The 138,697-nt window shown below is 39.6% G+C and overlaps 12 protein-coding genes and 1 long non-coding RNA gene across 23 annotated transcripts; 8 read left to right on the top strand and 5 right to left on the bottom strand.

Moving 5' to 3' along the window:
* Window positions 1-7,288: 7,288 nt before the first annotated feature.
* On the top strand, window positions 7,289-9,250 carry LOC121649328. Its single transcript, XR_006012094.1, has 3 exons — window positions 7,289-7,378; window positions 7,763-7,889; window positions 8,469-9,250. It is a non-coding gene; the product is annotated as an uncharacterized LOC121649328 (long non-coding RNA).
* Window positions 9,251-37,286: 28,036 nt separating this feature from the next.
* riok2 (RIO kinase 2 (yeast)) lies at window positions 37,287-41,244 on the top strand. The gene is made up of 10 exons (XM_042000286.1): window positions 37,287-37,462; window positions 37,921-38,059; window positions 38,150-38,266; window positions 38,688-38,863; window positions 38,987-39,075; window positions 39,175-39,366; window positions 39,465-39,557; window positions 39,699-40,091; window positions 40,304-40,403; window positions 40,688-41,244. The coding sequence occupies exons 1-10, from the start codon at window positions 37,397-37,399 to the stop codon at window positions 40,847-40,849; spliced, it is 1,527 nt and encodes a 508-aa protein (XP_041856220.1). The 5' UTR covers window positions 37,287-37,396; the 3' UTR covers window positions 40,850-41,244.
* A 667-nt stretch (window positions 41,245-41,911) lies between these two features.
* lix1 (limb and CNS expressed 1) lies at window positions 41,912-46,870 on the top strand. The gene is made up of 6 exons (XM_042000287.1): window positions 41,912-42,295; window positions 42,839-43,044; window positions 44,672-44,812; window positions 44,892-44,987; window positions 45,931-46,008; window positions 46,123-46,870. The coding sequence occupies exons 1-6, from the start codon at window positions 42,214-42,216 to the stop codon at window positions 46,579-46,581; spliced, it is 1,062 nt and encodes a 353-aa protein (XP_041856221.1). The 5' UTR covers window positions 41,912-42,213; the 3' UTR covers window positions 46,582-46,870.
* A 753-nt stretch (window positions 46,871-47,623) lies between these two features.
* On the top strand, window positions 47,624-64,216 carry epg5 (ectopic P-granules autophagy protein 5 homolog (C. elegans)). 2 transcript variants are annotated; one of them, XM_041999327.1, is made up of 46 exons: window positions 47,624-47,786; window positions 48,125-48,250; window positions 48,687-49,322; window positions 49,425-49,685; window positions 49,796-49,994; window positions 50,112-50,248; window positions 50,343-50,450; window positions 50,536-50,609; window positions 50,760-50,868; window positions 51,486-51,600; window positions 51,675-51,825; window positions 51,939-52,094; window positions 52,192-52,349; window positions 52,566-52,717; window positions 53,089-53,229; window positions 53,319-53,480; window positions 53,563-53,685; window positions 53,786-54,048; window positions 54,171-54,311; window positions 54,405-54,549; window positions 54,705-54,902; window positions 55,045-55,152; window positions 55,254-55,376; window positions 55,509-55,675; window positions 55,765-56,001; window positions 56,102-56,225; window positions 56,405-56,549; window positions 56,966-57,137; window positions 57,214-57,376; window positions 57,466-57,608; window positions 57,756-57,912; window positions 58,216-58,410; window positions 58,501-58,714; window positions 58,999-59,168; window positions 59,285-59,492; window positions 59,622-59,697; window positions 60,054-60,157; window positions 60,354-60,529; window positions 60,649-60,873; window positions 60,978-61,187; window positions 61,336-61,480; window positions 61,580-61,822; window positions 61,925-62,138; window positions 62,231-62,449; window positions 62,542-62,656; window positions 62,755-64,216. In XM_041999327.1, the coding sequence occupies exons 2-46, from the start codon at window positions 48,197-48,199 to the stop codon at window positions 62,935-62,937; spliced, it is 7,719 nt and encodes a 2,572-aa protein (XP_041855261.1). In that variant the 5' UTR covers window positions 47,624-47,786; window positions 48,125-48,196; the 3' UTR covers window positions 62,938-64,216. The 2 variants fall into 2 exon arrangements, with proteins under 2 accessions (XP_041855261.1, XP_041855260.1); XM_041999326.1 differs by having other exon boundaries at window positions 48,108-48,250.
* A 2,390-nt stretch (window positions 64,217-66,606) lies between these two features.
* On the top strand, window positions 66,607-77,034 carry dnajb5 (DnaJ heat shock protein family (Hsp40) member B5). 3 transcript variants are annotated; one of them, XM_041999915.1, is made up of 5 exons: window positions 66,607-67,718; window positions 68,446-68,711; window positions 69,412-70,073; window positions 73,721-73,765; window positions 75,027-75,088. In XM_041999915.1, the coding sequence occupies exons 2-4, from the start codon at window positions 68,501-68,503 to the stop codon at window positions 73,745-73,747; spliced, it is 900 nt and encodes a 299-aa protein (XP_041855849.1). In that variant the 5' UTR covers window positions 66,607-67,718; window positions 68,446-68,500; the 3' UTR covers window positions 73,748-73,765; window positions 75,027-75,088. The 3 variants fall into 3 exon arrangements, with proteins under 3 accessions (XP_041855849.1, XP_041855848.1, XP_041855847.1); XM_041999914.1 differs by lacking the exon at window positions 73,721-73,765 and having other exon boundaries at window positions 66,614-67,291; window positions 67,557-67,718; window positions 75,027-77,034; XM_041999913.1 differs by lacking the exon at window positions 73,721-73,765 and having other exon boundaries at window positions 66,614-67,718; window positions 75,027-77,034.
* Window positions 77,035-78,072: 1,038 nt separating this feature from the next.
* akr1a1a (aldo-keto reductase family 1, member A1a (aldehyde reductase)) lies at window positions 78,073-81,068 on the top strand. Of its 3 annotated transcripts, none has more exons than XM_041998812.1 (9): window positions 78,073-78,298; window positions 78,771-78,823; window positions 78,919-79,038; window positions 79,757-79,908; window positions 80,028-80,223; window positions 80,302-80,351; window positions 80,453-80,602; window positions 80,711-80,870; window positions 80,994-81,068. In XM_041998812.1, the coding sequence occupies exons 1-9, from the start codon at window positions 78,238-78,240 to the stop codon at window positions 81,057-81,059; spliced, it is 1,008 nt and encodes a 335-aa protein (XP_041854746.1). In that variant the 5' UTR covers window positions 78,073-78,237; the 3' UTR covers window positions 81,060-81,068. The 3 variants fall into 3 exon arrangements, with proteins under 3 accessions (XP_041854746.1, XP_041854745.1, XP_041854747.1); XM_041998811.1 differs by having other exon boundaries at window positions 78,726-78,823; XM_041998813.1 differs by lacking the exon at window positions 78,073-78,298 and adding an exon at window positions 78,336-78,463 and having other exon boundaries at window positions 78,726-78,823.
* A 327-nt stretch (window positions 81,069-81,395) lies between these two features.
* On the bottom strand, window positions 81,396-90,607 carry LOC121648598 (valosin containing protein). Its single transcript, XM_041998810.1, has 17 exons — window positions 90,462-90,607; window positions 89,038-89,149; window positions 88,731-88,903; window positions 88,500-88,642; window positions 88,261-88,391; window positions 88,039-88,170; window positions 87,536-87,638; window positions 87,256-87,389; window positions 86,871-87,006; window positions 84,979-85,091; window positions 84,636-84,800; window positions 84,406-84,528; window positions 83,262-83,474; window positions 82,811-83,119; window positions 82,537-82,692; window positions 82,242-82,396; window positions 81,396-81,976 (listed from the first exon to the last, which is right to left on the bottom strand). The coding sequence occupies exons 1-17, from the start codon at window positions 90,476-90,478 to the stop codon at window positions 81,871-81,873; spliced, it is 2,421 nt and encodes an 806-aa protein (XP_041854744.1). The 5' UTR covers window positions 90,479-90,607; the 3' UTR covers window positions 81,396-81,870.
* A 313-nt stretch (window positions 90,608-90,920) lies between these two features.
* fancg (FA complementation group G) lies at window positions 90,921-98,301 on the bottom strand. 3 transcript variants are annotated; one of them, XM_042000319.1, is made up of 14 exons: window positions 98,123-98,301; window positions 97,621-97,717; window positions 97,418-97,543; window positions 97,170-97,342; window positions 96,429-96,582; window positions 95,227-95,357; window positions 95,000-95,146; window positions 94,614-94,774; window positions 94,396-94,477; window positions 93,978-94,294; window positions 93,855-93,895; window positions 93,593-93,772; window positions 92,104-92,203; window positions 90,921-91,450 (listed from the first exon to the last, which is right to left on the bottom strand). In XM_042000319.1, exons 1-14 carry the CDS (start codon window positions 98,288-98,290, stop codon window positions 91,348-91,350), a joined length of 1,980 nt encoding a protein of 659 aa, XP_041856253.1. In that variant the 5' UTR covers window positions 98,291-98,301; the 3' UTR covers window positions 90,921-91,347. The 3 variants fall into 3 exon arrangements, with proteins under 3 accessions (XP_041856253.1, XP_041856252.1, XP_041856251.1); XM_042000318.1 differs by having other exon boundaries at window positions 90,923-91,450; window positions 92,104-92,218; window positions 93,593-93,766; window positions 98,123-98,299; XM_042000317.1 differs by having other exon boundaries at window positions 90,924-91,450; window positions 92,104-92,218; window positions 98,123-98,299.
* A 2,206-nt stretch (window positions 98,302-100,507) lies between these two features.
* On the top strand, window positions 100,508-104,627 carry LOC121649465 (neurofilament medium polypeptide-like). Its single transcript, XM_042000316.1, has 4 exons — window positions 100,508-101,292; window positions 102,542-102,741; window positions 102,855-102,979; window positions 103,072-104,627. Exons 1-4 carry the CDS (start codon window positions 100,542-100,544, stop codon window positions 104,237-104,239), a joined length of 2,244 nt encoding a protein of 747 aa, XP_041856250.1. The 5' UTR covers window positions 100,508-100,541; the 3' UTR covers window positions 104,240-104,627.
* Window positions 104,628-106,281: 1,654 nt separating this feature from the next.
* thoc5 (THO complex 5) lies at window positions 106,282-116,626 on the bottom strand. Its single transcript, XM_042000365.1, has 20 exons — window positions 116,494-116,626; window positions 116,160-116,264; window positions 114,794-114,937; window positions 112,005-112,118; window positions 111,433-111,530; window positions 111,184-111,330; window positions 110,978-111,092; window positions 110,699-110,831; window positions 110,516-110,593; window positions 110,281-110,324; window positions 109,365-109,464; window positions 108,466-108,574; window positions 108,281-108,382; window positions 108,104-108,200; window positions 107,910-108,021; window positions 107,736-107,839; window positions 107,552-107,639; window positions 107,349-107,464; window positions 107,056-107,246; window positions 106,282-106,953 (listed from the first exon to the last, which is right to left on the bottom strand). The coding sequence occupies exons 2-20, from the start codon at window positions 116,256-116,258 to the stop codon at window positions 106,890-106,892; spliced, it is 2,055 nt and encodes a 684-aa protein (XP_041856299.1). The 5' UTR covers window positions 116,259-116,264; window positions 116,494-116,626; the 3' UTR covers window positions 106,282-106,889.
* A 291-nt stretch (window positions 116,627-116,917) lies between these two features.
* Window positions 116,918-124,492, bottom strand: tfip11 (tuftelin interacting protein 11). The gene is made up of 15 exons (XM_041998868.1): window positions 124,381-124,492; window positions 123,749-123,956; window positions 123,491-123,662; window positions 123,231-123,387; window positions 122,988-123,115; window positions 122,741-122,902; window positions 122,297-122,488; window positions 121,962-122,141; window positions 121,706-121,840; window positions 121,495-121,598; window positions 121,204-121,372; window positions 120,345-120,588; window positions 117,898-118,040; window positions 117,593-117,758; window positions 116,918-117,437 (listed from the first exon to the last, which is right to left on the bottom strand). Exons 2-15 carry the CDS (start codon window positions 123,952-123,954, stop codon window positions 117,091-117,093), a joined length of 2,505 nt encoding a protein of 834 aa, XP_041854802.1. The 5' UTR covers window positions 123,955-123,956; window positions 124,381-124,492; the 3' UTR covers window positions 116,918-117,090.
* On the bottom strand, window positions 122,850-138,310 carry si:ch211-166a6.5 (clustered mitochondria protein homolog). 3 transcript variants are annotated; one of them, XR_006012010.1, is made up of 29 exons: window positions 137,983-138,309; window positions 136,516-136,625; window positions 136,256-136,427; window positions 135,557-135,694; window positions 135,310-135,467; window positions 135,076-135,230; window positions 134,787-134,909; window positions 134,553-134,685; window positions 134,285-134,377; window positions 134,022-134,188; window positions 133,668-133,847; window positions 133,115-133,555; window positions 132,955-133,028; window positions 132,743-132,847; window positions 132,547-132,647; window positions 132,306-132,458; window positions 132,148-132,210; window positions 131,810-132,042; window positions 131,641-131,725; window positions 131,336-131,489; window positions 131,072-131,211; window positions 130,490-130,570; window positions 130,282-130,407; window positions 130,048-130,157; window positions 129,873-129,966; window positions 129,658-129,783; window positions 129,497-129,570; window positions 128,080-129,395; window positions 122,850-122,923 (listed from the first exon to the last, which is right to left on the bottom strand). XR_006012010.1 is itself a non-coding variant. In XM_041998867.1 (28 exons), exons 1-28 carry the CDS (start codon window positions 138,035-138,037, stop codon window positions 128,834-128,836), a joined length of 4,203 nt encoding a protein of 1,400 aa, XP_041854801.1. In that variant the 5' UTR covers window positions 138,038-138,310; the 3' UTR covers window positions 127,565-128,833. The 3 variants fall into 3 exon arrangements, 2 of the variants coding, with proteins under 2 accessions (XP_041854801.1, XP_041854800.1); XM_041998867.1 differs by lacking the exon at window positions 122,850-122,923 and having other exon boundaries at window positions 127,565-129,395; window positions 135,310-135,464; window positions 137,983-138,310; XM_041998866.1 differs by lacking the exon at window positions 122,850-122,923 and having other exon boundaries at window positions 127,565-129,395.
* srrd (SRR1 domain containing) lies at window positions 124,839-126,822 on the top strand. 2 transcript variants are annotated; one of them, XM_041998869.1, is made up of 7 exons: window positions 124,839-124,921; window positions 124,995-125,149; window positions 125,251-125,291; window positions 125,376-125,569; window positions 125,650-125,748; window positions 126,044-126,195; window positions 126,280-126,822. In XM_041998869.1, exons 1-7 carry the CDS (start codon window positions 124,898-124,900, stop codon window positions 126,515-126,517), a joined length of 903 nt encoding a protein of 300 aa, XP_041854803.1. In that variant the 5' UTR covers window positions 124,839-124,897; the 3' UTR covers window positions 126,518-126,822. The 2 variants fall into 2 exon arrangements, with proteins under 2 accessions (XP_041854803.1, XP_041854806.1); XM_041998872.1 differs by having other exon boundaries at window positions 124,863-125,149.
* Window positions 138,311-138,697: the final 387 nt, after the last annotated feature.

Here is a 138,697-nt window from a genome sequence, read left to right as displayed (position 1 = left end):
TGTGTAGCTACAGGTGGACCTCCTGCAGCTCCCTCTCCTGGGTCCTCCACTGGTACAGTGTCACTCATCTTACTGGACTTGGCATTGGCTTTGGGTCCCATAATGGCATCAGTATGGTGTGTACCCAGATCAGCAGCCACGCATCCCACTTCTGACACCAAATGTAAGGTTTAGCTCCAGCCAAAACCTTTAAAAATGCAGAATGGCGACGTCCACTGAGTTGCACATCCAAAAATAGACCACATGGGACTCCAGAGTTGACAGAGCTCTGTTTCTTTTTAATCTTTTCTTCGGTGCATTTACATAGTGCATACATTCATCCTCTCCTCGACTCACATTTCTCACATGGTATATAAAGTCTATGGCCACCACCAAGACTCAACAAGCAGAGGTGTATTTACATGGGTGGCCCATTAAAACATTCAATACAAAACTAATGCTAAACACCATCCACAAAAGGCTAAATTACATTACACCATAACCATTACTTAAATTAACCTAATAACTAAAGCTAGTAAAGTAAAGAAAAACTAACTACTCCTTCCCCAACTCCCCCCTTCTCTCCTCAGGCCACTTGGAGTGTGCCAATCAAGCACACCAGGTTCTTGTCAGCTACACTCATGGGCGCGCCTCCATAACTGTGCTGAACTCCAAAATCACCTCAAAGAGATAGAGAGAGGTTAGAAATAAATCAAAACATACTGAAAATAAGCCCAAATCAATGTATCAATACACCAAATAGGATCCATCTTTAGTGAACTGAGACATCAACAAAAACAATAAATAAATGGTATCAAGGTGTACGTATTACCATAAAGCACCTGCTTAGTGAGGGGGTGTCCGGACCTCCCTCACAAGATGTAAACAAAAATTCATCCATCCTCAGATGTTGCATCATCCATAAACTAATAATGTCAGATTACATGGAGAAATCACAAACTATCAGGCTTGCTTAAACTTATTTGAAGCAGTTCAACAGATGGTTGCAGCAAAAGAAAAGAGTAAAGTGGTGATTAGTAACCCAAAGCTACTCAGAGACTGCTTTAACCACTGGACAGGACTTATATAAATTAAACATATCAAAATTAGTTCTCTGCTTTTTGACCCATCACTAGTTACACAAGGCGCAGTGGGCTGTGCAGTGGGTTCCAGCACCCAGGGAACAGTTGGGGGTTAAGGGTCTTGCTCAGGGCCCACAGTGGTTTGTTGTCAGTCTGGAGACTTGAACCTGGGTCTTCCAGCCCCAAGTCCACCTCTCTAACCACTCATTTCCAAAAAGTTCAAGCACTGAGTATCTAAAGGTGAGTGTCTTTGTTATAGTGATTGGGCCATCATGCTGGATCTGTAGAGCCCTTAAACATCTAGTTATTATATTATATATCTGATGTGATCATAGACGACCCTGTCCTTAATGGACATTTTCTTCAATGTATAAAAAAATAACAGGAAAAAGTAACAAGACATGACCAAATGTCCTTTGAATGAGTAACAAGTGTCCACATGTGCTGTTATCTCTCTTGTCACTGTGCTATTTTAAACTTGCATTTATATAAGAAAAAAACAAAAACTATTTTATCTTGGTTGAATGCACTGTATGTAGACTACTGCATGACGGCAGGGTTTTTAAAGACAGATGGGAAGCAAGTGTAAAGATTTGAGTTATATGATCCACTGTTTTGGTCTTAGGGAGGACTTGAGCAGCAGAGTTCTGGACTAACTGCAGCTGTCCGATGGGTTTTTAGGGAGACTTGTAATGACAGCATTACAGTAGTCTAGTCTACTGAATATTATGCAGTTTTTCTAAATCTTGCTGAGAAATCAGTCCTTTAATCCTCAATATGTTATTTAAAGGCTGAATAATTGGGATTTTTCTGTAAAAATAATTTAAAATGTTCTCATTTGTTGCAAGGGATAAAAGGAAGACTCCCTATAAACAATCTGTCTCTCTACATTAACAATGTTTTTCTCAAGTTTTTCATTTTTCAAAATAAGAGTTACATGATGGAATAACTTCGGTGCACTGTGTAGCTCTTTCCTACTCCCTGGTTCCTTAACCAATCATATGCGACTTCCCACGATTGCCAAACAACAGCCAGGGTTTGGTATTTTATGTCAACAAAAGAGCAGCAGCGTGCAGGTATGGAAGGTAGAAAAAGAAGCAGACCAAAGTTTCAGAAAAAATTAAAGGTTTTGGCATCCTGCTAAAAAAGCAAACGGAATAAAATGAGGATCAATATTGGAGAATCTTTTGCAAGGTGGAGAAGTCTGAGAGACCAAATTAATTTCAAGAGGGATGCAGAACTGGCAAAGTTTCTCCTCGACAGGTAAACGCTGGAATTTTGCTTGTATTAACCAAAATGTTTGTCTTGATTTACAAAGATTTTAGTCTAATTTATTTCTTGGCACTCATTAAATTAATTTGTGTGACTGTACGGATGTATTAGTGGAGTAAATTGGTGGCCTATTAATTTACTACAACAAATGTAATGATGTTTTGGCCGAGTGAATAGTGTGTTTGTCCTTATAAACTTATGAAATTACTATCAAATTAATGTATTAAGTGAGACTAAGGGAAAACAGCCGCTGAGTGGCATTTGTTGATTAATGTAGCTTTTGTTAACACTCTATTTTATGCTAATGTAAATTAGCGCGTGAAATTAGCGCTAGCATTGCAAAGCATAGCAACGTACTGTGTATGAATCATCTTTGCTTATCATCATGATGTTCACTGGTGCTCTGTTCTCCGTCCTTCATAGACTGTATATAAAAGACCCGTCATCTGACAAACCGGCAACCTGAGCAAAACTCTGTGAGGATGAGGGGGGGGAGGGAGGAAGAATGCTCTCGTGTTTTTCTCTTACGACTGCAGTTCTGATTTGAAACACTAGGTGTCAATGCCACCCATTTTGCCTTTAAGTGATAAAAGGCTGACTTCACAACTGTCTTAATTTAACTGCTAAAATTCAGGTCTGAGTTCATGACTACACCCAGATTTCTGGCTTTGTTGTTAGTTTTGAACTTAGCTGTTTGAAGCTGAGTACTGACTTTTAATCTTTCGTCCTTGGCTCCAAAATCTATTATTTCAGTTTTGTCTTCATTTAACTGAAGAAAGTTCTGGCACATACAATCTTTAATTTGATCAATGCAGCTGATTAGTATCAGAGTAATCTCTGTGACTAGTCTCCTGGTGAGGTGATTATGTAGATTTGTGTGTAATCAGATGTTAGCTGAGATTCTGGACTTTCTGTGGATACCACTCATGTCTAAAGTTACATTACAGACCTGACGTTACAACAGTAAAACCGGATGTTAACCCCTTCATCCTCGGTAGTGGATGGTGCAAGGTGGATGAGGTGAAGCTAATCAGTCAAGCTATGATTGCAAAGTTAGAGAATTTGTAGGCAAGAAATCTGGATAATGAAGCACTAAAGGTACATGGAAGGAAGTTATTGTGCATATTGTGAAAATTTATCTCTCCTCCCCATCTATAGGCTGTGAGATTTTAATCCTTCTTTCTGTCTGTTCATCTGATGCTGATATTCATCAGATATTGTTCCTTCTGTGTTTAGAAAGAAGCATCTTCACACAACTTTAAATTCATCCTGCTGACTTTTCACCTATTTGATTTTATTACATTAATATTTTAAATGACATTTACAAGAAATATTTGCGCTGTTACTGTGTAAAGAGAAAACTGCTGCTAAAAGCTGTTTATTTTTTTAGTATTTGTGAACCAAAAGTAACTGCATTTTCTTTGTATAGCTGTATTTGTAAAGGAAAAGTTATTGCCCAGCACTACTATGAACACAAAGTAGTCCCTGTGTTTTGTATTTAGGAATCAAACCAATTATTGCAGTGCTAAAAAGTCCTACCCAGTATTTTGGCTGGTCTAGTAAAATGTTATGATCGACTGTGTTAAAATACAGCACTGAAATCTAGTAGTACCAGAACTGAAATGTTTCCGCTATCTGTGTTCAAGCGGATGTCATTTAAAACCTTATCTACAGCAGTCCCAGAGACATCAAAACAGTTATTTATTATCAGGAAGTTGTGTAGCTTATGAAAGACAGCTTTTTCTATATTCTTACTAAGAAAGAGGATGTTTGATATCGGCCTGTAGCTGCTCATGAGCGATGAGTCTAAGTAAAATCAGAAACATGAAGTAAAAACCAAACAAAAAGAACGGATACACTGCCAAGGTTCTAAAGCGAAGAGAGAAAGCATGGCAGAGTATTGCAGGCTACCTGAATGCATACGTAGGGCACAAATACACCCTCATTAGTCTGCTGAAACCATTACAATTACAGTGCATATAATTAACATCTGATTTATTTATCTCCTTCCTTGATCTCCATGACATCAAAGAGGATTTTATAGGATTGCAGGTAAGAGAAATTACAATTACAGGACAAGTGTTACAGGTTTTCTCACTGTCATTGGTGCAATGGGCTGCACCCACATCAAAATAAAATCCCCTGCAGGTGCCCTTGAGGGGTGAATAGGAAATTCTTTCAAAGTGTTAATATTCAAGTCAACATGATTTTTAGTCTGTCAATTAATTTCCACAAGTTTCGGAACAATTGTTGTAGAGCACTGTGTGATTTTAGTTCCAAACAGCTCATGGTTAAATTGCTTTGATTTATCCTTACTTAATAAAGGAACATTGTGTTATGCTTTGTGTATTTATGTAGAATGTATATTTTATATAGAGTTAATGGGAACGTGTAAATTATCTAATGATAATTATGTAAACACACCTTGACCTGTTTGTCAAGTGTGTACTTGAATGGTTCAAGTCTTACCTCACTAACAGAAGTTGCTCTGTCAACATTGGTGCATTTTCTTCCTCTTCAACCCCCTTCTCCTACGGAGTTCCACAGTGATCAATTCTAGGTCCAGTTTTTTTTCTATTTACATGCTTCCTTTAGGGTCTGTTTTTAAAAGCCATGGCATCTCATATCACTGCTATGCAGATGATACACAGATATACATCCCTCTGAAGCGAAACAGCCAGACTTCTTTAAACACCTTACTAAACTGTTTAAAAGGTGTTAAGTCCTGGGTGGTTAAATATTTCCTACTTTTAAATGAAAATAAGTCTGAAGTTCTGTTGTTTGGACCTCCAGACTGCCATGCTGGAATGACCCAAAAAGCTGATCTTGGCCTCTTGCACCAATATAGCAAAACTTGCATAAAAAACCTGGGAATAATTTTTAATATGGTCTTTTTATTTTTATTATAAATAAAACTGACTTGACTTGACATAATGAGTGTGAGTCTTGTTGAATGTGATTACAATGTGTAGCAGGCAGTAAAATAAATATTGGCTATTCAGCTAGCTCAGGCTTTTCAGACTAGCTCCAGACAGTAAATATCCATGGTATCTTAGGTCATAACATATCACACTTTCACTTTTGTGCAGCCGGATAACGGATGAGTTGAGTCAGGATGACCAAGATATCCCAACTTAATCCCTTATCTTGGTTTGTCCAATAGCCCCTGGAGGATAGCACTGACTTTGACTTTTGCAAGAATTCTTGCATTATTCTGGTTGAAACTGACTCATATTATCACAATGAAATTACTAACAATTGTTTATACAGTGACATTGTTTTGATCTGCCTCTTATTTGAAGAAAAATGCAAGCTTAGTTATGGATTTTGCTTTTGCATCTAGATCTAGATGCATCTAGATTGTAGATGAGTTGCTGGACAGCACCGTCATGTGTGTGTTGTTCTGTGACTACATTTTCGGAGCACACCACACACAGTGCGATCAAAACTGATTTTTTTTTTTTTTTTTTTTTTTTTCTTCACATGTGAGGTCTTGACCAGATAAAAAATCTCATAAGATTAAAAAAATCGTTATGTGTGTACCAGGCCTAAACCGGGTGAGTTTTGAATTGCTTGCAGGGCCGTATACATAGCACAGCGAGCGTAAAACACACGTCTGCGTTATAATTAATGCTTTTATATGGCTGTTTAGTGTATCAGACATCCTGATGGCACTTGAGAAGAGGGTGGATAAATCCGTGACATTTAACATCTCAGTTACAAGGGCGGACCTGTTTGAAAGGGGGATGAAGCAGTGGATCAGACAAAAAAAAAAACCCTCACCAAAGAATCTCCTCCGTGTCACCTTCATTGATGAACACAGAATAGATGACTGTGCTCTACGAAAAGAATTCCTCACTGGTGTGTGTTCCACTAAGCACATCTCAGGTCATTAGAGTAAGGAAGAATTGAAACCCATTACTTCGAAGAAGATGGGGAGCATAGCAAAATCTTGGATTACCAAGACCAGTTTTAAGTATGTTGCAAGACATTTTATATTTAAGGTATTTTTTATTTAATTAAATAATTAAATAAATTTAATTAAATAGTTTGTAAAACTTTCTCACAAAAGGACCTGTGGGGAGATTCTGGCCACAAGTTTGGTCCAAGGAGGTCCTGCACCAAACTTCCTTACAACACCGTGCTACAATTTCTTGTGCCATGGTGAGATGGGCATCAATAGTTGGCCTGAGGAAATTACAACTCAGGATATGAAAAACCTGAAGGCTGACGTACTGGTACTGACAGTAGTCGTTATACTAGTTCTGATAATATTTACAGCACACAGTAACACAGTGACACTGTTACTGCACACTTGTTAATACTAATACAGTAAGATTAATGTATCATAATCAACCAGCTTCATGACACTTGAACACAGCAGGTGCCTCTCAGTCTCCCTGTTACTGTATTCTCTTCCCCTCAGTCCTCTTCTCTCAATACTTTGCTTTTCTTACAATCCAGATGGTACAAAGAACATTTTCTCCTCATCACCGCAGCCGAGTGCAGCTCAGCATTGGAAATGATGGGTTTATGTTCAGTGTTAAGTTTCCATGCCTGTAGTTGGCAATATGCCATGAAATAGTGGATATAATTTATCATTTATTCATTGTACTACATTTTGTGAGCATATTTTTGCTTCATCTTATATTTTCTGTTATCTTCACTTTTTGTAGTATTATTGATGATTTTACACCTTTAGGTGCAAAATGCAGATGATGAAAAACTGATGGGATTGTCAGATGCCAAAGTGACTTGTGGTTACCAAGGACCAATAACTGTTGATAAGAAAAATGCAATCACAGAGTATGTTCACTATTAAAGTAACTTTGTCAGTGATGATTCAGTGATATCCATTTTACTCTGAATAAATACAGTTTTCTTGTCTTATTTCTTATTAGGCCATAGGTTTGCATTCTGTGGTGAGGTTGATCCCGATTCTGACTTAGCTTCATGAGGGATTCAAACTATATGGGGTAACTGAGATTTTGGCACACCACGAGCAACTGTGTCAAGCGCATTTTGTCCCTGGCCACATTAAAGAAGTAAGCAATGTTTACAACAAATATTCCCTTCCTTTGATTCTGTCTGTTTTTAAAAAAATGTTTTTCATGTTTTCTTCCTAGATTTCAAAATGTGATAGACAACAGATTTATGCCATAGCAAAATTATGATACATCATTAGCCTCATGGCATATTTGCCAAACTCATGTTGTATAGGCAATGATGCACAGTCAATCAACAATATAGTCGGAGAGAACAGTTGGACATCACAATTTAGTCAAAATATGACTTAGGTATTTATGTTATGAGGCTAACAATATGAAATATAATTTGCAGTATTTAGTTGTACTTGGTGCAGCCTCTTAAGTATTCATTTTAGGATTCATCATGTAGTTTTAAAGTTTTAATGTGTTTTTATGTTTCAGGTTGATGCAGACTTCATAGTTGGTGCTTTTTCTCCCAACTTAAGTGAAGAAGGATCTGTCAGACGTCAGCAAGAATTGATCTCTTTCAATTTTCTGCAAGACTGTCTGCAGAATCTGAAAAACAGAGGTAGTACAGAAATGGTTGAAAACTAATGGGAAAAATAGTATAAAGATAGGACCGAGGTTGGCTGCAGTTCTGCAATGATGTTGCAATGATGTAGGAATCATATCACCACATGGTGGTTGACAGGGAACAGAGATGTAATGTATATCTTTCAAGTTATTAGTTGATCTACAGACCTTCCCTCACCTGTAGGCTAAAGAACAACTAATAGAAAATGAAGCCATTTACATTCATTTTAAGTTCAGAAAAAGAAAAGAAGATCAAAGCAGAGCTTTTGCTTAACTGTTTTGAGGAGTCTGTACAAGTGGTTTGGTTCCTGGTGAGAATATTTGCCTTTAAAGGAAAGAGTCAGGTGAGCCTTGCAGTTCTTGGAAGTTCCTGTAGGTACACCTGATGAAGGAGGTGGACACCAACTAGTGGGTCTTCTTGTGTCTGCCACCCCTTTCCCAACTAGATAGACAAGATTTGAGAATTTGGGTGTCAACAATCGCAATTCCATAGTTTGGATATTCCTTAAGTTTGGTAACTGCAACCAGTATGACAAGTAGTTGTGCAATACGTGACATATTTTTGTCTGACTAGATGGAGACCATGAAGAAAAACTCAGTGCAAGTGAAGAAGAAATGTCTGGTACAACAGAAATGAATGGCAAGGGAGGCGAACATCCTTCACTACAGAATTTCTTTTGATGGGTGACAGGTCATGCTCACATTCCGCTGATTGAGTCTCAACAAAGCATGCTCAAAATCACCATAAATTTTTAGCATGACTGCAGCTCCCATTATGGGGAACATAGCACATGTTACCTAGCTGTCAATGCCTGTGGGGTTAGTGTCACATTTCCCACACGCCACTTGGGACCATACACCGACTTCGAAAGGAACCTAAACACTGCCCTGGAGTTTGGTTATGAATTTAGCAGGTACTAAATTATGAAGAACTCAAGTTATGTTTAAGTGTTTTGCAGCTAAAGCTTAGTTGTAGTTGTTGCAACCCTGCAGTTTTGAAAAGACAAAACACTTTTTAGAAAAATGTATTTTAAATTGTTTACATTGGCATGTTCAGCTCTACATGTTATCTTTTTAAAAACAATAAATCTTACCAAAGAATTGCTTTACAGTTATAAAATTTACACTTCACGAGTAAAAGTTTCAGGGTAACAAAGTTTCTTGTATGACATTTCAGACTAGGCAGGTGAGTGTAATGGCAACAGAAGTACATGCAGTGTTTTCATGATTACATAGCATTTCAAATTATTACTCTATACCAAATTTTCAAAAGTAAACATATATTCAATTACACATTTAAAGTAGCCAGATATTCACGACACATGAGGTAGAGGCTCCTGTTGTCCAGATCATTGTTGTTATTGATAAGATCCTGACATTCCACCAGCTGGTCTTTAGTTTTTGGGCAGTCAAATTCAGGGGACCACCACAGCTCTATGCACATCTCCAAAATCAGCTGCAAAGTCCCAGTCGATGTCTGGCTCCTGAATATCAAACACAGTCCTTATTACACACACACACATATATGTGTGTGTGTGTGTGTGTGTAATAAGGACTGTGTTTGTCACTTTTTTGTCATTGAATGTGTGAATAAAACTGCAAATGTGTGCAAATCTTTGTCAATGGCTAATTGCTATGATATTGTCAGCTCTGGTTTGTGTGAGTACAAAACCCTGTGATTTGGACAGTAATTGAACTATATATGCCCCCCTCATTTAAGGTGGGTGTGCATGTGACCAACAATAGACATAATTACCACAAAATATATCTGCACTCTTGAGTCATCACGTGTGAAGATTATGCTCCTGTGCAGGTTTCATGCATAAATACACACACACACACACACATACATTCTCTTTACAAGCACACCCACCATGAAACAAATGTGATTTGAGAAGGGTTGGGGTATATTTGAAGAGCTGCTTCAGACACAGGCATCCCAAATAATTTTACTGCATCTCAATGAAGAGTCCTCGACATAGACACAGCTGTCAAGCACACATTCATTTTACACACTAAACACAGAGCTTTCCACTAAATAAGTGTGTATTGTGTGATTATCCATAAAGTGTATTGTTAAAAAAAATGAGGCTGATGTCCGCAGGCATAAATGTGGATATAAATGTTACTTAGATCAGCTTTAAGCAACCTTGTTGCCCTTTAAAAATGATGAAGAATGTGACAGAACAATAGCAAAGGCTAGACCAACCAGAACCACCAGCCAACAACTTTCCAATAACCAAACCTTATCACCAAACCTGATAGGAGATATCTATATCCTGACTTGGCCTAGATACTTGCCAAAATGAAAGATGTTTTGATCAAACTCAATACCTGAAAGCAATGTAATGTACATTGAAAGCATGAAAAGTGTCTGAACATTTAAGGCTTCAATGAAAAAGTGTGTATTTTTCACTTGCATATGACACTGAATCTCTTTTACAAAAAATCCTAAACACAGTAAATACCCTTTCAAACATGCACCCCCACCCAAAAACCTTCAGAGTTTTTCAGCTTGTGTGAGTAAAATGACCCCAGGTATTTTTTTTTTTTTTTTTTTTGTAGAAGTCTTGACAGTGCACATACCATATTTGATCACTGCTCACAACATTTACCTGCCACTTTTGATGGCTCAAGTCTAAACTGCATGCAGGTGAATTATTGGAGAAACACAAACAGATGTGGCACAAATGATCAGAGCAATCCTCCAGATTGTGTTCTTCATGAGCTCAATAAAAGTTTTCTCCAGACTTTCCTACTTCATGGTTTCCATAATATCATTCTGTGCAACACTTTCTACAGTGCTTGAGACAAATGAGCTAAATAAAAATATATATTTCTGAAAACCCTTCAGACACCAGGCAGCTAAGGAACAGTGATGATGATTACAGATGAAGTAGATAACAAAGTTTATTGAGGTGTGAGTACAATGAAACCTTTTTCAAATTTGATATCAATAAGAGTCCTTTATTACACCACCTGTTTGTTGAGCTTAAACATGTTATTTTGGTGTTTCTATCATCTGGTGAAATATTTTATGCATACATAGAATGCTTGTAAATCTAATATAATTTGTCAAAACATTTGTTCTGTCCAATTTGTGCTGAGAAAAACCCAAGAAAATGTGTTCATACTGAAAATATACACATAGATGAGTGTGTTGTGGCTCTCTGTCTTTGTTATGAATATGTCTAAATGAAGTGACGAGAAACGTTAATATAAAAGTGACATGTTTCAACAGCAAAATGCCAGATGCTTGTGAAGCCAGCAAAGTTATGTATTCATAGACCTTTTAAGGCTTTCAAAGAAAGCAAATTAGATGGTTTGCAGACTGAGTGGGCTGTGTGGTCTGTCAACAACCTGGGAGGGCTGGTTGGCCTCAATTTATTAGAAGATAAAAAAGAAACAACTGTTTACCATACCTGATTTTCATACCATGCTTACCATTTCATCACTTCAGAGAATCCAAGGAGGCTGAAAACAAAACAGATAAAAGCATCTTTTTGTCAAGAGAGAGGGTAGGTCAAATATATCATTAGTTTGAAACAGCAGGAGACACACACTCACACACATCAAACACACACACAGTTTTCCAAATACTAATACTGTTGCTAGCAGGGGTTGTGAGCCTCAGATGCTATCACTAAACACACAGCAAGAAGAGCATTGCTTGTTTCTGGCACAAACACACACATACACAAGGAGCATTTAACTCCAAAGAAAGAAAGTTACACAGGATGAGGAGTCAAGGTGAAGTGGTATGGAAAGGAAGTAAAAGTGAGGAAATTGTGTACACACCTATTGTACAGCTTGTACAAAGCCACAAAATATGGGTCACCTTTGTGACCTTTTCCTCATGCATCAAGGCATAAATCACTGTAAATTGTGTTTGTTCACATTAATCTAACCCTGGTGTGGCATGGAACTGTGAAGTCAGCACTTACATGCACATAACCTCTCAGACACACACTCTTACACCCACAGATGTGTGTCCATTACGTTAAAGGACTTCACATTGACTTCCATTAATATTTTGGAGACTTAACCCCACAGACGTTACTTGAGGTTAATATTTGAGGCCATCCTTGAACCAAGTTCTAACAATTTATAATTCCTTTGTGTCCCAAAACAGAAACAGATCCTTATAATATGACTGTAAACAGATTTACGTCCTGAAAACACAAGAACATATTTCTGTATGGTTGCAGACAAGCGTTTCAGGCAGATTAAAAAATATATAATCTTTTGCTCCAACTGTTACTGACGTGATGCACTTAAAGCATCACTGTAGTGTGCATGCAAATTAGTTGCCTTTTCACACCCACTGTTTACACTTGTTTTTCTCACTTTTTTGTCCTCTATCCTCCCCTCTTTCTGCATGACTGCATGGTGTAATCTCGTTCAGGACAGAGGAATGCTGCAATGATGTTCTGGTGTCTGAATCTGTGTACACACACATTGGACTAGAAAAGCAAAGGATAGTGGCTCAGACATTTCCACACAAAATGAGGCTGTGCTAATAAAAGCACACAGCCTTGTGGAAAACCACTGGAGAGGCGTGATGACAAAGAGATGTTACACCTCTCTGTCCCCCCCTCCTTCTCCCACAACTCTCCTCCCCTCCCCCATTGTTCATTCCCAGACATCAAGGTCGGACAGTGTTACAAATGAAGCACTACTCCACTCCTATGCACTCTACACACACATTAACACATACATGCTGATGAATGCCTGGTGCTGTAACTCGTTACTTGCTGTGACATCATTAATACAACATACTGTCCACAGTGACATCATTAATAAGAGTCGGGGTGCTGACTCCTTCTTAATGGCTCTCTAAATATGACAGGCTTGACATATTGTCCATGTGGTGGTCTTGTGTTAGTGTGTGACAGTGTCTGCATGTCCAGCAGAAAGGCCTGTGCCTACAGTGGTACCTGATTTACACCACAGGCTTCTGTTTGCAGAGCACAAGCAGATGTCATCCATAGCAGGCTTCCTGTCTTCTTTCAGCAATTAGGAAAACAATTTCTGTCCCATCCTGTGACACATCCACACACACCTGCACACTAGCACACACTCACAGATTGGGCTTGTTCACCCTCTGATGGCCTACACTGAGCTGAAGATGGATTGTGAATAATTAGGGAGATAATTGCACAGGCAGGGGAGAAAGAGATGATCAATGACTGATCTTTGAGTGAGGTTGTGTGCTCCCCCATGAGAGGGGAAGGGTGAAAGTTGAAGGGCAAATATATAGGTTCAAACTATACATCATTAGATTCAGTTGCATGACAAAATGTTGCACATGCTCTCAGAGCTAGAAAAAGTGTCCCATATATTAATCAAACTTTATGTGAGAAAAACAAGCAGTGGTGGTGATGTCATGAAAGTAAAAACTAAAATGTGTTTGGAAGGAATGTGCACATGAAAGGCAACCCTACTATAGAGGAGTGTTTCATCCCATGTTTTTGTTCGGCCTGACATCAGTAGCAACAGACTTCCTTGCTTTTGTTTGGCAGAGAGGAGAGATGGAATAGAAAAACCAAGGAGATGTAATAAGGGCGGGAGAGTGTGGCAGGTCAGACTGCACCTGCTAAGAAATGGATATATTGTCATGGCAAAGCTTTGTCCCCCTCCTGTCTCACTCCATCTACAGCACACACACCAACACCCAAATCTCTGACAAAAGCTTGATCAGAGCCTCCTGCTTCCTCTTCAACTTCTTCCAAATCTTCATCTCTCTCACGCTCCTGCTGCTTTCCTTCTGTGCTCCTTCTCTTCCCCCCTCTTCTCCCTCAGACAAAGGTAAGCACATGCCAGACACAAAATCAGACTGGATCTTCTAATGTGCATATAATTAGCACACTCAAACACACACACACACACACTGACATACACAATGAGTTTCCTGCCATGGCACCCAAACAATGAACCCTCACTGACATTCACCTCAATCATATTTATCTGGTGGCAGACTAGAGAAACACAATCAGCCCTGCGATCTAGGCCTTTTTTTCTTCTTATTCTGTCTGTATAATGTAGTTGCATTTTAAGCATACTGTTGTATTCACTGTGCCTGAATCTAGAATAATTAATATACTATCTAGTCTACTAACAGAGGCAAACTGGGACAGCATTGCTGCTTTAACTATTTATAGAAGTTAGTCTGCACTGCATCTTGTTAGGGGTTATTGTAATACATGGATCTCACACAGGGGAAGACAGAGCAAGAAACAGAAGAGGAGGAGAGGAGGATAAGAGATATGTATTAAAGACAGCAGGGGCAGCTGTGGGTGTAATGCTGTACCAGATAGGCAATCATAGGTGAAAGCCCGGACTCGTCAGATACATCTCCATATGAAAAGAGCTCTGTGCCTCTCTAAACACTGTGTATGCATTTGTAATGTAGCTCAAACACAGAACTGGGAATTCACCCAGCACTTCATGTGAGTGTGTAGGCAGGTGCTCAGAGGACAAATAATAATCAATCTGAATTTGACTAGTTTTATATCCACCTGGCACCCAACATATCAACCATCACAAACGCTAGATTATTTTTTGAGACGTTTTATGCACATAACAAAGGAGCTGGGATATCTGGGTGTCCACCCATGTAATTACGCACTACAGTGATGTTCAGCTGTGACATTATGATGTCTACATTAGCTTTTCACAGCAGGCTCTTCTCCCTGTTTGAACAATATAGAGTAAAACCCAAACAGTACACACCAATGTATTGGTTGATTTCAGACATGAACAGCACAGCTTACAGTAAATGTGGCAGTTGACTGGCAGCTAAAGTAAAAAAAAATTAAATATGTCTCAACATCTCTTGACAGACAACACTCTGGAAAAGGACAGTTAACTTTAATGGCTTGTCTGGATTGAAGGTGTTAAAATTACAGCAATGCTGTGTGAGCTGATGACTTCATACACTGTTAATTGGTCAACTTGGATATTTCCATACAGCACCACCACAACAGACCTGGATTAAGACATGCATTAAGAAACATGCATCAACTGAAACCTAAACCTAAACATTAAGTCAGCTTGTGAAAGAAATTACTTTCTCCTTCCAACACTGGCAGCTTTCATGAGCTTCAAAACACTGCACTAATGATGAACAGTCTCCCAGTGACAAGCAACTCCACTTTTTAGCCTGGAAAACATGTCTGTCTGAAAAAAAGTGAGAAGAGCATTTAACCACAACAGGAAGACAGCTCCTTTGTAACTTCAAATGGTGTTTTATGGATACAAGAACTTCCTGAGGCATTTTTTTTCAATTCAGATCCAAAGGCATGTGGAGAATTATATTTCCAGCACTGAAATGTTTTCTGCAAAGTGACATATCTGAGATTTAAACATTGCCAGCAGAATCACTGGGAACTCTATCAAACTTGATGGGGAAATGGCTTTTTCAGCAGAGTAATATAATGTTCAAGGACTGTGTGCATGTGCAGCAACAAAAAAAAAATGGTAACCACACACGGTGACAGAGATGAGAAATAACACTATTATGCCTTTTCGGCAGAACACAGGGGGCTGTAATGGAATAATCTGCTAAACACATTAACTAAACATTACACTGTCACTAGTTGGTTGATATACTATTAACAACTAATACTATTACTGAACTGCAGGGGCTGTTGATCATCAAAAGGGGTTCTGCAGATGTAAAATTCCTCAAGGGTTTCTAAACATATACACCTGCACAGACACACACAAGAGTACAGTTTATTGGCTGTTTGTGTTTTTGCCTTTTCTGTCCATAAACAGATCTTTCAGAACAACAGAACACAGTCTGGTAAATCCAGTTATCCTCCATCCACAGAGGAAATGACCTGGACCAGGCCATCTGTGAGTGGAAGCGTGCATGTGTTTGTGTGTGTATGCATATGTGTGTTTTAGCAAGTAAGAGAGAGTAGAACAGGGTGGGGATAAGAGTTTGCTGTTGATGTTCATGTGTTATTCATGAGAGCGAAGAGAATTTGTGGAATAAAAGCTCTTTCAAACATTAAGCAAAAAGAGCAGGCAGCAATGTATGGAGGAGAAAGGGGGATGCAGCATTGATGCTGAAAGTAAGACTTCACTTGGCTTTTTGCTGTTTTATCTCTCTTCTTCCATCTTCCGCTCTATCTTTTGTTTCCATTCTGAGGCTGTCAGACAGAAGACACTAATGTAAGGAGTCCCAGTCAAGAAGAGAAGAGCAGGGAAAGAAAGGGAAGCAGAAGGGAGAATTTAAGGAGTGGCAAGGAAAGGAAAAGAAAGGAAAGGAAAGAGAGGGTGACTGCGTATGGAGGGGGCACTGTGAGGCAGATGGGCTAAACGAGGACACAACCCAATGTGAAAGGAGATGTGCGCCTCTCTTGTATTTTTAGTCTGGTGACAACAAATTAGCACATTTTCCCTTTTTGAAAGTCTTACAAATAGAGATAAACAATTAAATTATGCAAATATCAATATCTAAATGCAATGAAATTTACTTGTAACCAAAACCACATCCAACCAGATATAACTGTGTTATTCCTCAAATAGTGATGCGACAATAACACAATCTGTTGCTGCAAAAGGACACTTGCACATCAATCATTTTTCATGGATCACTGAGGAGGGATGCTACTTTCTTTAATATCAAGCTTATTTCAAAGTTTATCTTGTGCCCTTTTAAAGCAGCTGTAAAAAATTGTGTTATTAATTAAAATCTCATTAGGTTCCAGCAACTGATTTTTGCTCCCCATAATGGAATTTTTAATTGGAGTGATTGGTCCCAAGTGATTGCTGCAGGGCATATGTGCATACTAAATGTTCTTGTTAAAGTTTTTCCACATAAGAAAACATTCACTGAAGTAATCAGATGTGCAATCACTCTCATACACTGATAAGGCTGAATAATGTTCTAATACAAGGTTCATTTAAGAGGAGCTCCACTGACTTTACTCTTCAAAGTCTGTTTACAGGTCACGTGGAACCTTATATGTGAAAAAAGTTGTACAAAGCTTTTTTGTGGCTTCAGAGAGGGCTGCATAATAAATGAGTTAATAATGCCACCCGAGGCAGAAATAGATGAGTTGTATGGCTACAACCTTGAAATTGACTTGTAACACTCACCAAGTTATTTGATCATTAACAACAGAAATTTTTGTGGCTAATAATGTTTTAAGATACTCATTATCATTAAAAGTTCCTTAATCTAGTTTTCTTAAACAGTTTTAGGTCTTTGTATTCTTCACATTTTAAGCTAGTTGTATAGAGACAGTGACCATGATTGTGAATCACAAGATATACATGAGTAAGCTTGTTTTTAGTCATCATAGAGTACGCCCATATCACCTCTTGATATTCATTTCTTTCATTGGATGGGCTAGATTGCTTTAACTCTGGCCCTTTTTTGGGTAAACTGAATAGGGTAGATTAGCTTTACATGCTGCAGTAGAAATTACTGTTACTGGGTGACAACTCAAGTAGAAAAAGAAAAGAATTGTAGTATATTCATTTCTCCAGACCCCACTGCAACTTAACTTTGACATTAATGTGCTATGAGCAAGTTGAGCTCCAACCATCGATAGCCCTGTCCTTTCATATACAATACAGTTGGGTTTTGCAGGGATTCGGAGTTCAACAAACATGTTTATTGATTTCTCAGACATTCACATCAGCCCTTTTGATTCCATTGCTAGTCTGTTTGCAGAAAGTCTGCTTCATTTGGGGAATTGTGAACAAAGAAAATGCTCAACGAAGCAGACTCTAGTCTGCCTACAAATGTGGGTCTCGGTGAGCTTCAAGTGATCTAATTACAGGAAGCAGGCTATAAAGGAAAGTGGATTGTGGGTTCAGCGTACAGCATTGCAGGTAAACACATCTAAAGCATATGCACATGTGGGACAATAGAGGGCTTGCGGTCAGATGTGATAGAACTCAGTAGACGTTCTGGTAGAAATATGGTCAACCCAAGACTGTTAGGATCTGATGCAGCTTCATGTTTTGCTCTAATGTGGTGGAAACACATTAACCCGCATTAACCAATAGATGAGCAAGTTTTCTTCTTTGTTGTGTGTCTCGTCTTCACCTTCAGTAATTGTTGATACAGCGCCATCTCTGGTGAGAAGTGAAATATGTTATTTCAAGAGTCCAGATTGTTTGAATAGTGCAGCATGAACACAAACTCAGTTCAGAAGAATGTTGCAACTCCCAAGTGAATCAAGTCTACAAGTGTACCAATTCTAGCATGTGCTATGTGCTTTATTTATTTAATTATTTATTTCTGCTTTTTTCAGGTAGTCACACTTCACTAATATTCCCCCTTTAAGCATTTGTGGCTACACATATAGCTTACCATCACCACGTTGGAATGAGGAGTGAATGAATAATGGATCCAATGTAAGCTCTTTGGGTGCTATCAGCAGTATATGTACAGTATATGTACCTGTGATATGTTAGAATTATCATAGTGCAAAGGTATCCACTGTAGGGCAGAAGACAAGTCTCAGGTTATACAGTTTGATTTGGAGCAAAGTCTTTACCATATGGTGATGCAATAGGTCTCAGAAATCAAATGTATCAAATGTGATCCATCCATCCATCAATCCATCCATCAATCCATCCATCCATCCGTCCATCCATCCATCCATCCATCCATCCACCCATCCATCCATCCATCCATCCATCCATCCATCCATCCATCCATCCATCCATCCATCCATCCTTCCGTCCGTCCATCTATCCATCTATCCATCCATCCATCCATCCATTTTCTGCCACTTATCCGGGGTCGGGTTGGGGGGGCAGCTGCCTAAGCAGGGAAAATCAGGACTTCCCTTTCCCCATCACATTCACTAGCTCGTGTGGATCCCGAGGTGTTCCCAGGCCATCCGAGAGATGTAGTCGTTCCAGCGTGTTCTGGGTCTTCCTCCCGGTGGGATGTGGCTGGAACACCTCAACAGGAAGGCATCCAGGAGGCATCCTGACCAGATACCACCTCATCTGGCTCCTCTAGAATATGATCCATGAGGCATAAAAGAGTGACACACAACTTGTTTTCACTACTATCATGACATGCAATTATTTTTGTAGAATTAAGCAGGACTTTGCACATTACATCATGTTACATACACATATCAAAGTTCTATTAAATTTGACAATCTGCTTTGTTGCATTTACCTATAATTTATTTATCTTCCCCTGTATGTCTAAAGACCTTAAAATTGGGAGCTTGAAACTTTTTTTTATGACAAGATGTGTACCTTTGTTTTTAAATAACAGTTTATGTGCTTCCTCTCATTTGAAATGAGTGTACAATCCACTTGTGCAGTAGGCCTACACACATTGGAAATTGATTAGTTAGATTTTATTGTTCATGGCATGAAACAAATTGGTTGGTTGGTGGAGATGACAAATGCTTTGAATGAAAGGGACAATATCTCTCTGGTTTTGCTACCTTAATTTTACTTATTTTATACTTATTCCTTCACTATGACTCCTGATATGAGTCACGGTAGTGCTGAATTGCAGTATTTGTTAAAGAAACACAAATAACAATACAACTGAAACTATCTAAAAATAACTTAATCAAACATTTAATCAGTCACAATGATTGAGAGAACCTGTTTGCTCATAAGCGGCAAATCACACTAACAGCTCCGCTTCAGGCAGCGTGGTCTAGTTTTCCATTTTGCTACCACCAACAAAATGAGTGCATTAAACCTGGAGCACAGCGAGAGTGTGTCTGTGAGGTCAGTCCCATAAAGTGCACCAGCAGGTGCCTGCTACACTACATCACACAGAATTACGCATTCAGTCATACACACATGCATGCACACATGAATGGTTGAGCAGACACATCCTGAGGTCTGACTCTGGAGTTGCTCATTTCCTCAAATCATCTTTGAGGGAAGGAGATATAGTGAGACTTTATTGTTATTTTTTATATTTACTTTTTTATTTGTGTGATTATTCAGAAAAAATAAGATGCTGTGTTAGCTATACAAGGAACCATTACAGATATGTGAGCTGTTCATAAAATCACAGAGGTAGGACTGATGAGTGAAGGAGCAGCCGATTCACTCTGTGCAGATGTCTGTCTGATTAAGATGATACACTGTTATGCCGCTTGGTTCTGCCAGGGGAGTCTGGTGAGGAAGGTACTACAAGCCCTCTGATTGGCCGGCCTCTGGGTGACCTGGAGCTGCTACAAACCTTGAGATGACTCCAAGGAGAGCTGCACGTGGAGCATGATGTTCCGAGGTTACAGGAACAGCACCTGGGTTCATGTGGATGTTTTCACTTCCACACAAAAAAGTGGGTCAAGTGCCTGTCTGTCATTGTTTAGTGAAAGTGTGTCACTGTAGTTCCTACTCTGACAAATGTGAAACTTCACTGTTGCTACTATACTTTCTGGTGGACCAGTTTAGCTTTTTCTCTCTATAAATTTAATCCTATGAAACTAAGTCCTTCTGCTCATCAAACCCATTTGAATACGCACTCGAGTCAAACATAACTTCAACTACATATCATCTAAAGAAATGTTAAAATAGCCACTAACAGAATCATATAAAGATTAATCTTTTTTGGCTTGAGAAAGCATTCACAGTCTTTCTGACTGGCTTGCTGTCAGGAAACGCTTAACTTTCTGAGTTGAAGCAGACAACAGCTCTATATCAGAAGATATAGGAGAATATCTCGCATAATAGACACACATGTCATATAAGGGTGGAGAATGATGCCACAGGCAACATCATTATTACAAGAGCCAAAGAAGAGTGATGTGATTTGTGGGAGTGCATGAGTGAGTGATGGCAAAAGTATGTTGTGCAGATGTCTGTCAGCTCAAGGAAGATGAACCTTCATTTCTCTTTATGTGTCCAGCTTCATCCTCCAGGATGACAGAGAGACTGGATGTATAGATAAATTATCCAACTTGGTAGTAAAAGGATGGTTGAGCTGCGTTACTTAAGCCTTATTCTTTAATCCTGGTATGGGAAATTAACTCATCCTAAAACCTCATAAATGTTCATTTTAAGTCCATAACTTACATCATGCTTTTCTTGCACAAACAAAGGGTTTAAAATTTAATTTTAGAATTAACACATTTCAATGTGACATATTATGTTAATGATGGCTAATTAAAAGGTACATTCCTGAGCTAAAAGAAAGCAATAAACTGATAAGGCTCTTTTTTTTTTTTTTTTTTTTTTTGCTTCCTGCTCACCTCTAACAATGCTGGACTATTTTATCATCTCAGAGCAAATTTTAAAAAATGTATTTTCTTTTTCTTCCTTTAGGTACTCTCATTTGTGGTAACTGCAGCAGATTATTTGTTAATATCTCTCTTCTCTACCAGTTTGTTATTACTACAATGAAGTATAAAACATAAACATGATAACAATGAATCCACAAAGTGGAGATGCAACTGTTTTGTCTCTCTTGAGTTGGATTAAATACCACACACACCATAATATTTGTAACATGTATACATTTACTGGGTGAAAAAATGTTACTCTTGTAAGTACTATTATTATATTAATTATAATATTATTATTAATATATTTGCACTTTTTTCCTCAGATTTTATTCTAAAATGTAAGGTTAGTAATCTTTATCACATACAAGTCACATTTTCAACAGTCAGTGAGAAACTTACCATGCAACTTATTTACAGTTAAAACATCCTGAGGTTTCACCTTTTCACAAAGAGATTTATCAGTCAGCCCGAGCAGTGTTTGTGCTTGCTGCACTGAGAAAAGTTAATTAAATAAAAGATTTTCCCAAATTTTTCTTTTTTTTTAAAGGTAAAATGGATAAGTGGGTATTTAATAATGGCCAGCATAACTAGAAAGGCATTAAGAAGCAGAAACAGCAGATAAACATCACTTCAGCATTGTTGTAATAATCTGAAATAACACAGCAAAATCAACTAAGCAGGGATCACAAAACACTGTTGCATTCAGGTGCAGTTGTGAATTCAGTAATGTGTTGCTGCTTCTGACAAAACTGAAACATGAATTAGGTTTCTGACTACACAGGATTCATCCCACTGACATCATTTTTGGCCTAATTGGAAGCAAATTTCATGTTTCTATTCATATAAAGACACATCTCTTCCTGTACACCTGTCTGTCCGAGCATCAGCAGTGCATACATAATGAACATTCATAGAAACAGTCCATTTATCCAGACAGTAAGCTGCTCTCTCTTGGAAGAGGCTCAGCTGTTTCCTGTAGCCTTCGGACATGTTTTAATGGTGAGCCTAAACTTTTGGCTCTTCTGGTTTTCCTGAGATGCGCACATACTCGGAAGCATTGAAATGAATAAATATCAGCAGTGGGGACATAACTGATGCCTCTGCCTAATATTTATTCCTCTGTTGTCTGTCCCTCTTTTTTTATTTATCTGTAAATACCGATTATTTTTCTCTCCATAGCAATCTTCTTTGTCATGTGTTTTCTTTTGAACCTTATCACACTGTTCCTATTGTCAGATCCTTCCTCTTTATCCTCTTCAACATCACTCCTGCTCTTTCTGTTCTACCCCTTTTTTCTCCACTTTTTTCCCCATATACTAAAATGTCATGTATTAAGTGTAATAAGTAAAATGTGAGAGGACAGGATGTCTTGCAAAAAGAAAGGGAGGAAAAAGTTAACTGTGATTAGCACAGATGGAAGGACACCTGCTCTGTAATGATGTTTTTCCCACTCTCTTTTATGGCCTCATGCAAGTGTTCAAACGCTCTATCAATCTCTCTCTCTCTCTTTCTCTCTCTCTCTCACACACACACACACACTGTTACCTCAGAGAGGCAAACCTGGGCACAACATGAAGGGACATCCTCCTCCTACCATGGTGCAGAAGCAGAGTGACTGATAGGATGGGGCAGAATGGGAGTCAGATAAAAGGACAAAATGGATCCACGGAGGCAGGTCCAATGAGGGGAAGAGGGGGATGGAAGATGGAGAGTCACAAAGGGGGACAGGCAGGGTGTGGTTCATACATTTGGCAAGTGAAACTAGCTGTGATGAATCCTGCAGATTGGCCTTATCTGTGTTCAGCTGTGTGTTTGCCTGTGGTGAGTGTTGTCCTGTGAGTCTGTTGGAGCAGATCTGTAGAGCTACAAGACACAAAGGGATATATGTATGTAGGCCAAGAGAAACTCATTGTCCACAAAGGGGCTGATGATGGACTTGAGGCTGAGATGTGTGTGGATTATTGTGATGTTGTCTTTAGTTCCAGCATATGTTTAGATATTAGCCATAAAAAATACAAGATTTTTAAATTATTAATTAAAACATTTAATTCAACCCTGAATGTGATTCATTTAATTCAGGACATGGAATCTGATAATCTTCATGTAACATTATCTTGTATAGAGCTGTATGATTAAAAAAATAGTTGTCATTCTAGACTGAGCTCAAATAAAGCTAAATAGTTTGACACATAAGGAAATAGACATTTTCACGCTCTTGTCAAAACATAACTGAGAAGTTTGGTGTTTTTATCATTCTTGGGTAACACATAGTTCAGACTTATTAGGGAACGAATAGTTATTTATCTGGGAAACCAAAGAGGAGCGACTCAGGTTTGTACTGGAATTCTGAGGTGTAGCGTGAAGAGAAATGGTGAGAGTACAGTCCCCTGTAGTGCTTCTGTACTGGTGACCAATTTCTCAGACACACAGTCTTTCAGTCTAACAATCTGTGATGTGTTTGTTAGATAGTCAGCAATCCAGGTGATTGAGGAAGAATAGTTATAATAAGTACATTATTGTAAAGTCTTACCCATTCTTGTCTATCTAAAGTTAGCTTAGGCCAGGAGGGCCCAACTCAAGCTGACGTCAACCAGTTTCATAACAAAGAGAACAGAACAACGAAAATGGTAAAGAACAAAGAAATACATGTGAAAAGCTCTGACATTGGTTGTTCTAGACAACTATATATATATATATATATATATATATATATATATATATATATATATATATATATATATATATATATATTCTTATACAGTATAGTCTATAGTAAAGTAAAGCTAGAGCAGAGCACCAACAACAGAACAAACACAACCAAGAGCATCCCACAGGTCAGCTTGTTCTACATCTTTCAGATTACTGTCTCCAAATGGCATCAACACATTAAATCATATGTAGATGTGCGCCTGCAAATGCTGAGAGAAGCAGTATGTAGAGACATGTCTGGACTTTTCTAGTTTAGACATGAAAGTTTCATCAAACTGTTGACAGGAAAGCAAATGAAACCTGCTCCACAAAATGTCAAACTGAAGGTTGTATTTTAAAATCATTTAATGGCCAGCTGACTCAATCAACTGATATGGCTATAGGCTTCTTTTTAATGTGCAGTTCTTACACAAACTATAGTTTTGTGTAAGTATAGCTGGCAGTGGGTTTCACCATGTAAATGATTGAAGTTTGCATTTGCCTCAAGTGGATAAAATATTAGTACTTTAATCCACAGTGAAAAATGACAGCAGGAGGAGGTGAAGTAAATTTTCAAATAAAGCTTTGGCTCTCAGAGGAATCAAGGGAGTACATCCCAGCAGGTGAATACATACCATACCTTTACCAGTGGTTCAAATAAGGTTCTGACACAGTGCATGTCAATGAGGAGATGTTGAAGCCCAAGTGAGTAAACACTCACAGACATCCACTCTGTAAACACACCCAGACAGAGCAAATGAAAAAGAACACCCTCTCAGAAACTCAGAAAATCTGGTAGCTCAAATACCTACAATTATATGCACACATTACTATCTAATTTTATTTACTTATAAGCAGATTCACTATAACATCGCCTACAGGTGTCATTAACATTTCAAACATGGAAAATTATTCAAACACCCCACCGTGCTGTGGGGGTAAGCAGCTTTGCTCATTTAACACACTCCTCCGGCCCCTCAGACGAAAGAGTTTTCTCATCTGTCAATGTTTTGCAAAAACAAACATCCTGTCAACATAATCCACTTTCACATTTACATTAGCACACACAGCTAACGTGGGGAGAGACAGACCAAAAATAGCACAATTAATTCTGCTAAGAAAAAGCAATTTCAGAGAAAACACACACACTTGAACATCTCACATATGAAAGATGGTATCAATGAACATTTTCAGCTTCCATCATCTTTTCTGACTCGCTTGGATAGACTGTCCAACCTTGTGCCCAGCAAAAGCAATCTGCTCTTATTTCATTTCATCCCAATCAATTCTTGCTTGGATGAACTGACCACAGCATGTGTGTCTATGTGCATGTGCATGTGTGTGTTTCTGTCTATCATGCCCAGTGGAGGTCTGTGTGCAGGGCCTCGGAATATGAGGTAATCAATCACATCATACAGCCTTAGATTAGAGCCACATCGATCTGATCTCAGCTCTGACAAACAGCCTGACCCAGAATATATCCACCTGGACAGGGCTCATGCAGTCACTTACAACCACAGCATCTCCTCTTTTTGCGGCATTTATAGCAGTCCCTCCAAGGAGTGTACACATGCAGGCATACCAGTAATATTTACTGAGAACCACTGTCTCACACAGTGCGGTCCCTGTGTAGTAAACATCCTAGGTGGGATGATTTTCCCCGTGGGTGGCTGTTCATTTGTATGCCCCTGTTCACTGTCCATCACCTACCACTGCATCTGTCCAGGAAAGCAAACATTGCTGTCACAGCTTGACATTCTCATCATAATTTCCAACTGACTTAGTAATGTCAGAAATTTTTCTACCTGTGAGAGTATGTGCGCATATCATTTATTAATGCTGTATTTCGTCTCAGGCAATGAATAGTGGTGTGATGAAGGTCCTTGCCTGAGGGGAAGAGAGACCAAACAGGAAAGGCTATGAGATGTGCACTGTTCTCATAATCATTAAGCCTGAGCTTAGGCCTTTTTATGTGTGAATTTGTGAGTATGTGTGTGTTAGTATGTGTGTGTGTATGTGTGTGTGTGTGTGTGTGTGTGTGTGCATTAAGAAGAAATCATTAGCACTAGATATGCCATGAGGGTGTCGGAGAATTATCCAGGTATTGTTTGAAGATCTTGAGCTGTCTCTCCTGTAGTGCAGAATGCGGAAAATCAAAGCCCTGAACATCTAAAGCTTGAGTATGTGTGTGTGTGTGTGTGTTTGCGTGGGTGTGTGTGTATGTGTGTGTTTGTGTGTATGATAACTTTCCCCAATGCGCAACTACAGAGCAAAGACAGAAATTTTACATTTCCGTTAAATGGCCAAAACTTTTCCAGCATCTGTGTTTTCTAATGTGAAACACTTTCCAAAGAGTACTATCTTACTCACAACAAACCTGATCAAAACAAAGTAGCTTTACTTCAAAGATCAAATTGTGGAAATCTTATTGACATTTTTTAGAAATTGAGGCCTCATTAAATTGAATTAACACTATTAATTGTGTGTGTGTGTGTGTGTGTGTGTGTGTGTGTGTGTGTGTGTGTGTGTGTGTGTGTGTGTGTGTGTGTGTGTGTGTGTGTGTGTGTGTGTAGAATTCAGTTACTATACAGGTTACCACCATAGTGTGAAATGCAGCTATCCTGTAGAATGCCTAGGCAAAATACACAATGTAGGATGTTTTAGGCAATGTATGCATTGAATTTGATATGACATACTTTCCCTTTGAAAAGAATGACAACTATTGTCAAGGTAAAGTGTGGAGTTAAATGTAACCCCATCACTAACCCAGTTCTTAACTCCCAAACCCTAACCAGCATAATGCCAGTATCTCTAGTGGGATAACAAAGACTCCAGTACCACTGACAAAAGTATTCTATACCAGTTTATTTTTTGGTATTTTATTTTATGCATAGAAAATGTATAAATGATCACTGTGTACATTGTCTGGGTATTCTCTACAATACTGAATTTCACACATTGACTGTAAGATCTACACCACTATGCAGGGCTGCTGCTAGCCAGTTGGGTGCCCTTAGTAGAACTGCTTTTTGTTGCCCCCATTTTTTTCCTTTATTTAGTTGCTGTCATAAAACATGATTATGTATTCTGTGATGTTTGGGGTTCATTTTTGAGAAACATTTGTCATTTTTATTGTTTACTCCTAAATCAGTCCTATGACAACCCTGTATGCATAAAATGCTTTTAGAAAATATAAAAGTTGAATCATAACATTTGTAAAGAAAGAGACTTTCTTATAAAAAAAAATGTGGCCAGATTCAAAGGAAAAATTTGCCTAAATGGACCACACTGTCCACAACAATGTATAATTTAATGTTCCAGATCTATCCCAAGACAAGTAGTACCAATATCATAAAATCACTTCATAAAACTGTAAGAGAAGATAAAATCTTACTAAAGTCAAAAAGGTACTTTTGCATTAACAATGCCACCAATTATGAAAGAAGTAAACATAAAATGACCACCCAGATAATGACAAAAAACAAATTTGTGTGGCACAATGAAGTTTAAGACTAATTTAATAATGACAAAACACTATTTGCTATGCATAATAAAACACAACGTTTATCCTGTCCAGTCTAATCACAGGAGGCAGTGGCTGATTTTCTTGTCTTTGGTCAGGGAAATTTTTAACGCAAACAAACACACCCCCAGAGGACCAGCCACAGCAACTGATTCAATATATTAGTTTTGTATTGCTTATATGGGGCAACATAGTTAATATTATGACAGACTGGGACATATTACATGTAACTGTCATGTTAAGATTGTACCCACAAAATCAGTTAAGCTCAGATTTATTACTGTTGTAGTGACATTTACAGAGTGTCATTGAACATATCAGAAGCTCAATCAGTGCAGTGATGATGCGTCTTACTGAACATCTCTGATTGGCTGGAAGTAAATGGGGCGGTTTTCTTCGTGTTTTCCATGTGTATCAGTCAGTCTCAGACCAATCATGTGAGTTGGTACAGTTGATGTTACAGCTGTTAATAGCGGAGCTTTTAAGATTGTTTTTGCAGTTGTTGCGGCCCACAGTAGTCGGTCTTCCTGTTAATAAAAAAAATGAACAGCACTGGATTAGACTTTGCTGTTCAGAAGACAGTAAAATTTGTAACTTTAGATATGCTGTGATTATGCTTATAATTAATCATGACCCCGATTTTTTGGTCACCCACCATGCTGTAATACAAATATATATTGTTGATACCATATGCCCCTATAGATTTAGAAAAGGAGTGTCCCAGTGTGTTACTAGACCAGCAATGAGTTACTTTCTTCACTCATTAACTTTATAAAGGAAGACTTTGAGATGTTTCTTTTTCTTTCTTTTTTTTTCCTTTCAGTTTACTGTGGATTACCAACTTCAGACATAACTAGAAGAGAGTGGAACCTCAGGCAAATGCTAATATTTCCAAATGTTTTCAAACAGACTGCATCACTGCTGATTATATATGCCTAAATCAGCCTCCTCTCACATGAAGTCACACAGTTTAGTCAAGATGCTCCTTATTTTGATTGCTGATGTTCATACTGGAGCCTGGATGCTGGTCTTAGCTGTGTACTGTTGAGAAGCAGCTCAACAGTAAAGACTCAGTGATACACAAGCAGCCAATTGAGTTCTTCTGAAGGTGGGAGGATTGACCAATGAGAGAGCTGGACTGATTGGAGGTGATTTACGTTCCTGACATCTTTAACCAAATTACCCAGCATCCCTTGCACTGTGATTGCTGATGCACAGTCTCTGTTTGTGTGTAGTGTGTGTGAGTTTGTTATGTTCTTCTCCCAGGGCTTTAACTCAAGCAGAACAACAATATGGATCTGAACACAACAAGTGAGACTAAAAACTAGCAGACAAGAAAAGCATGTCTTTTATAGGGATTATGTATTTGTCTGATTTCTGTTATCTCTGGCAGTTATCAGATATTGTGCCCACTGAACTGCAGACGGAACTTAGAAAATATCTTCTGGGTTTAAGGTGGTAATCTCATTGATCCAGAGTCTAGATTGATGTAAGGACATCCAGAATTTTTTTTCAGCATCTGTATATAACAAGCAAGCTTTTGCATTTGTTTCCAGTAGAAAAAATAGTTTCACACAAAACATTCTCCCTTTAGCAATGTAAACTATATAATGATCTATGCAACCTGCTATTTTAAAACAACAAAAAAGAAAAAAACAACAACGCTGAAAAGCATTGATTAACTGACTTCCCGGAGACTGAATCAGTGGTTTAAAGATTTTGAATTGACCTTGGTTAAGTCTAGGTTAGTGCCGAGCAATAACTCCAAATTTTCAAAGAATATGGGCTGTACAACATGTGAGCATTATTTTTTTGTTTTATGTAAATCTCTCTACAGAGACTAGCAACATTTCTATTAATGCTAACATGCTCACTTGATCAGATTGTACACTCCTGGCATGATCCATCAGTTAATTTCAGTTGCTGCTCTCTCAGCCCTTAAAGACAGATAGCAGGACACAGTTTCATTTCATGGTTGCAGTAGTTAATGCTGTTAAAGTAGACACACAGATACAGTCAAATGCACACAATTTCAGACATATGTGCAAACGCACAGCTACAAGATATAGCGTCTATATGATGACCTGAACAGCCTCTGTCATAAATAGCAGCTTTCCTTTTCCAGTGAATCACTTTCATTTTTAACCTCTACATAGTGTGTGTGTACCTCTGTATGTGAGTGCACATTTGTACCTGTACTGTGACGGGAGCCCAACCAGTCCCTCAGTGATTCTATTACAAGAGTCTGACAAGCAAGGGTTGTGTGTATATATATATATGTGATGGAGAAGATAATCTTAGCGCTGCTGTTAGTTAGCAGCACTCTCTATCACTGTGGCATGTTATTATCTGGCAAGAGACTGTGTTACATCATTCATACTTACACATACACAAGCTATGTCTGAACACACATATAACAAGCATAAAAACATATACACATAGCTCTGTCTTGGTTTTCTCTGAGTATTCTCTTCCTCATCACTTCTAAACAGCAGCAGTCTCAGAGGAAGAAAAATGTAGATGAGACTGAAAACTGCAGTTCTTCAAATGGAGACCTGAGGCTGAGTTTTAAAAAAAGGTGGAGCGAGTCTTTTTAGACTGACTAATATGTCAAAATTCCCAACTTTACAGCAGAAAATAATGTACAAAAATTAGTATATTTTGTTTAGACTTCTAATACTGTGTCTCAAAAATCAATGGGCCAATTCGTACATAACTTGTCATAGTCTCTGGTTTCTGTGTCTTGGATTTCTTTCTTGTTTTGTTTGTTTTATCTTGGCTTTCTGGTACATTTTTTGGTTTTACTCATGCTTTGTGCTCTGTGAAAACGATCTTATTTCTATGTTCTATTTTCTTATTTGATTCTGCAGAGTTTACCTTGTATATCCCAGTTTGTCATGACTGGGAAATAGGAAACTAGGAAACTACTGTTCTTAGTTGCCTGTTTACTGCACCTGCATGGTCTCAGAGGTTACATCTTGCACTATCCAACACCTTTTCTTTGTTCCTTGCCAAACGCTGATTTAATTTCTATTGTGTTTCTATTATCATTATTATTCTGATTCTGATTATTATTATTGTTAATATTATTATTATCCAATTTAGTTTCTGTCACTTTTAGCTCTGAATTCCAGGTTTATGCTTTCTGGACTTCCTCCTGCTACTGCAGCATTTTTAGTTTAGTTAAGGTTTATCATTTTCCACCTCACCAAACTGCGAAAAAAAAAAAAAAAAAGTCACCACCTGAATTCAGCAAAGCAAATAGTTACCAGCCTCCTATTGGATAATTACTGCATGGGTGACTATTTTTCAGGTGGAAACAAGTTATTTTTTAACAACCATGTAGAAAGACACATCCTGTGGAAAAGCTGTTGGTCTGTGTAAGAGGGGTGAAATCACTGGCATCCATCAAGTAGAGAAAACATTTAAGGAGACTGAAGACATAATATAATATAATAATAATATCATTGGGTTAAGAACTGTCCAACACATTATTTAAAACTGGAAGGATAGTGGCAGACGCCTACAAGAAAAAAATTTGTTTGGAAAAAAAACCTGAATGCTGGTGATCAGCGATCACTTAAATGTTTGGTGAAATCATGATGAAGAAAAACAACAGTAGAACTCAGGGCTATGTTTAATAGTGAAAATAAGCGCTTATCCACACACACAATGCAAAGGGAACACAGCTGTTCAGTCTCTGAGGGAGAATAAAGACTGGACTCTGGAACAACGGATGAGGGTTATGTGGTCTGATAAGAATAGATTTACTCCGTTACAGAGTGATGGGAGCATCAGGATATAGAGAGTCAGATAAAGTGATGTAGTCATCATGCCTAGTAGCTACCGTACAAGTCTGTCAGGTTAATGCTAAGATCTGTGGTTGCTGCAGTTGGTCAGGTCTAGGTTCAGCAACATTGTGTACCCAAAGAATGAGGTCATCTGACTACACAATATACTGAATGACCAGGTTATTCCTTCAATTAATTTTTTTTCTGCCCCGATGGTTTGGGCATATTCTAAGATGACATTGCCAGGGAATCATCTGACTCGTATTGTGAAAGAATGGTTCAGGGAGCATGAGGCATCATTTTCACCACAGAGTCCAGACCTGAACCTCACTGAGAACCTTTAAGGTGTGCTAGAGAAGGCCGTGCACAGTGGTCAGATTCTCCCATCATCAATACAAGATCTTGGTAAAAAATTATTGCAACACTGGATGGAAGTAAATCTTGTGACATTGCAAAAGCTCATTGAAACAAAGCCACAGCAAATGCTGCCATGATCAAAGCTGAAGGCGGGCTATCAAAAGATAATTGTGTGACCTTTTTTTTTTTTTCCAACATCAGTCGCTTAAAAGACAAGCTTGAAATCACTGAATCTGACTGTTTGACAGTTTAGAAAATATATTTGCTTTCCTTTTAGACATAGGTTAAAGTATTTGCACTGGTTAGATATAAGAGCTTAGCTTAGTTTCAAATTGTAGCTTAAGTAATGTGTTCAACTGTGGCTGGTGTTAAAGTACTTTAAAAATAAATAGATGATGATAATGACGATGATGAACAAATACCTCTACTTCCTAAAATGTTACATCTCATTAATTTATTCTGCAGATAAACAGACATGTTAAACTGACCTTTGTGATTTGGGAATCAAGAACTTTGATACACTGCTATATGTGACCGCAGCTTAACAATGAATACAGATTACCACAGTTATCAAATCATAAAACAAGACATTTGTAAGTACACACAATCTTGAAAACGCCTTATAGTAGCAATAAAACTGGAACCTAAAAGAATACTACAGGGTGTGGCACTGGACTCATTAAGTGGGGTTAGCAGTCCAGTGCTACAACCTGTAGTATTCTTTTAGGTTCCAGTCATGCAAATGTCTCCTCTTCAGTCCATCATTTCTTTTCTGCCTTGCCTGCCTAAGAATTAAGCACACAGAAGCAAATTAAGTCAGCTTAGACTAAGAAACATTTAAATAAAATTGACACTAAATATAAATATAAAAGTCAAATAATCTTATAGCAGCTGTGAAGTGTAAAATCATAATAATGTCTCAATATCTCAACTCTCATCTAAACTCTAATGTATGAGGTTAACCAAAGTTTGTTATACATCCAAACTGTAAAATTATTACAGAGTTCAAGGTTTAGATATAAATGTAAAGATGATAGAGACGAACAGTCTGTCACGTGTGCCTTTGTGTATCGCTGTCTTGGAGCCGGTTATGTTTCCCCTCCTCATATTTCTCCTAAGGCCCCTCATTTACAAGCCACTTGTACCAGCACCTGAGAGCAGATTATTGTTTAAGAGACTGACAGCAGAACAGGCAGAGAAAGTAGATCTCCTCTCCTCTCCTCTAATCTAATCAAATTTGATGTTTCCAAACACACAGCAGCTGGCTGAAGGCACAGTGATGATAACCTAAGAACAAAGCCTACGCTTGTTGGAGACTTACCTAAGCTTCTCCAATTCCTGCATCAATTTAGCATTCTCTCCCTGAAGCTTAGAGCAAGAAAACAACAAGAAAGCTATTTAAGGGCCTGACACTGCATGGGTGTGTGTTTGCACGTGTGTAGGTGAGTGTGCGCATTATCCTTAGAAGTGCTCATGTCTGTTTGTGGAGACGACATCTTCTGTCGGAAATTCAAACACATGAAGACGGCAAACACCAACAACCCTGGAGCCTCCACAAATAAAAGTGCATTACATATTCAGTCAGATCAACAACACAACAACAGTGCTGTTTTTGCTGATATTTTTATCAACTTCCACATAATTATCCTAAAATAAAATAAAAACAACATAGATTCTGGCAATCAGGGTAGAATGAAGTGGCAGATATTTGACTACCTTTAAGCTTTATATTTTATTAAAACATCATAAGTACTGTCTTTTTTCATGTGCACGTAATAAAAAGGGAAGGGTCGATTCCTTTGATACGCTATGTGTACATCAAATGTGGTGATCAATTCAGTCAGTGCTACAAAAGTCCTTTCATCACTTTGACCTACCCTGCTTTTACTTTTATCTTACACTAATGAGGGGCTCATTAATTTCTAATCAAAGGAGCTGGATTCACTGCCGGACCACTGACAATATTCAACCATCTATACACAGAAAACTGATAGGATCATCAGATTTCAAAAAGTACATCTAAAGACCATTGAGAGCATCCATAAACATACAAGGTAGAGGTGAATCTGCCCCCTTGACACTTTTAGCTACTTTTCAATGAGATGTATTAATGTCTTTCTACCTGACATGAAAAATGAATAGGATGATGTCATGGCTTATTGGGTTTTGCTACAGTTTTATTTCTGTTCCTTAGTTTCCATGGTCTTTGAGTTTTGTGTTATATGTTATATAAATATTATATATATATATATATATATATATATATATATATATATATATATATATATATATATATATATATATATATATATATATATATATATATATATATATATATCTCCTTTGGTTTAGTTGTTATCTTTTCCCCAGTGTCATTTTGTAAGTCGTTTTTCTGTCATTAAAACCTTTTTCCTGCACCCATCTGTCTCCTGCCTCTCAGTCCTGTATTTGAAGATTGAAAAGAAAGCTGCATTAAGATGAGGCACAGCAAAAAGTTCCCTCAGCACATCTGGAATGAAGACACTATCTTACTGTTTAAGTGCGTGCAGGTCTGTGTGCACACGCATGCAGGAATGACTTTTCCACTACGTTCCAGATAATTCCACACTCAGGCGGGGCTGAGCTTTCCCTCTATGCTCCCAGTTAGGCTCAACTAACACCACTGGCCGCTCTGGTCTGCTCTTGTCAGTAAAGCAGATGACTACGCCTGTGTGTCAAGGGCTATATAACAAAAAATTTTGCCTCAAGTCTCAAGTTTTAAAAACTGCTGAGAGTCAGATCCCTCAGTCTTCAGATAAATCAATCAAATATCTACCTAGACCTGTTGTAGGAGCAGAATATCAAAAGAAGGCTTATGAGAAATTGAGTTATGGGATGGTATGATGATTTAATCTAAATCAGTATGGCCTTATATTACTGGTAGCCAATCAAGTTAGAGTGTTATCATGTGCTCTAGTTTGATTCCAGCATGAAACGAAGGGGAAAAAAATAGTTGAAAAAGCTAAGATGTGAATAGAAAAATAAATTATATAGTTTATGCAGAATATAAACACTAATATTCACACACAAGTCAAAACAAGGATTAGTTTTTAACAAATTTATTAAATGTTTTAGTCAGGCCTTATTTCACCATGAGGCTATATTTGCTGCCCTTTAAAAAGGGATTTGTTTTTCAGCTATTATATACATCACAGGGACAAACGTCTATAAGTTCTAAAAAGCGGTGAAATAACTCAACCTCTTCTGTCTTATTGGCCTGACACTGTTTAAAACATTATCTATTGATGCTTTAAACACATACACACAAACACACCCCTGCCAGAAACAACAATGGAATTTGAAACAAAGGACGCCTTAGTTTGCTTGTGTTACAGTGCCATCTAGCTTCAAAATAAAAAATTAAACATAATTTTCAACTGCTGAATCATAGTTTGTTTTTTAACAGTAAAATGTTATTTTCTTCAGTTTAACCACAAGTTTTTATGTCAAGATAATGACATGTGACAGCAAGATTAAATAAAAATCCTGAGCATGGCTTCTTCCTGTGTTAGACTTTTAGTTTTGCATATCAGGTGAACATCAGAATAGTCTAATACAACTTGCTGGCATATAGACCATCAGTACAAACTGACTCAATGAGGCTTAGAATGTTCATCTTTTGCAGAGAATGTTTGAGACATGTTGCTGCAAATCAATCACTTTTTAGGCAAATTGGTAGAAGTGTTGTGGTAATATTCGGCATTTTAAAATGACAAAGTTGTTCATGCACATGGTACACTTTAGTGATAAAATTAACAGACAGAAGTAATGACTGGACACAGGTAAAGTGCCACTGCAAAAAATTAATTAATAAAAAATAAATAAAGATACTGCAGAGACTTGAATACCAAAAATGAGTGACTTACAGAGTTCTTTTTCTCACTTTTGCATGCTGCACACTTGTGTGGGGAAAAATTCATGAAAAAAGAAGCTCATTTTATGTACTTGATGGAGAGTGAGTGTGAGTGTGCATGTGTGTGTGTGTTTGTTTAATTCTGACCCCAGTGCCAGACAGACATGCTCTGTACTGCTGCCAAAATATAGCACCAAAACACATGCACACACAAAGTGTTTAGAATATACCCCTGGAATGTACAGAATCCAGCTGCTATGGCAACAGAAACTTGCTGGTCAATCTGTTTAACACACTGTCTGTCTGTCTTCTCCTTATCACACACACACACACAAACACACACCTGGCCTTCAGATTTCAGGAGAGTAATGCAGTGTTATGCCACAAGCAGCATTTCTTAAGATAAATGTCTTTTATTTTATGATAAAATATTGTACATTTTATTGCCCTTGGGGAGACCTATTTTGTGATCTGTCATGAATAAATTATATAATAAACTGCATTTAAAAGAACTAGACAAATATCAAAGGAGCCACAAACTACCAAATGAAATACATTTTGGTATATCTAGAAAATAAATGATATCAAACAAATTTCAACATTGATACGGCCACAAATTGCAGATAATTTTATTTATCTGAACAGGGAAAGCCCAGGCATTATTAACAGCATTAAGAATTGTCTCTCATACTGGCCATTATCAAGCCATGATGATGTGATTATAGTCACATCATCACTCTTAGGCAAATGTACAGTTTAAGGGCCCTGATTTAATATGTAGTTTTATGTTTGTTACAAAGAGAAGGACATGAGATTGATTTAGTACTAACATTTTCTGTATCCATCACACATCAAGTTTTTGACTTGTAAAATTAAAGAAATGTATGCTGTGTAAAGGTAAGACATGTTTGAGTTAGTCAAGATGAGGCTCATGATGATCACTTTATGGGTGAGGAGCATAGTGCAAAGATGTTAGTGAAGTACTGATCACTGAGAAAAGATTTTTTTTAAATATAAATAAAAATGTAAATAAATAAATAACCATTACCACTCAGGCTTCATATGCATTTCTTTTTATTTAGTTACCTTTCTACCCACAGGATCTCCTTAAGATTCCCCATGTTCTGTTTAAAATTGGTTGAAGCTTTTTCTTGAATTCCTAACAGGCCTTTTTTACAGCAGTGACTGTTTTTCATTTTTAAAAGCAACAATTACAGTTCCATTAAGTGTCATAAGGTGCAATAATAGTTAAACATCATGCATAGAAGCAAGAATTCTCTTAAAAGGAACAAAATTATTATTAATAGAGTTGAGAGCCACCTTCAGTGATTAAGTCAAAAGCTCCCAAAAGATCTGAGGATACTTAATATGTTTATTATTTTTCTTTTTATCGTGTTTTTATTTTTTGAAAATTGCATAAGAAAATTCAAATCCAAACTTTATTACAAACTCAGGGTTCAAGATAAAAATAAACCACAAATAAAACAAAAAACATACAACTATAATACAACATTTATATATATATAAACATATATATGTCTTTTTTAAGTCTCAGCAGACTTGTCTTTCTGTAGTTTGATCACAAGTGTGCAGTATAAAGTGGAGTATTTTCTACGTTCATGTTTCCTAAACAAAGACACCTTCACTTACGTTTGCTTGCGCATACAACATGCAGCACTGCCGATAGATGTCATCATATGTCATTTAATCTGTAATAAAATGTCCAAGGTACTTAACTTTATTATAGATGGTCAGATTATTGTCAGACAACTTAAAATCAGTATATTTTTTTACATTTATCTTTCTTTGTTATGCAGATCATGGCAACCCTCTTGTTAGTATTATATTTAATATCCTATAATAAATAAAAAGGAAGTGACGTATCTTCCGTTCCCTGAAAATCCGCCTTGCACATGTGTTTACTAAAATTTTGGTTTCTTACCGGGTAGCTCTTAAAGTTATTAGTAACCGACACCCTTTTCACATCGGCTAATTTTAAATCGATTAAAATATGGGGAAGCTGAATGTCGTGATATTAAGATATTTATCTCGAGATGACTTCCGAGTCCTCACTGCTGTAAGTAGCAAGCTAACTAATCGAACTTCGCCCAACAGAGTTAGCCTATGCTAGGCTAACTACAGTATGTAATAATCGCTATCGAACCCAGTGAATTTTAAATGTTACTATAAGCCAGTTTTATCAGCAGCACACTATCAACTTGACGTATTGATTTTATTCAATAAACATACGCAACTTGAGAATAATTAGATGTAACTTGTAAATTGTCTGCCTATCGTGTATGTTTATGATGACATTCATCGACTGTGTTATTAGATCAACTAAGACAAATCACATGACATCGCCAGAACTAACAGTCATTAATGGCAACCTATAGCATCTTTGCTGTGTTGTTTCTCTTTATTTGAATGACAAGTCAAACCGTATTTCTACCGCTGCTGCTCTGTTAAGCAGTAAAGGTTGCTGTAATCATGACTATAGCACATGCATAAATTGCCATACTGTTTCCCTCATAGGTTGAGATGGGGATGAAGAACCATGAAATTGTTCCAGTAAGTCTTCTGTCATCCATAGCAAGCCTCAAACACGGCGGCTGCAACAAGATCCTCAGAGAACTTGTCAAACACAAACTTGTGGTCTATGAACGCACCAAGAGTAAGAAAACACATCAACATACTAGCTTTGTCTCACATGTTGTACTGCAGATGATCATTTATCTCACGTTCTGTATATGTTCATTTTTAGCTGTGCAGGGCTACAAGTTGAACTATGGAGGATATGACTACTTGGCTCTAAAGACCCTGTGCTCTAGAGAAGTGATATTGTCAGTTGGCAACCAGATGGGTGTGGGCAAAGAGTCAGGTAAGAAAATAAATGTCAATTAAATGTTTACTTCCTGCAAAGTCTCTCTTTTTTTATTTCGTGATTAGTTAAAATGAATGACATTATACACATCTTTTTGTCCTATTTTATTTCCTAACATATATGTTTATCTTTGGCTTTGTTCCCATGCTAAAAATGTTAAATATTTGCTCAAATAAAAGAAATTAAATGTGTTTAAGTTGCTAAGTTGTCAGGTGAATAAACTTAACAATCATTTGGTTAACGTGGAATTTGTGGCTACAATTTTTTCTTTCTTTCTCATTTATAATTGCAAAATTATACTAAAGAACTTGAAAATAATCTCTTGTAGATAAGTTAAATGAAACACAACATAATCTTTTGCATAACCTTCCCCTGAATAACATTACTATTTGCTATTATTTTTGTACAATTTGTATAGACATATATATTGTGGCAAGCCCGAATGGGGAACAGTATGCATTGAAGCTGCATAGGTTGGGTCGTACCTCCTTTAGGAACCTAAAGAACAAGAGAGATTACCACAAACACAGGAGGAACATGTCCTGGCTCTACCTTTCACGCCTCTCTGCCATGAAGGAGTTTGCCTATATGAAGGTAAGGGGGCTAAATTGGAAGAAATGTGTAAGTTGTGTATAACAGGGGAAAAAAATGCCACCACAACAGAACCAGTCATTTCGTAGTGGTGTTTATTTTGAATCATTTCATTCCTCTTCCCAGGCTCTGTATGATCGAGGCTTTCCTGTTCCCAAACCTGTTGATTACAACAGACATGCTGTAGTGATGGAGCTCATCAACGGATATCCTCTGTATGTAAACAGACCACTCTTCTTTAATGCTTTACATAAAATAGTAATAATAGTGCAGCTTAATGTGCTTTCTTCACATTTTTGTACTTTGACTTGCAGGTGTCAGGTGCATGAGTTGCAGGACCCATCAGCTCTGTATAGTGAGGCAATGGAGCTCATAGTCAAACTGGCCAATCATGGTCTGATTCATGGAGACTTCAATGAGTTCAACATGATGCTGGATGACCAGGACCACATAACTATGATTGACTTCCCTCAAATGGTGTCTACATCACACCCCAACGCTGAATGGTGGGTTTGTTTTCCATACAGATTAAATTTTCACAGTTGAAATAATGTAATTACTGAAAGATGTTTGATTTCTTCACCTCTGTATCCTCTATATGCAGGTATTTTGACCGTGATGTCAAATGTGTCAAAGATTTCTTTGCAAAGCGATTTAACTATGAAAGTGAGCTCTTTCCAACCTTCAATGACATCAGGTAACTTCTTACAACAAATGCACTCATATATACTGTAATACTGTGCTGAACGTATACACTTTACTTTGTTTTGTGAAAATAAATTAAATTCTGTATTGTGAATAAATCTTAAAACGCTCTTATCCTATTATAATTTTACAGGCGGTCTTGTACGTTAGATGTTGAAGTCTCAGCCAGTGGGTTCACCAAAGATCTGGAGAGAGATAGTGAATTACTACATCCAGCAGGACCTGAGGAGGAAGATGATGATGAAGAAGAGGATGAGGAAGAAGTAAAGGCAACAGATGAGGGGGCAGAAAGAGAGGTTGATAGTGTGGATATAGAGGAATATAAACACGCAATGCTGGAACTGGAGGGGTTGAAAATCAGTGAAACACCTGCAAACACACAAGATCAGGAGGAGGAAAAGGCTGAGGCAGAATCCACAACTAGAGGCAATGAAGAGGTGTTAGAGGAAGCGCTGAAGGAAGCAGATGATGAGTGTCCAGAGCTGACAGACCTCTCTGCCTCCAACAAGGAGTTCAAACCTTTCAGGTAAACGCAGAGAAATAAGTTCTGGTTTGAAGACTTTGTTAAAATAATCCACCTGGTAGGGCTGTGGGATAGAACCAGAAAGTTACATTAAGCTTGTTAACAGAACTGTGTGGCAACTTAAAAAAATCAGCCATCAAATCTATATATGTTGTGCGTTTGATCAAATTTTGGGATTTGTACACAAAAATTAGCTTCATGTTTTTCTTCTTCAGAGACTCTGACAGTCTTCAACACATTGCAGAACATAGGAGGAGGAGAACAGACAGTGAAGCCACTATGGGCAGTGTGGGGAGCTGCTCTACCATACCACAAGTAAGTATACACTCACAGCTCTCTGAATGTGTTTTAAAATGAGCAGGAAACATTTTATGGTGTGTTGACCAAGTCCTTAGTTTTTACCTTAAAAATGACAGTAAATAAATTTGAACAAAAATTGGAATGTCCTGTTGGTGTTGCTAAGGAGCTTCTTCTTCTTCGTACTGCAGGGATGAATGGGATTTAACAGACAACAAGCTCACATAATTTTGTGGATAGCTGGCAAACACGCAGTGAATACATCCATGTGTAGTAACCTGCTGTTGTTGTGTGTGTTGCAGGAGATTGTCCGTCAGAAAGTGCGGAGGCAACTCACTAAACAACAGAAGGCAGCACAGAGGCGACGTCTGCAGAAAGGAGAGGCCAACTTGGAGACCAAATCTAGGAGGGAAAATCATAATAATATCAAGTCCAGCATGGAGAGTGCCTATTTCTGGGGATAAATAAGACTGCCATCATGGACATGAATTGCATTTCAGCATATGTTTTAACTGGTTAATATTCATCTTTTGTGGCTCCTCTTCTTCTTTGTTGTAAAAATAGCAAGAGGTTCTCAGTGCCATAACTCAGCTGTTTTGTACTTTCATAGGAGAATCAAAGGCAAATAATTTGTATTTCTGATTTGATTTCTCTATGAGCATATCCTCTTGGAAAAACGTGAGGAATAGACATTTTTCCATACAATCAACAGTGTGTTTCATGCTGCTTTACAGAGAGTCTAATGGAAATATTGACCACCTATTATATAAAGTGGTATGACTGACTATTATGCTATATGTGACTGCTGAGGTGTGTTTGTTCTCTTTTCCAAATAACACAGTAAACAGTTATGACAACATTTTACATCATGACTTTACTTGATATTTATACTGATGAGCTTTGCATATAAAGTTGAACTCATTCTAGGCTGATAAAGTGTGGCAAACACATTATTTCAACATTGATACAATACACAGGAATATGTAGATTAACCTGCTATTAAGTTATTATGTGTTTTTTTGTTTACAGCTGAAGATACTCACATAACTAACCAGTAATCACTGGTAACACACATCTATGAAGTTGTAAGAAATGCACCTGCTACATATAAATATGAAGTGAACCACAGTAAAAGAAGAGAGAAGTTGGTAGCCAGGAAACCACTTTTTTCTCAGAATTTGGCTAATTTATGTGTAAGAGGCTTTAAGAAAGGGGCTGAATTCAGACTTGAACAATGGCCATTCATATTGAAGAGAGTGAACGGACTCAGTCCCAGAGCTTAGTAGGTTCAAATTTTAGTGTGAAGTAAAAAAATGCCCCATCCCCCACATGTCCCAGACACCACATAATACAAAGCCATTTCTATGATGCCAGATAATAACATTTTATTTTGTTTTGGGTTTTTTTAAGCATCAGATGGATCTGTGCTTTCTTTTTGTTTGTGTACTTTGCTTTACTTGGCCCTTTGTACAGGTTTTAAACTGTCCGGCTCTGTTTGGGGATTAGCCAGCTGGACAGCCAGAGGGGAGGGACCCAGCATTCCAACTCTGCACCTCTGTGTGAGCATGTGCACAAGGAATGAGGGGCCCTCCGATGTAATTGGCAGAGAGAGTGACAAAGGTGGTCCGTTTCAAAAGAGAAACCCTGCTGTGATGTTAATATGAGAGAGAATCAGGACTGGAACGAAGAGGTTTGGGGGTGTTGGAGGTGCCTTGAGATTTGAGATTTTCTTACAGTGTTCCTATCCTGAGCTGAGGTTGAAGGTGGTGGCTGTAGAATTTTAGGTCATTTTATTGGTGGAACATTTAAGCAGGTGAATTAATGCTGGATGAAGATGACGTATGTGGAAGTGGAGGAGAGTGTCATGTCATACTTATCACAGACTGAGACTGACACCAACCCCAAAGACTGTGAGTAAATTTTAAAGAAATTTACAGATTAGTTTTATCAGAAAATTGACACATTTTTGTTTTTAGGAACAGTGAAAGTGTTACAGTTCAACTTGGAATTCTGTTTACCACAAACGTGGCTCTGATGCATGACTGATTCAGTCAAACAGTTATATTTTTCTTGTACTTGGAGCCCTACACAGCCCTCCAGAAGTGTTGGTTAAGTTAGTTCTGCTGCCAGAGGGAGGGGCTCTGGAAACACTGATGCCACTTTAAGAGTCAGAATTATCTTTCAGTGTTAAAAACTGTTGACCTGAGCAAGTTATAGTGTGTTTTCCTTCAGCTTCTAATACTTTAAGAACATCTGAAAGCTGTTCTGTGGTACGTAGATGACCAGCTTGCAGTCACATTGCAATATTGCACCTATTTTTTGAGTTAAACATTACCAATCATCACACACAGCTACTTAAATATTTTATGATTTAAAATGAATGATCTTTACATCTCAAAATTCAGCTATTTTTAATAGATGTCTATAACATTGTGGCATCCATCTGTGTGCAGTGAATGTGGTGGTCATTCTCCATAACTTCTGGGAACAGAAGCAGAAAGGTCAGATACACGATTCCTACTGTGAATCAGATGGTTTTGATGGGAAGACAGCTGGACAGACAGAGAGCCTGGTGTTGTACGAATCTGCACCTTCCACTGGTCCTCCATACGTCTGCTATGTCACCCTTCCTGGAGGAAGCTGCTTTGGTAACTATAAGGTGTGTTTGTCATCACCGCTGCCTATCACTGACATCTAATAAGCGCACACAAAGTAAACATCTGTTTTTTCATCATTTTATACAGAATGTTCCCAATCTGATGATGTTGCAGAAAACATAATATCTGCTGTTAATATAATAAAAGGTATACCTACTATTGATAACTAGCATAGTTACTAATTCAGAATAAATGTTTAATCTTCTACTTGAATTATACTTCTATAGTTTTCCAAATCTGCAATTAAATGTTCAGTGCTAATCAAAGCTGTTGGTGTCTTTGAAAGTGCATAATCTTAAATAACTTAAATAAAAATTTTAATTAATTAAAAAAAATTGTGTTTAATTAGAATCTTTAACCAACCACATAATTCAAAATACAAATGCAAAAAAAAAAAAACATACAATCATGGTGCCCTTTTATAAGCTTATTTTTGATCAATACAATATACCTACCACTTTGAAGCTGCAAAACATTTTTAATTGTGAAAGAAAGAGGAAATCAGACAAACTATTCACTCCCTCAAAGTCAATATTTGGTTGAGCTTGTTTAATTACAGCTGCAAGCCTCATGGGTGGCCTATGTCTCTGCACATCTGGGAGTTTTGGCCAGTCTTGTCTAGGTAGAAGTGCTCCAGCTCCTTTAACCTGGATGGATTCTGCTCCTCTACACAAAGTCATACTCAGATTCTTATTTACATGAAGGTCTTGGTTTCTTTTTGGCCATTTCAAGACACTGAAATGTTTCCCTCTAAACCACATGAGCATTTGCAGCAGGTTTATGGTTGTTTTGATCCTGAATGGTCAATATGTGACCCAATCTGTTATCTGCAATTTGTCATCAGTGTGTGTGTGTGTGTGTAAAACACTGTCTCAGTTCCAACCATTTATCAAGGCTGTACTGATTACAAACATGACAACATACCACCACTGTGCTCATATTAAAGATGGAGATGGTGTTAGTTATGGTAATTGTTTTTTCACGTCTATTGTCCCTCAAGACCAAAAAGCTGAGTGTTACTTTTGTCTGACAAATTCAAGCAAGCAGTTTCCACTTTTACCTCAAGTTCAGGAGTGAAAGGCTTAAATGGGCCCTATTTTATTACTCTGTTTCATAAAACTGGGTAAGATGCTTCCAGGATATAGCACTAAGTAAAAACTCCATGAGAAGAGTCTGTGTAGCTTGATAAGGATTATGGAAATGCTGAAATATTTCTTACAGTTTTATTTTACTAAAGTCATATGGATTCATGCTAAGTTTCATTACATTAACTTGCATTCACATTCAGTCAGATGTTTAAAAGTCATACTTAAAAACTATTCAGTAGGAACTCAGTTACAAGCACCTTTAAAGTTGTTCTGCAATGTTGTTCACTTTAAATCCTTTGATGCTTCTCAATGGGCTTGCTGTGACCCAGATAACAGCCCCAGCTCAGAAAAGGTCATGTGATTGATTATCTTTGAATGCCTCTCTGCAGTGAAGTGTGAAATCATAAAAAAAAATAAGTGGTTCACCCATATTCAGTGACCCTTAATTTTCTTCTAAAAATGACTAAGCTTCCCATCTTGTTTACTTTGTGCTCTCATTTTCACATTTTCACCCCTTCTGTTTGTTTCTCCTCGTCCTCAGGTGTGTGACACACAAGCAGAGGCTCGCAGAGATGCTGCTCGCGTGGCTCTAATGAACTCACTTGCAAACGAGCTGCCTTGTAGACGTATCAGCCCCGAGTTCATTGCACACAGTTTGCATCAGGCAGCCAGAGAGAGTGCTGTAAGTGTACGCCAGTGCAAACACACTTTATTATTATCAGTTTCAACAGGAATATGGACCTGTGCTGTCGTCTTTAAAGGTCACTGTAGACGAAGCATGTGATTCCAGCACCAGTATAGGAACCTACAGTTTGCTGCTCCATTCCTACATGGGAAAGACCATGCTGGAGTTCCAGGTAAAACAGAAAGCTATTGTGCAAAGTTATATTTTACTTGAGCTGGGCTCATAAATCACAGGGTGTCATGTGGATAATGTATAAAATTATTTATTTAGTTTAAAGGATTCAGGCTTTCTGAAACATTACTTTGCACCTAGAGATTTTACACATTTTATATATAAATAGATCCAAAGTGTAAGAGGTATAATTTAGATTGATATGTTATTTTTAAGCCAAACAGTGGGTGGTAATTCTGCCTTTCTCTGGAATCATTACATTCTTTGTTTGTTTTCACCTGTATTTTCTAACTACTCTCTTAGACCTTAGCAGGAAGCAGTGGTATGAAACACCTAATATTTCTGCCTTTGTGTAAATAAACACGTCTGCAGACGAGGGGTTATTAGTTAAAGGAAATGGGTTCATTATCATTCCTGCTATAGTACAATTCAATTAGCTGAAAAGCCCCAAAGTTCTAAACATATTATACAACATGCATGCACTGAAATTTAACCACATAAAAAAGAGCAATTCTATCACTATGAGCTGTACACCTTCATGTGTTTCATGCATGCAGTCAGTGTCACGTTATTACAGGAAGAGTCATAGACATATAACGCAGGAAGCAGAATAAACAGGCCAGCAAAACCAAAGTGAACTTCACCACCAGACAACTGATTTTTAATGTTTTCCATCTGTGTCTCATTAGATCAATTCCAGTTAATGTACAGACTCAAACAGTTTAACACTAATGTCACTTGCTCATAACACATGGCAGCTGCTTAGCCAGGCGGGGTTTTAGAAATCAGGTTGGACTCAACCTTAAATTTGTGACATTCTGTCAATCCAATCACCCCCACTTTGGGCATGGCTTAGACATTTTTAAATATTTTCTTTGTCAAACTGACGGACGCTGATCTGAATGTTTGCTTTTCAAGTCCCTCTTGTCTTCATCTGTCTATAGGAAATGATGACAGTTTTCCAGTTGTTGCACTGGAATGGGACACTAAAGGCCCTGAGGGAAAGGCAATGCTCCCGACAGGTACACATCTTGCTAACTATATATCTCATTCCCAGTAATGCTAGACTTTGATACAGCACCAGCATTTCTGCCAAAGCACAATGATGATAGCCTCTTTTCTTTCCTCCATTGCAGAGTGTGATCGCTTATTACTCTAAGCGAGGACTTGATGAGTACATGCGCAGCAACATGGCATTAGATTGGCTTGGACGGGAGCAGAGGTCAGCAGGGCTCCTCGGTGCAGAGCTGCAGGTAGCGCAGAGGGAGCTGGTCCTGGCTCGGCGCCGAGGCCTAGAGCTACGCTTCTACAAGGAAAAGACAGAGATACTTAGCTTAGCTCTGAGCCAGGCATACATTCACCACACACCTGAAGTCTTCAGCCAGCCGCCAAGTCACACATGCTATCAAGAGCAATTCCCTTTACATACATTATATGACCAGGATGCTGAGGAACAGATATCCCCACCCTGTAGTCTGTCACCAACGCTCTATAACAATACATTGCTAACTTTTAGCACAGACAGGCTCTCCAACAGTTCCTCGCCATGTTCAAAGTTGACTTTTATGCCTTTAAGTAACTCTGAAACTGAATAAGTAGGTAAAGGATGGATAGTTTCACTTGATGCATATATGTCACATCTGTTACAGAGAACATAATTGAAACGTTCATGTTTTCTGTAATAGTACAAAGTTTAGTTATAACAAAGGCTACAGATATCATGTAATGTTTTACATTGAATTCAGTTTTATTAGAACTAAGATTATATGTAAAACTGTGTTCAAAACTAAAGCTAAAGAAAGGCAGCTTTCACATGTGCTGATAAAAAATGTATTGATATTGTTACTCTAACCTTGTATTCATGATTAAAAAGCGTGTCTTTTACTTTCTCACATTTTATTTAACTTCTGTTTTCAAATTTTCTAAATGTTTTACCTTACAGACTGTGCCTTAACTTAGATTAGACAAACTAAAAATTATAGATTTTTTTTTTCTGATGAAGGTCTCCTATGACCATTTTCTCCATGTTTACTAAACCATTTTTTTTTTACAAAAGAAAAGATTTTCCACAGTAAGGCAGGATACTAATTAACTGTTTGATATGTCATTGAATGTGTAACCTTGAAACCATGGGTAATGGGTTTGACATTTAAAAATAGTTTGTGTGTTAGTATGGAGAACGTAGCAGGTCAGCTCTTATTAAATAACAACAACAACAATAATAATAATCAATATCATCATCATAAATTATATGTTTGAAAGTTGACAGCATTTGATTGTCTTGTATTTAGCCATTAAGAAGAAATAAAAGCATTTTAAAGGGAAAATGGGAAGTTTATCTTTATTATTACTTGTTAAAATAAACATGTTTCTGTTATTCCCAACTAATTTGTGTTCTGACAGAATTCAATCTTGGCCGTGCTTGACTTCATATTTTTATTCTTTCAGGAAATTATACATATCTTTTCAATTAAAAACAATATTTACATGAAATCTTGTAATGAGAGAAGTCCTTTCTTTATGTAAGCGTTCTCGCATAAAGAATGTAACGATGTTAGTGCGTAACGACTTTTGGCAATGCTCGGATTCCGTAGAGAGGTGGAGTAATCACGTGATCGCAGATCGCGATCACGCAGTTCCTGGAACAAACAAAACAAAACAAATGACAGCTGACCAGCGGCTGGACATGTCATGACATTCGCGTCGACGGCTTGATGTCGTATTTAGACAATGTGAACAACAACATGGAGAACACAGAGCCGAAGGGATGACATTATTAGGTGGAAACACAGCGTAACAGGTGAAAAGCTAGACGTTAGCGTTGTTTAGCTAAGTGGACTTTCATCTGCAGAGGCTAGTTTCGTTTTTCCAGAAATCATTTGCTGGACACAGAATTCATCGTAAGGGACATGGTAGCATTACCCTTTGCTATCCTGCATCAACAGATTTCTGAACGGGAACTATAAGAGTATTTTGTTTACAACCAGTGTCCGTTTTTATCTTGATAACACAGCCAGCCTTTAGCTGCTTATCAAAGCAGGACTTCGCTAGCTCCCGTGCCCTCTGGTTGTTCTGAAAACATATGATGACTAATAGTTTTCAACTGATGAACAATTTGCAGTTGATCTCTTCCACCAGTAGAGACTTCAGTCGGTCGTGTGACACTTGCCATCAGAGCTGTGTTTGAACTAATGTGATCAGGCACTTAAAATGGAGGCTGTGAGACCAAAGAAGCCCAAAACAAAAACCAGCGGAAAATCTCAGGTGATGACACAAAATACTGCACAATTATTCTCCACTCCGGTCACCAGTGAAATGGTGGTCAAATCCAGCTTGTAGAGTTGTGAGACAGCACAGATCTCTTCATCACAGGGATAACACAGGAAAACATCTACTAATCACTACAATGGAAGATTAACTGTCCAGTTCAAGATACTTTTACTGCCTAGAGCAGAGAATTTTGAATAATTGAAACCGTGATGTGGAGGGAAAAAAGGAAAAGAAATGTCTGAATTACAAAAGCTTAAAACATGCAAGAAGTCAGCTTATATTTATGTCTTTAAAAAATATGTTAAAATATAACATATCTTAATTATCCTGGCAGGCCTAGTTACATGGTGAAAACTACTGCTCATGCCAATTAATTTAACCAATAAATGTTTATTTTATGTCTGATTGTCCTGATTGTTTATGTTCTCAGCTGGTTAAGAAGCAAAAGCAGGCTGAAGAGGACAAAAGAGCAACAGCTTCCCCAGCTATCTGTGATGAGGCCTCCAGCTCTTGTTTCACAGACATTCCCCTCAGTATGCCTGATGTTCCTCCTCAGGCCGAGGGGGTCCCCATTCAAACCTCTGAGACCACAGAACAGCCATCACGACTGGCCTCTGAGAAACAAAAGACTTCCACAGCACAAACTATATTTGTATCAGAGTTAAGTGAGACTCTGCAATCGAATCTACATTTGTCTATGGTCCATCTAACAGAGTCAAATAAGGATGAAGAGGAGCATGATAGTGTGGAAGTGCAGGGGACTAAGCTTAAAGTTCCACCACAAATCACAGATTTGGAAAAAGACACGCAGTCATGGAACCTTGTTTCTAAACAGTTTGAGGTCCCAAGCGCTCCTGCATTGTACCCATCTCTCCCTACATTAGAGGAGTGTTCTGTGGCACAGTTCTGTGATGAAGATGTGAAAAGCTGTGAAAAAGGACCTGCAGTGTTGGCGCTTCCTGAGCAGGAGTCTTCTCCTCCGAGTTTGCAGCCTCTGGAGTCCATCGCTGAGCTCTCAAGGAGCAAACTGTATCCAGAGTTACCCAAAACAGCTCCAGAGATGCAGGTGATCTCATGCACCTTAAGTTTCTATCCATATGATTACATAGTGTTTTTTAGATGGAGATATCTGTCACTTTGCTGTGTGTAATATGTCTTTTCTCTGTAGGCGTTTTCACTAGAGCAGCTAAACACTTGGGAACCAGGAGGAGGGTTGCGAGCATGGCTGGAAGGTGTTGAGATTTGTGCTGCCCAGTTCTGTGCTCTGGCCCGGCAGGAGAACCATGAATTGACGGAATTGTTGCAGAACTACTGGCGCTGTCGCAGACAGCTGACCCAGTCGCACACCCAGCTGCACACACAGTCCTCTGACTGTAAGAGCACACAGAATCGCCTCTGGAGCTTCAAAGAAGAGCAACTCACACTTCAGGTGGGTTTTTTTTTGTTGTTGTTTTTTTTTTTGTTTTTTTTAACTACAGAAATACAAAATACAGAAAGTTATAACAAGCCTTTGTTCAACTTTTATGGTTTGGCCTGCAGGGTGTTTGTGCAGACCAGTCTAAGGTCTGTGGATACCATCGCTTCCAGCAAGCAGAGTTTAGTCAGTCTGTTCTGGCTGAGCTGCGGAAACTGCTTGAGGCTTGCAGTGAGCTGCTCCATCAGAAGGTGGTGTTGCATGCATACACTGCTCTGCTGTCACGCCTGCAGGTGGAATCCTACTTATATCGACTCCTAAAAGGTAAGACATTTTAAAAGCACTCTTTCTTCCAAGTAGTTATGTGCCTTCCAAACATACTTTTCTCACCCATACTACCAAAATGTAAAGTTAAGATTTTTTTTGTCGTTTTTTTAACAGAATGCTCTGGCAGCCAAACACAACCTGTCTCTCTCCAACCTCTGAAAGAGGCCATCAGTGTCTTGTTTAGTTTTACACGTAGAGTCCTTGATGATGCACAGTTCCAGACAGATATCCATCACTGGCTGGAAAGATTGGTAAACATAAAATTTTTAACTTCATGTTCCTCTAGTTTGAATTTTGAATTAAATGTACTGATTCGTCATGTATCCCTGGTCTGTTCTGCACTAGGTTGCTGTCTTGTTGCACGTTGGAGGGTCAGGGGAGCACCTGTATTTGCTCTGCCATCTTTTATGCTGTTCTTCTGGGGTGGGAAAGTGGGCTGCACCCTTCCTTCAGGTAAGTTAGGGATGCACATTTTTAATTGTCATGTCATTGGTTGTACATGCAGTTGATTAGAGTTTTTTGTTATTATCTGTGCCAGATTCAAGTTTGGGGGAACACCTCTGGAGTACAACATTTTATGCAAGCGTTAGCTATCTTAATGTCCCCTGCCAGGTAAATACAGGACCATCTATAGCAGCTCTTATCCACTGACTGTGAATGATACAGTTTAAAAATGTCCCTTGTACTGTCCAGAAGAATCTAGTCCATTTTTAGGTTCTAACAACCTCACCATAATAATCCATTGCTCCTCTGTTCACTCAGACACCGTGCAGAGTTTCTGTGTCATATGAAGCCATGTGAGAGCCAAAGCTCAACATCTTCTGGACCTGAGTCTGGAAACTGGACCCTCGTTGATGAAGGTGGAGAGGAGGTAAGTGCAAGGAAGAGCTGGTTAGGAAGATAGCCAAACCAGCCAGCTGAAGACTCCAGCTAAGTTGATAAGTAAAAGCATTTCCGGTGTACTTTTATTCACTTATTCTTCGGACTGATTATGTGAAAGCATGTTATGTCATTGTCTTTAGTTAAGTACAGTGTCTCTTTTCCCTGTTCTTCACCTGCTATTATGTAGTTAAATCTACAGTGTACTTGTCATTTCAGTAGAAGCGTTGTGTCACTGTGGGGGTGTAGAAAAGTAGATGGTGTCTTTAAAACAGAATGTTCTAAAGCGCTGAGTCACATCTAAAACACTTACGACCATTTTAATGTCAGTCTGCTTACTTTAAACCACGTCTGCTGCCAGTACTGATGTGTTATCTGCGAACCACTTTGTCTTAAAAATCTTTATGATTCATTTTATTTGGCAAAACATATTATTACTTCTTGTTTTTTTTCTATTCACACCTGTTATTTTGTTATATAAAAGCTATTACCCTCTATTATTTTTCTTTCCTTAAAAAACAGTTTAAACAAGTTTTAAAAATGATGATCACATTTTTCAAATAGGTGTTGAACTTATAACTGTAATATCCTGTTATTCTATGTGTTTAGGATGAGGACCCAGAGAGCAGCTGGTTGTTGCTCTGTGAGGATGATCTGATCTCCCTGCTGACACAGTTCCCATTTCAGCAGCTCTACTCACACATGCTGGGAATGAGCAAGCAGGGTAAGAGAGTTTGTCCTGTCTGTCCTGTGTTCGTATCGCTCATTAAATGGGCTGACGGACCGCTCTGTTTTCAGGTGTGTATGAGCCCCAGGCCTGCTCCAGTCAGAAGATGATGCGTGTGTTTGCTTTTGCTTCCTCACTCAATGAAATTCTCGCTCTTGGCCTGCAAACCTATAACAGAGCGCGATACAGACAGCTGGTCAAACGAATAGGACGCATCATACGGTCAGTGCACGAATAAAGCAAGAAAAAAAATCTAATGTACATGCTCACTCTATAGATTATATTGACAGAAAATATATAAAAACGAAGTGTTCATCTCCTCTATCTTTACTCAGAATGACAGTATGCTATGTCAGTGATCACTGGGCCCAGTATGTGAGTGTAATTGATGGATCCAGCTCTCACGTACACTCTCTGTCTCTGGAGAAGCTGCAGGTGGAATATGATAATCTCTTCCTCAGAGCTGTTTTACATGTTCTTAGAAACAAAAGGTGAAAGATTTGCCACAATTTGCCATCTCACCATGAAACAATTTACTTTCCAGACTTTTTTTTTTTTTTAATTATTTTATCTGTTTTCCCCTCTCAGGTTGGGCATTTGGTTGTTTATGTCTGAGATGCCATACGGGACTTTGTCCAGCTCTATGCTGTGGAAGGTCCTTTATGTTATGCAGTGTGCAGAGACAGCAGGACTGGAAACACTCAGCAATCCTGGTGACACACAATCCTGCATTCAGGCTCTCAGAGGTATCATTATACACACCTGCACACAAAAAATTTCTTTGGACATACATTGTGTTAATGCTTCAATAAAGTTTTGAAGTTTCTTTTTTTCACACCTAACTTCTAATGCTTTTGGCACATTTGTTGCTTTCAGATTTTAAAGTCAGGCATAAATGTGTCATCATAATATTCCTTTCAGTCTAGAGTTGTCAGCACAGTTTATTTTTCTTTCCATTACAGACTCTAAGCATCAGGAGAGATTTGAACAATGGTTGTGTGAGGTGAACAGCTCTGATGGCATCTCCCTTCTCACTGCCCTGGCTCACATGGCGACACCTACTCAGCACTCTGACCCAGCATTCATCACCACCATAACCCTGCTGATTTACCAAGTATGAGATAAAGATAATTAACGCAAGAAAAGTAGAGACATATAGAAGTCAAACAAATTTGATTTAGTCTGTATAAAATATTGAAATTTAGAACAGAATAACAATAACAGAAGAAAAACTGACTGAGCTTCATACAGTTGTTTATATTATATGCTAATTAGCTTTACTTATCATTCTATATACATACAAAATGAAATTGGGTATCTGTTCTCAGACATAATGAGAACATGATCCATTGTTCTGGTTCACTGGAGTACAATTTGTAATTACATTACAAATGAATGAACTGCATAACCCTGGTTAAAGATCTCATTTATTTCCTAAACTTTATTTTATTTATTTACTTTCCTTTATTTATTCCTTTTCCACAGGTGTCTTATGTTAGTGTGTCTACCAGAGAAATTTACTCCAAGGTAGGGAGGGAGCTGCTGGCTGTTATAGCTTCAGCTCATCCCTATGTTATCTCTGTGCTCCTGGAGAGACTGAGAGAGACCATACAGACTGTAGGAATGGTTAGTATTTTAAAACTGCAAGGAGTGTAAACATAGTTTGTGTCATTTGACAGATGTAAAACTCAAAAGTGTTTGTTTTGTGTGTGTAGGTGGCACTGTACTTATGTAAAGAGCTGCCTCTGAGTCTGTGGCGGCCGCGGACGGACGAAATATGTGTGATTGGAGTCTGGCTGCTCCAGCACCCCCTGTCTGCAGTGGAGAACCGGTTAGCCTGTGTTATCCTGGAGGGCCTGAACTGGGGTTACACACAGGTAATGATGAATGCACTGAAAACATTTTCAGACTTTTCACCATTATGAGTTTGTAAACAATATAACCTATTTTGTTTTACAGGATGGGTCATTGGCCCTGTCATCATTTCTCCACAGTGAGGTGGCTTTGCTGGTGGCTGAAGCCTATCAGAAGTACCTTACAGACAAACCGTATAGTGGCCTCATATCAGAGGGAATCAAGCAGGTGGCACTTTCCCACTTTTCTCCTGGACATTCAGTGCAAACCACCTGATTGAGTATAACTTTGCTTAGTTTTTCATATTTTTCTTTCTTACTTTCTTTAGGTGTCATATCTTGCTAGTGTTCTGCGTTTGGGTGTATCTCCTGAAGCCTCCTTTAGCCAGTGGGCATGGCAACTCTTGCTAAGGCTTAAACTTCATGGCAATGCCCAGAACCCCAAAGGGGCCTGGGCAGTGCCTGCTTTGGCATCAAACCCTCCTCCAGAGCTCACACATGCACCTAGCATGCACTCTGTTCTCAGGGCTGTAAAAGCAGGCATTCCTATTGGATGCTACCTGTCCATTGCCATGACAACAGTGGGACATAGGTTTGTTACAACATTTAAAAGCTAAATATGTATATATGCTTAATAATTATGTGTGATTTCTCTGTAAATCTCATGTAAAAGTGCAATTAATTCAAATTTGTGTTTCTTTTTTTTTCTCCCAGCCTGGAAAACTTTTGTACTGATGGTGTTGGGTTGTTAAAAAACTTGATTCAGTCTCGCCACCTGAGAGCTGCTGTTCATCTGTTGGATAACATCCTACCTCCAACCTATCCTCTGAGCTTTTACCTGCTTAACAATGCTCAGTAAGCAAGGCACATCCTTCCGAAAGCATTCAAAAGCTGGAGCTTACACTTCCCAATCTAACTCAGGTTCTAACATGTTTTGTGTCCTGCCAGGTTTGTAAGTTGTATCCAGTTGTTTCTGCAGTATGACAGTGTGTGTCCTCAAGGTGTGACGCAGCAGGTCACACATAGAGTAGCACCGCTCTTCACCGGAACCAGCTATGGAGATAATGTCCGTCTCCTGAACAGTGTCATTCAGGTACTTCGCTGAAGAATTGAGACTGCATTAAGAAAGTATATAGAATCTTGTGATGTTTTACATTGTCAACATTTCCCTAGTGTAATAGCAAAAATGTTGAAGAGGTGGTCCTTAAATCAGAAAAAGAACTCTGTAATTGATCCTTGATCCTTCAGAGTCACATCATTGAAAGCTCACGGCCTGGTCGTGTTGGAGCTGTAGCAGTGCTGGAGTTTTGGGTGGGAATTCTGACTCAGCAAAACTTGTGGTATCGAGACAAAACTGTCCTGTTCCTGATGGATCAGATCTGCTGTACTGCCTTCACTCACCACCAGGAGGAATGTGTGCAGAAACTCCTATACCAACAGCACAAGGTTTTTACTGTTTGTTTGTTTTTTTTGTTTGTTTGTTTTGTTTTGTTTTGTGTTTTTTGGAGGGGGCCATAATTTGTAGTGAAGGATCCTTAGAAATTACTACAGCATTATTTGTATCTGTTTGTTTTCATACTCCATGTAGAATGCTTTGGGTTACCATGGCGATCGTGGTCTGCTATCCTCTCTGGTTGGTTGGATTGCTGGAAATGCAACGCCATCTTTCGTAGAGGGTCTATCTCTGAGTGCAGAGGTAAGGGTTCCCACAGCACCAACTATATGTGCTAGCACTGTTAATTATATTTAAATAGCTGTCAGTCCTTACAGGGTTGCTGTTGTCTGTGCTATCTGTAGGTTTGGTTTGCCTGGCTGGTGCTGAATATGGAGGGCATGTTTGAAGAAGATTCTCAGTTGAGACGCTGTGTTGAGCATGAGCTCCTTTCCGATTCCAACATCTCCCCAGATCAAGCCCTAAAGGTGGACAAAAACATATTATTTGCAAGTGTTTAATGATAGTTTAGACTGAATCATACAGTTTGCAATGCATATTTGTTCGAGCTTCTGACTGTTATATTTTGATAATTAAGAATAATTCTGTGTCTGAGCCAGAAGGTGCAACAGAGGCTGAAGTTGCCAGTAGCCCCATCTCTGCAACGGCTGCAGGTGTATCGCTGGGCATGTCAGGCCATAGCCACACCACCTGACCACCCCCTCCTTCCCCTCATCTGGCAGAAGTTCCTGCAGCTCTATCTCAGACAGCCAGGACCTGAGTATGGGTAAGAGGCAAGCTCATTAATATACTTAGCTACAGAAATCAGAAAAAAGAAATATTCCAATATCTGTTTGTCTGTGCGTTGTCTAACAGGCTAGTTGCAGGAGGTTGTATTGGCCAAAGGTTCTTCCAGGCTTCTTCTCAGGCCACTTTACTTAAAGATTTGAGGCAGAGAATACAAGAGGTGTCTGACTTCCACCACGCTGCCAGCCAGGCACTCAGAGTGCCCCCACCGCACACACCCTCATCAGATACCCAGAGCGATGAAAGCCCCAATAATGCCAGGCCACCTTGCCTCACCTCTCCTCAGCTCCACACTGAGCTGGTGAGGTAAGTTACTGATGCTGAATGTGTCCAATGAAAAACATTTCTTGTTGTTTAAAAGATATGTTGACAGGCTTTAAGTTCTCTGCTGATTGTTTTTCTGCAGGTTGTTTGGTGTGTTTGCTTTGTGGTTGGATGATGAGAGTCTTCAGAAGCAGGAAGTGTACCTTCCCTCTCTTCCTCCAGAGTATGAACCTCACAGGCTGGCACAGGTCATGCAGCGGCAAACAGTCAGTTTTTTTTTTTGTTTGTTTGTTTGTTTGTTTTTAGATGTTTGGGTGTGTTTGTATAAAATAAGAGAGGAAAAAAGAGAAATAGAAGCTTAATTTTATGGTGTCATTAAAATTTGTGGTGTATTTTAAGACATTTACCTCATATTTTACTGTCATGTTGTCTTGTTTTTTTGAAGGAGCTGTGGCTGGAGTATGTGGACCAGGAGCGTCTGCAGTATGATGAGATGGAGGTTTTATCTCTGTGGGAGAAGGTGCAGAGTGAGCCAACATTCCTACAGACCCAGAACCTGGGCTTCACTGACTATACCAGCCTCAGCAATGGTACATAAATTAAATTATTACTCTACATTCAAAACATTAACTAAAGGCTAATAACTGATCTGGTGGGCAGTAATCTCATGTGCAATAATACAGTTGATGTATACTTCTGGAAGTTCCTCATGACTTGTGTTTATTTGTTGTTCTTTTAGGGGGGAGGGGTTTAGCTCTTAGCAGCATCTTAATTCTCACCTTGTTATAGTTCTGTGTTTATATGCCAAAATGTTTGCTGAGGACACAACTCTGTTCAAGGCCAATAATATATTAAAATAAATAGGAATTTAAATTGAAAAACACTTTTATTTCCTGTTGCACCATTTCATTCAACCGACATGACTGTCTAAAGTTTTTCATTAACCACATAAAAAAAAACTCTAAAGAAATGTGTTTAATGTTGTTTTTTGTTAATCTGTGTTCAGCAAGAGAGCGTATCCTGTCCAATCTTCAGAAGCATCCGATTCCCCTGCCCCCTCCTGAGCTGCAGCAGCACAAGGCTCCTGTGGCTGAAGTTCCCACCACCTGTCTCGTTGACTCTAAAGCTGCCACTGAGCTGTTAAAGCATGACCTCAGCATTTTGCAAGAGCAGGCCAGGTATATGAAGATCAAAGATCTTTCAGACATGTACGAAAACCCCCATTCCATTTCTAAAATACTTCCATCTTGTTAGGCTTGCAGTCGCACGTGAAGCCCAGCAGGTGGCGATGGAACAAGAGCTACTTGAGAGTCTTCCATTGCTCTTTAAAAACAGACCAGAACAAGTCAGCATGGCCCTGGAATGTAAAGGAAAGGGAGGACAGCCATGTCAAGGGCCTGCAAACATCACAGTCACGGTACAACCATTCACACTGCGTCCAACCACATTTTAGTGAACTATTTTGCCACGACATGTTAATCAATGTATGTGTGTGCAACTGTGTAGTGTGAGCGTGTCCAGAGACAGGAGGCAGTGCACAACCAGATAACATTACTGCGCAGGGATATCAAGAAGCTTCAAACTGATGCTATGGCACCTCCACCTCAAAGCCTGGCCCAGGCTGCTGTCCACACTGAGAACTTCATCACGTCAGTGCAAACAGATCTCTTCATCTCCACACACATTGCAATTAGTATAATGCTGAGAAGACATATTTGGAAAATAAAAAAAGTAGATAATATTAGATAATATATGGTTGTTTTAACTCTTGTTTGTGGTGTTTTTTATGTGCTCAGGGCTCTTGTGAATATGTACAAAGCCCAGAAATCTCTGGCAGTGCAGCAAGTTGGTGTGTCGGCCTTTTATCGAGTGGTCTCTTTTGTGTGTGAGGACATGCTGCGACATCCCCCAACACGGCAGTTTCTCTCATCATGTGTGGAGATACTAGGACAGGTACGCCCACACCTCCCACAGAGTCATACTCGCACACTGTACGTAGACCAGCGGGATTTATATACACAAAATCCAAATCCACCCTGACAGCATGAGGGTGTTTCTAAGGAGTTTCAGCTAACTAGATTGCCAACGACTGACCTGTGGTTTGGCCAGAAAAAAATGAAATAAATTATGAGAAAGTGTTTATTAGACTGATAAAAATGTAGCAGGGCCAGCCCATCACATGTAAGTCCCAGTCTGCATATATAGTAACTCCTACAGTGCAGCAGCTGAAAGCCTCTATTTATTTTTTGGGTCCAGGTGTTTATACAAGGAAATGCACAGGAGTGTGGTCTTGTCTTAAAGACAATCCTGGAGGAGAGGCGCCTTTGTCCTCTCATTTCCCCGTTCTTCACACCCAGTGCAGCACCTGAGCAGCTCGTCTCTCTCTACCAAGACGTGGTGACATCCCTCCACCTTGACAGTGCTGATGTCATCTTCATGCTGCTCACTAAGGTTGGTCCACATAAGAGAATGCATTGAAGCACAATATTTAATACCGCATCCCTTGAGTTGCAGGAGTCACTTGTGCATTTTGCCTTGTAGTTTGATTTGTCCCAGTGGCTGAATGAAGCCCATCCTGTATTTTCGGAGAGGACTCGTTTACTGGAATTGGTTCATGGAGCTCTGTGTGTCTGCGGGCGAGACCCCGAGTCTGAACTTCTCATGCCTTTTCATCTCTTCACCAAACACTGGACCTGGCTTTTAAGGCACCATTTCCCAGACCACTACAGTGATTGCTTACGCCTGCTCATGACCAGTAAGTTAGTATGTCATCATCTGTTCATTCATATCAGCAAATGGCTGTTTTTTACAGTAAGGCAAGTTTATTTGCACTAAAGCGGGCCGCCAGTTGCCGACCACCACTCTACAGAGTCAGACTTCCGCAGCCTGAATTAAAGCCTGTTTGTTGAGTGATTCATCATAATGAGATGATTTCAACAGGAGACACAATTTCTTTTTACAATTAAAGAAAGACAATATACAGTTCAGGTTTTTGTTGTGAGGCTTCTTTAACATAAATATATTTCCTTTTTTAATCAGGTTCATCAAACCAGCTGCTGAGTCCAGAGTGCTGGAAAGTGACCTTGCGAGTTCTAGGCTGCTTACCTCCGTCCCGCAGCACTAAGAGCAAAATTGAACATTCCCCCAGCAATGCTGTGGGACCCCCGGCCTCTCCTTACAGATCCCCCATAAGCCTCTCTCCTCAGCAGGTACCAGATGTTGGTGTTGTTAATTCAGACTTACCTGCCTGATAATGGTTATGTTGTTATTAAATTACTTCCCCTTTATTACAACAATATTGGTATATGTTATTGTTTGCTAACAGGTGGATGAGACTGTTGACTGGCTGAGTGATTTCTTTTTGCGAAGTCGTCTTAATAAGCAAGACCTCCGGAGCTTTGGCCTCTATTCTGCCTGGACTCCCTACATCAATGATGTTGTTTCCTTCTGGGAACATTTGATTGGTTGCTTAATAAATGTGCAGCTCAGCAACTGTGCCAGAGAGCCAGTGGGCAGTAGCAAAATAATGAAAGGTAACTCTACACTGCCAGATTACAGTGAGGTGAAGACTTGCAATTATTAGTTAAGTTTAATGTTTAATTTTGTGCAGATCCTTGATTATCTGTCAGAATGAAAGAAAAATGTATCCTTCCCTCTCACAGCTCTGCAGGACCTACACAGCAAGCTTGTGAAGTTATTTAAGCCATGGATCTTTCCTCTAGACACTGCTGATGGCGGGTAAGTGTGGCACAAACATTCCTCTCAGATGTCTGGTTTTATTTGTTGTTGTTGTCTTTTGGGCTCTAGTGGCTTTTATTTGACAGTAGGTCGACAGGAAAGAAGGTCAGCGAGAGCGAGGAATGACATGTTGCAAAAGGCCCCAGGCCAGGACTTAAACCTAGACCTGGGCTGCACCGAGGATGTGTAGCCCCTGTATATGGGGCACACTGGTTTACAGTGCTGCAGTCTTACTCCCAACCTAGTCTCTGAAACTCACTATAGAGTGCATTACACAAAGTGCACAATGCTGTTTAGAGAGAAAATAGCCTATTTTTATTTTTTTTTATTTATTTATATGTGTTCTTTTGTCTCAGTAACATCAAGTGTTACCCCTGGCTGGAGACAGATGCAAGTGCAGCAGGATGTCTGGTTGGTCTGTATGCTCAACTTACTGACACACTTCATCACAAATTTCGAGGTAAGTTTTAAGTTCTGTTTGAACTCACCAGTACCAACACTATAAGTTCAACATTGACTATCCAAAAGTGGATGGGTAGCTCACAAATTCAGAATAGAACTGGATAAACATCAATTTTCACCAAAGTTTTAAAGGCCTTTAGTGGAGTATTGACATGAATCCAGTTTTTACAGCTTTGACCTTCTTTACATTACAGATCGTCTGCTGCCTGGTCAAAGAGAAGCTCTGTGGCTGTGTATGATGCAGTACTGTGAGAGCTGCACCTCTCCTCGCACACCTGAGTACCTGCTGTACCTGTACCACACACACCTCCGCAGTTTGCCCTGGAGACACCTGCACCCTGATACTCAGCTCATGGAGCAGTTTTTCAAAGTGAGATTCTCTGACCTCTGACACCCATTGACCTGGACTTGCATGGACCAGTGGAGCTTGTTAATCTGAGACCTTGGCCCTATTTTATATATATTTTTGCCTTTATGCTTTTCCTACAGGTAGAGAGAGGAAGTCCCAAGAACTGCTTCCTCTTTGTGGGGGAGCTGTTATGTGAAGTCAACTGGGTCAGTGTCTTAAGTGACCATTTACAAACACCTCCCACCTCTACAACATATCCAACTCTACCAGACATGGGTGTGCAGAAGGAGACACAGACCATGCTTGTTTATCTGCTATACATGCTTGTTTTCTTGACAAAAGAGGAACAACTTCTCAGTCAACAGGTTAGTAAACATTACTTTAGAATTACAACAGGGTCAGAATTCTTATCATTTCATTTATTTATTGTGTGTGTGTGTGTGTGTGTGTGTGTTTTCTTAACCTTCAGGACTCCCCTCTGCTCAGTCTGCTGGTTCAGTCCACCTCTCTGCCCTGGCACCAACTGGACCTGTCTTCATACCAGAGCATTTTGGGATATGTTAGCACCCATTATCCTCCATCTGTACTGCTCAGTGCTGATTCTGCACCTCAGCTGCTGTTGAAATTACTCCGTAGTGCTGCAGGGCTCCACCCTCGCCCCAGTGAAGCTCCACACCAGGTGTGATGGTGCAGTCTCGTTTGTTTTATTAATTCAGATATTTTAATTAAAATACTAAAAGGTTAATGGCATATCCAACTGTAATCTCTACATGAATGAAACTGTATATTTTTATAGTATTAATAACCTTTTGCTCTTGTTCTGTCAGGAGGAAACGCTCAAAGCCGGAGCCTACTTGCGCTGGTGTGTACAGTCGCTGGTGACATTAGAACAAGGAGGAAGCATTAACCTGAGCAGCCTTGAGGCTCAGTTGGAGGCACATTTGGAGGGCGTTGTCACATTTAACCCACCAGGTGCTTTTCCTTTAATGGGCTTCCTCATCTTCATGAACCATCTGCAATAAAATCTTTGATTACCTCAGTTACACAGCTTTCTTCTTTATTCCCCTGCAGAAGTGGGTTTGGAGCAGAGGCACATGGCCTTCTGTAGTCTCTTCAGTGATACGCTGACTCTGCTCAATGGAGTGGGCGTTTCAACTGGTGAGGCGCTCGCTGCTCGCGTCATAACCTGGCTGGACAGGAAGGGAAGGGGCTTTCCCATTCTGCCTCTTCTCACTGCCTGCTCCCGTTGCCTTGCATCAGTGCGACATATGACACATATCATGGAGGCATGCATCACAGCATACTTTAACCATGGTAAGCAATGTTTTCCAATCTGTGCTTTACTTACATACTGACAAATGTGCATTTTGTAATATTAAGGTTTCTTGTCTTTTTCCTTGTCTGTGTTCACTTAAGCTGAGGAGGAGTCTGTAGGTTGGGGTCCTGTGTTGGCATCTCTGCAGGTGCCTGAGCTTACAGTGGATGACTTCCTCTCTGAGAGCCAATCAGGAGGCAGCTTCCTGACGCTTTATGCCTTCATCTTGCAGCGGCTCAACACTGAATATACAGCAGCCAATGAAAAGAGGACATTGGCTCTCATTAACACATGGACTATGCAGGTCTTCCCCAGGTTTGGACCTCGTTCATCTTTGTCAGTTTTAGTGATCTGTTAGCTGCAGGCATCTTTTGCATATTAATATGAAGGTTTTTATTTGTGTCCAGTGGTCCAGGTGATGAAGCCAAACTGTTCCTTTGGTGGCACAAAGCACTGAATCTCTCTGTGGAGCAGCTGCAGCCACAGGCAGGCCAGAACGAGGTTTCAGGAGTCGTCATGGGGCTGATGAGATTGCAAACCCGGCTGCTTCAGCTTGGAGAAGAAAGATTAAATTCTGGGCTGCTGGGAGCTATAGGCCTCGGGAAGAGGTCTCCTGTTTCTAATAGGTAATTTCACCTGTGTTTTATTTGCACTCAGAACACCTGTGTTCCAAAATTGCGGTTTTTAATAAACCAGCTGTTTACGCATTAACAACTAGGTTTAGGGTGGTGGTTCGCAGTCTGGCAGCATTTCTGTGCATTCAAGTGCCCTCAGAGACGGAGATTAGACTCCAACCAACCACTGACTTTCAACTCTCTGCAAAAGCGCAACAAGTATGAAAAAAAAAAAATCAGTGTTTTGATTTTGTAGTCTGCAAATATTTCCCAGAATTAACTTGGATTTCTTGTTTGTTTTTCCTTTGTGAGTGCAGACGTTGGGAATTCTGGAGGCCATGCCCAGCAGTAAGCAGTATGCTGACTTTGAGGACTCTGTGAATAAGGCTGTCCAGTTCATCCGATACCCAGGACATTGTCTCAAAGATGGACCCCGACTGATGGCTCTTCTAGTCAACTTTCTATACCCAGACGTCCGATACCTACAAGTGATGCGTTAGCCTTGATTTATACTGGCAAATGCTGAATACTTGGAGGATGTTGCACTCCTGTGGCAAATAGGGACAGTAAATATCTGCTCTGCACAGGCCAAATCTTACTGGAGCACAAGATTTTCAAGTATTGACAAAAGTACTGAATCACCTTTGTTATTAAATCAATGAGGGCTCTACATGGCAGAAACTGACATTATACCATTTTGGTTTGTGATGGTTCATGAAACCAGTCAGAAGTACAAAAATCTTTTATGCTAATCTCTTGACATTTTTAGCACTTTATTTTCTTCTATTATGTTTATGCCTTGTTGCTTTTGAAATACCTTGCCTGATGATTTTCAACATGTTTAAATCACGATTTGAAAGGGTGATGCATATATTTATTGAAGCAGAATATGTGAATCAGACTTCATCACTGGGCTATTGGTGTGAGCTACACATCGGCATGTGGAATCTAGCAGAAAGATTATTTGGAAGAAGCTCAAGGATAAATCTAATAGGCCTAAGTTCAGTAGTATTTTCTTGGTGGTGTGGGGGGGGGGGTGCCAAGACAGCTGGTGGACAGCGGTAATTGCCTGATACAACTCGCTACAATCAGCTTTGTCTCAATACTTGGTACCATTCTTGGTACTATATACATGCAGCAGTTGTGTTTAGTAACAAAACATTTGCAAGTGTTATTTTTGTTAAGCCAAAAGTGCTCTCCTTGTTTTTTGCCAAAGAAATGTTATTTTCTTCAGCTCCACTACTTCTTTAAACCATCAGGACCATGAGCTCTGTTTTTTTTTTTTTTATCCGACTCTGTAATGTCCAAAACCTGCAGTGTGAAAAGCACACACACCAAGTACGCAATGTGCCACACCACTTGGCTTCCTTATAAAGTAGTATGTGCAGTTCATCCGATATTCAGATGGCTAATGCGGCTGGTATTTCTCAGCAGTAATGCTGTTAAAGCTTGTTCAGCCTCAGATTATGGACTTTATACACCTGTTTAAGAATAAATACAGATTTAAGTCTGGACCCACTGTACATCTGTGACAGTTTTAAGGTTTCATTACCCTCATCAGTTCATCACTTCTGTTACTCTGTGCCATCTCAGTCGAGCTGCACTTCAGCAGCCTGGAGGTTGCCTTATTGTTGGTGTTATGTGGCTGCTGTTAATAACAAACGCATTTCTTCTTTCTTTTTATGAGTCACTCATCAGGAATGGGTCTTTAGAGCTGTTTGGGGGTTGGGAAGGAGGGAGCTACAAAGCCAAGACAATAAAGTGGAATGAATGTTTCAACTCGGGTATTTATCTCTTTAATGTGCTGCTGAACCATGTGCATATATGCCAAGACCGATCTAAACTCCCAGGATAAGTCATGTGGATACACCTCCAAGTGAGGCACTGAGCTGAGTTGAAAGGAGCCAGTTAGGAAGGAAAAGACAACAGCTAGAGGGATATTCTGTGGAGCCTTAAAATAAAACTATCTAGTCTCATCGGTTTTTTCAATAATGTTGCAGCTGTTTAGACTGACATCATGGTTTCCTTATCTAAGAAGCTTGTACTGACAAGCATTATTGTTGAGTAAATTGATTAACATCCACATGTTGTTGCTGCAAAGGTACAGAAGATGTACCCCTGTCAAAAAATAGCTTTTGCAAAGAGCTCAGAAGGGAATTTTTAAATTGAGCTATGTGCTTCAATCTGCAGATTTACATTCAGCATCTTCATTTGACACAAACATGTCTGCCAGGGAGAAACCTCTCCTCAGGCAATGGTGGTCTCTATGGTTACAGGATGAATAAAAGTGAAAAGGGAGGTGGAAAAGGTGGGGTAATCTGAGGTTATGAGACAGCAGGAGAAAGAGAGTTGGTGGGAGATGCTTACAGACACTGTGCAGCCTCCTTCTCAAAAATGGCTTATGTGTGTTCTGTTCTTGCTGCCTCTTGCTTTTTTTAATCAGCTTCTGCTCTGCTGTCTCTCAATTCAGGTGGTGAAGTACCCTGAAGTAGTCTGTACCCACATAACAGAATGCATTAGCCTCACAGGAAGACATTCCATGTGTGTACACTGCGTACATATACACGTGTACAGAGGACCCATTGCTGAGACTGTATGCCTGGCAGACACATCACTGTCTGGCAGATTCCTGTGTCACCATGGAAACCCAGCATCAAGTGAGGAATAGCTGTTCCCAGACTGTTTCAGTGCACACTCAGCATCAGAGCTGCACATGAATGAGCTCTCATCAGTCATTGCTAGCAATCTGGATGCAGACATAAACTGCAGAGGTGTGATCACATTATCTGAAAAATGACCAGTTATGTAAGAACTTTTGTAAGGAATGAGGAAAACTATATTATATAAACAGGAGATTCCAGAACTCGCCTTAGCCAGATGGTTAGTTAGTTGCATCTCAGCATGAATCTGTGTCTATCAGAGGCTGAGCTGAGACTCCTACATGAATAAAAGTCAACTGCTAACCAGCTGCTTTTCTGTGACAGCTGCTGACCCAGAGGTCCCTCCCTGCTGCCAAAACACAGACACTTAAGCTGGGCACACAGGAATTTCTCTTAACATGCTTCTGAGCAACTACAGATATACAACACAGCGACTTCTCTACGTGCTTGCATTGTTTTGGATGCTAATTTTGTGTGAGAAAAGGGTATGCAATATGTTTGTGTGTGTTAGACGGACTCCTCCATTGTGACACCCACTTTTCTCACACCTCCTTGCCACTCTGGTGACTTAAACAAGTCTTCATCTCTCTCTTATTCTCCCTCACCCAATGACCAATCAGAGCAGAAGCGCTTCACCCTGCTGAATGTACCTTCATGTGCACTTGACAGAAAAAGTCACCATTAATGACTCAGACCTTCACAAGTGGGGATGAATTTCTGAAAACTGTAAAAGAGGCTTGTTGATCTGCTCTAAACTGAAAACAGTGAAGTTCGGAAGAAGATTTGTTCCACTGGACTGACTGTGTTTTAGTTTGTTCTACATACCAAATGTCTGTATTATGAACCACAAATGGTCTAAGAGGTTCTGCTGAAAGTTTTAGACTAAGGTCTCATTTTTAGCTAAATTTAGTGGCAGAGAAAGACTGGATTGACAGCAATCAAACACCTCAAACCCCCTGGGAGGGCCAGTAGAGCCATACTTATGAGTCAGCTGTCTTAGAATATTTCCAACAGCAGTTGATAAAGAAGGCCCATAGCTTACTTAAACGAAAGTATGAAGTACTTAAGCAAAAGTATAGCCATCCTCCTTGTACTTCTGCTGGAGATTTCTTCCTGTTAAAAAGAATTTCTTCTACTCCACCCACATGCTGCCCCATTCATGCTCAGGATGAGAGGACGAATCAAACTATGTTTTATTTTTTTGTGTGGTGCCCTTGGATAGCTTTCATTGTGGTTTTTATAAAATACTGTTATAGGTTAAAACCTGGAGTTAAACATTTACTCAAAGGAAATAATGTAAGCATTATAAGAGAATAATTCTTAAACTACACAGTGTTAAAACTCATTTCAGAGAAATATACATTGATATTTCACATATATTCGCATAAATTAAATTATTCTAATGTTCAAGTATTTTAAATTTGGTTTTACCATAGGTTACTTACTGTATATATCCCACTGTTTGAACTGAGTAATTATTTGAGAATTTGTAAAGTAAAGGTTTGAGGTTTTTTTTGGCAAAACTATCCAAACTTAGATTTTAAGTGGGGAGCTGGGTTAAGGTAGGGGATATGTAAGGCATCTTGGATTAGTTTGGTTAGGGGTTATGGTTAAGTGAGGTAGTTTTAAACTAAGGGCAGTAAACCAATATTGATGTTAAAAGCATGAGAGGGATGTATGAAGGGGCTGTGTGAATTTTTATTCCAGTTATTAAGCATGGTTAATTTGATGGTTTGGTGCTGAAAATGTAGGATGTGAATCCATGGTTTGCCTTTATAAAGATAAATTTGGGTGTGTGTGGACTCATATGAGTCAGCAGTGTTTATACCAACTCAGTCCAAGCACGACTGTGTGATCACGCACGTGGACATAGACACCCACACATTTTTCTTCTTAAATCAGGCTATCAAGATTCTCCCAACTCTCTGCAGGGTTAAGAGCCTCACACCTCTGACCTGCCTGATGTGTGGACTGGGCAGTCTTATGGGAGTAGGAAGTTGAAACAATGCCACAGAAGCAGATTTTTCAGTTCCACTTAGTTCTGAATGTGTGTTTATGAGCAGATCTTAAACAAAGAACCCTGCTGGCTGGCTGGCTGGCTGGCTGAGGGGACTGGGTTGGGTCTGCTCGATAGTCCAGGCTGCGATTTTCAGGCACCGAGCCAAGAATGGAAGCAGCAGCAGAAGTAGGCTCAGTGAGGAAATGTTTTAGGATCTTTGCTGTAGAGATTTTTTCATTAAAGTTTGTGCAGATCTTAAAGTGCAGAAGTCGAAGGAACAATGATCCAAAGCATCTCTAGGGGTGTTTGTATCATTTAAGTTAATTTGGACAGCCTGCTTGATCTCTCATCGTAACAGTTGCAGTGATATAGATTTGGATATAGGCGCTGTGGGCACTTGTCCGAGGTTTTCCAGTGAAACGTCAGACGGACTTCGGTGTTTGATCAGCGGTTATTTCAGAGCCAGTGATCCTCCCGGCGTCCTGACGTCAGTTTATAAGGACCCAGCAGTGCCGGAGAGGCAGGCAGACAGCAGGGCTGAGGAACCAGAGAACAGGCAGGAGGAAAAGAGAAAAATCTGGACCATGTTGATCTAGATCGTCGATAATTACACATTATTCTGGTAAGATTTCATTTAAATTGTTTCCCTTTGAATCTGTTTTCCTATCACTAAATTCCACTGTCATTGCATGAGCTGTGTGAAATCTCCTTCGGGAAAAACCCGTTGGCTGGTGTAATGACTAGATTGAAATGTGTACACTAAAGATTTATTTTTGTCTGTATGCTGTAATCAAGGACTATATCTCATTGTAGATGCGGCATATAAGGCGTGTTATAATGTTGGACATTGTAGTCAGGCAAACATTTTATCCTCATTGGTCTCTCCTGGTTAAACTGGAGATTACTGTGCTCTGTTCAGAGGCACCGCAGTGCCTCAGTGAAGGGGTTTCACTGTGTCCAGCTGCTTAAGCTCAACTAAGTGGAGGCAAATCAATGTGAGCTGCAGTCATGTTAGTTTTACGTATACATTACTAACATTTCAAGACAGGTACATCTAAGGTAAAAGCCAGAGCTGATAGAAAAGGAGTACTTTGATATGCAGATGTAGGGAATTCCTTTTACACTCCATCTCAGGATGCATGCAACCACATCCCCATAGCAACAGTTAGTAAAGCAGCATTTTCTGTTCAAAACATATCACTAAAAAAAGCTTCATCGTAAAACCCCAAAGAGGACGTCTTGGTTGCATGCTGCACCTTTGCCAGGTCATATAAAAATAGTCTTGTCTGAGCAGCATCTGTCTCAGAGGAGTAAAATAATACTCTTACCAGAGCCTTGTATCTCACCAGTGATACACCACAGCCTGAGCTAAAGAGGGGTTCTCCAAGTCCTAAGAGTACAGGTATGGGGAAGGACTACTACAAGACCTTGGGAATCCCCAAGGGCTCCAACGAAGAGGAGATCAAGAAGGCATACCGGCGCATGGCACTCCGCTTCCACCCTGACAAGAACAAGGATGCCAATGCAGAGGAAAAGTTCAAGGAAATTGCAGAGGCCTATGAGGTACTGAGCGACCCCAAGAAGAGAGTCATCTATGATCAGCTGGGAGAGGAAGGTAAGGAGCGCTCATATCTTGGTTTGATCCTGTCTGTCTCATCACAGAGAGAAAGTTATCAGATTGAAGGCCGAGCAGCCTTTGGTGCTCTGCTGGTGAAGCCCTATTTAACAGCCATTTTTTGATAGATTAGGCTGTTTCTGAGACAACTCAGGACCAGATCTAATATCACAGAGAAGAACCTTGTGGATTTTCAGTCACTAATAATCCTCTCTCTTGCCTGTCTTTGTATTTATTTGCAGAAACATGTGGGACTGTCAGTTATTTTCTTCTGTGGCAACAACAATTACCGTTTCTAATACCTTATAGTCTACCTCTGCTGCTAGTGTAGTGTGTCCGTGTGTTTTAGCTGACAGACAGATGGCTAAAGATCATTACGTGGTTGAGATATGAATAGCAGCGACTGCTGTAGTTCGCATTTGTGGGTGTTTTGTGCATGTGTCTCTGCTGTTGGATGGAGTGACCTGGTATTTCATAAGTTGCTCCATCACCAGCTCTGTTGGAAGATTAGTGATGCTGTGGGATTTTTCCCACCCACGTGGGCTCCACTTTTCTCTCTGCTGTAACCCACTCTGTGTTTTCTGAACAGGGTCTTGCGTCTGGTATATGAGTTTGTGTTAATGTGTGTCTTCAACTGCTGAGTGTTTAGAGTGTGTGCATATGCAGTCAAGCATTCTTGTCCCTTTTTTTTCTCTTGCAGGTTTGAAGACAGGAGGCAGCAGCTCCTCAGGTGCTCCTGGCAGCTCAACATACCACTACACTTTCCATGGAGACCCCCATGCCACCTTTGCCTCCTTCTTTGGTGGCTCCAACCCCTTTGACATGTTTTTTGGCTCCAACCGCAGTCACAGCCGCTCCAACGGTTTCTCCTTCCACAACGACCACAGCAACGACGCAGAGCAGGATGTGGAAATGGATGAGGATGATCCCTTTGCTCATTTCGGCCGGCAGTTCGGCTTTCCAGGAGGGATGAACAATGGCTTCCCAGGGGAAAACCGCAGGAGGAGGGGGGCACCGTCAGAGCGGTTGGGGAACAGCCGAAAGCAGCAGGACCCTCCGGTGGTCCATGAGCTTAAGGTCTCACTGGAAGAGATCTTCCACGGCTGCACCAAGCGAATGAAAATTACCCGCCGGAGGCTGAACCCAGATGGACGGAGCATGAGGACAGAGGACAAGATCCTCAATATTGTCATCAAGAAGGGCTGGAAAGAAGGCACCAAGATCACTTTCCCAAAGGAGGGGGACGAGACCCCTGAGAACATTCCTGCTGACATAGCCTTTGTCCTTAGAGACAAAGGACATGCCCACTTCAAGAGGGACGGTTCCAATATCATTTATAACTGCAAGATCAGTCTAAAAGAGGTGCGCCCGTTTCCTTTGCTCTATGTTCTCTTTTCTATTTGCTTTCTATTTTTCTTATTTTTCAGATTTGTCTGCAGATTGGTTAGTAATGCTTCTGGGGCTTGGATTTTGAGTCCCAGTGGAGCTAATCAGGCAGAAAGTAATGCATTCGTGGAGCTGCAGAGGTTCAGAAGAATATTAATAAAAAATAGACAAGTTTTCTTCTTCTTATCTCCATATTATAATAGCCACTTAAACTGAGCAATAAGTCACTCAGCTATGACTGTAATTTAAAGGTAAGAAAATGTTCTGAGTGAGTGCGTATATATGCCATATATACCGTATGAAGCTGTTGCTTGAAGGCAGGATTAGTAGAAGCACAGTCTCTGCCACTGTGGTGTGAGAGAAGCAGCAGGAATGTGGTGTCCTTGTGTGACAGACTCGGAACCACCAACCTCACTTGTTCTGTGCTGCAGTATGAAATCATATACATCAACACACAAGCCAGGACACAAATATCAAGCTTTGCACAACCATAACCTTGCATGCAAGTGCACACATCTGCATCTTGAAGCATATTTGCAAACACTCTCAGTTAAAGATGGATTGTTGTGTAACAGTGGTGACAATCCAGGCTGCTATTATTATGATTGTCAGGACATTTAATTAGCTGCAGTATGAGGGCAACGAGTGCAGTCCGGCTTTAATGTTTCTAATAACATTGCCAATCTCTGGCATGCACTCCAAGTGGTCATACTAATGACAGATGTTCCCAAAGAGTCATAAATGCTGGCAGAGTTTTTTGTACTCGGTTCAAACCAGTTTTGATGTACTTTCATCTAAAAGCTGCACTGACTCTGGCATAAAATCACAGAGGTAATGCACTGGAAAACACACCCTAACCCACACGCAGTGACACTTTAGAATTTGTTGAGTCACATTAAGTGAGACACTGTACTTAATCAAACCTGCACAGTGATTAAGTTGGCTCCACACAACTCTTGCCGCTAAAACCCTCTGCTCTCACCACAGTCAGATAAAAGACTTAAGTCTGATGCAGCTGAAGACGAGATGGGGGAGAGAAGGGGAGATGTAGCTGGGGTGGAGGGGGTGTCTGGGGAATATTAGGGAAGTGGGTCAGATGATTCAGTTTCCAAAGCAAATAGGAGCTCATATTGCACAGCTCCTTTCTGCTCTGCTTTCTCTGAAGATGTGATGCTAAATGCTGCAGTGAAAACACAGCACACAAGACATTGAGGTGAATTGGACTGTATCTTTAAAAGTGCCCTGAGATGACTTTGGTGTGAATTGGCACTATACAAAATAAGCTAAATAAACTAGATCTACCAGATAACATAAACTTACCAGAAAGGTAACTGTTTCCATCAGCTAAAAACAGAAGTGGATTACTAAAACATATTAATACATGGCAGATGTAATTACTTTGTCATATTTTGATGGAGTGGATGCCTCCCCAGCTATTGTTCAGTCTTGCTTTCTGTCTGAGGTTTGCTCCAGTGAGCAACTCAGTTTAGTGCTGCCAAAACTGTTTAACCATGCTGAAAAACTCGTGGGAGACTCCTTTGGCCACACAGTGTTATTCACTGTGACAGAAAGGAATAAAGATCATAACTCAAATCCGACGCACTGATTTCCTTAAAATCAAACTATATCAGGATCTATAGGAATGCTCTATGTGGCATTATGATGCCACTACAGTGTTCTATCATCTTAGCCAGATTATTTCTAAAGCCTCTCAATACTACTTTCAGTTCAGCTGCAAAACCCACATCCAAAGACAAGTATGTGCTAACTGGAGCTGTTGGGCTCTAAAGTCAAAATGGATAGCTTTTGACAGTTCCACCTTTGCCATCAGGCAAATTACTGTAGATGTTGAATCTCTAGAAATGAGGCCACACATGCATTTTTAGCAGCTATTGTGTTTTAATCCTGCCGCCTCAGTTAGTATTAACATCCATCTTTTAAGACAGGCCAGTGAAGACATTTACATTTAGCCGGGACAAAGAAAATGTATATCTAGTGGGTGATTTTAGAAATATTGCAAAAAAAAAGGTGCATGTGTCTGTTTGTCAGTCTCTACAGTCTCTACTGCATTGTTGTCTGAGCTGAGGCTTATGCAATCAGAGGGCCTTCCGATCAGCTGGCAGTGTCTCGAGTGTCATGGCAACCTGTCTCTGTGTGTAAGACTTGTGTTAGTCAATGGAACTGTTCATAACAAGAGGATGAGGCACTAGTCTCTAACACAGTCTTAGGCTAAGTCACACCATAATGTATGTGGTAGGTTAAAGGACACTGATGTCATGGTTAGAAAACGTCCTTTGAAGCAGCTGTTCTGCTTGACTGAACTTCAGCAGTCCACATTTACATCCCTGTCTAAAAAGCCCACCAGACGAGACAAGACAATCCAATAACAGTCATATTAGAACACTTGCCAGTGACATAATGACATGGATAAGGTCTTGGAGGTTAAGCATGTGCAAATTCAAGCTATAACGCTATTACATCATGTAAGTCTGGTGGGCTCAAAGTCAGTGGTGTTAGCAGTTGTTTTGGAAAAATTAATGCTTCACTATCCACTTAAGTTGCCTTAAATAACATTTAGCTTCAGAAATTTAGCAACAGTGTCATCCTTAATAGAATACCTTATCCAACCTTTATTGAGATTATTAGATTCTGTGTCTTGGTATCCAACCTACTTAGTCTGTAGAGATAGATATTTATGTTACAGTGAGGATTAAGCACCATCTAAGGGCAGAAATGTGCACAAGACACATTACAATAACATGGCACCTTTTATAAGCATATTAACATACGCTTTGACTGGTGGTGTTTGCGATGTGAGTCTGGTGTGTGTATAATCATGGCAAAATGTGTCCCCGGTGGTACTGCGATGGAACTACATCAGAGGTGGCACTGCGTTCTTTGGAAACAACTTCACTTAAAACAAAAGTTAGGAATAGGAGCAAGGTTATAAGAAAAGGGCTAAATAACTGGTCAAGGAAACATTTATGTTAAAGTTATAAAACTGTTATTTTGCCAAAATGCAAAACCAACCACAGTTTTATGTACACTGACATTTATAAATAAATAATTCTAAGTTTGATAAGAACCTCTGTTGTGGTTATAACAACTGTAAATGTGTCAGTTTAGCATTAATCATTGTCACTGACTTAATAACTCTCAGTGACAATGATTCATAAAGGCTTCTTTAAATATGTAACGAAGCTTGTGTCAGTTGTAAGTCTTGTCCTTCAATTGTTTCCTGAAGATAATTCTGATAATTCCTTGACTTTTCGTATTGCACTTTATACTCTAAAATATCAGCGTTTTTGAATTGGCATGATATTTTAAGAAATCATGGCATATTTAACCCTTTATCCCATCATGCAGCATTATTAGTTCAAGATCATAATTACTCTTTTACCTTGATATATGACCAAATATCCCTACAGATAAAGTTTCATCTGTATTCTGTGTTCACTGCTAATTTTTCTTTAAACAATTACATACTAAAGCTTAACAATAATAAACCATGATAGTCAACAATGTCTGCTAACCAATAACTAGCATTTTAGCATTGTTAGCTTCATTACTGAAATGCATAGTAGCATAGCACTGGCTGTATTATCTTTATTTGTATCATGCAGAATATTGCTCGACCGAGGCTCAGATGAGCATATGTGGTTGCTCAGGTGAGCCAAGAGCAGAAGTTACTAAATCTATTTATACACACTGACAAAGAAGGGTGAGTTTTCTCTCTGTGTGCTCCTTTCATGTTATCTGGCTCAAAAACTGGCTCCCACATGCAGGTGACCTTGACATGATAAGTTTCAGTAGAGACTTACTGAAGGAAATGATTAATGGCTCACAGTGGAAAAGTACAGACACACAAGTACAGAGTATGTTATTCATCAAAAGTACATATGAATGATAAATGCATTGAAAGAAGAAATATGAGGTTCAACTCCTTAGATACATCCTATTAGCAAAGAAATAAAAGAAACCGAGTAAGAGGGACATGAAACAAAGATCACTGGGAGGCAACGTGGATGCTAACCACAAACTTAGGGTTATTCTTCAAAATGCCTTTTCTGATTTCCATTTTAAATCTTATTGTTTTATTACTAGGTTATTTTATTAATCTTTCCACTTCATGACCATGTGGTCATCTACAACAGATCTCTGTCTCTTTCTTAACACATTTATGCTGTTTATTCACTGATTGTATTATCTGTGGGGAATTTAGTTTGCAATAGTTGCTCTGAAAGTCAGAAAAACCTGTTATTTCTGAAGCTGTTTATATAGTGAGTTATGTGTTTAAACAGCGGTTTCTATTCAGTGCAAATGTGGTGAATGATGCTCACTGGAAAGCCTGTGAAGTCGTGATAACCACAGGTCTCTGTAGTTTAGCGTTCTAACTGGATTCATGGGACATTGTGATAAGGAGGTGAGGTTGTGGGCATGTGTGTGTGCGCCTGTAAGTGTGTAGATCTGACAAGCCCTCCAACTATTTACGAGCTCAGCCGATTCCTGCCTCACTTCATTAGCCCCAGATATGAGACCTTTGCTAAAATTAGTCCCCTGTGCATTGCTGACACACTTACACACAGGCACACACTCACACACAGACATCGGCATAAACACAAACACCTGAAAAACTTTTCAATGCCAAGTCATGTTTTCTTAATGTTCCTGTTCCAGAAGCTGCTCTCTAAACCCTGCAATGCTATGGTCGATGCTAAAGGATTTGTCAGGGAATACACGCTTTCTTTTTTTCCTCACACACATTAACACAACACAGAAAACACAACAGACTGCCTTGTGATTAAATACTGTGGGGAAGATAAACTCCAACTTTGCTTCATGGAAACATTAAGTCACGGAACTATTCATGGCTTTGGCATTTCATTTCCTCTAAAGATATTAACTCTTTCTATATCCTCTCCTCTCCAGGCATTGTGTGGCTGCACTGTTAGTATTCCCACGCTGGAAAATCGAGTCATCTCGCTCCCCTGTCATGACATCATCAAGCCAGGGACAGTGAAGCGACTCAGAGGGGAGGGCCTCCCTTTTCCAAAGAACCCATCACAGCGCGGTGACCTCATCGTGGAGTTTTCAGTACGTTTTCCAGATAGGATCCCCCCTCAGTCCCGAGAGATTATCAGGCAGCACCTCCCACAATCATAGAAAGACACGCGTCAAATCCCCCCCAACCCCTGAAAGAAAAATACTTTTGACGCTCCCTCATCTACTTCTATGTATGTCCAGCATATGTCCTGTATTAGTAAACACAGTGTTTTAAAGACGCTGGGGTTTGTAGGGACTGCACAATGTGGGAATGAAGAACATGCACAAACATACACATGAATCCGTGCAGTGGAGCGGTCCGAGGATGCACTCAGCACAATATGTGGCTTTTACCAGACCTTCTTTTCTTAACTGTTTTTTATAGATTTATCAATGATTTTATAAGCTCTCCTCTCTGATCCTTGTCTTTTTGTGATAGAATGGAACGTGAAGTATTTTTAAAAATAAACCTTTTTTTTTTTCCAGAATTTTCTTTTGCAAATATTTAAAAAAAATAAATTTATTTTTACCTTCAGTGTACCAGCAGCCTCAGTGTGTCCAGTGAAAACTCTAGTTTTAACACAGCTCCTACTGTACCTGTTTTAATCATGCTTTCAGTCTGAAGAAGCATTGTGCTGCAAGCTTTTTAATATGATCCATCTCCCCCTAAATAAGTAGACTTTTGTAATGCCACAATTTACTTCAAGTCCAGCATTACATTACAATCAGTATTAGCATATCTCAGCTGCATTGGAAAATCTGGAGATGACAATCACATACTGTAACAGCAGTGTAAGCTTGGATATTGCAGTCTGCATGTAATATGGGTGCTTTCCCTTCTGAGCTGCTCTTATTCTGGCTCATTATTTGAGGAACTTTAAGGTGCCTTAGCCCAGTGTCACACCACATATGTGAACGCACACAGGTCACACTGTAATATATATAAACAGCCATTGTGAGTGCACAAAAGCAGATGCCCTATGCTGTGTTAGATATTACCAGCTGGTAATTTCAGGAAAAAAAACACAAATAAGCAATTTAAAGTGTTTTGTTCTATGTAAGTGAGAATGTTTTAAGGGAGAATTTTCAAGTAAGACTGAAGATTTTTTTTTGTCTGTGTATCCGTGTAAAGTGCCATAAAATTCAGGTTGGATTTCCCATAAGAATGTAAGCATGACTTTATTCTCTGAAATAAGCAGAAAAGGTTCCTCTGACAAGCCCAGCTTTGTTGTGTATATTCTGCTTTCTCTTTTGGCATTTAAAGGCCATGTCTCGGTGCTAATGTGAGCAGTGCCAAAAATAAACTCCACTGGTGTCTGCTTTAGATTTCATGAATTCTTTGTGATTTGATAACTGCTTTGGCTTCTTTAATTCTAAGTACTTTGAACTCTACATGTGTACAGCTAATAGAAACCTCTGTTTAGGAAACAGGTTCTGCAGCAGCTGCAGCAGCTGTTCTCTGTCTCAGTTACAGGGGGCTCTGAAACTTCCTCAGTTCTTCCTCTTGTGGTTACAAAAATGATAAGATTTATGTATGAGCATCAGTTATGCAGACAGTCCTTGTAGGTTATATATAAGGTTTGTATGTAGAAATATTTGAATACGTCATGAGTGATAAATGCACTTTTTTGTTGTAAGATATACTGACAAAAAACAACAAAACAAACAGACAAAAAAACACTATGACATGATGGAAGAGACTTGAAGAAGTTACCTGAGTGTGTGATGGTCCGTCCTGCCTCTCAAAGCCTCAGAGGACACTGAAGTGTGGCTACAAGCAGCGAGTACATGCGCTACTGCTGCTGAAAGACACTCTGTAACTGCTTATCTGCATTTGACAGTATTTATTAACTTTTCAACAAGAAATAAAAAAAAACAAATGTGTGAAGTTGAATTTATTGTCATTTGAGTCTTTTCTGTATCAAGTACACACTGAACATGGCTTTGGGTATGACGTGTATCTCAAACTTTGATCGAAGTGAATGCATCAATATCATAGGTTTCTGGTTTAATTAGTGAACATTTGATTGCAAAAAAAGTGTTAAATCTTATAATTCCTATCACTGCATACAAGTTCAGAAAAGTATCAGGTTCTCTGATCATGAGCCAGCAGGTACTTCTTGACCGCTTAACATCCCAACCTTGGTGCTTTAATTCCAACTGTCTGGAAACTGGGAAAAACCCACAGAAGAGCTTATTATTGTTTTTACTTATTTTAGTATGTAGTAATCATTTAATTTCTCATCATACTTTTTTTGTTTACCATTATGAACCATCTGATTTTACTCGACAGCTCACTAGCACATAATCATTGGGGGGAAATAAGTAATAAAGTGATTATTTACTTCTGCTGTTCTACTTCTCAACATTTCTGTGAACATTTGGTATTTTTCACTGCAATGCATTAATCTGTAGGCTTTAGTTACTTCTTAATATGAACATACATAAGAAACATGGGATGTCCTAAGAAAATACAATACCTGAACTGTCTGTAATAAGGTCCAATGATCCAATTATTGTTCAGAGATTTTTTTTTTTTTTTTTTTCAATAACATTTTATTTTTAATGTAATGAGCACCACCTGAGCATTGTTTAAATGCCGCAGGCTGCCCGAGTATTGCTGCTGACCATGTCCATCGTTACATTATTATCAGTTATCAGGAGTTCCAGTGATTACCCTCTGATCATGTATTAGTGGTTGAGGATCGAGAAATCGAGGCACATCTATGTCTATAAGACCACAACCTGGAGCACTGTTATGATTATGTATACTGCAATTGCATTTCTTTTTTTTTCTTCTGGGTGACACTGGTCTCTATGTTTAACCATGGGTATGTTGAATTTTAGACTTTTTCTATTAGTGTGTTACAGATAAACAAACAGAGACAGACTTTGACCTCAACCTGCCAAAATGCTGTGAACACACAACCCTGCCAATCACCGGACCATCCGTCAATATGATCCCAGGTGTGATCAGAAGTCTCGACTAACACTTTATTAGCTTAATGTTTAATGTTGACAGTGTTTGAGGATTAGTTAATTACACACTGGCGAATGCAGCTGGGTCAGAAGGGAGTTGGCTCAGGTGATTTGAGTTATGAGACACAGATCATGTGAAACAGCTGCTTGCTTCGTGAACAAAGTGTGCACACCGCATGGTAAGTATAAAGCTGACAATTAGTGAACCATGGGGAGGATGCCTGGGATCTGCTCCAGCAGCACTGCACTGTGACTAATGGCATATAGCTGTATCAGCCATTCCTAACAGTACGCTTGGGTTCACAGAGGGTTTAGCATATCTATTGAGAAGTTCTGCTCAGATGGTAAAAATGTTAAGTAATCCCTGTAATGTTTTGTTTGCTGCCTGCATGTATGATGGCTGCTGCTTTGTGAAAAGATTTTTACATGTAGAATATGCTGTACATGTACCTGAGCCCTTCTGCAGAGCAGAGTTAATGAATCCTGCTGTGAGTGATAATCAGTAACAGAGTATTACAACTTGGTCATGATGACTGGACGGCCACTGCACCCACTTCCACAGGAGTCTAGAAGTGAAGACTTCACAGGCATCTCTATCATTGTCAGGGACACAGAGCAGAAACATGAACACTTCTGTGACTCTTTCATCAGGGCAGAAGATGCCTATGATTGGACTTGGCACATGGAAGAGTGCTCCAGGACAGGTAAAGCCATACTCCCACAGGTTTTGTTGATTTACCCCATCCATAATTCTGGATAATGTAAAAGTATATTGTATATATACTCTATGCATTTTCAGGTAAAGCAGGCAGTGCTGGCAGCTTTAGACTGTGGGTACAGACACATTGACTGCGCCGCTGCTTATGGCAATGAACAGGAGGTTGGAGAGGCTTTAGCTCTGTGGGTTGGTCCTGGAAAGGTGAGAAACAGCAACATTTTCTGTCAATCTACAGTTTCCCCCCTGACCATAGCAATCTCTACTTAAAGGTCTAAGTCAGGTCCTTAATAATAATAATAATGGATTAGCTTTTCAAGGCACCCAAAGCGCTTTACATTGTGAATCCATTATTCATCCACTCCTCACTCATACCTGGTGATGGTAAGCTATGTGTGTAGCCACAGCTGCCCTGGGGCAAGCTGACGGAAACGTGGCTGCCAGTCTGCTCATGCAGGTTTTCAAACTGCTGACAACACAGTCTCAAAGTCCACCTAGTTGTTCCAGAAATTTAAAGCTGCCCTCTGTATGATAAAAAGTGTACACATTTAAGGTAAACTGAGTGTTTGGTGGACATCTGTTAAGGTTTAGAACTAAAACAAAAATATCACAGTAATTTTAAGATTTATTTAGGCAATTATACTTTGTTTGCAAACAACTAACTATGACAAGTGATGAAGAATAGTAATTTTTGAGTAAGTCGATGTAAGGTTTAAGATTAACATATTGGTAAAGGTTTATGTGTGAACTGAAGCTGCGATCAGGGTTTAAAGTTGTCCCAGCCTAAAAAGATGCAGGGAACATTTGGATGTATATTATTTAATCCCGATTTTGGACCCAATAATTCCCCTTTGACCAAGGAGGTTTCAGTATATCTCCCTTTAGTCAGCTGTTTGTGGACCTGCTGCTCTCTCAAACTCAGGCTCTATGCCGTAAGGAGGTGTTTGTGACTTCCAAACTGTGGAATACCAAGCATGACCCAGAGGATGTTGAAGAGGCATGCAGAACAAGTCTGGACCACCTTGGTCTCTGCTACCTGGACCTTTACCTCATGCACTGGCCCATGGCCTTTCAGTGAGTGGCAATATGTTCAGTAACATTATTTTGTTTGTCCCTAGCTGTTATGTAACATAAAATCAGCTTGAAAAGAAAACCATGTATCATGTTATTAAAAAAGTTTGTGCATGTTTCAGGCGGGGGAAGGAGCTGATGCCTCGACGAGACGATGGAAGCATTTGTTACTCCGATACACACTACAGAGATACTTGGATGGCCATGGAGAGTCTTGTAGATAAAGGTCTTGTCAAGAATATAGGATTGTCCAACTTCAATGCAAGGCAGACTGATGAGATCATCAGCATAGCCAGACACAAACCTGTCATCAACCAGGTCCTACTTTTTAAAACTAAAATATTTTTGCAGAAAAAGTATAATAAAAACTGATAATTATCTGTCATTGTGCCACAGGTGGAATGCCACCCTTATTTGTCTCAAACAGATCTGCTGTCACACTGTCGGTCAGTGTAATGCCAGTTTAAAAAAAATTAATGATCTTCATCTCTGAGAAAAGTTTTAATCAAAATTTTATCTATTAACATAGCTCGTACTTCTGTCTCAGGTCTATGGGAGTCTGTGTGACAGCTTACAGTCCTCTGGGCAGTGGAGACAGACCCTGGGCATCTCCTGATGAGCCTAGTCTGCTGGAGGATCCTCGACTGAAAGCCATCACTCAGAAATACCAGAAATCTCCTGCCCAGGTAATACTCAGGTAAGACAGGAAATTTGTAAAATGAAACAAACCAAAAGTCTGATTCTTCATCTGTTGTGAATGTGAATTACATTAACACAAGCAAAATCTCATCACACCACACAACAGGTGGCACATTCAGAAAGGTGTAGTGTGCATCCCTAAAAGCGTAACACCCTCCAGGATCCAGGAGAACTTCAAGGTGTTTGATTTTTCCTTATCACAAGACGACATGAAAATGATAAATTCCTTCAATCGAAACATGCGTTTCATTGTTCCAACAGTCGAGGTGAGCCGGTAATTCTGATGCCTCATAAAATTTCATCTCCTTTGCTTCCTTACAGCCAATTCAGCATGGCTTTCAGTAACAACGCAGCATGAAAGCATAACTTTTTTTTCCTCCTTTCAACAGAAAGAAGGCAAAAGAGTGTGGAGAGATGCACAACATCCTCACTTCCCCTTCCATGATCCTTACTGAGAACATGATGAAAGCATCATTTGTTTTGAAAATCCGTAAATACACTGGCAAACACACAGTAAACGGAGCTTAAATTAAATCTGTCCCAAGTGATTACATTTATTGAAGTTGGTTATGTAGATTATCACTGAAAAATGTCTTCTGTCAAATCAAGAGTAGAAATAAGAGAACTGACTTTAAACCCTGAGACATCAAAGGGTGCTTCGTGTTCAGCCTGTTGCTTACTATCTGTACAGTGTCTCTTTTAAATAAAAAAAAAAATAAAAAAAAAAAAAACAACCCTGCTTAAATCTGACACTGTGCTCTGACTAATCAATAAACAAGTTCAGAAACTGATTGTTTGGTGAGATTTTATTTTCAACATAACCTTGACAAATTTGTAATACATTTTATGCTACTGTTTATTTTAAAAAAAAGAAGAAAAAAAAAGTAATCAGTAATGTTTTCGTTCAGAGTCTAGCACAGAATCCCATCAATATAGTCATTCATGTTTGTGATATACTGAGAATGAGGCCACTCAAAAAGAAAATGCCAACCCTTCTGGGGAAAAAAAAAACATTTTGCATCAGTCACTCACATTTTCGTCATCCCATTTCCCCACCCACATCAAAGTCAGGGCAAACCAAGCGGCTACATGCTTTATCCATGGGAATCCATACAAAAAAAAAAAAAAAACGAAAAAAAATGGAAAAAAAAAAATGAAAAAAACAAAACAAAACATGAAAGAAGCACAAAGTCCTAAAAATGTGGAATCTGATGAGAATTTGTACAGGTGTGATCCCAGTACTGACCACTGTGGGGCAGCATACGTTTATCCATAAAGGTCATCATCATTATCTTCATTGAACACTGGACCACTGCCGGCTCCCCCTGAGCCATGACTTGGACCACTGCCACCTGCAGCACTGGAGGGAAACCTGAAGGAAGAGGAAACAAGTCAATGATCTTTTTATTTTTCCTTTTAACCCAAAGACTCATTCCTTTAAAAAAAAAAAATTATCCAAAAGTAAATATTAATTTCTATATTTAAGCTTGTAAAACATATCTATACTTCCTTTTGTTGGTCAACTAGTATTCTCTTTGTTTGAGGATTACAAAAAAAAAAAAAAAAAAAAAATTTGTTCATTCTTCAAAGCTAATAATCATAGCGACAAATGTCCGAACATTAAATGCCAGGTTTACCTGAAGCTGCCAAAGCCACGACTCTGCTGCAGTGTCTGAGCAAACATCTCATATTTGCGGATGTCATTGTCACTGACAGAGCGACGAGCAAATCGCATTGCTTCTTCAAAATGGTCCTTCCTGATCTCTGGCACAGGGTCGTCTTCTTCCACCTCCTATGAGGGGAGGATTTAATGAAAAAATTTTAAAAAATAAAAAAAGGAGACCATCATACACTTGATAGATTGGAGTTGACAGCAAACAAATGCTCATCCAGATGTAAAAAGATGAGCAAGGGGACAGAACAAGTACTGACCATAGCTGATGGGTTGGTTTGCCTCTCCCTCTCTCTGCGGATCTCATTCTCAATGCTCTCTCTGATGGCCAGTTTACATGCCCGCTGGCAGATCTCTGTGAGATCAGCTCCAGAGAAGCCATTGGTCATCTTAGCCAGGAAGTCCAAGTCCACATCCTTTCAAACAAAAGCAGACAGATAAAATGATGTTTAGATCTGAACAAAGCATCCAGCAGCAGACACTGTCCAAGGCATGGATGCATTTCTAGTGTGAATATTGAGAAATAACACTCACCTTGCTGATGGGACTCTTGCGGAGATTGGCCTTCAGGATGCTGATCCTGCTCTTCTCGTCAGGCAGGGGGATGTAGATGAGCTGATCGAGACGGCCAGGTCTCAGGATGGCAGGGTCAATGATGTCTGGTCTGTTTGTGGCGCCAATGATGAAGACATTCTTCTTACTCGACATTCCATCCATCTCAGTCAGAATCTGGTTGATGACGCGGTCAGCTGCTCCACCACCATCTCCCACGTTGCCACCGCGGGCCTTGGCTATGGAGTCCAACTCATCAAAGAAGAGAACGCAAGGGGCAGCCTGACGAGCCTGAAAGCACAAGCCACAATCTAGTTTTACAAAGCAATATGAAATCCATTTTTTAGAGTTTAATCAGCTTTAGACTTTTAAAGACAAAAGAAACTTAAGTCCTCTCTGCATCAAACACCAGACACTTTAAAAGGACTCTTACCTTGTCGAAGATCTCTCTGACATTGGCCTCAGATTCTCCAAACCACATAGTGAGCAGCTCAGGTCCTTTGATGGAGATGAAATTTGCCTGGCACTCATTGGCGATGGCTTTGGCCAGTAGGGTCTTACCACAACCAGGGGGACCATAGAATAGCACACCCTTGGAAGGGGTCATGCCAAACTTGAGGAACTTGTCTGGGTGCTCCACGGGATACTGGATTGAGGAAAATATCACCACAGTAAGATCAGCATTATCAGTATAGATTTAACTTTATGTCAAATAGTTGCTTTGACATCATTGCTTTATTCTGTAAATTGGGTAGTGCAACTTATAATCTATTGCCACAAATTCATTACAGAGCATCTTATTCTGCTTTCATGTCTGTGAATTTAAACCAATTTAATTTCATTGTATTTTCTCCTGTCAACAGCAGGACAAATCCCAGGCTGAAAAAAGTGACAGACTTAAGTTCTCCTCCTTTTAAAGTCTATGCTTTAGAACTACTGGAAACTTTTTGTAGTTCCCAACTTCTAGAAATCACCCTTTTTCCCCTGTATCTGTACAACAGGAACTGCAACCGATCATAGTTCTGCATCTTTAGCTACTTTATTCTAGTGGCTCTCTGAGGGTTACAACTGGGAGCTCCCCAATAAGGAAGAAAAGTTAGGATGCTTTTTATCCTCTGGTTTCATTTGTACCAGGAAAGGTAAGAGGACATACCAGCCAGCTAGTAATTAGAAAAAAAAAGTTAGGTTGCAAATCTGTAATATGCATGATATTTAATGTTTTTGTTGGTTTTTTTTTGTAACTGGGTATTTTTGCAATGTCAATGCAACTAGACAAAAAATAAGCTCAAATAAATGTAAGTTGGTAAGACTAAAACGTTAAGGTTTTGAAATGGTAGTCAAACTGAACGGTAATGCATGAATGGACTTGAACATCTTGCTTGTACAATCTTTCTGAAAACCACTATTTGTTTATATTAATTTTAACAAGTTATTAAAAATGTATTTATCAAAATATTTTAGAATCAAATCTCTTTCCATTCTTATCAATACCAAGAAAAGACTCATAACGAATGCCACACTTTAATACCGCTTAGGAACTCTCAAAGAATCTATTTTGGGAATTATCTCACTCATACCTGCACCAACTCCTGCAACTCCCTCTTAACGTCTTCCAGACCTCCAATATCGTCCCAGGTGATGTTGGGAACCTCAACAACTGTCTCCCTCAGTGCTGATGGGTTGCTCTGACTCAGAGCCCACTGCAAAACAGTATTGATAGCATTAGTATCGACTGAGAAGGCCATTGCCAGTTACCCGATACCAGTTTACTCTCGCTGGACTTCAAAAGATCAAATTACAGATTTACCTTGAAGTCATCCATGGTAACAGCAAGAGAGTTCATGACTTCAGCATCAATGGTCTCATCCTCAAGGTCGATCAGGTCCATCTTCTTCCTAATGGCCTGGAGAGCTGCCTCAGAGCAGAGAGCAGCCAGATCTGCCCCCACATGGCCATGGGTCTCATTGGCTACCTACAAAAAGAAAAAAAACAAACACACACACAAAAAAAGGCTAACTTTTAATAAGCATAATGGCTAACTGGTGATCACTGTGATAAAGATAAGAAATACAGGGATATAAATGAAGCACCAAGCCCAAAAGTATGAAAGCAGATCACAAGAGATAACAAGAGAAATTATGTGCACAAACCTGTTCCAGGTCAACATCGTCAGCCAGTTTCATGTTCTTGGTGTGAATCTGGAGAATCTCCAACCTGCCAGTTGCATCAGGGATGCCAATGTCTACCTCCCTATCAAAACGTCCTGAATTGGAGAGAAGTCAAAACACAAATTAGTGTCAAAACATATATAGCCATGAAGATGTGCAGACAAACCAAGGCAATTTAGGGAAAGGGAAAATAAAATAAAAAGGAAGTTAATACCCATCTTAACTTGAGTGAAATAACTGTACAGTGTTATGACAAGTGCTGACCAATAATCAGCATTTGACAACTATACAAGATACATTTTCAGCACTCTATAAAAGCTGTCAGAAGCATTCAATCATATCTTTTCGCTGTGCGGAACTGCGGAGATGTCACAGAAACTGTCTCAGTGCGCTCTGTGCTAGATAACTGCAGAGCCAACATGATAAACACAAGCTAGACACACAAGCTAGCTACTTTTATTCAATACTAAGGGTTGCAAGCAAGCAAATCCCTTTATGCACGGCTCTAGAGTGCAACCAAAAATGTCTCAGAACAGAAGTGTGATGACTTTTTTTCCTTGATTGCGACTCAATATTTCACAGATCTAGGTACAGGACTTTTATCTTGCAGAATGTCTGTATTCTGTGTTCATTCCCCTCTTACCTAAGTTTAGTGCAATAATGACACCATGATAACAAGCTAATTAAAAACACTAAATATTCACCAAATTGGCTTTGATCAGTAGTTGTATACCATGTTGGTTTGAAATAGCAAGCCATGCTCATTAGACATCTTGTCCAACAAAGGACAGAAGGAATCACAGATTTTGAAAATAAAAAAAAAAAAAATGGGATTAGTTGTAAAATTAGGAATTTGCTCATGAGGACGTGATCTGCTTTCTCTACTAATCTAGGAGTTTTGCTGTCTTAGCCAAAAAGGAAAAGCAAGAATGGATTCAAATGTATTTTAACCTCTGCAGCCCCTCCATCTGTGAGACATCACTTGAACTGGTGGGGCTCAAGTGTCCTCCAAAAGTTCAGAACTGGCTGAAGACACTGGCAGAAACACCCAAATTGTCCAAGAAATTAAGAAATGCTGCCTTAAGTGGCTCTAAAAAAAAAATTTTTAAAGCGGCATTTATTTCTGGTGAAGTCCTAACAAAGACCATCAAACAAACAAAAAAACAAAACAAAAAAAACAGTAGTAGCAGTAGTTGTGCATTAAAAACCCTGCATATTTATACCTCGCTGAGCAACATCCCATCAGAGCGGCTTTTCAACAAAATTTAAGTCAAGTAGACGATTATTATGAAAAAGACTGGATTGAATGTAAACATTGAAGGAGATTTGCACAGCCACATTTTTTTCCCCTAAGTGTAGCTTCATTCACTTCAGTGAAGCTGAAGTTTTAAAAATGTTCATTTTCCACTTGAATAAATATGAACATTCTCCTGCAGCCCATTCTTGTTCACAGTAATTTAAATGACCATCAGTGCATATGGGTAATGATCAAAAAGCAATCCTTCGAAATTAATTAAAATATCAAGGAGAGGAATTTGGAAAATTTGGGTGCTGTGTTTTGTTGGACTGGCATTTACACTTACATCATGGTTCATTAAAAATTATGCTCAAAAAGTGTTAACTTCAATGTTTCAGCTATAGTAAGCCCACATGTACAGATTTTAAAAAATCCACACAAAGGCTATGTGAACTTAAAATCTGTAAAAAAAAACAAAACAAAACAAAAAAAAAAAACACCTGACATTGTTGAATCCAACATTCAAAAGCAGGAAGATTTGATGCTCACACCCTTAATAAGCATACCTATAGGAGCAATGAAAAGAGCTGTGAGCCCCCACAACAAGTCAAACACATGCTTTAAGAAGATCATTTACCGAATCTCCTCAGAGCTGGATCAATGCTATTGGGTCTGTTGGTAGCAGCCATGACGATGACATGAGCCCTCTGTTTCAGGCCATCCATAAGAGTCAGCAGCTGAGAAACAATGCGCCTCTCCACCTCTCCATGAGTCTGAAAAGCATGAAACATATTGTTTCTACAGTCCATGTTAGATTTAATCTATTCTTTGGTGTTTTAATCTATTTTGATTAAGACTGAAGATCTAGTGAGCTATATTTCATAGCAGTTATTAAAGGATAAAATCCAGTCTTAAAGAGGTCTAGGTTTTGGCAGGTATTGATTTAAAAACACCCTCAAATGATAAAGACAGACAGACACTCTACTGTTGTTTAGTTATCTATTCCAACTCATTTCACTCACCTTCTCCCTCTTTGGAGCAATAGCATCAAGTTCGTCGATAAAGATGATGGCAGGAGCATTCTTCTCTGCTTCCTCAAAGGCCTTTCTCAGATTACTCTCACTCTCGCCTGCCAGCTTGCTCATTATCTCGGGGCCTGAAATTTAGAGGTCAACATTTTGACTTGAGGAAACTGTCTACATGTAACTCATCAAAAGCTTAACGAACAGAAAATGAAAGTCAATTCCATTAATGATTAACAATAAGATGCCCCAAGTAGAAATAAAAAATGTATGTTCACACCATTAATCAGGAAGAAGAAAGCTCCAGTTTCATTGGCCACAGCCCTGGCAATCAAAGTTTTTCCAGTTCCAGGGGGTCCATAGAGAAGGATTCCACGTGGGGGCTAAAAGGCAGAATGTTTTGAAGAGAAAAAAACAGGGGGGAGAGCATTTTACTAAATCTAATTTATATCTACGGTTCCCTAAAATGTCACTCTAATAACATTACCCAAACTAAAAAAACAATTTTTTTTTACTTCAATTCAATTTTGAAAAATTACTCAATATCTCAAACAAAATAAACCTATCACAAGACTGCTAAGTTAGTGTATATTATCAGTGATAAAAACATCTGGTTAAAACTTGTTAATCTTCTTTGCTAGTCCTTACTATGCAAATATTATAGGACCAGTCTAAAAATTACAGGACAGTCAAAATTTTCCCCACCTTCTCATTACAAATGCTCACTTTAAAAATTAACAATGGAAGGCAAAGCATTGCCTGCGCATTAAGAAGAAGCCTCACCTTGACTCCTATGGCCTTAAACAGTGCAGGGTGTCTGAGAGGCAGCTCCACCATCTCTTTGATCTGAGCTAACTGCTTCCTCACTCCTCCAATGTCATCATAGCCCACCTCATTCAGAGACTCTTCTTCGTCCTGTATGTTCAAACCAAGATGTTTAGATTTCCACATTGCTTATTTTTGGCAAATGTTAATCTATGCATTTTGTTTATACATTATACTCACCTCTCTCCTGATTGGCTCACCCTCACAGTGAATGACTGTGTCAGGCGCAACAATGCAGTAAGGGGAAGGATCAGTCTCTACCACCTTAAACTCCACAGCACGCATGCCTCCTCTCACCAAGAAAATGTCACCTTCACAAGTTTAAAAAAAGACATTTGTTACCCCTGTGCTACTTACTGACTTACACTAAAATAAAGTGCAAATACATATAATTCTGTCATCTGGACAATGGCACTCACCTTTGCGAATTGGCCGGTAAGCCTCTAGAAAGTATGGCTTCAGGTAGACCTCAAACAGATTGCCAGTAATTCCTTCTACTGTGTCATCTATTGGAAGGACATGAATCCTCTTTCCGTACTTCACATCAGGACATGGCTGAATGCTGAGGGAAATGTTAATTTAAACATTACTCATCAACACAATGGGGGCATGAAATAAAAAAGTAGGATAACAATATGTTTCCCCCCCACCTGATGACATCGCCTAGGCGGACCCTCAGATTGTTGCGAACAACCCTGTTCATGCGAACCTTTTCGTCAGAACAAGTGTCATCAGACAGCACAATACACACAGTCTCCCGCCTCTTTTTTCCCTTCATCAGCACTGTGTCTCCACGAAAGAGCTGCAGCTCGTCCATCTTGGTCTTAAGACAAAAGAAAAATATATATACACTTTATTTTTTAAGTGTATGAAATTTATATCATTAACAATAACTGTCTCCTTGGCAATCTTTGAATTTGTTGCTACAGCCATGACCACAAGCTTCAAGATGTTTACCTGAGAAAGGGAGACCACACTGTTATCTTCATTGATTGATTCATCAACAACCAGTCTGTTGGGTCTGTTCTTTTGCTTCAGAATTGCAGTTGCTAGATCATCATTTTTGGAACTTAAATGAAAAACAAAACAAACAAATGACAGAATTAATATTTTCACTATCAAAGATTCATGTAGTCTATACAATTAAAAACAAGTGAAAAAATAAAGGACCCTCCATTGAAAACAATTGTTTTTAATGGAGGGTCCTTTATTTTTCTTTTTTTTTTTTTTTAGCACTGTTGCACTAAAATGTAAGTTTAATTTAGCATCTCCATGCCTGAATGTCTCAATTTCACTTAATACTGTGTGTATTTGTGTACGCTGCTAATATACATTTGAGCAACGTTTTGTTGATTAGCGTAAACATGTCGTCTGAACAACTATTATTTCACGTTGCTGATGGAAATTTGGTACAATAATTTTTTGCTGTAAAAGATACTGTTGGTAGTAATGAGTACAGCTACCACTCGTTTCGAGAAAACTCAAGAATGTTTTCGTGGTTTCTTTTTCACATTGACAGCATGCTAATATTAGCATTGAGCTAACCGGCTGGCGAGCCAGGGAAGCCAGATGACACAGCAAAAGAATCTTGGGAAAACTTTGTTAGCTTGCTAGGTTTTTTTTTTTTTTTTAATGGCTCACGTTATAACTGCAACTTGATTTTTATACGTCACAATAACTGTTTGGTACATATAAGAGTGATGTGCTATTTCAAGGCTTTCAAGCTTAGAACAAATTGCTCCTACATAGAACGTCGATCATGAGTTGTCAGACCCATTAGCATGCTTAGGAGCAGTGTAGTGTAGCTGTAGACTTACCGTGAAGATAACCATAACACTACGGACCGTTTTCTTTTGTAAAATCGCCAACCTATCGGTCAAATCTTGGCCATATACCATCGAAATATGCATTTACTGCGTTAATGTTTTGACATCTATTCTGAAGGCAAGCTAATAACCGGTGTGCAGGCCAAATTTTCGTTGAGATGGTGGATGGCTTTGGCCTTGACACTTATGTCAAGCTAACGTTAGCATTCAAACACGACAGCAATGACTGCGCTTTGTCAAGTCACTGTTATACATATGGCTAACACGATAATTAACCGGACAACGACAACTATGTGGTGACAACACTTTAATATTAATTTGATAGGATTAGATGAAACTGCTAGTCGTTATCTAATCGCGGGACATAAGTGCGGAGGTTGAAATAGCTGACCCCATTAGCTCGAATGCTAGCAAACTCGGTAATATATTAGCATTTGAGCTAACTTAATAAACTAATGGATTTTAAACAAACGTTGGACATTTAAATAGTTTTAGTTGATATCCACAATCACAAAAAATAATAGTTTTATAAATATAAAATAAAGGTCTACTTACTCCCCTCCCGAAGCCATAGTCGCCCACCTGTATTGTTAGTAATAAATAAAGAAATTCTAGCTAAATGTTTAAAGAGGCTTAACCGGTTGTCGTTACTCTATGTTCTCTGTGATGCCACACGAAAGAGCTGCAGTTTCCGTGCCTTCTTTACTGTTATACCGTGACGTAGATGAAACCACAATTCTGATTGGCTAAAGGGTGTCAGTCAAACTTAATAACCAATCAAAAATATAAAGTCTGTCGTCACCGAGTGCATTGTAGAAGTTTGGCCAGTAGCAAATAAGAGGGAGGGCATACTTTTTAAAACTTTTTTCTTATTGGCCTTTATAAAAACCTAATCAACCAATTAACATTCACCGCGTTGATCTTACAAAAACGTAAAACATAAACTGGTCTTTTACTCATAGTAACTGTGTAGTACACACTGGTTAAAAATAGTCCACAGCTGGAAGTTTACCGTTGTCTGTTGATAATTCTGTGTGAAATCAGGCAAGTGTATGAAGATAATATCAAATGAATCCAAACACATTTATTGAAGACACACCAAATACACATTTTGTAAAAATCAATATGTTTTCTCAAAATTTATTTTCCATATTTTCCGGTAAAACCATAGCTTTTTACAGAATAACAGTTTCTATCATTAAGTCAACATGTCTGCAAGACAGAACATATCGTCACAGTCTATCTAGAAATATTTCATGCATAAACTACATGTCAGTTACCACCCACATGTTCATTCTCACTTTCAAACACTGCTTGCATTCAAAATAGGCTTTATTTTACTGTCCCTATTGACACAAGTTTATCAAGGGTATGGGTTTTATTTCAAAGGCCAGAAAAGCCAGTCCTATTCATTAAAGAACAGTGAATTCTTCTTTTGTCTTCAGGCTGACAAGATAGGATAAAGTTCCTGTACTCTGTGGCGTAGTTCAGTGGAATCCAACAAAGGGCCCCACTGATGTTCTTGTACATACAAAGGAAAAGTCCTGTAACAAAAATAAGCATGCCAAAGCTGAGAATGAGTGTAACATCAGATTATAACAAACATGTTTAGAGCAAGAGACTGATTTAAACTAATAGGTACCCACATTTAATTACCTTAATAAGTATATCTTAAATCAAAGTGTATTCCAATTGTGTCTGGATTGAACTAAAATAGTATGTAATTTGTGGCATCAGAAACCATTTAAAAACATTGCAAGTACCCAATTATGATCAGATTTAAGTTTATAAAGCTCAGATAACATATTAGAAATTATTACATTATTATCAGTATTCCATCCATCCATTTTCTATACCACTTAATTCAACTCGGGGAAGCTGGAGCCCATCCCAGCAATTAGCAGGCGAGAGGCAGGGTACACCCTGGACCAGTTCCCAGTCCATCGCAGGGCAATCACAGAGAGACAATCATTCACGCTCACATTCAATGCTTTAGCATGATTGTGAATACATCTGATAAACATTCACTGTTAAAAAGTGCAGTGCAAAGTGAGCCTTTACCCAAATTTCACTACCCCCCACACATTTAGGCACAGGCATTCAAGAAAACTTACCCATTAAGTATTAACAATGCATATGCAATAATACACATTTTTTAACCAAAATTATAAAGAAGGCAGCGAGTACAGTGTCTTACTCTGCTAAGGACTGCGTGGGCAGGCTCCAGGTCTTCTCCCAACAAGCTGCTGCCTCCTGCTTCCTACCAAGCCTCCACAATACTTCACCACACCACAGACCTGCACCCACATACTCTGAAATAAAATATGTAACATGATGTCACGTCCTAACGGAGGACCAAACAAATATAGTTTATATTTTGTTACTGTGCCACATACACATTAATGTCTACATTTGTGACAAGAGAAAGCCGAAACATGGATGCTGTTTAGGAACAAAGCCAGGCCTTGTTCACACACAAACACAAGTAGTCTAGATAAAACAGTTGTTTCTGTTTTGGCCTTCTGTCAACATACAATCACAGTTTTAAAAAACAGCATTGCAGACACACACTTTTGCAAACTTATTGTGATTATCAGTCCCTCTGTGTCCTTTCTTAACTTGTCATACCCTAATGTGAATAACTCAGCTTGCAACCAACCCTCTGCTTCCTGTTTACAGCAGCATACACAGCAGGTATGTGTGAACAATCATGTGATACACATTTTTAAGTGTGTTACATAGTTTGATTATTTCTAAATACCATAGCTCTCTTTTTTTGCAAAGCTGGTTTTTGCATTAAAAAGCTATTTAAAAATATTCATGTATGTGAGAATTATACCTCATGGTCATTCAAATCTTTGTAACCAACAGAGGCCCAGTTCAGACCTTTTATTAACACGTGTCCTAGTAAAGGTGATTCAATTGCAAGTTAACAGCTTGAGTGGACCAATTTATTCCTGATATTACAATCTGTCCCATGTGTCTTGAGTGACCACTTGTTATCACATTACTTGCTCCTCTTGCAAATAAAGGTGTCACATGAGCAGCTGTCAGCAGAGCAAGAGAAGACTAGGAGGTCTGCTGATGTTTCTCTCAAATCACTGATGCATCTAGTCACCTGCACTATATTATTACTCAGATATGAACACGTTTAGATTTCGCCTGGGTAGCAATTTTTTACTGACTTTTTTTTTTTTTTTGAGTAGCACAGTTATACTACATACAGTTGAGAAAACTAAAAGGAGCATGAAATAATTTATTTGTGATGTTCTACAGCAGGGGTGCCCAAAGTCGGTCCTCGAGGGCTGCTGTCCTGCAGATTTTCCAATGTTTCCTGCTTCAACACATCTGACTCAAATGAAATAGATCCAACAGCCTACGTTTTGCACAACGACTCATCAGTTTGAGTCAGGTGGTTCTGAAGCAGAGACACATCAAAAACCTGCAGGATTGTGGCCCTTGAAGACTGGGGCTGGGCACCCCTGTTGTAGAGCTTTGTATCAGCTGCTGACTAAAGGCTTACTGAAACTGCACTTTTCCTTCTAAACTAGCTTCTGAAGAAAAAGTGAAAATGTAAGGCTCATACAGAGAAAAATAGGGCTGACATTGCTAGACTAAACCATACGTCAAATATACCTCCAAGCTCAGCTGCACGCACCCTAAAGTTACATCTGTGGTGTAATTACCTGGAAGAACCTGCAGGCTGAGCTGGAGGTCTCTGAGCGCTTTGCTCAAGTGATCCATCTGGGTAAAGCTGATGCCTCTACCAGCAAATGACAGCGCCTTCAGTCTTTTGAGGACACACAGATCTATTCCCCACTTGACACCCATATCCGCACTACGGACTTGTGGTTGAAAACCTGTAACTGAATGAATAAAGTTACAAAAGCTGAAAAGTTCAGTGTAAACAAGTTCTCTCTCACGCAATAAAATCATAAAAGCACTCACCTCTCTTTTTAAAGCACACCTTCACCAGCAGATTGATACACCTATAAGGAACAATATTATTTTGTATGTATTTAAAATCTTAAAAACTGATGGCAGAAGTAAAAGCAATTTCATCTAACAGACCTTGTGTAGTTGGTCACAGCTTGTTTCCAGTCCTTAAGGTAAGTGAAACAGTGACCCTGGAGGAGGTAAGCAGCCGCAACCCAGAGCAGCATCTCCACTATAGTTTCACACTCTTCTTTCATATCCCCGCTCCTAGCCAAACCACTTTCTTCTGGCTCTTCCAACACCACTTTCTCTGGCAGCAAATCCTGTGTTGTGCTGATAACCTCATTGCAGAGTGCTGTACAGTCTGCAGGTCGCTGGGCCATAAGCAGGGCTGCTCCAGCTTCAAGGTAAAGCCTGGGTAACTTGGGGAGGGTGGAGTCATCAGCATGCACCTGAGACAACACATGTTAATTAACGTGTTCAGAAAGTATTCTTTTCCAGAGATAAAATACTATAGCTTCAAAGCAAGATGTTAAATTTTCTTTTATTTCACCGTTTTCGCTCTTATTCCATGTTCATCTTCTGAGTGAAGAGCAGCCAGCAGGTCCAGGTAATGTTCAACACCCTCCGATACTCTACAGAAATAAGACAAAGACTTATTCATCATCTATAGAGTTCAATTCGTGTGTTCTGTTCTCATCTATATTTTCTAGTTTAAACAGGGGTGATTGTGGAAGAGATTTATAGATAATCTGATGCTGCTCTTCTCACCTGCCATGGAGCACGCACTTGAGGGCTAGACTGAAAAGGATACTAAGGGGAGATGGGAGTGAGAGCAGGGTGCTCAGTGATTGGCTGGAGAGCAGCAGGGATGGAGGGAGGAGATGAGTACCAGCCACAGCAGGCTCTGTAGTAGAAGGCAACAACAAAGTCTGTTGGGAAAGAGAAGTTTCATGTTTCAGTATACAGGCTTGCACCAAACTGAATATGTGTCATCCAGCAAATTTAACTGTAAATACACAAAGAAGGAACTATTTATTTAAAAATACCAATACCTACATGTACAAGACAACATCCTTAGACTTATTTACCTACAATGTTATCTCTGGTCTTCAGGAATTATTTGCAGTTAAGTGATATGTCTGTATTTTACTCACTGAATGCAGTATCCGAAGTGCTTGTATCTCAGCCTGTATGTTTTCAAGCTGTCTGTAGATGAGGGTGCTCTGATAGAGAGCACATAAACATCGAGAGTCCGTTTCCAAAGCCTTTCTGTAACATTGCAGTGCCATTTGAGGGCGGCTCTGAAGACAAATAACAGCAAATACATGTTTATTTTTTGCAAAATCCTGTATCCTACTGTACAATTACTGTGAATATGTACCATATGAGCCAGACAGGAGCCTGAGAGGAAGTGTGTGTATGCTACAAGAGCTCTGGGGGCTGGCATGGTGGAAGCTGCCTGCAGACAGGACAGTGCCTCTGAGCTGCAACCCTCATTCAGCATCTCTGCACCTTATTCACAGATACAGATCAGAGCAAACACAGGGATTATTACTTAAGATGTGTATATGTCATACAAGGCTGTTAAAGTCAAATCAATAAATTGTACACAGAATTCCTGACAGTTAAAGTGAATAACGCTGATTATCTTGTTATAATGATAAGTGTGGGATATCAGGAAAAAAGTGAGCAGTCAGCTCTTAATGTTGATATTGCATAAAGGTCTGAGTTACTTTGGCAATAACCAAAATTTGATAGTTATATAACTCTGACAGCATCTCCAAAACATTGTCCCTGGTAGATGTGTGTAGTATGAAGTTGTTAATGTCAGTCAGTGGTAGATATAATGTGTCACATCCACCACTGACAGCCCTTTATAGGCCAGTGAGCATAAGATTCAGACCATGGAGTAATGGAAAAGGGTGGATGGTCTGAGTAATTCTATTTTTTAATACAGGTGCATTTGGGAGGCCAGATGAGCAGCATAGTTCAGTCAGAGAAGAGATGGCAGCAGGATGCTCTGTGCAGAGAATGAGAGGCAGTGGAGTAACTGCCAGCTGAGACAGTGTGATACTCTCCTTGGAGAAATCTGTTTAGAAACCTCAAGTGCTGGTATGTAGATGTTACATTGCTACAGCTGTGCATAGTCTTTTTAAACATTATAACAGTTCATGTGAACCCATTCATGATAGCAGAATTTCCTGATGGTAGTAATCCATTTCACTGGAAAAATTTAATCCTGCAAAAATGGTTCAGAAATGTTTTGAGACACATTACAAAGAAAGCATGTTGTTAACTAGCCAACAAGTTCTCCAGATTTTCGTCCATTTCTTTCAAACTCCATCTATATAAATAAATATTCAAATGCATACCCTAAAACGCTGTACTGACATTAGATTTTTTCTCATCTGTTCTTGTAATAATTTGGTGGCCCTTTTGAAAACAGTGGTTAGATTACTTCGAGGTGAAATGTCTATATTACAAAGTCCGGAGCAGAAGCCCAAACAGTTGGTTTAAGTTTTATATAAAAAAATGCAATGGTCATTTTAAAATAGATTAAGAGGAACTATAAATGTTGCTGACCTTGGGCAATGGCTGTGCAGATCTGCAATAATTCCACAAGCCTTCTTGGGTCCATCACCAGTCTTGGAAGGTTTAAAAACTTCTCCTTTGCTTTGTCTCTACAGCTATCCCCAAACCCACCAGTTAGTGAATCAAATAGAAGAGGCATCTCCTCCTGCACAACAGAAGAAAATGCTGTAATGTCATATACAAAAAAAAAGAAAAAAAAAAAAAAAACTGTGTCATTTGACAAAACAGAACGAGACTGGAAATTGCTGATTTAGTTTTCTTTAATGCTTATCCATCATGAATTGCCACCAGGGAGGACTCTAATTAGTAGCTAATGTATTCTGCAGAATGATGATGACTCCAAACATGAAGCACGAATTACCAAGAATCACATTAAGTATATGTGAAAAAATGCTTGGACAGTTTAGTTTTGTTTTATTGTTCTCGCCACATATTTTATCAGGTATAATAGAAAAAGGCCAAAAGATAAAAATGAAGAAAACAACAAGGCCTGAACAAATGTTTTTATCAACATCGTGCAGCCTTTCACTAGGTAACTGTATGTAAATTACACTGGAATTAATTTATAATCTGACAAACACATAACACACCGTCATCAAGTACAGTGTTTTTCCATACTAGATGGTAAATGCCAATCATCTCATAAACCAAGCTAGATTAAAAAACTAAATACTATGGTTCTTTTGAAGCACAAAAAATGAGGGGGAACATATTGTTAAAGCATAAACCTACCAGAAATTCCTTTATAGTTTTCAGCTGGCAGGTGGCCAGCCATATTGCCCACTGTAGACAGACAAGGTATAGTACAAAAGGATGCAATGCTGTGTTTCCCACTGATTTGAGTATGTTTCTCCAAAACACAAGTGGGTCTGAAGTACCAGCATCGCCTCCTGTCACCTGTAGAACTGCAAGGAACAAAGACAATCTGTAAAAGGAGTTCACATGTATGGCTTAAACCGTGTTTTCAGGCAGTGGCCTACATCTCTCCATAGCTTGTGTGATGAGTAGCTCAGCTTCCATGAACTGAGACTGAGCAATACAGCATGTGCAGGAATTGAACACCACTGAAAGCTCCAGCTCTGCATGATCTGCATGAGCTGGGATGCCTGCAAAAGTGGACACAAATAAAAATGAGGGCGACATAGGTTGCATAACGATAAGTATATATTATATGAAAGAGCACCTTGTATTTTCCTTAATAGTTTGTGAAACTCTGAGGCACATCTTCGCACATTGGGGTGAACGTGGTCTCGGCTCAAAGCATTTTGTGCCTCTTGTTGCTGCAGTGATTAAAAACGAGCTGATGATGTGATAGGATGTAACATTTCACTACATTCATGCTAGGTTTTACTTGAATATTTACATTATATGCCCACTTAATTTGAATAAATCAGACTGTAATTGGATATATGTCTGAATATACTTGGTTTAAAATGTGATATAGTAGTATAGATTAAACTATTCAATGGTAGATTAATATGTAGGCTGTGTAAGTCTAGACACAAAACAAAATCTACAGTAGAAAATGAACAAACCTAACTGATGCAATAAATTTACTCTTTTAATATAATCTTAATAAGAAATATATTTATACAAACTTAAGCAAAAGTATGTAGCAGCTAATGAAAAACAATGACGCGCTAACTGCTGATTAAACTAAACACCAAACTGCTAACGTTACCCACCATTAAATTATTTACCAACTCGTTATTTTCCTGTGTCCACCCTTCTAGTAAAGACAGTGGCTTATACATTTTGTCAGATATTACATCTATGTTTTGTGAAAAAAGTTGACAGTACTTGTTTGACTTTCCCTCGTTTATCAAAGATGAGCTAACACAGGAAGTAAACATTAGAGGGGGTATCATAGCGGGGCTCTGCTGCCCCCCATGGACAGATCACTGAACTGCACATGCAGTCTGTCATCTGCCCAGCAGATGGTGCTGTGAGGGAGCTAAGTTTAGTTGATTTTCTAGAAAGTTCAGTCAGAGGATTTTAAAAGCACCCCCAAACTGTTATGAGTTCCTATTTTGCGTATGGCAAGTAATCCTATAAAATAACATAGATAACTGCACAGAAGCTTTCAGCTTGATTTTAAAAACAATGGATGTCACCCATTCAAAAGCATATCACAAGCTATTCTGGCATCCTGCCACAATCTCATCCATAGGCTACATAATGACTTCACACATACTGGTCTAAAGTAAAATCAATCTTTAGCTTCAATGGTATTGTTGCTGAGTCATCCCTGAAACTGCCAGGATAGCCATTTTTCTAGATGCCACCCCCAAGGTGACTCCCTCTTCTCTCACCCAATTCTACTCTTCTCACATCTCTTTTCTAATATCGTCAGTCTTCACAGAGCATTCACCACAACTTCCCAGCTCTCCTTTCTTTCATTGTTTCTAAACCCCAAACAGTCTAATAAACCACCAGTGAAAAACAAGGGTAGCTCCTCACAGCTTCTGCATCACAGTATACACTCCCTGCACCTGCATGGATAGGTACACACACCACATACTCCTGGGACAAGTTTCACTCATTTTTTATATTTTCCTTCATATCGATCTCTTTTCCCATCTCTAAATCTGTCTCAGCAGCTGCCTTTCTAGCCACCCCATCAAGGACAAGGTTTGAAGGAGTCTCCTTTCTCTCCCCCTTCTGTGATTGCCAAACTGCCAAAGTTTTATTAAATGTTTGGTTGTGATGATGTCAACCATGGGGTGCTGAGGAGCAAACTAATTTGATTTCGATTGGTGACAACATCATAAATTTTCAGACTGATGTGCATGATGACAAGTGGCCTGTCATTCTTTGAAGGTCTTACTCTGTTTCATCTTAAGCTAGTGAAATAGATTTATTTTCAGTTAAACCTGAGATGCAGGATATTTATATCCTGCATGTCCTTCAGCTCTCTGAACCATGTTGGATGCAATGCAAAATATGCAATGAAAGGTCTATTTGTGAAAACATGATTATGCTGTCATTGGTTTCACTTGTGTTTGAGTTATAAGGGAATTTAATCAAATGTAATTAAATTATTGGATGGTACACTAAGGGTTTAGGTGTCACACAGTATAAGGTTATCACTACACTTAAAAACACTTGTGTTCACAGCAATGAAGAAAGGCTGATAAAGAGACATGATTGTACGCTGATTTCCCTGTTTTTTAGCATACATCTCATGTGAATGATGTGTCCACAATTCTCTGTAGTCCTTAAAGTGTGCAGAGTAAACTCACTCACCCTGAATTTGAGTAATCAATAGATGCTGGACATGCTCTTCAGACCAGGCCCTCTTTTCAGAGCAGACATCCTTTTACATCAGCAGAGATAGCTCAGATTCTTTTTTAATGCTGTATCATTGTAGCACATCCTTATGCACATCCACTGTAAAGTTGCAGTTAACACTGCAGCTGTTTTAATTCCTAAACGATTGGTGCAACCAAATCTAAACATCTGCTAGTTAATTATTCCACTATAAAATCTTCAGTTTCTGTGTGCGTGTTTGTGAGTGTATATAGTAAGAGTTGTCAATTGGCCCAGCATTTGAGGTGAGCCCCAGGAGGGATGATCTGCAAACTCACACTGCAGCAGCAAAGCTATAGAGAGCATCAGCAGAACACACTGAACACCCACACAATCAGTTCCCATTGGCTTTATACAGACTCAACTAAATGATTTCATTTAAAAAATATATATTGTAAAATATTTTTCAGAGATTTTTACAAAGAATTTCACAAGTTTAAAACATGCTTAAAATAATTTATGTAAAGTCGGTGCTTTAGGAATTTTTTAATGAGTAAAGCTGGTTATGTTTGAGAAGCATAATGCATGCTTTAAAGGCACTATAAAGTTTTGTTTGTTTGTTTGTTTGTTTCAGCAAACTCTACACCTTCTCATAAACTCCTTCAGTTAGAACACACCTAATCAGATATGTTTAGTTTTTATAGCTTTTCCTCTGCAGGCAGTAGTTTTCTGAAGAAAAGATGTCTCTTTAAAAAAGATCGTGTCCTGGTGCTGACTAGTGAGTTTTCCCTCCCGCCTATATAAGCCCAGCAGTCTCCCTCCTGCTGCAGTCAGATCTCCTCCGGCTCAGCCAACATGAGTTTCACGGTAGACCACCACTTCATGGGCCCGGGCTCGTACCGCAAGGCTCGGCCCGCCTCTGTGTCCTCCAGCGGGTTTCACTCCCAGCGCCGCCGCCTCGCATACAGCCAGCCATCCTCAACCGACAGTATGGAGACCTTCAATGGTGACATGACGCGGAGGAGCGAGAAAGAGATTCTGCAGGCTCTGAACGACCGGTTTGCCGGTTATATCGACAAGGTGAGGAACCTGGAGATGCACAACCGCAACCTGGAGGCGGAAGCGGCAGCGCTGCGGCAGAGCCAGACCGGACGGGTCTCGATCGGGGAACACTACGAGCGTGAACTGAATGAACTAAGGGGTCTCTTGCAGCAGCTGACCGGGGAGAAGGCCCGCGCGGCACTGGATCACGATCACCTGGAAGAAGACATTCAACATTTGCGCGTCAGGTTGGAGGATGAGGCGCGCAACCGGGAAGAGTCGGAGGCTGCCTCTCGCGCCATGAAAAAGTATGTTGAGGAGTGCCGGCTGGCACGCATGGAACTGGACAAGAAGCTCCGTGCTCTGGAGGAGGAAGCCGCATTTCTTAAGAGGAACCACGAGGAAGAAGTGTCTGAGCTCTTGGCGCAAATTCAGGGCGCACAGGTGAGCTTCGACATGAGAGACACGCTCAAGGCGGACGTCACCAGCGCGCTGCGAGAGATCCGTGCGCAACTGGACAGCCATGCATCAAAGAGTGCAACGCACACCGAGGAATGGTTTAAGGGTGAGTTTGATCAAAGTCGAAAGCAAAGTTTTTAAGTTGTTGCGGACTTCTCTGCGGTCCAGTAAGACTGGTTCTCTGTCCAAGGTGCTGAAATCCAACGTCATCTTGTTGGGTTGACGATTAATTTAACTACACAGTGATTTAATGTGATAAAACCCCAAACAATAAATATTAATCATGATACCTCCTATAAATTCAATGATAATAGATCTTGCTGGTTGTGTTTCGGTTGCTAAAGTCTTTATCACCAACCTGACAGACCGCAAGCATTATCAAGAGACTGAGAAAGTTTAATTACTGGTAAATAAAGATTTAATTAGACAAAACAGGATTTTCTTTTATCTATCTCTACACTGTTTTCTGTGGCAGAATCTATGCCGCAGAATGATTTTTTTTAACTAAGGCACTGCAGGTGTGAGATAGCACACAGAGAAGAAAAATTGTACTAATTTACACTCATGCTGGGGTGACACTGGACTTGTATTCTTACTTGTGGCATTTGCTATTCTTTGCTTGCTTGTCTATTTTTTTCTTCTTCTTCTTCAAGCCTCCACAAATAGAACAGTTACTTTCAAGGGCACTGTATGCGCCCGGCAGACTGATGATGTTAATGCTTAAACAGCCACCCTCTCCTATGATGCCCCTCTAGCTACAATGAAATACGACAGAAGTCTTACTGAAGTAAGGTACTAATTGAGCCGTCAACCTACATCCAATAGAATTATGTGCTCACAGTGCTTCTGTTCTGACCTTTACAGCATATGCATATATAATAAACAACTTAGAAGGCCAAGAAGGTTTAGTGTATGCAGTGGTTTGAAGGCAATCACAGAACTTGATGGTCTATACATAGACTCTTGCAATGCCTTTACATCCTGGTCTGATCTAGGCAGTAAGGGGAGCAAGCTGAATGACCTATGTATCCATCTGACTGCAGTAGTGGCTCTTTTATAATTGGAATACAGAGGAAGCTGAGTCAGACTGACTGACAGATGGACAGTGTCAAGGTTATTCAGGCTCTCAGTGGCAACTGTCTGCTCTGTGTGCTCTCTAAGGCAGGACTGGTCAAATACCCTTGGACAAAAAAGGGGGGAAAAAAAATCTAATCCATGGATGTGAATCCTGACATTTGCATTCTATTTGATATGCATATACATAATAAACCAGTGAGCTGTGTGCCACAGCGAGATATCCAATATTATAAGTGATGTTTAAGCTTTCAAAAGGCTTTTCTTTGCTCTTCCTGCAGTACGCATGGAGCACCTGTCTGAAGCTGCAAAATCTAACCAGGATGCAATCCGTGGAACCCAGGAAGAGATCGCAGAATACCGCCGCCAGCTTCAGAGTCGCACCATTGAGCTGGAGACTCTTCGAGGAACAAAGGAGTCGCTGGAGAGGCAGCGAATGGAGAGTGAAGACAGACATCAAGATGATCTCAATTCACTACAGGCATGATATGAACACAGACATGTTGAAAAACAAATATGTGCTCTAATTCACAAATATTCTCCCAGAATTTAAGTGCAATATTTGACCTGTAAAGCTTTTTTTAAATTTTCCAGGTGACCATTAATCAGCTTGACAATGAGCTAAAAACCACCAAATGGGAGATGGCCAGCCAGCTGAGAGACTATCAGGAGTTGCTGAATGTAAAGATGGCCCTTGATATTGAGATTGCTGCTTATAGGTTAGTCAGGGTCAAAAAAACACTCCTATTTAAAATAATTATTTGATTTCATATCAAATGTTCTGAACTCTTTGGCTGTGTCTTCAAAACAGGAAGTTACTGGAGGGAGAGGAGAATCGCTTTGTGTCTGGTGGTGGTCCATACTCCTATCTGGAGGGCAGATTCTCCACTCATCTGAAGGTGAAAAGTGAGGAGATCTCAGATACGGTGATCGTGGAGGAACAAACTGACGAGACACAGGTGACGGAGGTGACAGAAGAGGCTGATGAGGAGGAAGAGGACGAAAAGAAAGAAGATGAAGAGGAGGAAGGAGAGGGAGATGAGGAAACCAAAGAGGAGGAGGGTGAAGATGAGGGAGGGGAAGATAAGGAAGGAGGAGAGGGAGAGGAAGAAAATGAGGGAGAAGAAAAAGGAGAGGAGGAAAATGAGGAAGAACAGAAGGAGGAAGAAGATAAAAGTGCATCCCCTCAGCCTAAATCTCCTGCTGTGAAATCACCAGAATCCAAATCACCAGCATCCAAATCCCCAATGCCTAAATCACCTGCTAAGTCACCTGTAGTCAAATCTCCGGCAGGAGACAAGTCAAAGTCACCTGAGTCAAAGTCGCCCGTGAATAAATCCCCTGAATCCAAATCTCCCTCCAAGACCCCCGAACTAAAGTCACCAGAGAAAGAGAAGGCCAAGCCTGTTGCTGCCAAAGACACGCCCAAAGAGGAGAAAAAAGATGAAAAGCCTCAGTCTGTCAAGGAGGAAAAGAAGGAGAAAGAGCAGCCTGCGAAAGAGGAGAAGAAGCAAGAACCTAAGGAAAAAGAGCCAGAGAAAGCAGACAAACCTGACACAAAGAAAGAGAGTAAATCAGATGAAGCACCAAAAAAGGAAGGAGCTTCAAAACCAGCAACACCCAGTAAGGCCTCTGAGGACAAAGACTCCCCAAAATCTGAGCCTAAAGAGAGTGCTCCCCCTGCAAAGGAGGAGAAGTCTCCTGCTCCAAAATCAGAGAAGGCTGACCCTGAGGTGAAGGTGGTTTCTAAAGTTGAGCCCGAGAAGACAGAAAGCAAAAAGGAGGAGAAGAAGCCTGAGGAAAAGCCTGCCTCAAAAGTAGGGCCAGAGAGCAAGAAGGACGAGAAGAAACCAGAGGAGAAAAAGGAGACCCGTACAGAAGAGAGTAAAGAGGTGAAGGGCGGGGCAAAAACGGAGAAAGCTGAGAAATCCTCTGGCACTGAGTCAAAGGAAAGTAAGGAGGAGAAAGCCAAGAAGTAAGATTTAAACATTGTGTCTCAGCTCTGGAGGAGAGGAGGAGGAGATGCCAAAGAAGAATGAGAGAGGGATGTCAGGCAAAGGCATGAGAGGGGAGAAATGAGCTGGATACACCCAGCTATTTAGACAGGCTCTTGTTCATAGCAAAGCAGGTAACAGTACGTAAGCAATATTGATTTCTGTAGCAAATAATTCCCTGCTCCCTAAGTATGGCCATTACATACCCCTGAAGCTTCTGATGTATGACTGTAATGAATGCAGAATGCTCTAACTCTATCTGAATGTGACAACTGCCCTTAATAAATAACAAGTGCATTTAAAATGAATCCTGGTGGGGGCAGCAAGGTCCTGCTGTGCCTACATAAGCCTTCAAGGGTAGATGTCAAAATAATATCAACTAAAAATTGTGACAGATATTGAATATAGAAATAATATTTAAGGAAACAGATATGTCTATACTATATTTGCAGTTAAAACAGTAAGAAAGACTTGAATTTTGCTTGTTGTGCACCTTAATGCAGCTTCTCCTGACAGGTGAACTGTGGTATCTCACTCTTCTAGTCTGCAATGCTAGGACAATGATGACTGTGCTATGTATAAAACTGCTGAGAATATGCAATATGAAACAGTAAATAAAGAGTGAAAAATCAAACACAAGTAGCTTTCTGCTGTCTTCTTAATATGTTTACACTGCAAAGTCTATAGCACATTAACCTTTACAGGGGAGATTTATGGAGCGTCAGGAATACTCACACAAGATGTGAGGCCAAAAGGTAAATGCTGCAAGTTACTGCACTGCATTGCGGCTAAGGAGAGGGGGAGCTATACCCACCTTCAGCAGCCACCGCACCCTTCCTCACATCCAGCAGACCACATTCATGTATAAATAAAGAGCAGCATTGCCAGCTCACACAGAGCAGACTCAATTTCCCTCTCATTTCCCAGATCTACCTCACTACACGCAGGGGCACGCTAGATTATCACCTCTGTGATCTTCTTATATCTCCCACATTCATTTATAATTACCAGCTATATAATAGGATCAGTATCATGAGCAGGAACTAGATTGATACTTAATAAACCATAATTTAGAAAAACAACTATATAAATTAAGAAATTCTCACATATTTGGTCACTACTTGCAGAAAAATTTATATTTTTGTACCTTTCTGCTTAACAACTAAATGGTATATTTCTAGAGGTGGTGAGGAAGGTCATAGCTTTTATCACTCAGTGCCAATTAAAAAGCAGGTAACCATGGAATTTCTAACACTAAGAAACATCCTTTCTTTTCTGGCCACAAAGGACAACACATATGGGTGTGGTTTATGCTTTAAAAGCTTTGATCTTACTAAAGTCTTTGCTGCATTGAGTAAGAGTGTGGTCAACCTTTCCTTATACACCAACACTGGACACACTTTTGCTGACATTGGAAGGATGTTTCTTCTGGCATGAAGTCAGTGTTACCTTTGCGTCATATCACCCTTAAAAAACATCCAACCTAACTGCAGCTGATTGATTAGCTTTGTATTAAAGCTGCAGTACACATATTTTTAAGAGGCAAATTAATACACACATTCAAATCCTATTGAAAAAAGCTGCCCCGCCTCCCACAGCTCTCTCTTCCTTATTCTGAAGTTCATCCCACCAGATAAGCATTGTTGTATGCTTTATACAAGCTAAAAATAGAGCATCGTCAGGTTTGGGGCCCCACTCTCCAGTCAGCGTTCAGCTCCTTTATACAACACATTTATACAGCTTGTGGTGTTCATGCTAACTCAGATCTAGTGTTAAAGGGCTCACAATTGAAACAAACAAAAAAATCTGATTTAGCTTTATTTTCAAAAGCCTACAAACCACACTGAAGGGACAAATCTGTTTCCTCTGTGAACAACTGAATTACAATACTTTACCAAGTGAAGGTAAAGAATTAAAGCTCCCTTGAGCATTAAATGGATTTTGCAAATGCAGTATAAAACCAGGGATGGATAAGATACAGGATACATTTACTCCTGCTGCTGTTTAAAAGCTTCCCCTCCCCGTTCATAATCATGTTTTTTACTCAGAATCGTATTTTTTTTTTTTTTTTTTTATTGAAATAGCTTACTGAAAACTGTACACATTATAGTCACTCTGCAAACTAAACAACTGTAAGGCCACAAGTCACCCAATCTCTTTTTAATCTACTGATTCAGTAGATATTGGACATATCAATATCATCCACAAAAATATTTTTTTGCATATACTGAAGCCATGGAAATAAATGATAGATTAAAGACTAACTGCAAACAATATGCCGAATATCATATTCCATGGGCATCATTCTCTGTGGAAATGACTCAGCTTATTCTGCACTGAACCTCAATGGCATAATAATCAGCAAGCTCTGACAAAGCCTATAAATAGAGCAGAACATAGAGAAGTTAGGGTAGAAAGGACAGTAAAGAGATCCAACAGAAAAATATGGGGCACTCAACAAAACCCAAACGCAGCAGAACCATACAAAGATCAATTACACACTGAAAGGAAAATAGTAATTTTTTTTAAATTTTTTTAATTTTCTAAGCTTTAAAAAATTGAACTTTGTGTATCAAAGCCACAACGATCAAGGTTACAAGTTTTAAAATACAAAGAGGAAACTGTATAAGCAGATTCAACGGTGACTAAAGAAGCCCTGTGGATGGTTGTACTTGAACGGCTTCAGGCGAGTTGGACCCCTGAAATGGGAAAAAAGAAGGTATATCAGAGGCATCAGAGATAATTTTTATTATTAATTTTTTATTTTTTGTATATAAAAGACAATGCTTTAGCCTAAATACCTGACAGTACGGAGGCACATCTTTTCACGTGGGAACTCGCGAGGTCCTTCCACACTGTCATCTTGTCCCTCTGTCTCCAAATACACATCCAAGCAGAAACAAAGGCGTTCTAGTTGATTAGTCAGCAGCTGGTGTCCTGGACGTGGTCCTTGCAGTTCATTTTTGAACACATTAACTTCACTCTCCATGGCCTGAAAATTGTAAGTTGAAGCATGGAAATTCATGGATGTTGTAACAGGATATTCAGTAACAGTGCACAAACTTTGAGATATTATAATATTAAATTTTCTAACTCGAAGATTGTCATCTGTGCGTCCACTGCACTCTCCTTTCCAGCTGAGAGAGAGGGAGAACAGGGGAGCGATCTCTGGGTAACGCGGACTCAGCACCACTGCAGCCTGGAGACGAGCTGTGAGATGGAAGGGCATGTTGTTTAGCAAAACATATTTAAACCAACTGATTAACATCAAAATGTCTTGACAGTGACCGGATTTACCTGTGCCTCTTTCAATCACTCCCAAAAAGTACAGATCAGTCTCTTTTGCCAGCCCGGCATCAGTTACATGGCGTGTATATGGCAGATCCTTGAAAAGATGTGAAATATTACAGTGATGCTGCTTTTTATATTATTGGGAAAAATACTTCTGAAAACCTTTTCCTTGTTTTCTTTTGCCATCTACCATGTACTCCTGCTGGCTGATGGTGGTCCAACGAGCTAAACGGGAGATGATCTTTGCAGGAAAGAGGTGCTGACACTCACTGGTGACTGGGATGATGCTGTGCTCTGAGGAGAGAAGCACAATCTCAGTCATATTTTCCATGTATTCAATGTGTAAAGTTGTTCAACTACTTACCCAAAGAGGCAAACTGTTTATGCAGAGCCAAGCGGGACAGGACACGCCCCCTCAGCAGCTTCATGGTGCTCTCCATGTGGTTGGCACTCAGAGAACTGCCAACAAGCACGCCCTGGAAACAAAAAATATTTACAGCTGTAACAACGTTGGTGAGGTGTGCCCTCCTAGAACACCCCTTGATACACAATACACACCTCTGAAGAATCACTTGGAAATTGAAGTCCTCCGAGATTCTGAACCCACATGTAGGGATATCCCAGCTCCTCCACATAATCAGCAAAGGAAACTATCCTGGATGGATATTATGGGTTAGTCCAACTGGATTTTTTTTCCCTTTGTCCTTATTTATTTGAATTACTCCACATCCTTACCCGACTTTATCAAACTGGTAGCGATTAGCTGGATTGGGAGTTTCTCTCCCTTGGTCACTAGTGTAGAGACAGCTGAGTAGAGTTTCTGATTTCAAAAGATCTCTATAAAGAAAAAAAGACAATTACTCTCTTTAGACTGAAGGGCACAGATAGCATGAAATGCTTATGTGAATATACACACACACCCTGCGCTGATGGCTGTGCTGAGGTCTGTGGAAGTGGAGACCTGGGTTTTCACAGTCATAATGTTGAGATTCATCAAGTAGTAAAAGTAGAGATGGAGGATGCTGCCATCTGTGGAGATAAGGAGGAAAACATGAGCTGAAGAGCTAATCCACTGCTATCTTAATACTCCCTCTACCATCCTTTTATTAATCCTGCCAGCAATAGCCCCCCTGGGCCTACTTTACACACTGCAGTGTATTAGAGAGTAATAACAGGGCGTGGTCAGAAAAGCGGCTAGCAGCACCCAGGGAGTACCTATTATGCTGATGGTCATCTTTCACACTCCACTCTGCAGTGACAGTGAACTCAGTGACACACTGTCACTCACATGGTTCACTTTTTGCTTGTCCTGCGCTAAACAGACTGCTGCAGCTGGCAGCAGTGAAGATAACTGGGAAAAGGAAGGGGAATAGGAATAAAAACAAAGTCTGAGAGTGTGCTGATGAGAAAAAATGCTTACAAGATATTGTAGGTGCTGCAGACTTATGTTGCTGAAAGCATCTTTCTCACCTCTCTCCCTACCCTCCCTACTTCCACTTTAGGTAGAGTTACGCCTGCAATGCAGATCTCCCCATAATCTGTCACCATATTCCTTTTGTTGCCAGCAGAGGGAAGACAAAGGTCAAGTGGTGTCATGTCACAGCAGAGTGGGTCAAACCTTCTTTCACATACTATCTAATAGGTATTTAGTTACTAAACACCACAGCATATACATACTCATATTACAAGGATTGGAAACAAAAAGAATAGAAAATGTGTAAATGCAAGTGGTGTAAAGACAAGGAATGTTTCTGTCTGCAGAAAGAGCACATAAATTATTCAACTATATTGCTACAAAAAGGTAAACAGAATGAGCTACCTTTACACTTCAGGTCCAGGCAAAGAGACAGAGGGTGTCTTTTTAGCATTTCTCGTCTTTTATCATCCAGCTGGCCACCGGTGGTTGGCCGTCTTCTCTTCTTTTAACCAGACAGTAAAAAAAGCAAAAGGATCAGAGGATGAAAAGACAGCTTACAGAGGCTACTTCGAACAAACATTGTCCAAAACACAATCTGGATAAAACAAAACTTTATTGATATTAAATTTTAAAGTCTATTAAATTATTAGTTTTTCTAAATAAATGCTTTTTCTTGTAGATTTGTGAAACTTTCATTCAGAATTAAACCAGATTGGGAAATCATAGGTGATGTCCAGTTCTGCATAATAATGAAAAAGAGGGCTAAAATGCTGGAGAGAGTTTAAGCCGTCTGCTTTTACAAATAATAAGAGAAAAAGCAAACAAAGAGCTGGAAGTGGTAAAGCCTGAAACAATAAGTGTTAATATTTAAGCCACAACCGCAAAGATGAAAAACAGCAAAGACTGCAGTTGAATATTAATAGAATCCATCCCTGAAGTCGGAAATTTGGAATACATATATTTACTCCAAGACTTGGAGTAAATCCTGATAATAAAAGCGAGCACTGGTTTGTTGCTGAGTGTGCATGTCCCAGACGCACTCAGGTTACAGTCACCTCACCATTTTTGGTTAATTTTTCCCAGAATCCTCCACTGGCACTCTGGATGCAGCAATCGATCAACTGCTGCTACACCCCTACACACCAGACCGCAATGTAAGCTAGCCAAGGCTTCAGGGAGAGTTTGTTCGATAGTGAAGCAATATACCGTGTCTTCGTTTTGTTTTTTGTTTTTTTTGTGACAACTTAACTTACTGACTTCTGTGCGAGTGTGCATGTCACTGAAAGTGTCCAGGAGTAAAGCCAGGCCTGGGACTCACCGTTTTCTCTTGCTCCTCTTCTGCATCTGAATCACTCTCATCATCTGGATGAAACCAGAACACATCATTTTTTTAATTTTTGTTTTTTTTGGGGGGGTATGTATTCATCCCAAAATGTAATAAGGAACAAAAACATTGATGAATGAAAAATAAACTGGTCAACAGAGCTATGAATTTCTATTTTATGTGCACAAAATGTATGTATGACGGTGGGCATATTTAGCACTGTATGTACCTTGGGAATCATCTGGGGGTTTGGACAGGGCCCTGGCCTCATCCACATCCCCATTGATGGACACACACAGATTCTTGTCTGAAACAGAAATAAAAATGAACCACCTACAAATAGAACTTGCATCTTATGTTGACAAAATCAGTTTTGTTGTGAAGCATAGTGATTCACGATATGATTTCTCACCACAAGCCTGGCCATATGCATTTGTTTGGACAAACAATACATAGAGGGGTGGAGGCAGGTGGCGCGCTACCTCCGTCTGTTTCTGAGTTTGTTCAAACGGCATGGAGAGATACTCCTGCACTGGGAGCGATGCCTACGAACACAGACCACAATGAGGAATCATCTCTGGCACGGCAGTCCTCACAATGAAGCAGTTTTCTTTTGTGCCAAGATCAGGTTGGAACATTAACACTCTAATAGTATGTTTTTAATTATAATGATTGTTTTTGTCTTTTTTACCTGCATGATTGCATTGAGTCCTGGCTGCAAGCTTCTGAGATGCTCCTTTTTCACCTCAATGCTCTTCTGAATCTTTTCCTTTGTGGCCTGTGACTCCTTGTACTTCTCTGCCAACCTGTACCCAACCACAAATGTATAATAAACGCTTTCCACACTCAAATCATGGCTGAATGAGTTTAACATCAGATATGAATCCACTTTTGTACCTCTTCCTCTGTTCAAGCTCCCAGTCCAGTCGTGCCAGTGTGAGCTGGTGAGGATCATTTTTTGTGAGGTTAGGCCTGGAAATCTCCTGTGGGGCCTCATTGTAAAACTCTTCTTCAGTCACCAAGTCTATTTCTTCATGATTAGATCTGAGACAACATATGCTTATGGATACTTTCCACAATTAATTACCAATATCTTACTGCTTCACTTTAAGATGACGAATTGCAAATGAAATGTTGTGTACTAACTTGAACTCCAGACATTTGCTGATCTCCTTCTGAAGATGCATAACTTCATACAGGAGGTTTTGTAGCTGAAGGTGCAGCACATCAACTCTTTGTTTTGACTGTAGACAGAATAATGAAAATTAAAATCTGTTAAAAAAAAAAAAAAAAACCAAAAAAAAAAAACCAAAGTGATCCCAAAAAAAACTAAAAAAAATGAACAATAAATAATGTTTAAATAATGTCATGATTCAGAACTTCATATCTGCATAAACGGGCAGAATTCTTGTTTGAATTCTTGCTTGTGTTCTTACTCTCAAATGTAAGTTGCTTTGGATAAAAGCGTCTGCTAAATGACTGTAGAATAGTAGAATAGAATAGAAATGGAAGACATGATACGCCCAAAACATTAAACTAAACCATGGACAAATAGACTCTCTTTAAAAAAAAGGATAAAGAAATCTTTATCATTCTTTTCTTGACCATCCCCAACAGAACCTGAAGCCAGTTTTTAAATCAAATTAATGAAATAGTGTGAACTTGAGTGCTTTCTTTAACATCTCATACACAGTGTTGTAGAGATGTGTGGAACTTACCTCATGTGTCTGATCTCTGCTTCGCTTTAGTCGCATGTGAGCCAGGCGGTTAAGTTTCTTTAGATTCATGAAGTGGATGCAGCTCTGTATACGTCTCTGCTCAACTTCCACACTCTGAAAAGAAACCCAATTTGTCAGACTTTTTAGCTATTTTCAGACATACACTACAGCTGTGAAATGTTCCGTTCTGCAGGGGTTTCTTTTCAAATCTCTGGAAGCTGCAGCTGCTCTGACTGAAGATAAAAAATTGGCTATAGGGTGCTCATCTAATTTATAAACATAGGTAAACATTTATTAGATGTAAGTTAGTCCGAGTGGGAATTTGGGTGGTAATCAGAGGAGGGGGCTCTGGCTGGGGCTTCCTCTGCCCCCCCCTGGGTGGCTCCAGGGTCGTCTTCGTGGTGAGTTGGCTGTGGTTTATACTCCAGGATTGTCGCACATTCACACCTCTTTCTGAGCAAACCATAGCCACCCATGTAAGCTAAAGTACTTCCACATGCATGCTAGCTTTTAATGCACAGGGTGCCAGTCAGATATCACGTTCAGCCATCATGTCTGTTATGTGCATGCCACAGACACACAATTTTAAAACAAATGTTGAAGAACGCTAAAAGGCAGAACTCTGCCTTTTAGAGTTCTTCAACATTTTATTCTAAATGAACAGTTACAAGGATTTAACATGTGTACATCGATCCAGAATTGTTCACTGTAGCACCCCGATGCAATTCAACTACTCAAAAAAGTAAATTGTGTAATTCCACCTCGATGGAAGGTGTTATTCATTCCACCTTCTAACCTACCTTTTCATCAACTGTCCCAATGATGTAGATTGACTCAACATAAAATTACTGGATCACACTAATTGTACACCTTATATTTGAGAAACCATCCATCCACCTATTTTCTATATCCACTTAATCCAATTCAGGATCGCATTGGGGACGTATTGTAGCTGCTGTCTGATGAGTAGCAGGGTAACCCTATAAGCATTACTTACTTAAGCTTGTTACATACTCTGTGAGAAGCGAGAACTTTGCTATTGTTCTCAAGGTCGCAAGAAGAAGAAAAAAGTTTGTTTAGGTCGGGTCAATTCATCTTCCAGGAGAAGCTTGGTCTGTAACTGGCAGGGATAACTGCAGGGGGGATGTCTTTGTTTTTATGTGCAATGAACAGCTGACTGGGTAATTTCATATTTAACGAGAAACTTTGTTTGTGGCAGGATGGGGTTGTGCATGCGGTGGTGTTCATATCTTCCCACGTGTTGTTTACACTTACTCACTTTCTTACCACCTCAATCAGCTGTTCATTAAAACTATCTTCAGCCACACATCAGGGGAAATGCAGAAGCCACAACTTTCCGCTTCATTCTTTTCCGCGTTAACAATGCCCGCCTCAAATGTCTGACCAATCACACAATGCTTCTCGGAGCCCCACGAGAAGAAAGTTCTGCTTGGCTGACGCGTCGACAACTGTTCCCATTCATGTCCGCGAGAGCAAAATGATGTCATTTTGTTCTCGTGGCCCCAAGAACAGAAAAAAGTATGTGACAGTCTTAACACAGACAAATGAGACAAAGAACCACTCGAGTTCATAGTTACTATTAGGGTCAATTTAGAATCCCAAATTGACTAAATACACGTGGTTTTAAAGGATCCTGAGTACCCGGTGAAAACCTGCATATGCATGGGGAGAATATGCATACTACACACAGAAAAAACACAGATGAGGTTCAATTGCTGGTTCGTGTTGTTGCTGCAAGACAGTGGCACAAAGCACTTCAACACCATGCAGACCTATTGAAGAGTCTATAAATTAATTTTTATTTTTTAATCGTTAATAGCCCAGAATTTTGGCCATTTTTTTCTGACAAAGTAGTGCTCATCTTTTTGATGCTACTTTCCAACTGTTAGCTAATGAATTTTTGACAAAGTTTTCTATGTGTAATATCTTACTAGGTTTAACTGTGTATCTATCGCTGTGAAATACTTGTGTAAAAATACAAGCAAGTGTGCATGTGTACAAGTGAGCTTTGACAAAAGTTGGATCAAAATGTTCCAAAAAGTAAAATTATGGTAAAATCAATGTTCTTCTGTACTGAAAGAATATCAAGCCACCACAAACTTACCTAGTCTTTCATATAACCACATTATTATGTGGCTATAATAATTAATTAGCTTAAGCCTCATTTTCACCAACAGGTGAGGGTCGAGACAGGACAGTTAGGGTGCAGATATGGTCCATAAACCGTAGTTTCATTGCATTTCCACAACCATCTGTAACCTTACTTGGAGGTGGAGTATCAGTCGGATAGCAAGAGATGCCTCAGCTATGTAATAGCATAACGCAATTACAGAGCCTTACTTAAAGTATAACAAAAATACGACTCAAAAGAATGGAGGAGAACGGCGCTCATCCAACAGTTTGTGTTCTTTCTTCTTGGCAGTGCTTCATAACACCATTTTAAACTGAGATTTAATCAACAAACAGAGAGTATGTTGCTCTAAACAAGGAGCCATTCCTGCTTTGTCTTTATGCCAGGTTGCACGTGATGTGACTTTTTTTCTCAACCACTCAGTGGATTGCAGTGAGTCAAACTCCACCATTTCAGGTCGGTTCGGTTAGAGTGGTATCCCAACGGAAGGGTCCCAACAAAGTAGGATGGGTCAGGTTGGATATTAGGCTACCCTTCCTAGTTTTCGTTTGTGGAAACACAAAAAACATGCGTCCCGACCCGCATCCGTTGGTGGAAACGGGGCATAAGGTGTATATACTGAAGTAATGATTCTTACCCCCTCTTTTGCTCCATTGGCTTTCAGCTCCTGGATCTCGCTCATGAGTGTGGCCAGATTCTCACATGATTCTTTGTACTGCAAGTAGTCCTGTTCAGGGTCCCTGCCGTCCAGTTCCACCTCCTCATTATAGGCACGCACATCCTAGAGAATTATTACATCACACAAATACCTTATCAGAATAATTTATGCTGACTGTAAATATTTTGATATAACAAATTAAATGATTTCCATTGAGTTGTTTATAAAGAACTGAATATCATATTTCATATCTGAGCCATGTCATAACACCAAGTGTTTCTCAAGTCAAGAATCTTCACTTCTAATATGCATCCAGCTACTTTTTATAAGCATCTGCTAACATCAGTATAATAAATCTAGTTGCATAGACAAAGACCTCAACCTTGTTGTGGGAACTTTAGAGTTTTAAACTAAACATACAAGCACAGTTCAATAATATGGAAATTTGTCAGAACTGTAGAAAAAAGGTGGCACTGAAGGTGCTGATATTACGAATGTTTAAGCAAGAGTGGCATTATCTGAACACAAAAAAGACAACAAAACCATTTATTCCAATTATATATGACTACATATTGACTGTCCATTAACATTTTGAGAGAACATTTAAAATCTTACATGTCTAAACTCGGGCCATAAGTTGATATGGATAAGTTTAACAATTTAAAAAATAAATAAATAAAACAACATAAACAACAACAAAAAAAAAACCTTGGTAACATATAACCCTAGATGATTTAAAACACTGTACTGTCAAGTGAAAATAGCTCAAATGGTGTGCATATGTTTAACTTGAGAACCTTCATCCATAATTTATAATTAATTACGTGTTGACTTTTCAATGGTATGGACCCAAACTTAATTGGAGGTGGCAAAATATATTTGTTAAGCTCATAACATCCAGTTTTTACTGCAAGAAAATCTGATTCAACACAGGATCTAAGATTCATGGGTTCTGTTGGTTGTTACATTAATATGATTTGAGAATCTGTAAAACTGTTGGACTATATATTTTTAATTTTTTTCTATTAAATTCCCTTAATACAAGTATTCATACAATGTGTAAATGCTTATTTAAACTGTTTCAGTCAATACACTTAGCAGCTAATTGAATGTCTAGACCAGGGCTACTCAATTTATTAGTACGAGGGCCGCAGTCCTACAGATTTTATATAAGCCAGGTGTGTTGGACTCTTCCCGGTGCTCTGTCGATTTGTTCAAAATATTAGCATGAACGCCTAAACATGGTTATGGCCAGGGTAAGATGTAAGTATCATTAATTCGTATTACGGCTGTATATATTACGATTTCCCAACTCTTCAGAACATCGTCTGAGCCCTCTCCTTACATGTTGGTCCCCCTCTCCGCGAACTCGCTTTATCTCTGGTGTTCCTACTTCACTTCGGACAACCTTCGACTTCCGTTTCTTCAGGGCGTCGGACGACATGGATATCTGGATATACAATTATAGAATTAAGAGAAACCCCAACATGTAAAAACTTTAAACTATGCTAACATACAATGTTAGAATGCTACCTAATATTAGCACTAAATCCATTGATTGCTAAGGTAGGGTCACTAGCTTACAACCGTTAGCTTGTCGGCTCGTGGAGGCATATTTCTTATTAAAGTAACCAAACTGCAGAAATTATTTTATAGCAATCCAAACAAAATAAACATACCTGTTTGGCAAATAAAATACGCCTGCAATCGTTAAATCGTGAGCACAAATACAATGGAGGAAGAGCTACGGTTCAACCACAAAGCGCCGACTTGCAACGGAAGCCCAGCCAAGTCAAACACCTTCTGTTAAGCAGAAGCGAAATTCACAGCGCCACCCACCTTCCCCTCAACGCCACTGTTGCATTAGCACGATCAGAAAAGTTGACAAATTCTGAGTGAGAGTGAATTATATATTACTGCTTTGCATACCACCCATACCGTGTTTATATATATATATATATATATATATAAATATAACAAAGGCATTAGCATGTTAAATGAACATAGGAAATAAACTTTTCATATGCATTTATGTATTGCAATATTTTTTAAATAAGAAACTTATCTCTCATTCAGCTATAATAAAAACTAACAAGACAAACACAAAATCTAAATTTTTTATTCACAGTTTGAATATTTAAAAACGAGACATATGACAAAAAAAAATCAATTGGTTAAAGTATCATAGAAACAAAATAGTTTGTTTACATCTTTTAATCTTTGTACACGTGACAGAACCCTCTCCCATTACCCGAAAAAAGGAAGTCTGTCCAAGCTCACTTTGCCATATCTATCAGACTCTGCAGAGATGTGGGCACCCAGGTTTTCTCTCCTTGCACAAACACAACCCCCCTGTCTATGTATATAACAATACGCCCAAATGTGTACAGCTGCTTTCCCTCATGTCGCTTGGCCACCAATGGCATGAACACAATGTTGTTCTCCTCTGCTTTTGTCTGGATAAGATCTTTAAAGTTAGTTGGCACACTGGTGCTGACGCCCCTGTGAGCAACACTCTCAGCATCCCTCCGCTCCTGCAAGGCCTCATATTGGAAGTCCTTCCTTCTCTCCGTCTGTGTGAGATATGCAATATTCTCTCTTGCACCAGGTTGCATATATCCACCTGCAGATATTAAAAAAAGGAAGAGTTGCAGTATGTTTTGATAGAGTATAGAACAATGTTTTAGGAATTTTTTTACGTTTGAATCAGGTTTTAAAACAAATCAACTACTCATTTTTAATGTTTACATAATATTCATAGACTGTATGAGTACCAACCCATGCCTGAAGACACTGCACGGTTCATGATGTCCAAAGCTTCATTGAATTTCTCTTTAACGAGGGGTTGTGCCAACAAGACCTCACTAAACATGCTTTTCCAGCCGAGGTACCATTTAGTGATTTCCTCATAATTAGGACTGTTGCTCAACCATGAACACAGAACCTGTAATCAGCATTAATGAGACAGACATACAATTTTAGAAAGATTTAATTGATTAAATAATATACAGTTAGAAGTTGGAGTGATGTTTTCACAGCTGTCGAGTCTTTAAATGCATTAATGTGCAAGTACATTCACTAACCTGCAACCACTTTGGAAAAAAGTTTTTGTCAAGAAGAGACACAATACTAGAGGGGGATAGCATGCCCTCCCAGTCCAACACCCAGTGAAATGGCTCCATCTGCTGCTGGTGAGGGTTGATAACCAGCTCTTCCAGACATAAAGCTGTGGTGGGAAACAGAAGCCCTCTCATAAAGTAATATCAGAGCAAGAATAACAAAAGATGGAGAGTATATGAGCAAACAGAAAACACCATGGAGAAACACCACTGTGGTTACCAGCCTAAAAAGAGAATGCAGAAAAACTGAGCGGAAATGGCGGAAAAATAAACTTCAAATTTACTATGAGCTGTACAAACAAAGCCTGCGTAACTATAACAATGAGTTGTGCAAGGCCAGAGAGCTGCATTTATCTGAAATGATTAACAGGAATGTCAACAATTCTCGCACTCTGTTTGCTATGATTGAAAAACTTACAAATCCTCCTAAACAGATAAGCCCAGAGCTCCTTTCCACTGAGAAATGCAACCAATTTGCAAACTTTTTTAGCCAAAAAATTAAAACAATTAGGCAAAATATTAATTCCACACAGTCAAACAAGAAAATTAGTCTGTGCCTAAAACCCGGAAACAATTCTGCTGTCATGTCGCAATTTAAAATGGTGAATTTAAAAGTCCTACAAGAAACAGTTTGGCATTTGAAATCAACAACATGCACTCTGGACATGATACCATCCGACTTTTTAAAAACAGTTTTTACCTCAGTAGAAAGTGATCTCCTACTGATAGTTAACAGCTCGCTGGCATCAGGCATTTTTCCCAAGTCACTAAAGATAGCTGCTATTAAGCCACTCCTAAAGAAAAGGACTCTAGACGCCTCTATAATGAACAACTATAGACCTGTCTCTAACCTCTCTTTTATTTCCAAGATTATTGAAAAAGTTGTATTTCACCAGCTTCATGACTTTTTAAATGAAAGTGGAAATCTTGATAAATTTCAGTCCGGCTTCCGACCTCATCACAGCACTGAAACAGCTCTGGTCAAAGTGTTAAATGACATCAGGTTGAATACCGATTCTGGTCAAGTATCAGTCCTGGTTCTGTTGGATCTCAGTGCTGCGTTTGATACTGTAGATCACAGAATCCTGTTGCACAGGCTGGAAAACTGGGTTGGACTTTCTGGAGCGGTCCTTAACTGGTTCAGGTCCTATTTAGAAGGCCAGAGTTATTTTGTTACGATCGGCAGCTATGAATCCGAGCGAGTGGCCATGACTTGTGGAGTCCCCCAGGGGTCAGTCCTTGGACCTCTTCTGTTCAACTTGTATATGCTCCCTTTGGGTAAAATATTACAAAACTACAGCATTAGTTATCAAAGTTATGCAGATGATACACAACTTTATGTGTCTCTGTCACCAGATGACTGCAGTCCAATAGACTTAATGTGTCAGTGTCTGGAGCAAATAAACACCTGGATGAGGGAGAATTTCCTACAATTAAATGAAGACAAAACTGAGATTATTCTGTTTGGTAGCAAAGAGAAGAGGGTCAGCATTGGCAAACACCTGGAGACTCGGGCTCTTAAAATTACCAACCAAGTTCGTAACCTGGGAGTGTTGATAGACTCAGATCTGACTTTCAGCAGCCACATCAAAGCTGTCACTAAGACAGCTTTTTACCAGCTCAGAAACATCAACAGAATTAAAAGTTTAGTCTCCCAGAAAGACCAAGAGAAACTCATCCATGCATTCATCTCCAGTAGACTGGATTACTGTAATGGTCTTTTAACAGGACTTCCTAAAAAGAGCATTAAACATCTGCAGCTCATCCAGAACGCTGCTGCTGGAGTTTTAACCAGGACTAAGAGATCTGAACACATCACACCAGTTTTAAAATCTTTACACTGGCTTCCAGTCAGTCACAGAATAGATTTTAAAACCCTTCTGATCATTTACAAATCCCAGAATGGTTTAGGCCCAGAATACATCTGTGATATGTTCAGAGAATATAAACCTAGCAGAGCTCTTAGATCCAAAGACTCTGGTCAACTAGTCCAGGCCAGAGTCCAGACTAAACATGGAGAAGCAGCATTTAGCTGTTATGCTGCAAACAAATGGAACAAACTGCCAGTGGAGATTAAACTTTCCCCAAATGTAGACATTTTTAAATCCAGGTTAAAAACTTTTCTTTTCTCATGCGCCTATGCATGAAATCTGCACGGTAACTTTTTTTTAACTTATCTTGCTTTTAATCATTTTAATGTAATTTATTATTTTATTGTGATTATGTGTTGATTATGTGTTGATGCCTTTTACTATTCTAAATATCTGTAATGTCTTTGTTTTATGTAAAGCACTTTGAATTGTCCTGTACATGAAATGTGCTATACAAATAAACTGCCTTGCCTTGCCTATATAATGCATTTTCATCAATGACTTTAGCATATTTAAGGCTGCCAACAAATGAAGACGTACCTAGTTTAGGAATGATGTTTTTCACCATGAAGGCCTCCCATGCACCTACTGTGAAGACATTTTTCCATGGCTGTAGGATGAGGCGAGCTGAGGCATCACTTGGATGCCACCGCTGTAAAGCATTCGATAGTTTGCTCCTAATTGGTGGGTAAAGAGGCTCTAGACGCGACTGGAGCAGAGGCAGCCATGGGTGGATCCAAGAGTGAATGGGCACGGTGTCGGTTAAAGGATTCCAGCTATCCACCTTTAAAACAAGGAAAAAAAATAAGAGGTCTGTGTGTATTTACCATACTTCAGATACTGTGATGCTGAAAAAAAATATAGAACAAGAGTAACGGCCAATTTCCAGCAGGTCTGTGTGCATGGAGGTTTTGTTCCGACCTCCACGGCGGGTCAATTCACACTGGAAGTGTGTGTGATAAAAACTAATAAGCACAATTTAAACTGGACTAAAACTGAGACTGGCTGATAAAATTAACACTATTTACATAGTTCAGCGAATGCAAATCTGCATAGGATCTTTTATTTTAAAATTTACAGAAAGCTTTTACACTGCTCCTGTTTCTGATTTCCTGTCTGGCCCTATCTGAACTGCTGAGTTTAACATGTTATGGAAACATACTTTGTCAAAAATAGACTCAGCACATATGTGTAGTGGAGAGCAACAACAAGGCGCTTCTGGGATGCTTTTGACATGGGCTGCAGCACGCCCCGTGTGAACCAAACTATTGAGTAAAAAGGTCATGATTAACTCTGGAGGCTATGGCGCACATGGAATGCAGCACACATGCACACAGTGGAAACTGGCCTTAACACACAAGCATGTGAGATTATTTTCATCTAAGTGTGTGTGTCTTGCCTCTCGCTGTAGTCGGGGTAAGATCAACTGTTCCAATAAGTTATCAAGGATCCACACAGGCAGAAGAGGAGCCCATATTTCCACACAGTCCACCATTGGCCCCACCACACGAGGCTGCCAGCTTGACACAGTAGACCGCATCACTGGGACCCACACCTCCCATAACAGTCTGCCCCAACAAAGACAGAAAACACATTCAACAAACGTGTGACTATACACTAGACTGCAGTACAAGCAAGAGGAATTCGATGATGTTGTTACACAGACTCAACTTAATTGATTTTTGTTTACCTGTGGTAAGGATCCATATTTGAATCTGGACCACTGGGGTGCATGTCTCTAGATTCGAGGATTGCTCTCCATTGACCAATGTCTTCCAGACAAAAGGTGCTGTCCTAAAAAAATTTTTTTAAAAATCTAAGCAGTAGTAGTTGAACTATTGATGATTTAACATAGAAATGGAATAAACTTTCTTAAAAAGAAAACAGTTGTAAAAGAATACCTTCAACGGGTCCCATGAGCAAAGTTTCTCTTTAAGCAATGGATGCACAACGGCTACAGCCAGGTCTGCCAATCCCATTGTTTTGTATTCTTCATAATAATCCGTTTGTAAGGTCTCAAAGATCCTGGCACACTCCTGGACAGATAGGAGAAAATGGCTAAAGGTTTACTATATGCATGTGAAAACAGCTGGAATAATTAAACTCAATCAGCAAGATGACTGCGGGGAGTCAGGGTAAGTTTACTATAATATGAACCTGCAGGGTGGGTCCTTCCCCTGGTGCTGTCTCTCCAGAAGGAAAACGATCGACCAATGCCAGTACGGCCTCCATTCTCTGGATAGAATCTTGCTCTGCATCCAGTCTGCTCTGCAGTGCTCGTGACTCATGGGTCAGAGACACAACTACATCTTTTTCATGTTGCAGACGTCTGGCAGACTGCAGCAGATTTAATAGGAAAAGAAATCACATAACTCTTATAGACACTGTAAAAATCTTAAGTCAAGCCTCAGGCTGCTGATCTGTAAAGAAGCATTTATCAATTCCATTTGTTGCCAAATATTTTTTAGAAGAAATGTGTGGTTTCATTTTACCTGTAAAATGTCCTGTTCTGTGAGGTCTATCAGCAGCTGCAGGTTATGCTCAAGCTCAGGGAGAGCAAAGCCAGATCCCTTTTGATCCCGAGAGGACATGCTGGGTGGAGCTTCATCAGGAACACTGTGTTTGTTGGACATCTGACTGTAACTGTAATACACCTTTTGTTCTCTTCCAGTCATATCTATTACCTAGACAGTAAAAGATATGAGGTGAACTAAATTAAAATACAAAACTGGCAGGCATCCATGTGCCAATATTAACATGTAAACTTGATTTACTTGGTTTTGTTTTGGGTTTAATGAATGACATTAAAAACTTACAGAAGTTCCAGAAGCTTATTAAAACGCTGAAGTAACACCTGCGTGTTCTTTTTGTCATTTCAATGAACCAGGACCAAAGACGTGATAATGCACAAACATGCTGACAATGCTTAAACATACCTTGACCTGTGCCAGCTCTCCAGCGGATGCTGCTGTACTTCTACCAACTATTTTGCCTTTTGCCTTCAGCTCATCTGCAGTTTTGTAGGAGTACTTTGGTTTCTTTTTCCCTCCAGGTCCCGCAGGATCTATGCGCCACTGGCCAAGTTCCTTCTGAAACTCCTACAACCAAAAACATTTTAACTGTGGTACAACTTCAGCTGATACATGGAAAATGTGAAAGAGACTACTTTTTTCAACAGTTTACCTTTTCTTCTTCTTCCTCTGAGTCAACCACAGGAAAGTCCTGAAGGCTTTGCTGCGTTCGCTCATTGCCATAAGCACCAACTGCTCCTTTTCCCTTACGAACCTTTGCCTCAATCGGATTTACAATACCTGCAGAAATAAAAGAGTGTCATATTTAAGTTTCTCAATTTACCATGTTCTTTGCTAAATTAGATGCAATATCACAAAAATATATAAATAGCATATCCTGATCAACTATACCTACCTTGAGCATTCTTGCCCAAACCTCTTCCTGGCTGGTAGCCCATTTTCTGTAGAAGTTTCTGTCCAATACCCCTTGTGTGCTTCTCCCAGCTACCAATACCTTGTCCAGACTGTATGCCACCTGCAAACCTCTGTGACTGAATCCCACGGAAATTGCCCTAGAAAAACCATGCATTTTTAAAGCATTACATAATACAATCCAATCATTTTTTCTTGAGGATTACTCAGCAATGGGCAAAATATGCACACCAAAAAATTTACCATCTGAAGTTTTTTGGGTGCTCCTCCACGAGAAGGGGGAGGTGCGGCAGCGGCAGGAGCATCATCATCAGAGTCATCAGAGCCTCCGTCTTTTTGCTGCTGTGTCTCTTCTGCTGCAGTCTTACGCAGACCAGCACTTACAAAACTCACTGGAACGGTGTAGTCCTTAGATCTAGTAAAATATTGACAAAATCTGACTAAACCTGTGGTTAACAGTTACAGTTAAGATACTGAAGGAACAACAAACACTAAATTTACCTCTTGCCACCAAAACTTGGCCTCTCTTCTTCATCTGAATCCCTGTCAGCCCAGATGCCATATATGGCTTGCATTTTGGTCGGTCTAAACCTGCGACGGTCTGGGTTGAACTCATTGGCCAGATCCCAGTCTGTCACCTCGAAGCTTTCAACCTCTACACCTTCCTCCTCTTCCTCCCTCCGCCCATAAAGGTGGGACATGGACATATCTGCAGAACGTTTGAATACTATTAACTGTAATTGTACAGCACTTTGGTCTCCTGTTATGTTGTTTTTAAAGTGCTTTAGAAATAAAATGGTATAGTATGGTAAATACGTGAGCCGTCTCCTAATATAGAATAATACAATATAACCAGACCATCTTCATGTCAGTTACAAAGAAGTAACGTTAGCGCAATATTAATTGAAAGACATAAATACCATTGCTAAACAGGTATGCATAAAAAAATCGTTGCTAGTCTGGTTACACTGATGCTTATACACTAGACCTACAACTAGAGCAAGAGGCTATTTGAAATAAGCTAATTTCAAGAAGTGGCTAGCGTTAGCTAGTCAATGTGTCATAAATTGATTGTGTAGCAAAATAAAATTGCCTGCTTGAAAAGACTAAAGGATTGATTTTACATAACTTACCCGAAATTATATTTATCACCCTACGTGGATATCAATTACATATAATTTCTTATGTAGTAATAACAGACGAGGCAACTAACGAAGGAGACTTCGTATAACGCACGAAAGTAAACGTACTTCCGGTTCGGGAGTGTTACGTCAAATGTCGTCCCCTTCAACTTTCGTTGCCTAGAGCTCACACTTAAATGTTTTTTTTTCCCCCAGGATTTTAATGATACCATAATTTTAGAATTACGAAATTGTTGCATTAAATGTTAATCAATCTTGATTTTTTTTCCCCCTGATAATGATAATGCAATCAAATTAAGTGAAAAAAGGCACATATGGGCTCTTTAGTTTTATCTTTAACTAAATGTCAGCAAATTTAGATAAACACTTTTTTGTGTGTTTGTTTTTACTAAACTAAAAACAAAACAAAAAAAAACAAATTTTGCATAACACCGGAAGTAAAACCTTTGTGTTACACTCAAAATACCCCTACGTGTTGCTGACTAGTCATACACATGTGTACATATCTATGATGACTATCCAGCTACCGAAAGTGTGTAAAATTATTATTTTGGTAATAAAGTGAGTATCTTACAAGATGCATATGTAAACATGGCATCCGTAAGTTAGCAGAAATGTCGGTCACCGGAGAGGAGTGGCAGGTTGCCCGGAGGCGAAAAGGTGGACATAGGAAATCTAAAGCTGCAGTGACTTCAAATACAACATGCCTTCATGAGCAGCTCGATGTCGGAAAGCTTGTCAAACGGATCAGAGATACAGTGTAGGAAACTGATCTCGGCAGTGAAAACGCGCCTTTCCCACATCTTGTTTACTAACTTAAACAGCTCATATTATAACTTTTTGTTTTTGCTACCTCCTTAGGTCTGAGCTGAGATGCGAGGACTTTTGGCAAGAATGGAAAGGTGAATTTTGGACAACTGAGACTGCAACCAAACAATTGTTCTCATGAATGATGAGTAGGTTACTGTCGAAACTGTCTTCCTCAGAGAACGTGCAGGTGGCAACATCAACATCCCTATTGAGACCTTCAGAGATCAGAGGCACTGAGGACCAGATGGACAGAGAGGGCAAGGTGAATCAACATCTAAAATGTGTGTGCTATGGTCTTGGTTCCTTTTCTTCATGTGCCTCGGCCCGTTACCAACTTGCCATGTTGCTGCTGCTCCTGGATGCTGGACAGGTCAGGATAAACTTCATCTACATCAACAAACGTTAAGAGATCCTGATTGTTATAAATAATTTATTTGTCTTTCCATGTAGATTCCACTCCAGGACTGCTTCCTTTATGATCCTGCATTCTCCTCGGGAGAGAAGGATGTTCTGAGAGAGTTGGGTCTGATTGTACTCACAGAAAATGAGGTCAGCTCATGTCTTGTTTTATCATGAGACAAAAAACAATGTGGTAATGTCTACAGTGCATATTATGGTAATACCTTTAATGATAAAATTTAGTTCTGCCAAGCTGCGTTTTATAGATCAACTCACAAATTTTTAATCTGTCATTTTAAAATAAATTTAAGTTTAGTTTAGTTAATTTAGACACTAAAGAGCTGTTGTGAAGATTAGGATATTATATAAAGGTTACTACCTAAGAAATTATGAACACAAAGCATACAAAATAAACTGCAACAACCTATCTTACTGTATTGTACAGGAGGGGAAGCGCCTTGTGACTAAGCACACACTTTTTTACATGATGCACTGTGGGAAAGCCCTGTATAACAACCTCCTATGGAAGAACTGGAGTTCAAAGTATTTATCTCAGATGATGATCATCGGTAACAGTTTCAGTGGCATGAGGGAAAGGTTTGTACAAGACATGCACAATGTTGATGACAAGTGAGCGAGCAGATGAGAGATGAGGTGATGTTCTCTGTGCTGCATCAATAGGACAATCGAGAGGGAGTTGAAGGACTACAGGTACCTCAGTGAGGCGGTGGATTTGTGTGAGGAGAGACAGCTGCCTTGTCCTTCCCGTCTAATCGATGTCTTCAGTGATACAGCCGTCATCACCTTTCCTTCCAACAACCTAAATCAACTCCCACAATCAACTTGGTCAGATTCACCAGAGCCACAGTACCAGCACTGTCCCAATTTGGAAATTATACTGAAGGAAACTCAGAATTGAGATACGAAATAAATAATAGTAGATATACACTTTTTTTATTGTAACTTTATTCCAAGGCTTCATTGTGAAGGAAAAAATATTGTTGACCTTTTTGGATTAATAATTTTAAGCCTACACTCAAGTATCCATAAGCATTTTCACAGAAATAGCAAGATCTGTTTATGTCTTTTGTTTCAGCTGCCATGCAGTTGTTTTTATTCTCCATATTGTGCACCATTTACTGTCAATTCTATCTATATCACTGTTGGCAGTTTTTAATAAATGTAGTCAACCTACAATGGCTTGAAACTTTTCATTCATTCATTCTTTGTACTGCTTAGTCCATTATGGGTCACGGGTAAGCTGGAGCCGATCCCAGCATTTTTAACAGGTGAGAGGCAGGGTACACCCTGCACAGGTCACCAGTCCATCGCAGGGCCAACACAGATAGAGACAAACAACCATTCACACACACACTTACTCCTCGGGAGAATTTAGAGTGACCAGTTAACCTAACATGGCTTGAAACAGAAAACATTTCAGAGAAGAGAAGTTGTTAAAGCAAAGATTCGAGGGTTTACTGCAGAACAATCACTGAAGTAGAAGTCGCTCTCAGATATCAATGTAACGAAAAAAGGGTTTTGTTATCGTTTATAAAGATTTACCATGGAAATACACAATGAAGGATGCATCAGTAAATTCCTGGAAAACTGGTGAATTAATGGGTGATCCATGGCTGTTTCTAATGAATTTACTTGGATGATTCAGTGAATGAATCAACAAGGGAACAGCATGCAGCAGACATTGATTACACATCTATTTGGTTTGTCAGATGACCTAACGTTGCTTCACAACCAGGAACAGAAAAGGCAAGAAGGCAAGATGATGGAACTAGCAGCAACATCAGAGTTGACAAAGACAGCCACTGAAAAAGCAGCGAAACAGGACGATACAGCACTAGAAGGGGTTGGTTAAACTGAAATGCATTTAACTGGATTTAAATAAGTTTACTTTCTCTGTAAAGAGCATCTCAGGTTACTTTTAAATTAGCACCTGTAACAACGCCTGTACACACAAAGATCATAATGTTTAATTTGAACACAAACACATCTTTAACAAATGGGAAATTTTGGGGGACTTCCATGACTGTCCCAAGAGAGGTGCAGACTTTTATAAATGGCTTCCTTATCAGAAAACACCATTTATGTTATCTAGGCTGAATACCTGCTTAGCAAGGACAGATGGGTTAAAGGCCCTGGGGCTAAGACCCAACCACAGGTCAAAGTTGTGGTGGCACTTTTGACAGTGGCTGATTATTAAAAACACATTTATATAAGATGTTCCTCACACAGTGTATTGTTTAGCACAAGACATACCTTTCAAAACATTCTAAATGATTGTTTTCCAAATGCATAATATTTTAATACAGTATGACAAATAGATTCCGGCTTCTTTTTCACTTAAAAGGCTGGAATATGTGACAAACCTTGGTGTGTTTTGTTAAAAAGGAAAAAAAAGAAGTCTCCTTTGAGTTTCTTTACATTCCTGTTCAGCAGCTCTTCTGGCCACAACTTCATTGTTACATTTTATGATGATTCTTGTGTTAACACCTTTCAGATTGAACTTAAACATCTTAACACCAGAGATATTTTATCCAAACAGAACAAAACATGACATCATGACATTAGCCATTAATACAACACAGTTTGAACAACGATGTGATCCGACAGGCCAAAATGGGGATGTGGGAAGGCTCTGCAGCTTCCAGGAATGTCCGAGGTATTTGTTCCTCTGGTACAGATGTTAACATGCTGGTGGAAATCTTAATAAAACAGTTCTGGTTTCTGTTTGGGTAAAATCAGCCCCTACAATCAAATATTATCTAGCTGTTCTTTTACAAGTGACTGCTGATGATGTCATACACCTGAAAATTAATTTTATTTGACAGAAATGTGACTTTGTTTTTTTATTTCATGTTTTGTGACTGGCAGTTTTATTAAATCTAAATTTTGACTACATAGATTCAAAATCTTACACATCTTGCTTATATGCTTATTTATTGTTCCCTAAGTAAGTGGCAACTACAAAGTTGCAGTTAAAAAGAAGGGGAAATACAATAAAGGTAATAAATTTGTTGTTAAGGGGAAAAAAAAACTAGGCTCAACACAATAGGTCTTCACAGCATCTGTCAGATCTGGCATAAAGTTATCCTCATCCTCTTTTTTTTATTCAGTCTTTCTTTACTTTGGATCACATTACATCTATGTATGACCCTGGGAGAATTTTATCATACAACACTGACTTTTGAAAACTTGTCCACAATCACTTCTGTTGTCACTATTTATCAGCCCCATTGGCAGCAACATTATCTACTCCATTTACTGCTTTGCTTTCTTTCTCATTGGCTATGGTTGGTTTTGAAGTGACAATATCTGCCCAGGTTAGTTTACTTTTAAGGGCTAATGGGCTGGCAATAATGTCTGCTTCGCCATTTATTTCACCATTTTTCTCTTCTGAGCCTGATATCATCTCATCATCTTCATTTGCTGTCTTCACTGTAACATCTGAAGCTGCTCTGTCGCTGTCTACATCAGTTTCTCCCTCATGTTTGCTTTGCTCAGCAGGTTCCACCACATGACCATTAGCTGAAGCTTTTGCAGCACTGGCCACAGACGTGCCTTCTACTGGCTGCTCCTGTTGGCTCACATTGTTGCTCTCCACTGCTTTGTTTCCTCCATCCTCAGTTTCCTTCCCGCATCCTGTTGCATTATCAGAACTTTTCTCTTCCCCATTAACAAAGTCTGAAGTGGTGAGCTCTGTAGGTAGTTTGAGTCCCAGCTCCTTTCTTGCTGCGGCCTTTCGTTCCAGGTGTTTCTGTTTATATTCCTGGAACCTGTCACTTTTAAATGGATTAAATGCATTAGTTTAATGTAAGACTGGATGTTAAATTATGATTTTTCCTCATGTTTCTGTCCCAATCTTTCTGTAGGTAATATTTACCTTTGTGCAAGACGTCTGATCCCTGTAACCAGAACCATCTGCTCCAGAATGGTGTCAGATGTTGGGTTCAGACACTAAAAATAGAAAGCATGGTAATGTCTGGCACATTTTTACTTTTGTTTTTAAAGACTTATGTGAATGAGCTGCTGCACATACAGTACCTCAACAGTTTGCTCGTTGCTGTCAGCTCCTGCCTGTCTGAGAGTGCGCTCCACCTTCACTGCCTGCTTGGTTACTGTGGACAAGAACTCTTTGCTGCAGTTTGTCTGTGGGTGATCCTCCCCAAACTACAAGAGAGATTTTTTCACAAGTTGACATTCACACACAATCAGTGCATCACACTTTCTCTGTCAATCTCTCTCACATGGTTACTAACCAGTGAAGTGAAGGCAGTGAGGGCCTCTTTCTCATGTGTCATAGCACTTCTGTAGTCACCCTTGCTGCACATCCACTGGGCCAACAGGTGCTGACTGCACAGACAAAAAAAGTTAAAAATGAAGTAACTGACTTCACATACAAACCATCAATGCATGCTAAGTATGATATTTTACCTGAGAGCTGTATGCAGGTCTGTGGGGCCAAAGAAGGAAGTGTTAAGTCTTAGGGCGTTCTTTAGAAACTGCCCTGTCTGATCTTCTGCCAGCACCAGGCCCAAACAGCTCTGCAATGAGAGGACAAGTGATCTGGACATTGTTAATATATTCTTATGTTATACTCTTTCTCTTTTATGCTTTTTTTCTTCCTTTTATATATATTAGAACACCATTTAAGTAGCTGTAACTTACATCCAGTGTCGCGGTGAATGGGTGATCTTCTCCGTGGACTGTGAGCATTAGCAGACGAGCTCTGAGAAAACACTTCTGAGCCAAAGCTATCTCCCCTCCAGCATACGTATAGACACCCAAGAGAGCCTATAACACAACAATATTAATCACACTGTGACGACCTAGCAAAGTATATCATTTAGATATTTCAGTCTGTTGCTACACTCACGTATTGCTGAATAGTGTCGGGATGGTCAAAGCCAAGCACCCTCTCACTGATGACCACTGCTTTCAGCTGGATGCTGCGAGCCTGGACAGAAGAAGCCAAAGTGAGACTAAGAGATAAAAATGCAACTTTATAAGTGCATCCTGAAATTAATGCAGATACAGTGGTACAACAGTCAAGTAGAGAATAGTCCATTTGAGAATATTACACTCTCAAATGTAGTATGTAGTACACAGGCTGTATCAGTATAGAGCTGTATTTGCTTTGTTACCCCTTAACGCACTTTCCAGCCAGATTCATACATTCATACACCACTTTTTTTTCATATAATCTAGTGTTCATAATTTTCCCAAGAATATTTTGACAAGTAGTCTGGATTGAACTGAGGATTGAACCCCTTGACCTTTCATTTGAACTTTGGTTGCTCTATTTCCTGATCTACAACCACCACCTTACCAGAAAATGAAGGTAAGCCTCATTAAAATGTGGTTACATACTGTAATTAGGTCAGTGTAGTTAAAGTGTTATCTCCCACCATTGCTGTCCTGTAGAGTAAGCAAGAAGGTTGCAGAGCAGTGGGCCCACCTCAGCTGACTTCCCCTGCAGGAAGGCCACCTTTGCCAACAGGCTGTGGCAATAACAGGCCTCAGGATGCAGGTCATCACACACTCTACCGAAGAGGTAAACTGCTTCCTTCAGGTGCTCATGGGCCTGATCCAGCAGACCTGCAGTTGGGAAACGTGTTAGTTTTGTAAAGCATGGGAAATTCTGAAATCACTAATGTCTATTTAAACACATATGGCGAGCATCTGTGTGTGTGTGTGTGTGTGTGTGTATGTGTTGGCCTACCCTTCTGAATAGAGTTCTGTGCAGCTTGATATGCTTTTGAAGCATCCACAGTTGGCATGTCAATGTGCTTAACAACAGGGAAGATGTTAAGGATGTCGTCCGAACTGATGGGAGCTTTGTTTTGGTTGTCGAGGAAGTAGTCTCTCAGTCTCAACTGGGTTAGACACAGAATTTTAATTTGGAAGGTTTTTCCTGGTAGCTAATTATGTAATAACTATATAACCATGTATAAAAAAATGTTTGTTATAGCGTGTGATTCAAACAGAATAATATTACACTCAATTCATGCTTTGGGTAACTGTTACCTGTACTCCGGTCTTCAAACAGAACTCTCTGAGCAGTGAGAGTTTCTGAAGGCCATAGTGTTCCACCAGGTGGTTGGGACCAGAGCTGTGAGAGAAAGAAAATGGTTAAACACTGCACGATTGCATAACTAACAAGGCGAACTAACAAGTAAAAACTGTGTGTTCTCACCCGAGACTGTCAGAGATGTCATAAGTTTCAATAGCATCCTGGCAGACCAGATTCCACAGCTCAGTCCCTGTGAGCATGCTCCAGGGTGTGTTCTCAGAGGCCCCCGCCCCGCGACCGCGTCGCCTTGACTTTTTCTTAGTATCCTCCCCAACTGGAATGGGAGTGAAGTGGGGAACCAATAGGCAACTGAGGAAGTGACTAACAGCGGCAGAGAGACAAGGGACATCCACACCCTGTAAAGACATGACCAGAAGTTGCACTTTATTCTTCCAGAAGCATGTGGACTCACACCTGCTGCTTTTCCACCACCCAACAGTAAAGTGTGCAAACATAAATACCTGGAGGAAACTATTGAACACTCTTTTGGCTGACCGGATGAAAATTTCTCCTATGACTGATCTCTAGTGAAGACAAAGAGACAGATAATCGAAATTATTATTATTATTATTATTGCTTTAAATAGTTTTACATTTTTCTGTTCTTACATCCAACATACTTTTATGTGCCTCAAGTGCTCCTTGTGTTCTGACTTGGTAATGGCCTTGAACACATGTCCCAAGTACCGGAGGTTAATTCCTTTCTGATGCAGTGCCTGTTTTAGAGAGGCTCCATCCATGGGTGCCTCATTGGTTTGAAGACAACCCTTCACCTGCAAACACACACAAATTAGTGTAAACTAATTTAATTTTCATAACAACACGGCTATAACAGCATGCTAACACAGAGGTGCCACTTACAAAGTCTGGTATCTGGTGAGTGATGATGAAAGCTGCAGCTTCCCTCAGTAACCTCTCTTGCAGTTTTGTTGATGTACTTTCACCAGGAGGAAAAGATACTCCTAAATGCAAAACACAAGAAAGCATGCTCTCTGATAGCAGACTGCAATGTGTATGTGTGTGTGTACTTATGTGAATAATTAGTTAGTGTGTATACCTGGGGAGAAAACATTTGGGTTAAAGCGCATCTCAAAGATGATGTCACTAACTGAGCCCACGTCTCTACATGCAGCTCGCACTACATCAGTGGATCGAGAATCAGCTGCAAGAATAAAAACATTTATCCAGAATGAAAAAAAAGAAAAAAAGAAAAAATAGGCAAACTATAATATGGATTCCTTTGTAAAAACATATTAAAACACTTCTTACAAGCTGTTGCACATTCTTCAAAGCCTCCATTTTTGTCCAACTTCTCTCTGACACACTGAGTGAACTGGCAATGTCTGTAAATAGATATAGAAATAAATCAATATATTTCATGAAAAAATATAAAACAATTTAAGACAGTTTTATTTCATGTTTCACTCACTTGTGTTGGACAAAAGCCTGCACCAGCTCTGGTCTCAGCCGACAGAGGCCATGTGGAAAACTCTTTGGAAGCCCAGAGGTTGCATGATAGTTCTCTGGCCAGCCATCTGTCTCACTACCCTTCTTCTCCTCATCCTCATTGCAGCTTCTGCTACTTTCGTCATCACCAGTGTCTGTCCGACTTTCTGTTTTTTCCACCGGCGGACAGAAATTGGCATCGGCCGGGAAGCTCCTGAACACATCCAGTAAGTAAAATCTCCCATCAGCCCCCAGAAGCCCCTGAGCATCCATGGAAGTGAACAGTGGTACATGGTGACCATTGGGTGCCACAACAACATGTCTCTGGAGAGAAAGCGATTTGGCTGCATGAGCCAAGAGTGCCAGCAACTGTCTGCGATGGGAGGACTCTTGGTGTCCTGCATTCACCCCATAAAGCAAACCCCTGAACACAGAAGGAGAAAGGCATTTAGCAGTAAAAACACATAAGTATCAAACAAACTTTAGTCTGATGTGGTGAAACCAATAGGGTTACGTAACAAGCCCACATGAAGTACCTTGAGGCAGGAGTAGCTTCCTGGTCCTGCTCTGAGCTTTCCAAGCCAGGGGCCAGACCCTGGGCTGACAGGCGCACTCCCCTGTAATCTACAATGGCTGTAGGCAGAGTGTGCAGCTCCTGCAAGCCCTCTAAATCACTGTAAGCTTGCACACATTTAAGCTCCAGCCTCTGAGCAGCCCTGCAAATGCAAGATAAGAAATGATGGAGCCAAAACTGTTTAAACAATGCAATATAGGACCGTGGTACATGCTGTGAACCTTATATATGCAATACACTAACTATATAGTTTGAGACTATAGTATCTTGCTATACTTGTGTGTTTGGTGTGAGTGTGTGTATTGTCTGCTTCTACCTGCGACCTCTTTCACCACCAAACACTGCTCTCATAGCCCCCTGGCTCATGAACAGGCCACTCCAAAGGAAAGCTGGGTCCTCTGGGTTTCCATTTACTGGTTCAACAAATCCATCTACAACTGTCTCTGCCCCCTGCATGACAGTCCTTACAAATGCGCTGTTCACCTGTTGTGTAAATAAAGAAGAGCAGAAGAAAATAAAAAAAAGGAAAAAGTCACAAACTATCCTGCTGTTAAGCTACACCGTAGCATTAATGCTTACCTGTAGCAGTGTTCTGTCTCTCTGCAGTCGCTCCTCCAGACTTCCCTGTGGAAGATCTCTGGCTGCTTGTAACTCCTCATTCCAGTCTGGAACCTGCATGTAACACACATGAAAAAATGCTCATGTAGTTTGTGTTGTTCTTACTCTCAAATGTAAGTCGCTTTGGATAAAAGCGTCTGCTAAATGACTGACTGTAGAATAGTAGTATCATGCAATGTGCAGCAAACAACAGCTAATGACAGCAACGGACTGCTGAGTTGTAAATGACCTGCGTTGCTGCCTGTTCATCCACTCCAAGTCGACAGAAGTTGTTCTTGTGAGTACGAGAGGCACAGGGAGGTCCGAGCCAGCTTGGGGTATGGTAATGAGTGGGCATCACCTCTAATGGTGGTTGCTGAGGTCTAAAGGAAGACAGAAAAGTTGGAATGTGCAACTACTCTACTGGGGTTCTGAGTAACTACAATGGTATTCAAGTATACTTTATGCAAGGATACAGCGTTACCTGTTTTTGAGTGTAGTAAAGGCTTGTTTGAAAGCAGGGCTGATGTGACAGAGCAGGTCAGTAAAACAGTGACAAACTGGGGAAGACTGTGCAGGACGAGGATCAAAAGCATCTTCTGTAGACCTGTAAATGACAAAGGGGAAGAAGAGATTTGGTTTTCATGTAAAAGCTCAACAGTTTATGTTGTTAAATGATGGAAAAGAAATAGATATTATTATTATCATTATTATTATTGCTGCTTAATGTTTTTGAGAGAGTAGTTTTGTCCAAACATCCTGACTTTCTTCACCTATTGAGGAAGAAACCTTTAGGGCAGGATGTGATGTCATATCGTCGGCCCTCCATTGTCAACACTGTGATGTACATGAAGTCTCCCTGCATCTTCCTGTGTCCTGGAGGTGGGTTCCAAAAGCTGAGAGATAAGTCCCTCAGGTAACTGGGGGCCTGATAAGGCACGCACATTGACAGAGGATCAGTGTGAGTCTGATTAAAGTACATAGTTCATTACAGATTCTTAACACACCACTGGCTGGGAGCTGTGTGGCAGCAGGGGCATGAGTGGTCGCTCTGAAGAACCAGGAAGAAGGTACTCAGGTGGAGCTCCATCCTGGCAGGGGGATTCTGCTTTTGTGTTGCTTGTAGACCGCTTCAGGCTCTTCCCATTTGGAAAGGTTGAGTCTGCTACAGACATTTAAAGATTTCACAATGAGTAGGAAGCTATTGTGTCCTTTTGTTGTCCTCTTATTTGAATGCACTGCTAATGTGTTTACCTGGACTTTGTCCATGTGTGAGTGTCTCCAATACACTTGGTGAACGTCCTTCTCTCAGTGCATCCTGGGGCCCAGATGCTCTCAGCAGCTCCACAATGCGAGCCAGATGGATTCTGGCCGAGTGGGAGGTGTAAGGCTCTAGAAAGACATGCACTGGTTAACATGAAATTTAGACTGAGCCTCTTTATGAAAGTCACAGTAATGTGGGAAAGGTCTAATGAACTTGTGAAAATGAACAACTCTGTTGGTACAGAATGCACAGGACAAAAACTTCAGTTTATAATCCGTGTATAGTAAGTAAGGATGAAAGTTTATATTTAAAATTTTGATAATAATGGTCAAGTATAAATAAAAAAATAACACTCTGTGACAATGAACCCCATTAATAAGAAAATGTGAGTCATCTCTGTGTGGGTGTGTGTGTGTGTGTGTGTGTGTGTGTGTGTGTGTGTGTGTGTGTGTGTGTGTGTGTGTGTGTGTGTGTGTGTGTGTGTGTGTGTGTGATTGCACTACAAAGATCCTTCTCCTTTAAATCATTTAGACCATAAAATGGATACCCATCTAATTATAAAAAGTGTGACAAAATTACCAAAACCACTTCAACACAACTTGAACACACAGTTACAGCGTGCAGTCACAAAACTTACAGAAACATTTAAAAAAAAGCCAGAAAAAAAAAACAAAAAAAAACAGAGCTACCTTCCACCAGGCGAATGATGGCTCCTGCTTTAACTCCCTTGAGGCTTTGCAGTTCAGCAAGGGGATCCAGAGTTGTACCAGCTAGTGACAAGGACAGGCTAGAGCGTGGACGCACCTCATTCCTCGAAAGCAGAGTCATTATTGCATCTTGAACAAGCCAAAATCCATGAACCTGTAAAATAAAACCCGAGAAATGGCCTCATATAAATGTGCATAACTGATGAAAATCAATTACCATGATACAATTGTTGACTTTGTACCTTCAGTTCAAATGGCTCTAACCCTGCTCCCTGGATCTTTACAGGGAATGATGTGTCCTCATCTCCCTTAATACCAACAGCTTCATTGGCACCATTCATGCTGATAACATCTATATAAGTAAAACATTGAGAAGCAAAATAAAATAGGAATAATAACAGAGCCCTGCAAAGGACAAGTAAATAGCTTTAAAAGTTTTCCACATACTACATCCCTTAATAGTTGTTAAAGGTGATCTTATAAATGTCTGGATAGCAAACAAAGAGTTAATGGATTATTGTATAATTTTATCTTAAAAGGATACTAATACCTTTAAGATCACATTCAGCTTAGCTGAAGTGTTTTTGTGTGTGAGAGTGCCTGGGAGGTAAAAGAGGTAAAAAAATAAAAAATAAAAAAAAAAGTAAAAGAGAGAAAGCTTAAGAAAAGAAAGTAGGGTGTGGTTACTCTTTAACACATACTCTATATATAAGTCTGCCTTGCAGAACTAGAGGTGAAGCAGGACTCAGCGTGTTCTACAAACTAAAGGGTGACTAAACCTGTTGAATTTGCCTATCAGCCTTCATGTCATCTCAGGGTGAAGGGAAAACTACACCCAACACTGGCATGTGGAAACAGTACAAACCTCAAGTTTGGCAGCTTGTTTGTAAGGATGCAGGCACACTACGTTTGATGACTGATGGTCATTTTACAGTAGAAACTCTGTTCTTGCTGTAAGTCTGGGACAACTTTAATATTGGAAAGCACCAAAAACAAACAAAAAAAAAAATTTCAAATGCTTGTGATTGGCTGGAAAAACACCCCTCCTCTCCAAGCTTAAGCAATTGCTAGTTCTTTTCAGGAGCTGCTGCCTTACTATAGATAACAACACTTGCAAAAGTTACAAGTTAGTTTTGGCACTAATCTCTGAAGCAGAGTAGTACTATAATCTCACAAGTATGAATACTATATACTATATGACACTCTGTGTTGTATAGTAATAACACAAAATATTTTAGTCTTCAAAATAACAATCTGTCAATCATAACGCTGTGCCAGCAGATTGTTATTCTATGAGAAAACACCTTAGGTCAATCTAATCTGGACACGAGCCAACACATACTCTACATATAAGTCAATCATTCTGCTTTGTAGAGGGGGAGTGGCTGCTGTTAAGAAAGGTGGAGGCCCATTTGAGTGTGGCAAAAGCAGAGACACTTATGCAGAGTGCAGTAGTAACAAAATGTACATGTAAAGTTATGTTTTTTATCACAATGCTTGTTGCAGCAGGAAGAAATGCCCCATAAACGGTATAAAAATGCACATGAGATTCTTCAAGAAGTAAGAACGTTAGCACCAGTCATATTCTGAGCAGCAGTGCAGTGCTAAATCTCCCACCCTCACTCCACACATTCTCCAGTAAGAAAAGTAGCAGACAAAAAAAAAAAGGAAGAGGAGAAAAACATATAACTTCTCATCAGATTACTCACCAGTCTTGACTGGATTTCTTCCTCCTCCTCCTCCTCTCTTTATTTTGTCCTTCATGGCTCTGTGTTAAAGAAGTTTTTGCCTGGGCTGTCTTACTTTTTGTGCTGGAAGTTGCTTCCTTGCAAAGTCTGGCCTCAGACTGTTGGAGCGTAGAGGGAGAGAGGAATTGGAAATGTGCACAACTGAGCTGTCTGAGAGCCCAGCAGAGTGAAAGTGAATGACTGCCTGTTCAGGATTGTGACTCCTGCTCCTCTTTACAAGGCTAACTTGGCTTATCTTCTCTCTTTGTAAGAAAAAAAAGCCACTCCCTCTTATTGCTCCACACAAACTGCCTGCAAACTTTGGTGGACTGGGTGTGTCTATGTTGAAGCTTCACTCATTCTTCCTCCCTCAGGCATGTTTCACTCCTCCCCCATGAGTCATGGAGTAGGCCTGAGAACTGAGCACACAGTAGCCATCAGCATTTTGACCCAGTTCAGCTAACCACGCTACTTTTGTTATTAAGCAATTTGAGTTACAAATGTGATGTTCATTTAGTGAGGAAAAAGATATAAAATAGTAGAATGCTGTTTTCCAAACAACATATATTCCTCTCTAAGGTCAAGCAAGTCCAACTGTGCAGCTACCAGTTTTCAGTAATGATGACAGTAAAGTCATAATATGCAGAAAATACTAATATGAGACAGTTTAACCTTTACAAATGGGTGCTTGGTCTTT

Source organism: Melanotaenia boesemani, chromosome 11 (genome assembly GCF_017639745.1).
Source record: "Melanotaenia boesemani isolate fMelBoe1 chromosome 11, fMelBoe1.pri, whole genome shotgun sequence".
NCBI lineage: Eukaryota > Metazoa > Chordata > Actinopteri > Atheriniformes > Melanotaeniidae > Melanotaenia > Melanotaenia boesemani.
The sequence above is the reverse complement of the archived record's forward strand: the minus strand, read 5'-3'. Positions and strand labels throughout refer to the sequence as shown.

Bases quoted from the DNA above. Each gene is read 5' to 3' on its own strand.
- riok2 (XM_042000286.1), top strand. From the start codon at position 37,397: ATGGGGAAGCTGAATGTCGTGATATTAAGATATTTATCTCGAGATGAC. The intron at 38,060-38,149 runs GTAAGAAAACAC...GTTCATTTTTAG, and splicing joins GGTCTATGAACGCACCAAGA to CTGTGCAGGGCTACAAGTTG. The intron at 39,367-39,464 runs GTGGGTTTGTTT...CTCTATATGCAG, and splicing joins TCACACCCCAACGCTGAATG to GTATTTTGACCGTGATGTCA.
- lix1 (XM_042000287.1), top strand. From the start codon at position 42,214: ATGAAGATGACGTATGTGGAAGTGGAGGAGAGTGTCATGTCATACTTA. The intron at 43,045-44,671 runs GTGTGTTTGTCA...CCTCGTCCTCAG, and splicing joins GCTGCTTTGGTAACTATAAG to GTGTGTGACACACAAGCAGA. The intron at 44,813-44,891 runs GTAAGTGTACGC...TCGTCTTTAAAG, and splicing joins AGGCAGCCAGAGAGAGTGCT to GTCACTGTAGACGAAGCATG.
- epg5 (XM_041999327.1), top strand. From the start codon at position 48,197: ATGGAGGCTGTGAGACCAAAGAAGCCCAAAACAAAAACCAGCGGAAAA. The intron at 49,686-49,795 runs GTGGGTTTTTTT...TTTGGCCTGCAG, and splicing joins AAGAGCAACTCACACTTCAG to GGTGTTTGTGCAGACCAGTC. The intron at 55,153-55,253 runs GTAAGGGTTCCC...TGCTATCTGTAG, and splicing joins GTCTATCTCTGAGTGCAGAG to GTTTGGTTTGCCTGGCTGGT.
- dnajb5 (XM_041999914.1), top strand. From the start codon at position 68,501: ATGGGGAAGGACTACTACAAGACCTTGGGAATCCCCAAGGGCTCCAAC. The intron at 68,712-69,411 runs GTAAGGAGCGCT...TTTCTCTTGCAG, and splicing joins TGATCAGCTGGGAGAGGAAG to GTTTGAAGACAGGAGGCAGC. The intron at 70,074-75,026 runs GTGCGCCCGTTT...TCTCCTCTCCAG, and splicing joins GCAAGATCAGTCTAAAAGAG to GCATTGTGTGGCTGCACTGT.
- akr1a1a (XM_041998811.1), top strand. From the start codon at position 78,238: ATGAGACACAGATCATGTGAAACAGCTGCTTGCTTCGTGAACAAAGTG. The intron at 78,299-78,725 runs GTAAGTATAAAG...TATCATTGTCAG, and splicing joins CAAAGTGTGCACACCGCATG to GGACACAGAGCAGAAACATG. The intron at 80,603-80,710 runs GTAAGACAGGAA...ACCACACAACAG, and splicing joins CCTGCCCAGGTAATACTCAG to GTGGCACATTCAGAAAGGTG.
- LOC121648598 (XM_041998810.1), bottom strand. The intron at 88,171-88,260 runs GTGAGTATAATG...TTGAACATACAG, and splicing joins GTGAGCCAATCAGGAGAGAG to GACGAAGAAGAGTCTCTGAA. The intron at 85,092-86,870 runs GTAAATGATCTT...TCTCCAATTCAG, and splicing joins TCCAGCTCTGAGGAGATTCG to GACGTTTTGATAGGGAGGTA.
- fancg (XM_042000317.1), bottom strand. From the start codon at position 98,290: ATGTTTACTTCCTGTGTTAGCTCATCTTTGATAAACGAGGGAAAGTCA. The intron at 97,544-97,620 runs GTGCTCTTTCAT...CCACTTTTGCAG, and splicing joins ACTATTAAGGAAAATACAAG to GCATCCCAGCTCATGCAGAT. The intron at 95,147-95,226 runs GTACATATTCAC...ATTTGTCTTCAG, and splicing joins GCTCCTGTCTGGCTCATATG to AGCCGCCCTCAAATGGCACT.
- LOC121649465 (XM_042000316.1), top strand. From the start codon at position 100,542: ATGAGTTTCACGGTAGACCACCACTTCATGGGCCCGGGCTCGTACCGC. The intron at 101,293-102,541 runs GTGAGTTTGATC...CTCTTCCTGCAG, and splicing joins CACCGAGGAATGGTTTAAGG to TACGCATGGAGCACCTGTCT. The intron at 102,980-103,071 runs GTTAGTCAGGGT...TCTTCAAAACAG, and splicing joins ATTGAGATTGCTGCTTATAG to GAAGTTACTGGAGGGAGAGG.
- thoc5 (XM_042000365.1), bottom strand. From the start codon at position 116,258: ATGTCGTCCGACGCCCTGAAGAAACGGAAGTCGAAGGTTGTCCGAAGT. The intron at 111,331-111,432 runs GTTAGTACACAA...ATGTTGTCTCAG, and splicing joins AGCAAATGTCTGGAGTTCAA to ATCTAATCATGAAGAAATAG. The intron at 106,954-107,055 runs GTATTTAGGCTA...TTCCCATTTCAG, and splicing joins ATGTGCCTCCGTACTGTCAG to GGGTCCAACTCGCCTGAAGC.
- tfip11 (XM_041998868.1), bottom strand. From the start codon at position 123,954: ATGTCCATGTCCCACCTTTATGGGCGGAGGGAGGAAGAGGAGGAAGGT. The intron at 122,903-122,987 runs GTAAACTGTTGA...TTTTGGTTGTAG, and splicing joins CAGAGGAAGAAGAAGAAAAG to GAGTTTCAGAAGGAACTTGG. The intron at 122,142-122,296 runs GTAAAATGAAAC...AATCTGCTGCAG, and splicing joins CAGAACAGGACATTTTACAG to TCTGCCAGACGTCTGCAACA.
- srrd (XM_041998869.1), top strand. From the start codon at position 124,898: ATGATGACTATCCAGCTACCGAAA. The intron at 125,570-125,649 runs GTCAGGATAAAC...CTTTCCATGTAG, and splicing joins TGCTCCTGGATGCTGGACAG to ATTCCACTCCAGGACTGCTT. The intron at 126,196-126,279 runs GTTTGTACAAGA...CTGCATCAATAG, and splicing joins TTCAGTGGCATGAGGGAAAG to GACAATCGAGAGGGAGTTGA.
- si:ch211-166a6.5 (XM_041998866.1), bottom strand. From the start codon at position 138,037: ATGAAGGACAAAATAAAGAGAGGAGGAGGAGGAGGAAGAAATCCAGTC. The intron at 133,848-134,021 runs GTAGAAGCAGAC...TTGCATTTGCAG, and splicing joins GGTGGTGAAAGAGGTCGCAG to GGCTGCTCAGAGGCTGGAGC. The intron at 131,726-131,809 runs GTGAGAACACAC...TTTCTCTCACAG, and splicing joins GACATCTCTGACAGTCTCGG to CTCTGGTCCCAACCACCTGG.